Source organism: Mobula hypostoma, chromosome 3, assembly GCF_963921235.1.
Source record: "Mobula hypostoma chromosome 3, sMobHyp1.1, whole genome shotgun sequence".
Taxonomy (NCBI): Eukaryota; Metazoa; Chordata; class Chondrichthyes; order Myliobatiformes; family Myliobatidae; genus Mobula; species Mobula hypostoma.
This window is the reverse complement of record NC_086099.1, coordinates 224,444,509-224,588,687: the sequence shown is the minus strand read 5'-3', so window position 1 is coordinate 224,588,687 and position 144,179 is coordinate 224,444,509. Positions and strand designations below refer to the sequence as shown.

Below are 144,179 nucleotides of genomic sequence, written 5' to 3'. Positions count from 1 at the left end.
AAAATGGGTCTATCTATCAATTGCAAAAAGACAGAATGTATGGTGATATCCAGAAAGAATGAGAATCCTATCTGCAGGCTGAGAATAAACAGTGAAGACGTAAAACAAGTACAGAACTTTTGATACTTAGGAAGCTGGGTGACATCAGGTAGGAGGTGCAATATGGACATCAAAAGAAGAATAGGGATGGCAAGACACCTTTACAAGAATGAAGAGGATACTGACCAATACTAAACTAGGCATGACAACCCGCCTCAGAGTACTGAAATGTTACGTTTATCCAGTTATGTTATATGGCTCAGAATGTTGGACAATATCTAGTAACATGAGGAAATGAATTGAAGCAGCAGAGATGTGGTTTTTGAGGAGGATGCAAAGAATATCATGGACAAAATGAATATCTAACGAGGATGTCATGAACACAGTAAACACAAAAAGAGAAGTAACGTAGGAGATCATGAAAAGGCAATGTAACTTCATTGAACATGTGATTAGGAAAGAGGAGTTAGAATGCACGGTAATTATAGGAAAGATTGAAGGGAAGAAAGCAAGAGGAAGACAAAGACAACTGATGATAGAGACAGCAGCCAGAGAACTGGAAATAAATACCAATGAATGAATCCACTTGACCCAAAACAGGAGTGTGTGGGCCATGGCAATCAAAGCTCAAACTGGGCACGGCACCTGATGGTGATGATGATGATGATGATACAATCCTGAAAGTTATTTTCTTGCAGCCATACTCTGCAAATCCATTAATAGAATAATAACCATAATAGAATCAATGAAAGACCATACCAACTTGGGCATTCAACCAATGTGCAAAAAACAAACTGCACAAATACAAAAATTAAGAAATAATAAGTAAATAAGAAATATATATCGAGATCATGAGATGAAGTGTCTTTGAAAGTGGCTCCACTGATTGTGGGAACATTTCAATGATGGGGCAAGTGAAGTTATCCCCTCTGGTTCAAGAGCCTGATGGTTGAGGGGTAATAACTATTCCTGAACCTGGTGATGTGAGTCCTGTACCTTTTTTCAGTTGACAGAAATAAGAAGAGAGGATGACCTGTGTGGTAGGGTCCCTGAGGATGGATGCTGCTTTCCTGTGACAACGCTACAGATAGATGGGCTCAATGGTGGAGAGGGCTTTACCCATGATGGACTGAGCCGTATTCACTACATTTTGTAGGATTTTCTGTTCAAGGACATTCGTGTTTCTATACTAGGTTGTAATGTAACCAGTCAATATGCTCTCCATTACAAATCTATAGAAGTTTGTCATGCAAATCTTTGCAAACACCTAAAGAAGTAGAGATGCTGCCACGCATTCTTCATAATTGCAGTTACGTACTAGGCCCAGGACTGGTCCTCTGAAATGATAATACTGAGGAATTTAAAGCTGCTAATCCTCTCCACCTCTAACCCACCTAAGAGCACTGTTTCATGGACCTTTAATTTTGTCCTCCTGAAGTAATAATCAGTTCCTTAGTCTTGCCGATATTGAGTGAGAGGTTGTTGTTATGGCATCACTCAGCCAGATTTTCAATCTACCTCTAAATGCTGATTCATTACCACCTTTGATTCAGCCTGTAACAATGGTGTCATCAGTAAACGAATATGGCAAAGGAACTGTGCTTAGCCTCACAATCATAAGGGTAAAGCAAGCAGAGTAAAGGGCTCAGCACAGAGCCTTGTGGTGCTCCTGTGCTGATAGATATTGTGAAGGAGATGTTATTGCCATTCCAAACTGACTGTGGTCTGCAAGTGAGGAAATCGAAGACCCAATTGCACAAGGAGGTATTGAGGCCAACATCTTGAAGCATTGATTAGTTTTGAAGGGATAATGATATTGAATGCCGAGCCGTAGTCGATGAAGAGCATTCTGATGTATGCATCTTTGTTGTCCAGATGTTCCAGGGTTGAGCGAAGAGCCAATGAGATGGCACCTGCTGTGGACCTGTTGCTCCAGTAGACAAAATGGAGTGGATCCAAGTCACTTCTCAGGCTGGAGTTGACATGCTTTATCATCAACCTCTCAAAATGCTTCATCATTGGGAATGTAAGTGCTATTGGACAACAAGCATTGTGGCAGGTTACCATATTCTTCTTAAACACTGGTATATTTGAAGTCTGCAGGTGGGTACCACAGACTGCCAAAGTGAGAGATTAAAGACCTCAGTGAACGCTCCAGCTAGATCAGGGGTCCCCAACCTTTCTGCACCGCGGACTGGTTTAATATTGACAATATTCTTGCAGACTGGCTGATCGGTGTGGGGGGGGGTGTTAATCACGACCAGTACATAGCTGATAAGTCAACTAAGTCACTTTTAAGTGGCTAATACACTCAATTTCGTTTCTAAAAGGGTTTATCTAACAAATTTAATATTAAACACACAGCGCATATTTTCCCCGTATGAACATATAAAATCATTGCAACACACCAATATCGCTGAATCAGTGGGAGCCCTGGCTTGTTTCCCTGCAACAAGACGGTCCCATCAAGGGGTGATGGCAGACAGCGATACTCAAAGGGGGTTCCTTGTGTCCGGTCTACTCCGCAATTTAGTTTTCGTTGCATTCATTGCAGAAAAGCCCGCTTTGCAGAGGTATGATGTTGGAAATGGAAGCAACATTTTCAGTGCTTTCATGGCTATCTCAGGATATTCAGCCTTGACTTTGATCCAGAATGCCGGTAGAGATGTTATGTCAAACATCCTTTTCAGCCCACCGTCATTTGCAAGCTCGAGGAGTTGATCTTCTTCCCGCGCTGACATGGATGTCACGTGGTTAATGACCCCGCGTGTGTTCAAGTTCCAACAGTGGGCATGACAGGGAATGAGGAAAGGTGCAGCTGACTCATATCGCTTCATATCGCCAAATCATATCGTCACCACGCGGCCTGATAGCACATGCTTTGCGGCCCAGTGGTTGGGGACCACTGAGCTAGATGATCAGCGCAGGTACTTTATACTTGGGCAGGTACTCCATCTGGGCCAGATGTTTTTTGTAAATTCAGCCTTCTGATGGCAACCCACATGTCAGCTTCAGAGACTGAAATCACAAGATCATCAGAGGCTGTGAGAGTTCGTGATGGTTCCTCTATGTTTTGACAGTCAAAGCGAGCATAGAAGGCATTCAACTCATCTGGAATGAAGCCTATTGTCGTCTATGCTGCTTGATTTTACTTTATAGAAGGTGATAGCAATCAAGTCTTGCCACAACTGTCAAGCATCCTTCGTTGATTCAAGTATAGTCTAGAAATGCCACTTCACCCCTAGATGGCTTTCCAGAGATCATACCTGGACCTCTTCTATCTTATTCGGTTACCAGACTTAAATACCTCTGATTTGACCTTTAGCAGATTACAGATCTCATGCTTCATCCAGGACTTCTGGCTGGGGAAGACTCCAGATGATTTTATGGGGACACAATCGTCTACAACTTTTTTAATAAAGTTCGTTATAACTATGGTGTATTTATTCAGATCCACAGTTGAGTCCTTGAACACAGCCCAGTCCACCGACTCGAAGCAATCCCATTGCCACAACTCTGCCTCCAGCGATCACCACTTTATCACCTTAGTCTTTGGAGCTTTGCTCCTTAGCCCTCTGCCTGTATGCAGGTAGAAGGACAGCCAAGAGATCAGGTTTGCCGAAATTCAGTCTGGTCATGGAACAGTAGGCATTCCTTATCTTAGTATAACACTTTCAATCTTTTTTATTGATTTAAAAGAATAAGGATAAATACAAACCAGAGGAGCGGTTATCTCAAATACATATTTCAATAATAATACAGAGTATACACTGTCAAAATCATATATAGTATTAAGCTAATATGAAGAGAAAAGAGAACCACTTCTCCTCTTAACAGTTCATGGAAAAAAGATGCAAAATTTTCTATTATTGAGAAAAAAAAACCACTAAGCTAATCTAAAACAAAAAAAAAGGGGGACTGAGCAGTCCACTTTGAGGATACAGTTAAAAAAAAGGGAAAATCCTTCTGATCAAATCTAAAAATTCGCGGGAAAAAAAAGGAATAATTAACTGAAAAAGTAATAAGAATTAGATCATATGAAAATATTGAATAAAAGGTCGCTAAGTTTGCTCAAATTTAAAAGATGTATCAAGATTTGCCAGTCCTACAGGAGGGAGGAGAAGATGGCGGCGCGACGCAGCACATGCGGCCGTTCCAAATTAATATCATATTGTGTAACTAGGGGGGCCGTGCACAATCCGGATTTGATGGAGACAGCCGTGAGAGTACGGAGGAACACCTGGAGTAACTTCTGAAATGCCTGCTTCGCTGCCGCTGCTACTGCGTGATCGAGAATCTCCGGAGATGAAGGCCCAAAATCTTCCGCTTTGCCTACTGCCTGTTGCCGGGGCCGGGGTTGAAGCGCTCGGCAGAGATGGTACTCGGTGTCGAAGAGCTGGTCAGAGGCTCAGAGCTGGACGGACTCAGACTCAGACTGTGGTCGGATGCTTCCAGGATGCTGCATCGGCAAGTTGGTGGCGCTGGAGGTTTACCGTCTGCATGAGATGATGGGACTTTTGAGAGACTTTGAGTCCGTACCGTGACATGGTCTGTTCTTATCAAATTACGGTACTGCTTTGCACTGTTGTAACTATATGTTATAATTACGTGGTTTTTGTTAGTTTTTAAGTCGGTTTGTCATGTGTTTTCGTGATATCATTCTGGAAAAACATTGTTTCATTTCTTAATGCATGCATTACTAAATGACAATAAAAGAGGACTGCGTGTCCTCATAATCCAATCTAATCTAAAAAACGACCAACTTCTTATTTTCTCCAAACTTCAACAAGACATAATGGAGGAGAGCCAAAAAAATACAGTAGGTGGATTAGGATCCTTCCAGTACTATAGAATAGCTCTCCTAGCCAATAAAGTTGAGAAAGCTATCATGCATTGAGCGGAAGCAGGAACATTTCCTGCTTCCATTGGAATGACCTCAAAGATTGCCGTAAGTGAATTAGGTTGTAGGTCCAGACCATGACTTTTGATAACGTTCTAAAAACATCTCTCCAAAAGTTATTTAACTTTATACAGGACCAAAACATACGAGTTAAGGTGGCCACCTCAGTGCTGCATCTATCATAAGTAGGATTTATATTAGAAAAAATATGCGCTAGTTTATCTTTTGACATATGCGCCCTGTGCACTACTTTGAACTGAATCAAGGAGTGGCGAGCACAAATAGCTAAATGACAAATTTTATTCCATTGATTATCTGAAAATGATTCTTGAAGTTCCACTTCCCAAGCACACTTCACCTTATCATTAGACATCATTCGTAAATTCAATTGCCGTTTATATATGATGGCTATCAATCCTTTTTGGAATGGTTTAAGCTGAAAGATAACATCTATCATATTTGGTAAATGAGCAAATGAGTAATTTGGTAACAAATCACGTAGAGAATTCCTAACTTGTAAATATCTAAAAAATTGTGCATTAGGTAAATTATATTTGTCCATTAGCTGAGAAAAAGACATTAAACAATCCTCTAAAAACAAATCTAGAAAAGTTATTATTCCCTTAGTTTTCCATGTTAAAAAGGCCTTGTCTAAAATTGATGGTTTAAAAAAATAATTAAAATGGATATTACTAGAAAGAACAAAGTTATTTAAGTCAAAAGATCTGCGAAACTGAAACCAAATTTTTAATGTATGTCTAACAATGGGACTAAGATCTTGTCTACCAATCTTAGAAAACAAAAAGGGAAGAGGAGCTCCCAGCAAAGAAGCCAAAGAGAACTCCTTTACCGAGTTCTCCTTCAAGTCCAACCATGAATGACAGTCCTGCATATCTATACAGTGAATCCAAAAAGTAATATAACGAATATTAATTGCCCAGTAATAAAGTCTAAAGTTTGGTAAGGCACCACCATCTTTTTTTAATTTTTGCAATGAAGGTTTACTCACTCCAGAGTTTATATTATTCCAGATATATGTTAAGATCATAGAACTTGTTCTACCAAAAAACATTTTTGGGACAAAGGATGGAACAGCTTGAAATGTTTATAAAAATTTCGGTAAAATTGTCATTTTTATAGCATTTAATTCAACCAATTAACGACATCGTCATAGGCGACCATTTGGAAAGTGTTTGTTGTGTATATTCAATTAAAGGAAGAAAATTATATTTATATAAATCTTTAAAATTTTTAGTAATTTTAATACCAAGATAGGTAAAATAATTTTTAGCAATATTAAAAGATCATATTGATCTGAATAGTTATTAATAGGAAATAATTCACTTTTATGTAAATATAACATATCCAGAGAAAGTACTAAATTCAGTAAATATGGATAACATAGAAGGGATAGATTTCCTAGGATCTGAAATGTAAACTAATAAATCATCTGCGTACAACGAAACCTTATGTACTTTATCCCCTCTCTTAATACCCTGAACAGAGTTGGAATCCCTAAGAGCAATAGCATGTGGTTCTAAAGCCAGATTAAATAATAAAGGACTAAGAGGACAACCCTAACGGGTTCCTCTGTATAGTCTAAAATAAGGAGATTTTTGCTTGTTAGTTATAACCGCAGCCATCGGGGCTTGATAGATCAGTTTGATCCAGGAAATAAATCCCGGATCAAAATTAAATCTCTCCAAATCCTGAAATAAATAAGGCCATTCCACCGTATCAAAGGCTTTCTCTGCATCGAGAGAGACAATACATTCAGATTCTTTAACTGAGGGAGAATAAATAATATTTAACAATCTTCAAATATTAAAATCTGAATACCTATTTTTAATAAATCCAGTTTGATCATTTGAAATAACAGTAGGTAAAATATTGTCAAGCCTGTTAGCCAGAATCTTAGGGAGAATTTTAAAGTCCACATTCAATAAGGAAATTGGTCTATAGGAGGCACATTCAGATAGATCTTTTCCTTTTTTAGGGATCAACGAGATTGATGCCTCATAAAAAGTTTTTGGGAGATTCCCAGAGGATATAGAATCAGTGAAAGTTTTACATAGATGTGATGTAAGCATTTCAGTGAAAGTCTTATAAAATTCCACCGTATATCCATCTGGTCCGAAGCTTTCCCTAGTTGCATGGAGGATATAGCCCTAGCTATTTCCTCTTGTTTAATAGGCGCATCTAACATGTTATTATCTTGAATAGAAATTTTAGGTATATTTAATTTTTGCAAAAAATCTATTCATAAAGATAGTATTATCAAAAAATTCAGATTTATAAAGATTAGAATAGAAATCCATAAATAGCTTATTAATTTCATGAGTGTCCAATGTTTCAGTTCTATCTGGCCTACGTATTTCAAAATCTGTCTTCTGACCATATTTGCCTTCAACTGACCAGCCAGCTATTTACCTGATTTATCACCATGTATATAAAAATTGACTTTTGGATTTAAAAAGTTGCTGCTCAATGGGGAAGGTCAAAAGCAGATCATGCTGTGTTTGGAGTTCAACCCTTTCCTTATATAGATCTTCACTAGGTCTTACTGGATACGTTTTGTCTATCTCTTTAATTTTATTAGTAAAAGTTCCACTTTCGTTTTCCTTCTTAAGCCTGCTGAATATGAAATTATCTGTCCCCTAAGAAAGGATTTCATCGTATCCCACATAACCAAATTTGACATACCTTCAGTTGTATTAAGTTCAAAAAATAAAGAAATTTGCTCCTTGATAAAACAAACAAAAGTTGGATCTTGTAACAATATGGGATTCAGTCTCCGCTGTGACATTTTCAAAATATAATCAGAACACCTCTAAGTTAATTTCATAGGTGCGTGATCCAACAACGCAATGACGTACGCACAATCGGCAACGGAATACAACAGTCATGTATCCAGAAAAAAATAATCAATTCTTGAATATTTATTATGTACATGTGAAAAAAAAGAAAACTCTTTTTCATTCGGGTTCTTATATCTCCAAATATCGACCAAGCCATTTTCTAATAGAAAAGAATTAATACAAGTCACCGCTTTATTAGGAAGCAACGGATTGGTTGATGACCTATCAATCAACAGGTTAAGACAATAATTAAAGTGACTGCCCATAATCAACTTACATTCATTTAGATTCAGGAGCGCAAAAAATAGCTTCTTAAAAACTTCAGGACTATCTAAATTAGGTGCATAAACACACACCAAAGCCACCTTTTGACCACATAGCAAACCAGTGATGATTAAATATCTTCCAATCAAATCAGTAACAGTATTAAAATGTACAAAAGAGATTTTAGAGTTAACAAAAATAGATACCCCTCTAGTTTTATTGATTGATAAAGAATGGTATAAAGGTCCCTTCCAAAATTTAAAAAAGCGACTTTCATCCTGTCTCCGTACATGAGTTTCTTGCGTGAAAATAATATCTGCATGAAGTGTTTTTAATTTCTTAAAAATCTGTTTGCGCTTAATAGGATGATTCATGCCATTCAAATTCCAAGAAATATTAATTTTGTTAACATCCATGTTTAAGATTTAATTTAAAATTTTATTTTAAAAAGCTATTGCGCAAGCGCAAACTAGATCCAAAGGGAAAAAACAGCACTGACTTGACAAGAAGTGACGACATGATTGATACAAGATATAACCTCTCAGAACTGCCCAGTCAAAAAAAAACTGCTCTAATAGCCCCACCCCTCTCCCCCAAAGACTGAAAAAAAACTATCCAATAAGGGGATAGCATGCTAACCTGTGACCCCAAACCCAATCTCTCCATTTTGCGGCTATATTAACAAAGTTATATGTTTACTCCACCGATTGTAGACATAATAAAAGAGATGAACAAATTTCAAATATTGTAATGTTATGTCTAACAATAGTTAAAACGTAGTTGGTGACAGCCATCTTAAATTCATCTAAAGTATATTAATCATGTATTCAGAAAAGGATAAATCCAAGCAAATAATATATTACAACTGAAGTTTTAAAAAACTTCCAAATCATAAAAAAAAGTAAATATATATATCAAACCCAGAGCTATATTAATATTAAGGCAAGCAAGAAAAAAATTAAATCAACCAGGTCCTGTGCAGACATCCATAAAATGTGAAAGACTTTCTTCAAAGCAACTATAGATATATACTAACTATTAACAAATAATAAAAAAAATTAAATCAGCCAAGTCCTGTACAGACATCCATAAAACGTAGAACAGACTTTCCTCAAGGCATCTATAAACATCTCCCAGCTCGGGACTGTCTATTTAAGTTGCATTCAACATAGATTTAAACCCCTTGATAAATTCCCAATCTTCATCTGGAGAGTTAATCTTTTGTAGCTGAGAGTCAGGCGGAAAAACTATCAAACGTGCCGGATAACAGAGCGATGGACGACAATTTATTTTATATAATTCAGCCATCCGTTCCCAGTATTTCCTTCTTTCTGCAAAGATCTCCGGGACAAAGTCCTCCACTATATGAATTTCTGTTGAATTGAAGATTAGCTTACCCCTTTTTCTTGCCTCTTGGAGTATAGCTTCTTTGGTTGTAAAATAATGCAAGGATATTACCAGTGGTCGTGGACATAGTTCGGGTGAGGGCTTAGATCGTGGGATTCAATGATCTGCATCGAGTACAAGGTTCACTTCAAGAATCTTGTTAAAAAGTGAATATAACATATCTGAAAAGAACTTTAACAGGTCACTGGTTTCAGTATTTTCAGACAAGCCCAATATACGTAAATTCCTCCTGCGCATTCTGCTATCTAAATCAATCGTTTTTTCTTCGTTCTTCATCATTCCAAAGTAACTTCATTAAGTTTCTTTTCCATAAATGACATCTTCAATTCTTGCTCATTAATAGTTTGCCTGAATGACTCCTGTTCCCTCTCAATTCGATGACTAGACTGTTTAAGCATCTGAAATTGAAAATCCAAATTCTTCAAAGATTCTTGAACAGTAGAGATGGATTTTTCAAGCTTTCCGTTAGCATCCGTCAGTTTATCAATCTTAGTGTTAAACAATCTAAATTCAAGTGTCATATCTTGTATTGAACAGAGTATTCTTTCTAAGGTAGAAAGTTCCTCCGATTTCTTTATTTGTCCTGATTGCTCCATTTCAAAAAGGGTCTTACTGCCTCTCAATTCAACACGGGATCGACTTCCTGCCATCATAGTTAAGTCATAAATCCTTCAACAAAAATAGTGAATCTTCAACTTAAAAAGGATCTGTCAGTGGAACGTAAGATATAAAAAGCAGAGCTGCGGTGGCAAACGCGTCTCACCCCATTCGCTGCAAAATGGAATCTCCAGTATAACAATGATCTAGTGTGTTGGGACCTCTGGTGCTACAGGTTATATGCTAATGGTAATTCCGCAGGGATTTCTTGAAACAAGCCTGATTGAAGTCTCCAATTATGATATGAAATGCTAAAGGATGGACTGTTTCTTCTTTGGTAACTGCATCACGTAGTATCTCAAGCTCTTGATTATAGTCGGCCGCTGGTGGTATGTAAATTGCAGTCAGGATCACAGATGAGAATTCCCTTGGTAAGTGGAATTGACAGCATTTGATCGTTAGGTGATCAAGGCCAGGGGAACTCAAGTTCGACAAAACCACATCCGAGCACCACCAAGTTTATTATGGAACACACACCTCCATCTTTTGCTTTTTCCAAACCACAGTTCGGTCCATCAGTCTTTCTGTGAATCGAAAAGCCTTCAGATCTGATCACCACTTTGTGGAGTTCTGGTCACCACATAAGAAAGATGTGATTGCACTGTAGAAGATACAGAGGAGATTCACCAACATGTTGCCTAGATGGTTAATTTCACATATGAGGAAAGACTGAAGAGACTGGGCTTGTTTTCCTTGGACTGTAGGAGGCTAAGAGAGAACCTAATTAAGGCATACAAAATTATGAGTGGCCTAGTCAGGGTAAATACTAGAAAACCTCTCCCTATTTAACACAGATGTTTAAAAACTAGAGGATATAAGCTTAAGATAAGAGATTTGGGAGAGGGGTTCCAAGGGAACCGTCCTGACAAAAGGTCTCGGCCCAACACATCAACTATACCTCTTCTTATAGATGCTGCCTGGCCTGCTGCGTTCACCAATATTTTTTGTGTATGTTCCAAGGGAAGATTGTTTTCACCCAGAAATTACTTGTAATCAGGAAGCGAGTACTCTCACATTTAAGTATATGAATTAGCCCTTGAAACATTTACTGAGCCATGGTAAATGGGACTAACATAGATACAATAAGTACTTGATGGTTGGCATAGACATAGTGGGCTGAAGGTCTGTTTCTGTGCTATTTGACTGCATGACTTTCATTAATAGCTGATTATTTTATTTTTTCTAGAACTGTCAAAGTCCATCAGGAATTGTGAAGGATTCAATAAGATCTATAGCAAAACCTCATCAGTTTCTGACATCCAATACCTAAAGGATTTGGAATTTCCAGAATACAACAAGACATGTGCTGGAGCTGGAGTGAAGGATTATGCATTTCCAGATAGTCAAGCCCATTACCAAAATGTTATGTGTTACAAGTGCCACAACAGAGAAAATGACTTTCAGGCTAAAAAAGGAAGAATATCTCACAGAGCTGACACGACTATAGAAACTCAGAGATCCATCCCATTCAATAAACCTCAAAGTTATAATCAAGAAAGTAGAAGTAATTCCACTTCAGAATCTTCAGGCCACATTGCTTCAGAATTGTTAACCAAAAGCAAGCATGACCATTTCCAATCCTATGAAAGAGATTACCATGGATTTCCAGCTCAAAACAATGCATCTCACATGAAACCTGATGCTATGAAAACAGGTTCTTTTATTCTGGATAATTTTCAATTGGATTATAACGAAACAGAATCAGTTATCTCAGGCATTGATCGCACCTCCACATTCAGTACCAATGCTGCACAGAAGTTAGATAGGTTCTTACGTAGAAAGCTGGATGCTCAAAACAATTCTCCATATCCTCTAGATTCATGTCATGATGCTTCAAATATTTACCAATATACTGATAATCTGCATGAAGGCATAAATCCAAGGTGCCTGCAAGCAAAAAGACCATATGTTTGTCAATCCAACCAATTGGGCTCCAAGCATGATTCACATCACTTTGTAGCTTCAAGATCACTGGAAAATATTCGGCAAGTCATGGATAGAACTAAGCACATTCAAAACCTGCAGGTTCACTTTGAAAAACAAATCCAGAAAAGTAACAAACACAAAGAAAAGGTGAAACAAAACTCAAGGAGAAAAACGACTGAATTGGCAAAGTGGCAATATAATACCAAAGGTCAAAAAGAAAGGTGTAAAGTTGAGACAAAACAGGACAAAACTCCTCAACAAGATACTTGCAAATGTACAAAATCCTCAAGAACATTTTCAAAGGACCTAGATTGTGATTCAGAGTCCAAAAAATTGAATTCCCCTCACAGTAAAATATACTCTGAACAAAAAGACTTTGTCCCACCTGACAAAATTAAAAAACACAGGTTTAAATATAATGCAGCAGCAGCAGACCAAACCTTTGAAAACTACATATGTCAACACATCAGGCAATGTGAGACTTGCCAAAATATCAATAACTGTTCTGAAGATTCATCTACTGAAACTTTCTTTTGTGAGGATGATCGGAATGGCAAGACCACCTTTAAACAACATTGTCCTTCTTGGGTTAAAAGACCAAATTTGCTAAAAGAATGTCAAGTAGAAAGAAAACAAATGAGTGAAAGCAGTGATGAATGTATTGATATTGGCATGAGAAAGTTCTCAGAAACATTAGTTAAAAATAATAATCCTGGTAAAACGCTGAAAGACCATCCTAGTGGTGATTACAGTCAGCCTTGTGCATGCAACTGCTGCAGGCCGCTTACCAAAAAAAGTGAGAGAGTTCAAAACCTTCCAAGAAAAACTATTCAAAAATGCAAAGACAGTTTGGAATCTGTTGATTCCAATGTCAACTGCAAACCAAGTAAAAGATGGTATGACTCTGCTAAAGATTCAATTAATCAGGTTCGTCTGTTTCTTGAAATATGGTCCGTCTTTTATGAAGCTTGTAGGTTGGTAACCTTTGACAGTGTAATTTAAGTTTACAAACCTATCTGATGAAAATGCTCTTCAAAGATTAGCATCAGCATTGTCATAGTTTACTTTCTAAAACTGGCACAGACTGAGTGAGAACTCCTTGAAAGCAAAAACAACTCAACTGAAATTTAAATTAAATGCTATCCCTATATTATCAAGTAATCTCCATGAACTGGAGACAGGACCCTGGTCAGACCCCACTTGGAGTACTGTGCTCAGTTCTGGTCACCTCACTACAGGAAGGATGTGGAAACCATAGAAAGATTGCAGAGGAGATTTACAAGGATGTTGCCTGGATTGGGGAGCATGCCTTATGAAAGCAGGTTGAGTGAACTCAGCCTTTTCTTCTTGGAGCGGCGGAGGATGAGAGGTGACCTGATAGAGGTGTATAAGATGATGAGAGGCATTGAACATGTGGATAGTCAGAGGCTTTTTCCCAGGGCTGAAATGGCTGCCACAAGAGGGCACAGGTTTAAGACACTGGGAAGTAGGTACAGAGGAGATGTCAAGGGTAAGTTTTGTTTATGCAGAGAGTGGTGAAAGCGTGGAATGGGCTGCCGGCAACGGTGGTGGAGGCGGATACGATAGGGTCTTTTAAGAGACTCCTGGATAGGTACATGGAGCTTAGGAAAATAGAGGGCTATGGGTAACCCTAGTAATTTCTAAGGTAGGGACATGTTCGGCACGACTTGTATTGCCTGTATTGAGCTGTAGGTTTTCTATGTTAACTGTTGGTGTACAATGCTGTCAGTAACCACCATGTTACTTGTTTTTCATTAATCTCTCCTTACTCTCTTATGGCAATGCTGCTTTCACAACAGCACTGTCCTGCAGGTCAACACGACACCTAAGCCCCTCTGTACCCTCCCAAGAGGGTAGATAAGGGCAAGGCAGAAGATATTGTCTAAATACCCTCTGAGAAGGTTATTCATGTTTGTAGGAATATTCATTGAGCCTGGAGGTTAGGTCACAAAAATTTCATCACTATCCAAGGTGACATCATCAGTGCACTACTGAGTATTGTTTCTGCCGAGTGCTCGCATTTACTGTCACACTCACTGCTAGTCTCTGCTGGGACCTGACCAACCAAATAGTTGAGTAACCTCTGCTAGCCGGTATCCCTGGTTATCGATCATTAACACTCACAACGATCGATAACCAAGAATACAGGCCAGCAGAGATCATTCAGCTATCCGGTGAGCCAGGACCCAGTGATGATTAGCAGCCAGTGCAACAGCCAACCAATCCAAATAATGAGTCAGCCCAGTATAAACATGGGCACGTGACAGAAACAACAGTCAACTGCGTAATGATTAGGTCACCGTGACTGGTGATAAACCATTTCCAATCTAACCTCCAGGCTCGGCAAACACCCCTACAAATAAGCAACCAACCCGAGCTACAAATTTCTCTTTCATTTCAAAGGCTCCTCAAGGTAGGTTAGTCTGCAAAGTCAGATCATATGGAATCCAGGGAAAGATAGTGGAATAGATTCAAAATTAGCTTAGCAGTAGAAAGCAGGGGGGTTTGCACAGTTGAGGGCATTGCAAATATAATGTGAGCTAGTTTTAAAGAGCATGGAAGAACTTCTAACAATTTGTATCATAAAGGATAATATTGAAAAAACTAATAGGACTAAAGACAGGAAAATTACAAACAATCTGAATCACTTTATAGCGATGACAAAGATGGTTGTTGAGCAACAATATTCCTATAGCTGTATAACTCATTGGCTTGAGAGGAGCTGTCTAAGAAAGCTTATCAAGTTTTTTGAGTGATTTTTAAAATTCATCTCTCAGAATGTGGGCATTACTGGCAAAGCCAGCATTTATTGATTATCACAGTTTGCCTTGAAATTATGGTGGTGACCACTAAAATGCTGATAAAGGTATTCCATTAATGCTGTTGGATAGGGAATTCGAGAATTTAGACGAACGACGATAAAGGACCAACGATGTATTTCTAAGTCAGGCATACAACCTATTGAACATGCAGGTGACTGGGTTTCAGTGCAAATGCTGTCTTTGCCGTTGGTGATACAGATTACGAATTTAGGAGAAACTTTCAGAGTAGATAAGGCAAGTAACTGCAGGTGGTACTCATTGCGACCACAGTACAGCTGTGGTGGAGGAAATAATTACTTAGGGTGATAGATCAGCTGTCAATCAAGCAGATTATCCTTTACTAATCTTGGTAAAGTTGCACATCCACTCAAATGCAGATTTTTCCATTACATTTATGACATGTGCTATGCAGACAGTGGAAATTCTTTGAGGAGTTAGAATACCATATGCCATTAATTGAAGAATGCTCAGGATCTGGTGCTACAGGTGGAGGGTTATTTCAGAGAGTATTAATCCTACACAATATGCAGAAATTGTGGAATGACAATAAATTCAGATGTTAACCTTTTAAAAACTGGAATTGGATTTTGCCTACTTCTGATGTACTAAACCATTATGTTCAATGTTAACATCAATTCAGGTCCTGTGCAAAATGTAGTGAAATTAGCCAAAGACAGTAAATCCAGAAATTCAATCAAACTGGATCCCACATTACCACAACCACTTAAGTGAGCTTCCAACAAGTTATGGCAATCTGAGTAGGGCATCTTTACTCAAACTTGTGCTGCATTCCTATTGTAAGTACTGTACATTATACCTCAGGGAGGGTCACCAGACCTGTACTTATTAGTCCAGATGGCTCTACCAAAGGGATTGACCTCATGTTTTCCACATTATATTCCTGCTGTTCATGACCTTGCCTATTCATTTAGCCTGACTATACTCTCACAATTGTTTACAATTTTGTGGAGGAAGGAATGAATGTAAGTTTGCAGGAAGGCATGTTAACATAGAATATTACAACACAGTACAGGCCCTTTGGACTATGATGTTGTATCGACCTTTTAACTCATTCTAAGATCAATCTAATTTTTCCCTTCTCTATAGCCCTCCATTTTTTTGTCATCTACGCGCTGAGTTTCTTAAATGCCCTTAATGTATCTCTGTCTACCATCACCTCTGGCAGAGCTTTCCATGCGCTCACCAGTCTCTGTGTAAAAAAAATCCTCCTATACTTTCCTCCAATCACCTTAAAATTATGCTCTGCCTATTAGCCATTTCTATGTTGCAATGAGGATATTAGGACTCTGCAAATGGAAATTTTAGTGAGTGTGCAAAAACTTGGCAAATGGAGTTTGATGGGGGAAGTGTGAAGTTATGCCATTCAGCTAGAGGAAGCAAAAGGTAGACTGATCAAAATGGAGAAGCATTGCAAATGAGTGAATTGCATGCACGTGGATCTTGGTATTCTTGTGCACAAATTGCAAAGAAATTGGCAGGTAGGGCAGCAAAAAGCAAATAGATGCTGCCTGATCTACTGAGCTCCTCCAGAACTTTCTGTGTGCTCCTCTGCACATTGATCAGTATTGCAAAATGATCAGCACTGTTACTGGTGAATCCAAACCTGGTTCCAAGATTAGGATGCAGTTATTTAAAACTAAAGTACATGTGAACTACTTCTTAAAGATGGTAGTAAAAATCTGAAATTCTCTAGCCCAGATATTTGAGGAAGCCAGATAATGGATTTATTTAAAGAGGAAGCAGAGAAAATTTTGTAAGTACAAAGGGCTATGGGAAGCTAGCACAGGGAGATGAAGCCTCCGGCACATCAGCTGTGATCATAGTGAATGGCAGAAAAGGTTTGAGAGGCAGAGGGGCTTTCTCTTACTTTCTTATATTCTCAGTTAAAGCTAGGACCTTAGAGAACTATTGATGAACAGAGGGTATGCATAGATACATGAAAAGTAGCAATACAGGTGAATAAGGTGGTGAAGAAGGCATACAAGATGCTTGCCTTCATCAACTGTGCAACAGAATGCAAGACCTAGGATATTATGTTGCAACATTTTAGAAGTCTGATTAGGCCAAACCTGAAGTAATGTATACAGTTCTAGGAGGAATATGATTATGCTGGAGAGGGCATAGAGGAAAATCATCAGGATGCTGCTTGGATTGGTACCTTTCTGTCTTAAGGAGCGACGGATACACTGGCTTTGTTTTCCGTGGGCTGGAGGAGGCTGAGGGGCAACCTGAAAGAGGTATATAAAATTATGAGATAGGTGAATGGGGTAGAACATAGAATAGTACAGCACAGTACAGGCCCTTCGGCCCACAATGTTGTGCCAACCATCAAACCCTGCGTCCCATATAACCCCCCACCTTAAATTCCTCCATATACCTGTCTAGTAGTCTCTTAAATTTCACTAGTGTATCTGCCTCCACCACTGACCCAGGCAGTGCATTCCACGCACCAACTACTCTCTGAGTAAAAAACCTTCCTCTAGTATTCCCCTTGAACTTCCCAACCCTTACCTTAAAGCCATGTCCTCCTGTATTGAGCAGTGGTGCCCTGGGGAAGAGGCGTTGGCTATCCACTCTATCTATTCCTCTTATTATCTTGTACACCTCTATCATGTCTCCTCTCATCCTCCTTCTCTCCAAAGAGTAAAGCCCTAGCTCCCTTAATCTCTGATCATAATGCATACTCTCTAAACCAGGCAGCATCCTAGGAAATCTCCTCTGTACCCTTTCCAATGCTTCCACATACTTCCTATAGTGAGGCAACCAGAACTGGACACAGTACTTCAAGTGTGGTCTAACCAGAGTTTTATAGAGCTGCATCATTACATCGCGACTCTTAAACTCTATCCCTCGACTTATGAAAGCTAACACCTCATAAGCTTTCTTGACTACCCTGTCCACCTGTGAGGCAACTTTCAGGGATCTGTGGACATGTACCCCAAGATCTCTCTATTCCTCCACACTACCAAGTATCCTGCCATTTACTTTGTACTCTGCCTTGGAGTTTGTCCTTCCAAAGTGTACCACCTCAGATTTCTCCGGGTTGAACTCCATCTGCCACTTCTCAGCCCACTTCTGCATCCTATCAATGTCTCTCTGCAATCTTCAACAATCCTCTACACTATCTACAACACCACCAACCTTTGTGTCGTCTGCAAACTTGCCAACCCACCCTTCTACCCCCACATCCAGGTCATTAATAAAAATCATGAAAAGTAGAGATCCCAGAACAGATCCCTGTGGGACACCACTAGTCACAATCCTCCAATCTGAATGTACTCCCTCCACCACGACCTTCTGCCTTCTGCAGGCAAGCCAATTCCAAATCCACCTGGCCAAACTTCCCTGGATCCCATACCTTCTGACTTTATGAATAAGCCTACCGTGTGGAACCTTGTCAAATGCCTTACTAAAATCCATATAGATCACATCCACTGCACTACCCTCATCTATATGCCTGGTCACCTCCTCAAAGAACTCTATCAGGCTTGATAGACACGATCTGCCCTTCACAAAGCCATGCTGACTGTCCCTGATCAGACCATGATTCTCTAAATGCCCAGAGATCCTATCTCTAAGAATCTTTTCCAACAGCTTTCCCACCATAGACGCAAGGCTCACTGGTCTATAATTACCCGGACTATCCCTACTACCTTTTTTGAACAAGAGGACAACATTCGACTTCTTCCAATCCTCCGGTACCATTCCCGTGGACAACAAGGACATAAAGATCCTAGCCAGAGGCTCAGCAATCTTTTCCCTTGCCTCATGGAGCAGCCTGGGTAGACATTAGAAATATTTTTTCCATTAGTGGGGGTATCTAAGACAAAAGGGCATTGATTCATGATGAGAGGTAAGGGGTTTAAAAGGAAACTGAGAAGTTTTTTCCCCCATGGAGAGGTGGTTGAAGAGTGGAACACTGCCTTTAGAGGTGGTGAAGGCAGATACTCTCACAACATCTGTGAAGCATCTAGGTAAGTGCTTGAATTGCCAAGGCACAGAAGGCTTAGTACGTGTAAGTGGATTAGTGTAGATGGGTACAATAGGCAGCATGGACATAGTGAGCCAAAATGCCTGTTTCAGTGGAGGACAACTCAATGATTCTCCTCTCTATGCTACAGTGAGCAGCAAATTGTAAGACATAGCAGAGACCTGCTGCAGTTCCTTGGAAAGATACTATGACACGAATGATAAAGTTAACTTGACCTGACCTCAATACAGAGCTAGTTGGCCTGGAGCAACAGTATGGTCAAAAGTCTTCCCACGGCACTTCATATATCGTCATGATGTTGAAGTCAAAAGAATATATTATTTGCTCTCATTCCAGTTCTGACAAAGGGTCTTTAAGCTGGAATGTTAACTGCCTGACGTGCTGTTTCCAGAATTTTCTGTTTATTTCAGAAAGCATGCACATTCTTCATCAAAAAGTCCAGCTATCAATTGGATAAGGTTCTTCATTGATGACAAGCCTTTGTCTCTTAGCCTGAGGTCCATCACTGATCTTAAGTTGTCAGTCATAAATATACAACCTTCCAATAATAGTGTTGTCATGAGTTTTACTACTGAACAGTTGGATACTGAGCCAACGTTCTTGTCTATTTAAGTACACAGTAGGTACTGAAGCTGCCCCATCTAGCCTTCCAATGTCCCCTCAAATATAAATAAAATCAAAATTGTATAATGTGCTCAAAAAGCAAACAAAAATATTGCAAATGCTGGAAATACTTAACATGTCAGGCAACACTTGCTGAAAAAGCAGAATTAACATTTATGGTTGATGACCTTCCACAAGAAATATGAAAAGTTGGATATCAAACATGTCTGTGTTATAGGGAGGGCAGAGAGAAAAAGAAAACAAAAGGAATATCAGTGAGAGTAGGGACCATAGGGATGGAATGGCATAAATAGTGTGGCGCAGGCTGCGGGGCAAGGTAAATAGCTGCTTTTGACAATAATCTGTCTGAGAAGATGGAACTACATGGGGATGAATGAAAACAAAGGAAGGAGGAAAAAATGCACTGGAGATAAAAAAAAAACTTTGCAGATCAGAAGTTAAAACAGAAAATGCTGGTAATACTGGCCAGTTAGTATCAGTGAAGGTAAAGGAGAGAAGCAGAGTTAACATTACAGGTGGATGACTAGTGGTTGACTTCAACGTGAAGTCCTGAAGGGTTTGAAGTGTCAAGTTAGAAAATTTAAGTTCTGTTTCTCAAGTTCATCCTGAGCTACATTGGTATAGTGCAAAAGATCAATCTTAAAGTCAGAGCACTTTCTGTTGCCTGTCCCTCAAGTTCGTCATTCCTTTGCTATAACAGTAGCAAATATTGGGAAAGGTTAGAATGATAACTGGATCCTTTATATCAGCAGTCAGTAAGAGCCATCTTCAATTTACTGTTGATTTAAAAAATCTAGGTGGATGGTAAATCTGCTTCCATTGCTCTTTCAAGAGTGCATTCCAGAAATTACTGCTATAAAATGCTTACCATATCCCTAGTGCTCAAAGGAAAAGTGCATAAGTATTCAAAAAAGGTTATTATGAAATGACAGGGCAGTGGAAATGGAAGGTTCTTACAGCCATCATGGACTAAATGAGCCAAATGACGTGTTTCCAACTTGAAACTATTTTCATTCACCTAGTCTTCTGTTCTAATGCCAATAACCCTTAATCTGAGCCTGAGTCACTGCAATTCTTGCAACAGGAAAATGTATTCTTTTTTAACTCCAAAACTTCTATAACTTTGTTGAGTACCTTTACTTTCCACTTGGCTTTCATCATTCTAAAAACTATTTTTTTATACTTAGTTTTTCCATAAGACTATCTAGCTTATAAAACAATGGTTAGGCCACTTGAGTATTGTATGCAGTTCCAAGATCATGTTTCAGTAAGAATGTGGAGGTTCTGGAGAGTTCTGAAGAGGTTCACAAGAATGTTGTCTTGATTAGAGAGTATTAACTGTCAGGAGAAGTTGGACAAACTTGACTTGATTTCTCTATAACATTAAGGTCAAGGAGGAATTTAAGAAAATAGAAATAAATAAAATTATAAGAGGCACAGATAAGAGTAGATAATGATTATTTTTCTCGGTGTGGAAATGTGGAATTTTAAAGTAACAGTGGGAAAGTTTAAAGGAGATTTGCAAGGCGAGTATTTTTATGGGCATGGTAGATGCCTAGAAGGTGCTGAAAGCAAAGCTACACACACAAAATGCGGGAGGAGCTCAGCAAGCCAGGCAGCATGTATGGAAAAGAATAAACAGTCAACGTTTCGGGTTGAGACCTTTCATCAGGATTGGAAAGCAAAGATATTAGAAGACAGAGTAAGAAGATGGGGGGAGGAGAGAATGAAGTACAAGGTAGTGGGTAATAAGTGAAACCAGGAGAGGTGAGGGGTGAAGTAAAGAGCCAGAAAGTTGATTGATGAAAGAGATAAAAGGCTAGAGAAGGGGGAATCTGATAGTAGAGGACAGAAGGCCATGGAAGAAAGGGAAGGGGAGGAGAACCAGAGGAAGGTGACGGGCAGGTAAGGAGATAAGGTGGGAGGGGGAAATGGGAATCCTTCACCATTTCCCATTTCCCTCTCTCCTCCCTTTCTTCCATGACCTTCTGTCCTCTCTTATCCTCTCCTGCCCCCACCTTCTTCTTCTGACTTCTAATCTCTATTTTGGGGTACTGATTTGACACAGGGGACACTTCACGCAGCATCCACCCAAATGGGAGTTCTAAAGTTTGGCCAGGCAGGGGGGTTACCACCCCCGAGATCATGCCACTAGGCAAAGCGAGTGTTACAATGTGGGGGCTCGTCCAGGATTTGATTCTGTGGGATGCTGTGTGATCGCCCTGTTTAAATCAGTGCTGGTGTGCCTCTGTGAGATTGCAGTTGGTAATGTGTGCCTCTGTGGGATGGCGGTTAGTAACGGGTTGATTGGGGTAGATAGTCGTACCCCGGATGGATTGTTAATTCGATTTTTGAGTATGGTCAAAGCTGTTGGCAAAGTTGAAATTATAGCGCAAAAGTTTGACAAAATGGCCGGTTCAGACCTCGCTTTAGCACAGACTAGCGCTGACATCACGGAGGTGGGATTGCCAGTGTCTACTGGTGCCCCAAGTGAGGCAGGGCCATGGACTGTCCATACTGCCAGGAGTGAGGGGAAAGAGTGGTTGGATTTGGTATGTCTAATTAGTCCTCGTCCCCCAGTGAAGAGTGAGAATTCTGAGGTAATGTCCGTTTTTGTTTCTTTGGTGAATAAATGTTCCAGCTATGGCAGGCTGTGCCTGGTTTGTGGAATAATGCCCACCCCTAAAGGTGCTGAGGCGTATGAGATGTGGGCGGAACGGACCTCTCAGTATCAGATGAGGGGCAGTGCTTGGATGATGAAAAGCGACAGTGATTGGTTGAAAGTTTGTATTGGCGGGCTGCTGATGTTGTTAGAACCGGCAGGTTCCATTACCCCGTAGTGACAGCTGCCAGTTACCTGTAAGCACGGTACAAGGCGTTTGGTTCGACTGGGAGCAAAATGCACCTCAGGATGGGGTTTCAAAACATGAGTCCGGAGAATGGGGAAAAGCTTTCAGCGTATCTTTTACAGCTCGAGAGACAGCTAAGTTGGTTGCGGCAGCGGAGTGTTAGTCAGGCGGCTGAGGTGGATAAGTTAGGGATTTGTTCAGCTGATCAGAGGGGCATCGGGAAACTTAGAGGAGACCGAGTGGGGAAACGACCTGGTGTCTCTGGGGGAACACGTTCCCAGCAATGCACCAAGGAACTCCCGAAAGAAAAGGACCCTATTCATGAAGGCTTTTCTCTACCGTGCATTTTACAACTGGTATCCGAAGCACTTACCCTTGACACCATTCAGGGCACTGGAGTTTTGGGGTATCAGTGCTGGTGATTATCCATACGACGGTTATTGGTCAATAAAACTGGAGTTCTCGTAGATTGATGTGTGGGTGTCTGAGATTCGAGAATCGTTAGCGCTGATGAGAACACTCATTGACATAGGACACTGTTGAGAAGGGCAGCGTTTCGATTCTGGAGGGGACCAACACCCCGCTTGTGAGAAGGCTCATGGGGGCCTGTAAGAAGAAGGCAGGTGAGAGTTGTTTGGGGACATTGCCTATGCACCCAGTGTTTCGAACTGCTTTTGAGGACATGTGTGGCAGCAGCGGGCTGGGTACCAAATTTAAATGAGGGACTATGTGGTTCACCCAGTCAAAGTCAATGGTGCTGCGGCCTGGGAAAGTAGCAAGAGTGATGGGGATGCTAAAATTTCCTGGAGCATCTGAAAAAGAAGCCCTCATAGTGAGCATTCCGGCACACCATGAGGAAGGAGAGTTGACTGCTGAGGACACCCCGTTTGGGGGAGAGGTCGTGGCGACTGGCCCCTGCAGATGTGGAGGCTGCACGGCAGCATTTGTGTGAGTTGAAGGAAACGGGGATCATCGCTGGGTTTTTAAGCCTCTACGCATCCCCACTAGTAAGGGCCAAGAAGAAGAAAGAGGAGGTACGCATGTATCTGGACTATACTGTAGGACTCTGAACAGGCGCATCGTCCCTGGCCAGAACGTGATCCCGAGAGTCGAAGACGCACTGGTCTGTCTGAGTGGTGCGAAGTGGTTTAATGTACTGGATCTGAGGAATGGATGTTACCAGATCCCGATGAGTGAGGCCGACAGAGAAGATGGCAGTTATATGTCCCCTGGGATTCTTCCAGTCTGAAAAGATGCCCCAGGCATATCCGGAGTCCCTGCAACCTTCCAGCGGGGCATAACGAAGACAGGGAGGGGGGAAAAAGGACCAGAGGGTGAAGAGTATTTAAACCCGTCGGAGCTTTTTGGACAGAAGTGGGATGTAAAATGTGAATAATACACATAAAAGTTGCCGGTGAACGCAGCAGGCCAGGCAGCATCTCTAGGAAGAGGTACAGTCAACGTTTCCGGCCGAGACCCTTCGTCAGGACATGTGAGGAAGTTTTTCAGTCGCTAAAGGAGTTGCTACTCCAGGCGCTGGTTTCTGCGGACAGCCAAGACAGTTTAGTGGGCGTCCCGTATCAGGATCAAGGCACCGGATTGAGACCTGTGGAGTTTGTCAGCCAGAGTTTGTCGCCCTCCGAGAGAAATTACCCAACACACAAGTTGAACTTCCTGGCATTGGAACGGGCGGTAGTGGATGAGCTGAGTGACTCTTTCTATGGGGCCAAGTTTGAGGTGCAGACAGCCAGCAATCCCCTAACTCATATCATGACCTCATTGAAACTGGATGCCATGGGCCATCCGAAATTGGCAGCATTGTCCACCTATGATTTCAGCCTGAAGTACCGGCCAGGGAGCTATAACATTGATGTGGATGTTCGTTACGACAGGTACCTGAGGGCTGGACATGGACGAGGAGCAGGAGAGTCGGGCTGACACTAAGCAGCGTTGCACGCAGCAGCTGAAGGTGAACCTGGAGCTGGAAACCCAGGTCGCCGATCTGAATGAGTAACTGCTAAGGGAGGAGATTTGCACCACTGAACTGAACGCTCAGAAATGCAGACTGGAGACTGAGTGCCACAATCTTGGGACAAACACTGAATAATTGGAGTCCACACTCATCAAAGTGGGGACGGAGAAACAGAATTCGAAGCAGAAACTGCGGTCACTTACTGATCAACTAAACCAGAGAGATGAGACAATAACCAACCTTCGAAAGGATAAGCAGAAACTAGAGAAATTGATCCAGAACAGATTGGAAGACTTGCAAGCTGGGGAACACAAAGAAAGCTGTCTGACTAAGGACAACAGAAAACTCAGAACACAAAGAGGGGAATCTGAATACAATTCAGAGGAGCTGAAGCAATTGCGGACAGATCTCGGAAGAGGGAAGCGGAAGCTTGAAGGAGACCTGAAGATGACTATTGACAGCCTAAATGAAATGGAAAAACTGAAAGTTGACCTGGAAGAGGTCATTAAGAAGAAAAAGCTGGACATAAGTTCAGTGAACACTAAACTGGAGGATGAACAATCTTTAACTGCTGCTCTTCAGAGGAAGATTAAGGAATATCAGGCCCAGGTTGAGGAACTGGAGGAGGCTGAAAAGGCTGCAGGAGCAGCCCAGGCCAAGTGCTCCAGCTTGGAGAAAACCAAACAGCAGCTACAAACGAGGAAAAGGAGAATACGAATTCGAAGGATGATGAGATGGAGGTGTGGTACATGCTGCGTTTCGCTAACTTCCCCTTGTTTGAGGAAGAGACTCCTGGCCCTTCTCCCACTCAGTCAGGTGAGATGGGCAGGGGGCTAGCTGTGGGCAGCCTGGATTACTGCAGGATCCTGAAGGAGAGACAGCAGGGCCTGAACATGAGACAGGGAGGTCCGAGTTGCAGGGGGACATGAGTGATAGATTGAGAGAGGATTTGGCAAGCAGACCCGAAGTACCCCAGTAGTGTCCGAGCCTGAAGGGTTAAGTGAGGGGGTACAGAGGTCTCAGAGGATTAGGAAACTCCCAGATAGGTTGGCCTATGTAGTGCTTGGGGAACAGGGCATGAAGTCTATTGTTTGGGGAGCTATGTCACTGTTGGTACTTGGATTGGGTTTTTGTGTTTGCAGGAAGGGTTGGTGAATTATCTCGACGTCATGAGGACATGACTAAATTTGGTGGGGGGGAGAGTGTAAGGGTTTCTCTTTTATGTTAACTGCTGAGGCTAATAAAATGGCTTCTCTGTAGTGTTATAATAAAATGGCTTCTCTGTAATGTTAACTGCTCAGGTAATGGGTTCTCTGTAGCAGCATATTTGGGTTATAGGTAGAGATAACGGGATCTTGGAATTCAGTTGCCAACCAATGGGCGAGATGTTATTCTTTCTTGTTTGTGTGAAATCTGTTGGTTTTCGTGGACTTTGGGGAGAAGGTGCGAGGAGAATGAAGAGAGGAGACGCGACTTGAGGAGTCAGTGGGCTGCCCGACCCTCCAGGCTCCAGCAGGAGCCGAGGGTCGACAACGATCGAAGGAGGAATCAGCGAAGGAAAACCGTGAGCTCCAACAATTGTGCACAAACTGATTAAATAAATTCTTGGCACCTTTTATTTTATATCTTGTTCTCTACTAGTCTCATAGTCCAAGTAAGAGTTATAAAATCTTACTTGTTTAACTGCATATTGTGTACTGTTTGTTATTTCGGGGTACTGATTTGACACAGGGGACACTTCACGCAGCATCCACCCAAATGGGAGTTCTAAAGTTTGGCCGGGCAGAGGGGTTACCAGCCCCAAGATCATGCCACTAAGCAAAGCGAGTGTTACAGTAAGAAGATGGGGGGGTGGGAAGGAGGAGAAAAAGTAGTACAAGCTAGTAGGTAATAAGTGAAACCAGGAGAGGTGGAGGAGTGAAGTGAAGAGCTGGAAAGTTAATTGATGAAAGAGGTAAAAGGCTAGAGAAGGGGGAATCTGATAGTAGAGGACAGAAGGCCATGGAAGAAAGGGATGGGGAGGAGAACCAGAGGGGGGTGACGAGCAGGTAAGGAGATAAGGTGGGAGGAGGAAATGGGAATCCTTCACCATTTCCCTCTCTCCTCCCTCTTCCCTTTCTTCCATGACCTTCTGTCCTCTCTTATCCTCTCCCCTCACTTTCTTCTTCTGACTTCTAATCTCTTTTCTCCACTCCTGATGAGGGGTCTCAACCCAAAACATCAACTGTTTATTCATTTCCATTGATGCTGCCTAACCTGTTGAGTTCCTCCAGCATTTTGTGTGTATGGCTCTGAAAAAAAACACCCTGGTTAGACCACACTTGGAATATTGGGTTTTTTTCTGGGTACCTCATTACAAGAAGGATGTGTAAGCAGGTGCAGAGGAGATTTACCAGGATGCCCTCTAGATTGGAGAGCATCACAAGGATAGGTTGAGCATAGAAAAAAAACATAGAAAATCTAGGACTTTTTTCTCTAGAGAAAAGGATGAGAGGTGACCTGATAAAGGTTTACAAAATGATAAGCAGCAAAGATCTGTGGACAGCCAGAGATATTTGCCCAGGACGGAAATAGCTAATACGAGGAGGCATCATTTTAAGATGATTGGAGGAAAGTATAGAGGGGGATGTCAGAGGTAGGTATTTTAACAGCAGGCCTTCAACAGGACTCAGACCAAAATGTCGACAGTACTCTTTTCTATAGATGTTGCCTGGCCTGCGGAATTCCTCCAGCATTTTGTGTGTATTACTTTAATTTCCAGCATCTGTAGATTTTCTCTTGTTTGTGATTCGACAGTAGTAAATCTTACAGGCATTTAAACGGGCGTCATGCTCAGAACAAACATCATGGGCTGAAGAGCTATATTTTTCTACAATGTAGTTTCCAGTTAGCGAAAAGTCCTAACATATCAATAAAGTTTAGCATGATTTCCTTGGCTATTGCTCAAGTTCCTTGATAGTTTGTAACAGACTTATTAATTGATTTACCATCATAACACTTGTGTACATGAATCCCTGGATTGGTATGTTCTCGTATCTTTTACAGCAATTTAGATATCTAAAAATAGTAAGAAACATTTAAGTGTTTATATTTAATCTTCAATAATGTTCCATATGAACAAAATTCCTCATTAAGACTAAGCAAATAAAAGATTACTTTTCTCCACAGCCTATAGCACAAATTTCTGATTTTAATGATACTGATGCATTCTAGATTCTTTTTCAGTATCCCTGCAGGTTTTGTGAAAAATGCCAAAGCCATCATACCCCAAAACATGTAGGCCAAGAGATGAAACACAAACAAAGCAGAAACAACTCAAAGCAGAGACGATCCAGGTTGGAGCCCACACCTTCACTAGAAAAGCTAGCACCTCGAATGAGAAGGAAGGACAGAGTGAAATTAATTGCTGAAGCATTTGACAGGAGAGACAGGAAAGATATTGAACGTGTTGAAAAGGAAAAGGCCGAAAGACAATTACAAGAAGAAGAATGGGAAAAGAAGAAACTAGCTTTCAAACAATCTCAAAACAAGCATAGGAAGAAAGGAAGAGAATCATCACCAAATGGAGCTTCTGAATACAGAACAAGCAAATGTAATCCAAGGCAAAACTGCCAAAATAACTGGCAGCATGATAAAAGAACAGAGAAAGTGAAAAGCACAAGCCATTGTCCTTCAAAAGCATATGCAAATAAATGTGCTACACAAAGCAGACACAGACATCATAGGCACAGTTAATCAATTTTCAATTCTTAAATTATAAATAATAGTATACAATCATTCGTTCAGGTGAAGGCTTATGTTGGAGCAGTTAAGGATACAGTTACTAAATCAAAGGTTACAGTAATAATTTAAAATCACAAGGTACCAAATTGTTTTGCCATCACATCAGCCTTACACCTATTCCACTATGCGCCCAGGATGTGCCCAATACAGCTCAAATAGCTTGCTTCCTGATCATTTAAGAAAATTTCTGTATTTATTTCATGCTAAGTCAACTGAAAATTGGAAATTTTCCTCATGGAAGTATTCTGGGTTAAACTCAGAAGCAAAGTGCATTGGTATAGCAAAATATTACTCTGCCAGAACAGGATAAACAGGCGCACTAAGTGCTGCTGCTTAGTGTTAAAGATACTGAAGCATAACAAATGAAACATTTATATTCCACCGCTAAAATATTTTTATTCATTGTTTCAACATATCAAGCTAACATTTTGTTTCTATGTTAAATCTCAAAAAAGTTGATCAGTTCCAATAAAAAATTACCTTATAAAATAACAGGTTCTTGATTATGTCATCAAGAATTTTCAGCTTTCCTAATTCATCTCCCCATCTGATAGCATGACTCTGTCCTGTTAAACATCCGTATGCTCACATGGGGTTTCACTTCCTTGAAATTTAACAAATAAATATGGTGCATTTTATGTAGCAGATTAGTGGTGTACAAACATTATTCCATTCAGCTTTATGTTTTAATTTGTTTTACTGTTTAAAATTAATATTAAACAAAATACTTAGTTTTATAATTATGGTCTTAGAGCAACGGATTTAAATGAAAAGAAAATTAGATTGATAAACATATAGCCCATGAGTAACTAAAACTTTAAAATGGTTGGATACCTCAGCAATCATGCTGAAATATGTATCCATACTTAATCTGCTGTATACAATTAAATGCCATGGAAACTATCAGCAGTATTTACAAAATATGTGCAATACCTTATTTGCAATTTATATACTTTACATATCATCTCTGAATGTGTATAGTGTTTAGAATATTCTTGACATTTAGGTATGAATTTATGTTACTTCTCAGAAACTGCAGTGCAAAATTTACTTATAAACTTCAACAAAAGTAATTTGAACAATTCACTTACACTGAATAATCAGAACTACAAAACAATTTCAAGGAAGCAACAGAAAGCCTAGAATATTTCTGAACACACTTAACTTACAAAATTGTCTTTAAGAGATTACTTATAGTTGATTAAAATATCCGATAATTCATTTTATTGTATATTCAAATAAACTATATTGTTTTAAACAAATAAGATCCATTTCTTATCAACTTGACTACAACGACAAAATTAAATACAGTAACTCCTTTCCCTACAGAGCTAGCTAACTGGATTCCTAATTGGCTCAATGGTGGGAAGCACAGTGCGATGGTGGAAGCCGTTTCTCAAACTGGCTTGACTAGTGGTGTGCTGCAATGAATATTGCTGGCACATTCGTTCATCATTTATATAAATGATTTAGATGAAAAAGTAAAATAACATGATCAGTAAATCTGTGTATGATACTAAATGGTAAATTAGTATACTGGACCATTATTGCCACCTGTACTGGGGTAATATAACTTCCATACCGATCAATTCATGACAACATTAAGGTAGTACAAGATAAAGTAACAGAATGCAGTGTAATGCCTTGGTTAGGATTTCTACTGCTATGCTGTAGGTATTTCATTTTTGCAGTTTTCTGCAAAACCTAGGAATGTTGTGTCAGCCAGTCAGGATGGTGGGATCGGGAGAAGATTCTAGAGAAAGCAGGGTGGAAAGAGATTTGTGATGGACAGTAGTCTGGTATGGGGTCTTTTGGTGGGAGCTGCAGAGCGGGACAAAAGGGAAAATGATGCAGAATGCTGTTGGAAGGAGAGTCCCTGTTGAAAGAAGTACTTTGTGCAGATGAATGACTCCAAGAGGGAAGGCCAATACTCCTGAAAGAGCCAGTTTGTTCGAGATGGACTTCAAGGGAAGTTTGACTGTGCAGGTGCTTTCACACAGACCATGGGTTCAGTGCTGTGAGTAACGGTTAAACCCAGGTTTTGGAAAAGATGAGCTCCAATAGTCATTTGCACATTTAGTCTGGTTTAACTCTAATGGGCCCTTTTATTTTTTGCTTCTTTCTATTTATTTTAATAACTGCTTGATAAAGCTGAAATTGATAAAAATGTTTTCTTTTATAATTTTATGCAGTATACAGTTTGTTATTTCTTACCAACCGATAATTGTGCGTGAACAATATTTACACAGCATTTGCTCAAATCGAGGTTTCTCAAATTCTAATCTCACGACGTTCCTGTTTGGTTGAACCTCAAATCATCCCAATCCTAGAGGTATATTGTCTATGAAAGGTGCCCATCTTACCACTGAGTCATGTGACTGTTAGCAAGGTTAGCTAACGAGGCCAGTTTGAATATGAACCCGGTGAGAGGGTTACAGCAGAACAGTTAAGAGAAAGTGTAATGCAAGAAGTGCGAAGTCATAATGAGACAGACTGTAAGATGGAGTGCATCTTATTGCAATAGGGGATCATTCAATAGCCTGTTAACAGCAGAATAGAATCTGTCCTTGTATGTACTTCCAGGTTTTTGTATCTCCACTCTGACGGAAGGAGAAGAGATAATATATGAGATTGGTAGGGTCTTTGATTATGTTTGCTGCTTTACTGAGGCAGCAAGAAATGTAAACAGAGTCACATGGAGGAGACGCTGGCTTCCATGAGCTATCCACAACTCTCTGCAGTTTCTTGCAATCATGTGCAGTGCAGTTACCATACCTAGCTACAATGAAAATTGGTGAAAGTCCAAGGAGCAGCTAAATTTCTTTAGCCTTTGGAGGAAGTAGAGCTGGTGAGCTTCCTTGGCTATGAAGTCCACATGGTTGGACTAGGACCGGTTATTGGTCATGTTTACTCCTAGGAACACGAAACTCTCAACCCTCTCAGTGTCAGCACCATTGATGTAAACAGGAGCGTGTGCACCAGCCCATCGCCTTGAAGTCAATGATCATTCACTTTCTTCCTGATGAAGGGTCTCGGCCCGAAATGTCAACTGCAATTCTTCCTATAGATGCTGCCTGGCCTGCTGCATTCCACCAGCATTTTGTGTGTGTTGCTTGAATTTCCAGCATCTGCAGATTTCCTCGTGTTTGGATCATTCACTTTTGCTTTTTTGACATTGAAAGAAAGATTGTTGTCATGACAGTGTGCTCATCTCTTTCCTGTACTCCAATTCAGTCATTTGAGTTTAGATTAGATTCAACTTTACTGTCATTGTGCCGAGTACTGATACAAAGCCAATGAAATGCAGTTAGTATCTGACCAGAAATGCAAAGAATAGTGTTATTTACAAAATAACTGTGAATAAAAAGTAAGTGCTACAGCACACAAATATAAAAGTACTGAGACAGTACAATATGGGTGCAATACTGCTTATCGCTGTGATGTGAGGTTCAGCAGGGTCACAGCCTCAGGGAAGAAGCTCTTCCTGAGCCTGCTGGTGCAGGAGCGGAGGCTCCTGTAGCGCCTACCGGATGGGAGGAGAGTAAAAAGTCCATGGTTAGGGTGAGATGCATCCTTGATAATGCTTTTCACCCTGCCCAGGCAGCGTTTATGGTAGATGTTCTCAATAGTGGGCAAGTGGGTGCTGATAATCCGCTGGGCAGTTTTCACCACACGCTGGAGTGCTTTGCAGACCGATACGGGACAATTGCCATACCACACTGAGATGCAGTTGGTGAGTGTACACTCAATAGTACAGCGGTAAAAGTCCATCAGTATCTCGGGACAGAGGTGAGCTTTCTTGATGCTCCACAGGAAATAAAGGCGCTGTTGCACCTTTTTGATCAGGATGGAGGGGTTCAGGGACCAGGTGAGATCCTCGGAAATGTGGACACCAAGGAATTTGAAGCTTGATACACGCTCCACTACAGCTCCATTGATGTAGATGGGGACGTGAGTGTGGCTCCTAGCCTGCCTGAAGTCCACAATGATCTCCTTAGTCTTTTCGGTGTTAAGGGCCAGGTTGTTGTCAGCACACCACGCAGCCAGGTGCTGGACCTCGTCCCTGTAGGCCGTCTCATCATCCACCCAATCAGGCCAACCACCGTGATGTCATCTGCAAACTTGATTATGGAGTTAGAACCATGTACAGGAACGCAGTCATAGGTGAAAAGGGAGTACAGAAGAGGGCTCAGCACACAGCCTTGCGGCACGCCAGTGTTCAGGGTGAGAGTGGAGGAGGAGAGGTTGTCTAACTTAACTGATTGGGGTCTGTTAGTCAGGAAGTCCAAGGTCCAATTGCAGAGGGATGCAGAGCTCACTATGGTGCCATCATCCGTTAATTTGTAGATGAAGTTAGAGCAGAATCTGGCCACAGAGTTGCCAGAAGGTATTATAAACAGTGAAGAAAGTTATCAAAATTTAAAGGAGCATCTCGATCAACTAGGCAAGTAGGCAAATGGCATTCAATCTGGTTAAGTGCAAAGTGGTGTATTTTAAAAACTCAAACCAGGGCAGAATTTACAAAATGAAAATCAGGCTCTGGGAACAGTGGAACCTACAGTTCACTGAAAATGGAGTCACAGATCGTCAGGTTGGTAAAGAAGGCATCTGACATGTATAAGAGAAAATTTGCAGATGCTGGAAATCCAAGTGACACACACAAAATGCTGGAGGAACGCAAAAGGCCAAGCAGCATCTATGGAAAAAAGTAAAGTCAACATTTCAGGCCAAAACCGTTTGGCAACACTGGAGAAAAAGAAGCTGAGCAGTAGTTTTAAAAGGTGGAGGGAGGGGAGAGAGAAGCAGCAGGTGATAGGTGAAACCTGGTGGGGGATGGATGAAGTAAAGAGCTGGGAAGTTGATTGGTGAAAGAGGCAGAAGGCCGTGGAAGAAAGAAAACAGGAGAAGGAGCACTAGAGGGAGGAGATGGGTGGACAAGGAGATGAAGTGAGAGAGGGAAAAGGGGATAGGAAATGGAGAAGGGGGAAGAATTGGGGAGCATTACGGGAAGTTTGAGAATCAATGTTCATGCCATCAGGTTGGAGGCTACCCAAATGGAATATAAGGTGTTGTTCCTCCAACCTATGTGTGGCCTCGTCACAACAGTGAAGGAGGTCCTGGACGGACATACCGGAATGGGGATGGGAAGTGGAATTAAAATGGGTGGCCACTAGGAGATCCTGCTTGTTCTGGTGGATGGAGCATAGATACTTGGCGAAGCGATCTCCCAATCTATGTTGGGTCTCCCCGATGTACAGGAGGCCACACCAGGAGCACCGAACACAGTAAATGACCCCAACAGACTCACAGGTGAAGGACTGTTTGGGGTCCTGGATGGTCGTGAGGGAGGTGGTGTATGGGCAGGTGTAGCACATGTTCCACTTGCAAGGATAAGAGCCAGGAGGGAGATCAGTGGGGTGGGACAAATGGAAAAGGGAGTCGCATAGGAGCGATCCCTGTGGAAAGCAGAAAGTTGGGGGGGGTGGGAAAGATGTGCTTGGTGGTGGGATCCCGTTGGAGGTGGTAGATGTTTCGGAGAATTATGTGCTGAACGCAGAGGCTGATGGGGTGGTAGGTGGGGACGAGGAACCCTATCCCGGGTAGGGTGGCAGGAGGTTGGGGTAAGAGCAGACGCGCGAGAAATGGAAGAGATACAGTTGAGCGAAGCATTGATGGTAGAGGAAGGAAAGCCCCTTTCTTTGAAAAAGGAAGACATTTCCTTCATTCTAGAATCACAAGCCTCATTGTGAAAGCAGATGTGGTGCAGACAGAGGAATTGAGAAAAGGAGATGGTATTTTTACAAGTAGTAGGGTGGGACAAAGTGTAGTCTAGGTAGCTGTGAGAGTCTGTGGGTTTGAAATAGACATTGGTGGACAAGCTGTCTCCAGAGATAGAAACAGTGAGATTAGGAAAGGGGAGGTGTCAGAAATGAATCAGGTAAATTTAAGGAAAGGGTGGAAATTGGAGGCAAAGTGGATGAGAGCAGATGCGGGTGTAGGAAGTAGCACCAATGCAATTGTCCATGTAGCATAGGAAAAGTGTGGGACAATCACTAATGTAGGCTTGGAACACAGACTGTTCCATGTAGCCGACAAACAGGCAGACATAGCTGCGACCCATGCAAGTGCCCATGGCTACTGCTTTTGTTTGAAGGAAGTGGGAGGAGCCAAAGGAGAAAGTATTGAGAGTGAGGACAAGTTCTGCTAGGCGGAGGAGAGTGGTGGTGGAGGGGTACTTGTTAGGTCTGGTATCCAGAAAAAAACGGAGAGCTTTGAGGCTTTCCTGGTGGGGGAATGGAAGTGTATAGGAACTGGACATCCATAGTAAAAATAAGATGATGGGGACCAGCGAACTTGAAATCCTCGAAAAGATCAAGAGTGTGTGCAGTGTCACGGACATAGGTAGGAAGGGACTGAACTAGAGGGGATAAAACAGAATCATGGTATGCCAATATGATTTCGGTGGGGCAGGAACAAGCTGAAACAATGGGTCTACCTGGACAAGCAGGTTTGTGGATCTTAGGCAGGAGGTAGAAACGGGAAGTGTGGTGTGCAGGAACTATGAGATTGGTGGCAGTGGATGGGAGATCCCCAGAGTAAATAAGGCTGGTGACGGTGTGGGAGACAATGGCCTGGTGTTCCTTAGTGGAATCCTGTTTGAAGGGTAAGTAAGAGGAGATGTCCGAGAGTTGGCGCTGGGCCTTGGCAAGGTAGAGGTCAGTACGCCAGACTACTACAGCACCTCTCTTGTCTGCGGGTTTGATGATGAGGTTAGGATTAGTGCAGAGGGAGCGGAGAGCCAAGCGTTCGGAAGGAGGGAAGTTGGAATAGGAAAGAGGAGTGTTAAAGTCTAGGCAGTTACATCTGACAAGTAGGCCTCATCAGTCAGAGCACTGAGTATAAGAGTTGGGATGTTACATTGAAGTTGTACAGGACATTTGGGAGTATTGAATATAGTTCTGGCAGAAACATCATGAGGCTGGAAAGAGTACAAAGACTGACAAGAATACTGCCCGGATTCAAAGGGATAGATTATAGGGCAGGCTAGGACTTTACCCCTTGGAAAGCAGGAGACTGAGAAGTGACCTAGAGATTTATAAAATCACAGATAGAGTGGATGTACACATTCATTCCTCACCTATTAATGCATAGTATAGAGAGAGTGGTTTCAGGGCCAGTATTTGGTACTGCATATGGGATGTAGGAAGTCTGAAAGACCTCCAGTCTCACAGATAAACACATCTGCACCAGGTGTACCAAGCTACAGGTCCTGAGAGAACATATTAAGGAACTGGAGCTGCAGCTCAATTACCTTTGACTTATACAGAAGAATGAGGAGGTGATAGACAGGGGCTACAGGAAGGTAGTCACCCCTAGATTGCAAGAGACAGGAAACTGGGTGACCGAGAGGAGAAGTAGGGGAAAAGCAGAACCAATGCAGAGTACACCTGCAGCCATTCCTCTCAATAATAAATATATAACTTTAGATACTATTGAGGGGAAACAACCTACCCAGGGAGAGCCACAGTGACTGGGTCTCTGTCACTGAGTTTGGTGCTGTGGCTCAGAAGATTAGAGAGGTAAAGAGGACTGCACCATTGTTAGGAGATTCTTTAGTCAGAGGAACAGAGACGAGGTTCTGTGGGCACAATAGAGAGACCCAGATGGTATGTTGCCTCCCTGGTGCCAGGATCAGGGATTACAGTGGTATGAGAGAGGAGTTGGCCAAAGTAAATTGGAAGAAGCTGCTGGCAAAGATGTCAGCAGAGCAGCAATGGCGTGTGTTTCTGGGAAAAATGAGGGAGGTGCAGGACATGTGTATTCCAAAAAGAAGAAATACTCAAATGTAATAGTACAACCGTGGCTGACAAGGGAAGTCAAAGCTATTGAAAAAGCAAAAGAAAGGGCATACAACAAAGCAAAAATTAGTGGGAAGATAAAGGATAGGGAAGTTTTTAAAAACATACAAAGAGCAACTAAAAAAAAGCATTTGAAAGGAAAAGAGAAAATATGAAAGCAAGCTAGCAAATAATATCGAAGTGGATAGTGAAAGCTTTTTCAAGTATGTTAAAAATAAAAGAGAAATCAGAGTGGATATAGGACCGCTAGAAAATGAGGCAGGAGAAATAATACTGGGGGACAAGAAGATGGCTGATGAACTAAATGAGTATTTTGCATCAGTCTTCACCATGGAAGACACCAGCAGTATGCCTGATGTTCAAGAAGATGGCTGATGAACTAAATGAGTATTTTGCATCAGTCTTCACCATGGAAGACACCAGCAGTATGCCTGATGTTGCAGCATGTGAAGGAAGAGAAGTGGATGCAGTTACTGTTACAACAGCAAAGCTGAAAGACCTAAAGGTACATAAGTCACCCAGACCAGAGGAACTGCACCCTAGGGTTCTGAAAGAGGTAGCGTTAGAGATTGTGGCAGCATTAGAAATGATCTTTTAAAAAAAAATTCATTGGACTCTGGCATGGTGTCAGAGGACTGGAAAATTGCAAATATTACTCCACTCTCTAAGAAAGGAGGAAGGTCAGCAGAAAGGAAATTATAGACCAGTTAGCCTGACCTCAGTGGTTGGGTAGATGTTGGAGTCAATTGTTAAGGATGAGGTGATGGAGTACTTGGTGACACAGGACAAGATAGTACAAAGTCAGCATGGTTTCCTTCAGGGAAAATGCTGCCTGATGAACCTATTGTAATTCTTTGAGGAGAAAACAAGTCAGATAGATGCAGTGGATGTTATATATTTGGACTTTCAGAAGGCCTTTGACAAAGTGCCACACATGAGGCTGCTTACCAAGTGCAAGACCCATTGCATTACAGGAAGGTTACTAACATGGTTAGAGCATTAGCTGATTGGTAGGAGGCAGCAAGTGGGAATAAAAGGATCGCTTTTCTGGTTGGCTGCCAGTGACTAGTAGTGTTCTGCAGGGGTCGGTGTTGGGACCATTTCTTTTTATGCTGTATAGAAATAATTTAGATGATGGAATAGATGGCTTTGTTGCAAAGTTTACAGATGATACAAAGATTGATGGAAGGGCAGGTAGTGTTGAGGAAACAGGTAGGATGCAGAAGGAATTAGACAGATTAGGAGAATGGGCAAGAAAGTGGCAAATGAAATACAATGTTGGAAAATTATGGTCGTGCACTTTGGTAGTAGAAATAAATGTGCGGACTATTTTCTAAACGGGGAGAAAATCCGTGAATCTGAGATGCAGAGGGAGTTGGGAATCCTTGTGCAGAGCATCCTGGAGGTTAACTTGCAGGTTGAGTCGGTGGTGAGGAAGGCAAATGCCACGTTAGCATTCATTTCAGGAGGTCTAGAATACAAGAGTAAGGATGTGATGCTGAGGCTTAATAAGGCACTGGTGAGGCCTCACCTTGAGTATTGTGAACAGTTTTGGGCCCCTCATCTTAGAAGAGATGTGCTGGCATTGGAAAAGGTCCAGAGGAGGTTCACAAGGATGATTCTAGGAATGATCATACGAGGAACGTTTGAGGGCACTGGGTCTGTACTCGCTGGAATTCAGAAGGATGAGGTGTGATCTCATTGAAACCTTTCGAATGTTGAAAGATCCAGGCAGAGTAGATGTGGAAATGTTTCCCGTGGTGGGAGAGTCTAGCTCAAGAGGGCACAGCCTCAGGATAGAGGGGCGCCCTTTCAAAGCAAAGATATGGAGTAATTTCTTAAGCCAAAGGGTGGTGAATTTGTTGCCACATGCAGCTGTGGAGGCCAGGTTGTTGGGTATATTTAAGGCAGAGATTGATAGGTTCTTGATTGGATATGACATCAAAGGTTACAGGGAGAAGCCTGGGTACTGGGATTGAGGAGGAGATAGAAAAAAAAGGATCAGCCTTGATTGAATGGCAGAGCAGACTCGATGGGCCAGATGGCCTAATTCTGCTCCTATGTCTAATAGGTCTTATGGTCTCAGATCACGTTCATCGCACTCTCAAGGACGAGGGTAAGCAGCCAGAAGTCTTGATACAGATTGGCACCTAAGCGTAGGTAGACAAGGTGAGGAGGTCCAGAAGAGAGATTTTAGGGAGCTAGGTAGAAAGCTGAGAAACAGTATCTCCAAGGTAGTAATCTCTGAACTGCTTCCTGTGCCACTTGTCAGTGAGGGTAAGAATAGGATGATGTGTCAGGTGAATGTGTGGCTGAGGAACTGGTGCAGGGGGCAGGGGTTTAGACTTACAGATCATTGGGATCTCTTCTGGGGAAGGTATGACCTAAACAAAAGGAACATGTTACACCTGAACCAACTTGGAGTACTAATATCCTTGCAGGCAGGTCAGGTAGAGTTGTTCGGGTGGGTTTAAACTAATTTGGCAGGGGGATAGGAACTGGAGTGGTAGTGCTGAAGATGAGGAAGCTGGGTTACAAATGGAAGGAATGTTTAGTGAGACTCCTAGCAAAGACAGGCTGCAAAAGACAGGGCAAAATTGCAGTCAACAGTATGAGTTGCAATATAGAACATAGAACAGTACAACACAGTACAGGCCCTTCAGCCCACAATGTTGTGCCGACCCTCAAACCCTGCCTCCCATGTAACCCCCCACCTTAAATTCCTCCATATGCCTGTCTAGTAGTCTCTTAAATTTCACTAGTGTATCTGCCTCCACCACTGACTCAGGCAGTGCACTGCACGCACCAACCACTCTCTGAGTAAAAAACCTTCCTCTAATATCCCCCTTGAACTTCCCACCCCTTACCTTAAAGCCATGTTCTCTTGTATTGAGCAGTGGTGCCCTGGGGAAGAGGCGCTGGCTATCCACTCTATCTATTCCTCTTATTATCTTGTACACCTCTATCATGTCTCCTCTCATCCTCCTTCTCTCCAAAGAGTAAAGCCCTAGCTCCCTTAATCTCTGATCATAATGCATACTCTCTAAACCAGGCAGCATCCTGGGAAATCTCCCCTGTACCCTTTCCAATGCTTCCATGTCCTTCCTATAGTGAGGCGACCAGAACTGGACACAGTACTCCAAGTGTGGCCTAACCAGAGTTTTATAGAGCTGCATCATTACATCGCAATTCTTAAACTCTATCCCTCAACTTATGAAAGCTAACAACCCATAAGCTTTCTTAACTACCCTATCCACCTGTGAGGCAACTTTCAGGGATCTGTGGACATGTACCCCAAGATCTCTCTATTCCTCCACACTCCCAAGTATCCTGCCATTTACTTTGTACTCTGCCTTGGAGTTTGTCCTTCCAAAGTGTACCACCTCACACTTCTCCGGGTTGAACTCCATCTGCCACTTCTCAGCCCACTTCTGCATCCTATCAATGTCTCTCTGCAATCTTTGACAATCCTCTACACTATCTACAACACCACCAACCTTTGTGTCGTCTGCAAACTTGCCAACCCACCCTTCCACCCCCACATCCAGGTTGTTAATAAAAATCACGAAAAGTAGAGGTCCCAGAACAGATCCTTGTGGGACACCAGTAGTCACAACCCTCCAATCCGAATGTACTCCCTCCACCACCACCCTCTGCCTTCTGCAGGCAAGCCAATTCTGAATCCACCTGGCCAAACTTCCCTGGATCCCGTACCTCAAGAAGATGATATCAAGAAAGTGAAAGCTAACACCCCATAAACTTTCTTAACTACCCTATCCACCTGTGAGGCAACTTTCAGGGATCTGTGGACATGTACCCCGAGATCCCTCTGCTCTTCCACACTACCAAGTATCCTGCCATTTACTTTGTACTCTGCCTTGGAGTTTGTCCTTCCAAAGTGTACCACCTCACACTTCATTAAAGACGCCCAACACCCAGGACATGGCCTCTCCTCATTGCTACCATCAGGGAGGAGGTACAGAAGCCTGAAGATGCATTCTCAATATTTTAGGAACAGTTTCTTCCCCTCCACCCTCAGTTTTCCGAATGGTCCATTAACATTGACATGCTTTTGTTCTATTATTTATTCTGTAATTTATGTTTCTGTACTACACTATTGCCATGACGTACGTCAGTGAAAATAAACTTTACACTGATTCAGAACTGAAAGGTTCATGATTTCTCTCTCATCAGGTAATGCTGAGTGTCTTCGCTGACTTTATTTCATATTTCCAATATCTGAAGTTTTTTCCTGTCTTCCCATGAGTACTACAGGGCACACCTGGGGCGCAAGCAAGCCCAGCGGAACTCTAATCCTTACCTGGCCAAGGGTGGCGGTTTCCGAAGGCTCATTCGACTTCTTTTTCCACAGCGGTTGCCCGATATACCAGGCGCTACTAGCACTCTCTGGTTTCTAGCACCTGCAGAGATTTTGCCTTGCGCGAGTGTGCATGTGTGTGTGAGGGGGAAGGAAGAGAGACACCGGGTTTATTCGAGGCACCAGGCCGCCCCGGTGCTCGACCTGCCTCCCCGCTGGGAGCGCGACGCCCCCACTTCGGTCCCCTTCTTCCGACATCCACACTTCACCGCCCCCATTGAGGCCGCTCGGTTTGTTTTATTTATCCTCTTCAAAGCCCTTCCTCCGACTCATTCTGTGTATCTGACTCCCCCCACCCGTCCTTCCCGCCAAAGCTTCGCCGTCGCACGCTCTTCCCGCCCTCGCTTCAAGTTCAACGGTCCCCGGGCTCGCGCATCCGCACGTGCGCCTGAGCAACAGTTCGTCCTCTTGCCCCGACCCTGCAGACCTCCAGGTCCTCCCGCCCCGAAGCTGCAGTCCACCACAATGACCACACCCCCCCCCAACAAGTCCTCCAGCACCGACCCTGCAGATCATCATCTGCTCCTCCCGCCCCCATCCTGCAGACCCAACCAAATGCCAACTGGAGGAGAGACTGTGCTTGATTCAGTTTTGGGAAATTAACCGTGTCAGGTGTCATATTTCTCAGGTGGAGAGCATTTTGGAGGTAGTGATCCTGGTCTTAAGAACTAGGAACAGAATTAGGCTATTCAGCTCATCCAGTCTGCTCTGCCATTCCATCATGGCTGAATCCAGATACCACTGAACTCTATACACCTGCCTTTTAATCATATCCTTTGACGATCAGGAAACAATCAACTTCCACCTTCAATTTACGCATGGACTTACCCTCCACTGCCGTCTGTGGCAGAGCATTCCACAGATTTACTACTCTTTGGCTAAAAAAAAAATCCTCCTTACCTCTGTTCTAAAGGGTACTCCCTCAGTTTTGTGGCTGTGCCCTCTAATTCTGGATATCTCCACCATAGGAAACATCCTCTCCACATCCACCCCATCTAGACCTTTCAGTATTCGATAGGTTTCAATGAGATCCCCACAAATTCTTCGAAGTTCCAGTGAGTACAGGCCCAAAGTTGCCAATTGCTCCAATGTTAACCCCTTCATTCCTGGAATCATCCTCATGAACCTCTTCTGGACTCTCTCCACTGACATAGAAACATAGAAAAACCGACAGCACAATACAGGCCCTTCAGCCCACAAAGCTGTGCTGAACATGTCCCTACCTTAGAACCACCTAGGCTTTATCCATAGCCTTCTATTTTTCTGAGCTCCATGTAGCCATCCAGGAATCTCTTAAAAGACCCTATCGTTTCCGCCTCCACCACTGGCACCAGCAGCCCATTCCACAAACTCACCACTCTCTGCGTAAAAAACTTACCCCTGACATCTCCTCTGTACCTCCTTCCAAGCACCTTAAAACTATGTCCTCTCATGCTATCTCCATGCTTTTTCCCCATTCTTGCCCCCCTTATCAATTCAGATATTCTCAAAAGGTCTTCTATTTTATGGATTAACGGGGCAAAACATGCGTTTTTCCGGAGGAGCTGTTAATCTAAGCTGCCATTCTGGACAATGACATCACCGGAACCCCTCTGCACCCTTTCTCTCCACATCCTTCCTATAGTGAGGTGACCAGAACTGAGCACAGTACTCCAAGTGGGGTCTGACCAGCATCCTACATAGCTGCAACATTACCTGTCAGCTCTTAAACTCAATCACACGATTGATGAAGGCCAACACACCATATGCCTTTTTAACCACAGAGTCAACCTGCATAGCTGCTTTGAGCGTCCTATGGACTCGGACCCCAAGATCCCTCTGATCTTCCACACTGCCAAAAGTCTTACCATTAATACTATATTCTGCCATCATATACATTATATCTGAGATATGGGACCTAAAACAGTTGACAACATTCCAAGTGCGGCCTGACTAGTGTCTTATATTCCATTCCCCTTGAAATAAATAACATTGCATTTGCCTTTTTTACCACAGCCTCAACCTGTAAATTAACCTTCTGGGAGTTTTGCATGAGGATTCCTAAGTCCCTTTGCACCTCTGATATTTGAACCTTCTCCCCACTTAGATAATATTCCACATTATTGTTCCTTCTACCAAAATGCATCATACATTTCCCAACATTTTGCAACACTATTCCATCTGCCAGTTTTTGCCCATTCTTCCAATTTGTCTAAGTCCTGCTGCAATCGCATTGCTTCCTCAGAACTCCCTACCCCTCCACCTATTTTCATATCATCTGCAAACTTTGCCACAAAACCATCAATTCCATTATCTAAATCACTGACAGACAATGTGAAAAGTAGCTGTCCCGATACTGACCCCTGAGGAACACGAGTCACCAGCAACCAACCAAAAAAGCCCCTTTTATTCGCATTCACTGCCTCCTGCCTGTCTGCCATTCCTCTATACTCTTTCCTGTAACATCATAGGATTTTAAGCAGCTTCATATGTGGCACCTTATCAGACACCTGAAAATCCAAGTAAATGAAATCCACTTCCTCTCTTTTGTCCACCCTGCTTGTTACTTCCTCGAAAAACTCTCAGATTTGTCAGGCAAGATTTCCCTTGAAAGAAAACAAGCTGACTTTGATTTATTTTCTCATTAGTCTCCAAGTACCTTTGAACCTCATCCTTAATAATAGACTCCAACACTTTCCCAACCACTGAGGTTCGGCTAATTGGCCTACGATTTCCTCTTTTGTCTTTTTCCCTTCTTAGAGTGGAGTGACCTTTTAATCTTCCAGTCCTCTAAGACCATCTGGAATCAAGTGATTCTTGAAAGATCATGACCAATACATCCATTATCTCTTCAGCAGTCTCTCGGGACTCTGGGATGACATCTGGCCCACCTTAAGACTTTTGAGTTTCCCTAGCACTTTTTCCTTTGTAACAGCAATGGCACTCACTCCTGCTCCCTGACACTCACAGACCTCAGACACATTGCTAGTGACCTCCACAGTGAAGACTGATTCAAAGTACCCATTAAGTTCATCTGCCATTATTTGTCCCCCATTACTCCCTCACCAGCATCATTTTCCAGGGGTCCAGTATCAATTCTCACCTCCCTTTTACCCTTGATATAACCGGAAAATAATTTTGGTATCCTGCTTTATATTATTGGCTAGTCTGCCCTCATATTTCATGTTTTCTCTTCTTATAGCTTTTTTTAGTTGCCTTTTGTTGGATCTTAAAAGCTTCTCAATCATCCAACTTCCCATCACTTTTGCTACCTTCTGTGTCCTTTCCTTGGCTTTTATGCAGTCTTTAACCTCCCTTGTTAGCCACAGTTACCTATCCCTGCCATTTGAAAATTCTTCCTCCATGGGGCATATCTGTTCTGCACCTTGTGAACTATTCCCAGAAACTTCATCCATCTCTACTCTGCTGTCATCCCTGCCACTAACCCCCTCCAATCCGCCTGGGAAAGGTCCTCTCTCATGCCTCTGTAATTCCCTTTATTCCATCGCCTCCGTTTCCTTGACATCCAACTCTCCCCATCTTGCACCTACCTTTAAGTGATAGAATTGCACGATGTCCGCCATCTCCAAAGGGATCCTACCAGCAAAAATATCTTCCCTCTCTGCAGGGATTACACCCTCTGTGATTCCCTTTTTCTTTCGTCCCTCCCCACAATAGCTCTCCTGGCACATATCCCTGCAAATGACAGAAATGCTATACCTGCCCATCCACCTCCTCCCCTTTCAGCTGTTCAGGGCCCCAAACAGTCATTCCACATAAGGTAACACTCACTTGGTAATTGGTGGGGTCGTCTATTGAATCCTGTGTTCCCGATGCAGCCTCCACTACTTGGGTGAGACCCTATGTAAATTGGGGGTCTACCTTGACCAGTACCTCTGCTCCATCTGCAAAATGTGGAATTTCCCAGTGGACGTACATTTTAACGACTATCCCCATCTTCGTTCTGGACATGTCACCCATGGCCTCTTTTGCCATGATGGACACTCTCAGGGTGGAGGAGCAACCTCTCATATTCCGTCTGGCTAGCCTCAAACTTGTTAGCATGAACATCGATTTCTCCTTCAGGTAATTCTTTTCTCTATTCCCCATTCTGACCTCTTGCTACTTTTCCTCACCTGCCTATCAGCTCCTCCTGGTGCCCATCCTCCTTACCTTTCTCCCGTGGTCTACTCTTCTCTCCTTCTTCTCCAGCCCTTTACCTCTTACACCTATCACCTTCTAGCTAGTTCTCCTTCTCCTCCCCCTGCTATTTTTCATTCTGGCATCCCCCCTCCCCTTCCTTTCCAGTCCTGATGAAGGGTCTCAGCCTGAAACATCAACTGTTTATTCATTTCCATAGATGCTGCCTGACCTGTTGAGTTCCTCCAGCATTTTGTGTGTGTAGTTCTGAAAAACACACCCTGGTTAGACCACATTTGGGATATTCGATTTATTTCTGGTCACCTCATTACAAGGATGAAGCTTTATAGCAGGTGCAGAGATCTACCAGGATGTCCTCTAGATTTGAGAGCATCACAAGGATAAGTTGAGCAATCCAGGACTTTTTCCTCTAGACAGGATGAGAGGTGACTTGATAAAGGTTTACAAAATAATTTCCCCAGGGTGGAAGTAGCTAATATAAGGGGACATCATTTTAAGATGATTGGGGGAAAGTATAGAGAGGGATGTCAGAGGTAGGTATTTTAACACAGAGTGGTGGGTGTGTGGAATGTGCTGTAACTGTGCTATAGTATTCTATGTTCTTTTGAAAGGGTGCAGAGATTTAACAAAATGCTGTCTGAATTAGAAAGCGTGTTTTCTGAAGAAAAGTTGAGCGAGATAGGGCTTTTCTCTTTGGAGCGAAAGTGGATGAGAGCTGACTTGATGGAGGTGTATAACATTTTAAGAGGCATAAAGTTGACAACTTGCACCTTTTACCCAGGGCAGCAATAGCCTATATCAGAGGTCACATTTTTAGGGTGAGTGAAGGAAATTTTGGGGAAGATGTCAGATGTATTTTTTTTAACGCAGTGGTAAGTACCTGGAATGCATTGTTGGGGTTGGTGGTAGAGGCTGATACGTTCAACAGATCCTAGATAGGAATATAGATGAAAGAAAAATTGAGAATTATAGACTATGTAGGGGAGATGGGTTGAATTAATCATGGGGTAGATTCAAAGGTCAACACAACAGTATGGGTGAGGGGCCTGTATTGTGTGCTATATGGTTCTGTGTTGTTTGCTATTAATTATATACAAAATTAAGAACCAGAAATCAGGTATGGAATTTACCTTATTTAAAACTACTCTAACCATCATCTTTTGTCCAGTTAATAGGTGGCAAAGTGGAATGCATGGAAAATTCCAAGTATATTTTTCATTATCATTAGCTCCTGTTTTTCTTTTGCCTCTCCATGAGATGTGGAGAGCGAAAGACAAAATGTTTGTTCATAATGCCCCACTATCACTGTGAAGGATCATGAAACCAACTAGTCCAATTTCTTGTTGTCTCTATAAAGAGAGCCATAGAATGCTACAGCAGAGAAACAGGCCGCTCAGCCCATTTTGTATGTGCTGAACTATTAATTTGACTGGTCACATCGACCTGCAACCAGATCGTAGCCTTCCATACCCCTCCCAGCCATTTACCTAACCAAATTTCTCTTAAATGTTGAAATTGAACCAAAAATCTACCTCTTCTGCTGGCAGCTTGTTCCACCCTCTGAGTGAAGAAGTTTCCCCTCAAACTCCACTTAAATATTTTACCTTTCATCCTTATCCCATGACCTCTAGTTCTAGTCTCACCCAGTGTCAGTGGAAAAACCTGCTTGCATTTACCCCTATCCATACCCTTTATAATTTTGTATACCTCCATCTAATCTCCACTCATTCCCCTAAACTCCAGGGAATAAAATCCTAACCAAGTCAACAATTTCCTCTAACTTAGGTCCTCAAGTCCCAGCAATGTCCTTGTAAATTTTCTTTGCAATCTTTCAATCTTACTGATATCTTTCATATTTTACATATTTCTTTTCTCTCATTCCTTTTGAAAGAGAACCGGTAAGTACCAGTAAGCACGTGATAAGCCTACTGCCAAGTAAGTTACTTACCTTCGGAATAGTTGTTCACTGAAGTAAGAAAGTTGGATAATGATTTAGATTGAAATTTTAATCTTGAGTTAGCACGATAACGGTATTAATACAATTGCCACCTTCTCCAAGATAATTTTAAATACAGAAAATGATAAATAAGATTGGGGGAAAATTAATAACTTTAGTAATCAAAAGATCTGTATTTTCTTTGTTCAAAGCTAAATTCAACACAAAAATGCTGAATTAACAGCTGGTTCAAGAACTTATTTAAACTGTTTAGTGCATGAAAAGTTTATTCAGGTAATCACTGCAATGAAGCACAAGTTAATAGAGTAATACAGTAGTCTCTGAAGTGTATTTACCTCTGCATTTACAGACCTCTGACCGTAGTGTCAGTTGGGCACATAACCAGTAACAGTAAACACTAAGGTGCTGAGAAAACTGAACAGTTAAGAGTGGCTTTGCTCAAAATTTCAGCAAGCTCAAAACATGAATAACACAGTAAACTTTTCATAAGGTGCATAGCTTACATCAAACAGTGAAAACATCCAGAGCCCACTCTCCTACCCAATAACCCAGAAGGAAAAGAGATTGTAGAAAACATGGGTGCTGCAACTTCAGAATAATCCAGGGTTTAGAAAAAAAAGCATTCAGCAGTCTCAAATGCATTCCAGAAATAAAGCTAAATCTTAAGTCTATTTTAAAAAATTATTTTGAAATAAATTTCAAATGCTGCACCAAACAGGTTTGAACCATGCATAAAAGATAGGTAATAAATACTCTCAAATCTTATAAATACAATACATCCAGGGCCAGTTTTAGTTGAAAGCTGCATAACTGAAGTGAGGAATTATAAACAAACTCGGACATTTTTAAGTTGTATCAGAGGTGATGTACCTTCAAAAACAAGACACAGAAATCCTGTCAACATTATCATAGAGAAATTAATTCTATAAATAATTGCTTGTGGCAAAGACACAGCAAGATAAAATTTTCAAATTAGTAGGTATAATCTGGATTAAGCGACCAAAAACAAAACCTGATCAACTAGGAGGCAGATAAAACAGTTATGGTTGAAAATTGCTAAAATGCATCTGGTATATGCTTGTTCACTTTGGAAAGACACTCTGAAATTAGACAAATGAAATAAATAGGAATTATTTTCATATAAATTTTAGGATGACCTCAATTTCTGGATTGCAAATTCATATTTTTGAAAAGCTTTTTTGCATAAACAATTTCGAAGTTTTATTGCATGACAACTTCAAAGATCACACACACACATTTCCCCATCCAGGTGGCAAAACTCAGCATTATAATATAAACTGTCTGCAGTGTACAAATCATCTACACTACTTTCATCTACTTTCTCCCAATCATTTTTAAGGGCAACCTTTGCAATACCAGTCTCATTATCTAGAATCACAATGCCTACTTGTTGCCAAGAACACTACTTTCACAATTACATTAGAAGCCAAGCATTTCAACAGAGATTCTTAGTTAGAAAACATGAGGCACCTATTTCACGTTTCCAGTCGTATAGGACCCAAGGAGCTAGAAGTGAAGGGGAAACGTATTAACTCGCTATACCCAAAAAGTTACATCATCAGTAGAATTCGACCACAAAAGAAATGGTTGTAATCCACAATATTCCAAACTACAGTTCTCCCCTGGTATTCATGTCTTCAATGAATGGAAGAAAGGCACAACTTCACTGGCAAAGGAAAAGGACCTATAATTGTATCTTCCCAAAGGCAAGAATCACAGAGGTTGGAAATTTGAAATAAACAAAAATGCTGCAAATTCTTAGCAAGTCGGACGGCATCTGCAGAAAAAGAAAAACAAGGCTAATTTTTCAGGTCAAGTGCTCAGAACCAGACCATGTTTCCATAGTAGCTTATGCTGAAGATCATGTTGAGTGGATCGTCTCTTCTGGTTAGAGTCATAGAGAAGTACTGCACAGAAATAGACCATTCAGCCCATCTAGTCCATGCCGAACACTGGGACCATAGCCCTCCATACCCCCGCTATCCATATCCATGACTCCCCTACTATTGGGAACATCCTCTTCACATCCACTCACTATAGACCTTTCAATATTCCATTGATTTCAATGATATTCCCAACCCCCACCCCTGCTAATTCTTCTAAACTCTAGAGGCCATTAGATGCTCCTCATATGCTCCTCACTGAATTTGCTCTTCATTTAGAAAACAGTCTGTGTCTTTATTCCTTCAACCAAAGTTCATGACCATACATTTCCCCACATGGTATTTCTCTGCCACTTCTTTACCCATTCTCCCAATCTGTCTAAATCCATCAACAGACTCCCTGCTTCCTCAACCCTACCTGTTCCTTTACCTATATTTGTAAAATATTGAGTGAAATGTTTGCAGAATTTCAATCTAGTTGGTTAAAACCATTTCCAAACTTTTCTCTTATGTGAAAAAAATTTATTTTTCATCTTACCCTTGCACAGTGATTATAGGTAAGAAAATTTATTCAATTGAGATTAAATTGCCAAGTATTCCAGCTAACTACTATTAGCATACAGTGATACCATGGAACTAATCGCAAGTATTAAACACAAAGTCCAAATTCAAACTACAGTCCCCATTTTCCCATCCCCCCCAAAAAAAACCTTTAGGTTTTCTCTAACACAATTTGATCTGTATTGATGACATTTCCACAAATGTAAAATGTTTGGACATGTAATTATAATCCTGAAATAAAGAAACCATGCTGGAAATACTGTAGGGGTGAGACATGATCTTTCTAAAAATGAGTGACTGATTATCCTAACCCTTAGCTAATATAGAGGAAATCAGAAACAAGAATGAAATCATTGGAATGCTTTGCAGGCATGTTAATAATTCAAGTCAGCACAAAGTTTTCGTAAAGTAATAGAGCAATACAACACAGAAATAGGCCCTACGGCCTATCCAGTCCATGCCAAACATACACAAAATGCTGGAGGAACTCAGCAAGCCAGGCAGCACATATGGAAAAGCGTACAGCTGACATTTTGGGCCAATCTCTTCAGCAGGACTCTGCCTGAAACATCAACTGTACTCTTTTCCATAGATGCTGCCTGGCCTGCTGGGATCCTCCAGCATTTTGTGTGTGTTGCTTGGATTGCCAGCATCAGCAGATTTTCTCTCGTTTATTATTCTGCCTAGTCCTGGTAGTAGAACAATTCAGGCTTCAATATACTAGACTAGTACATTGAAGCCTGGACTGGTAACCTGAGGCATTCTCATGCTGTTAATTGGCAAGTTAAACTTATTTAATTGAATAAATCTGGAATTTAAGAGATAGTATCAGTAATGGTAGCTATGAAACTTCCAAGCAGGCATAATAAGCTACCTCGTTGATGAAAACCCTTCAGCTAATGAAGCCTGCCGATTCTACTGGTCTGCTGAGACTTCAAGCCAAACAGTAATTGGCTTAGCAAGTGACTCAGTTTAAAGATCAACTATGAATAGACCATTAATGTCAGCTTTATCAGTGATGTCCATATCCTATGATCAAATGAAGGGCCAGAGACATATTTATCTCCACAGATGCTGCCTGTCCAGCTGAGTACTTCCCAGAATCTTCTTTTTTTTTAAACAGTAGTTTTTCTTTTAAAAACATTGACTACAATTTTAAACTCACAACTGAAAACAAAGTTGAGATTGTGGAACAACCAAATTCCAAAAATAAAATCCTAATATATTAGTGGGCCTGTAGTTCAGCAGTACAAATTCATACTAGCCCAAAACCATAAGTGAGCCACGTCAGCAGGATTATGTTACAAAATAAAGACAATTTTAAAACCTTACTATTGCTTTTTCATGTCCCATAGCCACCTATGAAAAGATGTTCAAGCATTTTCTTGTAAACTAACGCATTTTTTTTAAAGTCAAACTTGCATGGAATCCAGACAGTTTTTCAATGTATCAAGGATGTAAAAGGGTCACACTGTGCAATAGAAAAATACATAGTATGTTCAGGAGAAAGAAATATCTAAACTTCTGCTTGTCCAATTACTACAGCACACTTGACCAAACACCATTATTTAAAACTAGTTTTACTCATGCATTTTCAACAGCTGTACAAGCTCTGGGTTCACAGTAAAAAAAAACACTTTTTTAGAAATTTAAGCACAATACATTCTTCTCACTTTCATTTAACAGTTATAAATTAAACTATTTTCTTAAACTGTAAATTTATTTGCACCAGCTTCCTTCATTATCCTTCATTACCTCATGCTTTCTCGTTGTGAAGACTTGAGCATCGAAGTGCATGTAACTCTGATTTGTTCAATTATGTCATATCTGATACATGGTCCCATGAAATGTTCATATCAAATCAGTCACAACAAAAAACAAAAAATAAGTACACTAAATGATTATTTTAATTGCAAGAGTTAGGTGCATCATAGAACATTAAAAGCTGTTGTCCTTTGCAGGTTCCTCTTCTTCATCAACCTGTGCTAATCCCAACAGTTGAAGAAACTGGGATTAAAAAAACCCAATTTCTTCAGCTGAACACACTGATAAATGGGACAATGACTTAAACTGAGATCATTACAGCTTGATTAATGAAAGTATAACAAAATCATTTTCAGTTATCTGTTAACAATTCAAGAGAACCCAACATTTAAATCTATTGAGCTATTTTCACACGGACTCAAAACCTACTCCCTAGCGGTGGGAGATGGGGAAGTATGGCATCACTGACAGCAATCTATGAATCTGAGAATTAAATTATGAGTATGCAGTTAAGTCCATTGTAATGATGCACAGCAATAATACTTGGAAACTATGATTACTTAGCCCCAAAATACAGTTTGCACTCCAAGAACACATCTCTAATTCAACTAGCTAAAGAGCATATTGGATGTATGCTAATTGATATCTTCTTAGCAAGGTCCAAAGCTCTCCCCATTAGTAAAGGTAAGCTTCTTTCAAATGAAGAAAAATCGCTTCAGTCTATAAGCTCCAACTTCTTTCAAGGGCCAGAGGTGGCTAATTGTGGCTTTATTAAATTTTCTGAACTGCCACTACAACAGCACGATTCTTTTACAAATTTTGTTCTTTGCCTTTCTACTCATTCACATCCACTGCTCAACCTCCCGTCTAGCCTGCAAAGTAAAACTCCTTCAATTCTTCACACAGTGTTGGCCTGCATAAGTCAACAAGATTAATATATTAAAGATATTGATACTAAATTAAAGTGTCAGAATTCACAATTTTACAGGATTCACATTTAGTAAGTTAATTTTAATATTGCCAACTTAGAAATTCTAAACGTGCAGGTTGAGGTTGGGATTGTACAGACCCTGAACTAGAATTCAGCATGTTTACAGGCATAGGATTTTTGTTCTCAAGTTGCCTTAAATTCAGAATACTTCAATTTGTTACCATAATAAAAGTATTTTGCAATATAGTTTCAATCTCCCAGAAAAAAAATCTTCAGTTTTAAGAGGACTATTTGCAATCTTCAAATCTCTGGACTGGACCAAGGGATCCTTAAACTCACAGGACTATATGGTGAAGGGGGATTAACCTGATTCCCCAAGCAACTGAGATTGAAAGCCCTGGTATCCACAGTGAGGCTGTACATTCACAGCTGCCCATCCATGCAAACATGCTTATTCACAGGGGAGGCAATTGGACTGTTCAAAAGGAAGATTCATTAATCTAGACAATACAAGGAAAGATGGCTTTAGGATAATTTTTCGCCAGGGACATGTTCTTCCTTGTCCATCAAGATCTCACTCTCTGCTGTGCCCGATGATCGTCATGATGAACAAAAAGATATTGATGATGTCGGTATAGAGGTTGAGCGCTGCAAAAACATATTCCTCTGGACTGATAACCAGCTTTTTATTCCCCAAGATCATCTGTGTGTCAATGGCCAAAAACTGTAAAAGAATAGTAAAAGAGTTAGACTGGACAGTTAGCATAGACAAGTTCTTCATAGAATCCATGCCAAATGTGATGGCTATCTACACTAATCCCACTTGCCTGCATGAGGTCATGTTTCCTACCAAAGCACCTGGCCAAACACCCTTTTAACATTGTATCTGCCTCTACCTTGTCCTCTGTAAAGTTATTCCAGATAGTCACCATAGAAACTACCACTCGGTAAAAAACTTATCCCTTAAATCCCCCTGGAATTTCTCCATATGAGAAGCATGTGATGGCTGGAGTTTAGGAGAAAGAGGGGGAAATCTCATTAAAACTTGCTGAATAATTAAAGCCCTAGATACGGTGGATGTTGAGAGAATGTTTCCAATAGGAGAGTCAAGGACCTGAGGGCACAGCCACAGAATAGAAGGACATCCCTTTAGAATAGAGATGAGGAGGGATTTCTTCAGTCAGGGGTTGGTAAATCTGTGAAATTCATTGCCACAAATGGCTGTGGAGGCCAGATCAATGGGTATATTTAAAGTGGAGATTGACAGTTCTTGATTAGTAACAGTGTCAAAGGTTACAGGGAGAAGGCAGGAGAATGGGGTAGAGATGGATAATAAATTAGCCACGATGGAATAGCTGAGCAGAGTACGTGAGCTAAATAGCCTAATTCTGCTATGTCTTTATGGTCTATGCAAAAAATGTTTTGTATCATTTTATATAACACCGTGACTCTCACGTCTAATTAAACATCAGACAGCCTATACTTAAAGCCTTAAGCAGAGATGAAGTTGGTAACTTAGGCAAATGTGCACCTGGCTTGGGAAAAATGATAGCTTAGGCTGGGAGGAATCCGTTCCAGTGCCCCCCGCCCCACCCAGAATTTGTTGCCACGGATCCATTCCATGGGCAGTCACAGCTTGTTATAAAAAGAGTATTAGCGTCATCTTATAATTTGAATTTGAGGGAAACGAGACAGGAAAGATGAGCCTTTTCCTTTCGTGAAGCATTTATACTTACCACTGTAAAGATCAGTGCACCAACAGATGCATACACGATCTGGAGAATCCGGTTTTGCATAAAAATGCAAAGGATTCCAAAGAAAAAGAGCACGACAGCGGACACCAGCATCACACCCATACAGGAAGTAAAGTCATATTTCGTCTGTGAAGTAGGAAACAACCCCATTAGCAAGCCAACGGTCCAAGTTCCAAAGATACCAACACTATCCTTAGTACATGGGAACATACAGCGAAACGCATCATTTGCGTTAACAACCAACACAGCCTAAGGATGTGCTGGGGTCAGTGCTCAAGTGGCGCCACCATAGCATGTCCACCAGAACACAATAAGCAACAAAGCAACTGCAAAACAAACCCCGTTCCACCCGCCCATCCACAAACATATGGGAAGACATAAAACAAGTACAGAACTTTTGATACTTAGGAAGCTGGGTGACATCAGGTAGGAGGTGCGACTTGGACATCAAAAGAAGAATAGGGATGGCAAGACACCTTTATGAGAATGAAGAGTATACTGACCTATACTGACCTTAAGCTAGGCATGACTCAGAGTACTGAAATGTTACGTTTATCCTGTTATGTTATATGGCTCAGAATGTTGGACAATATCTAGTAACATGAGGAAACGAATTGTAGCAGCAGAGATGTGGTTTTTGAGGAGGATGCAAAGCATATCATGGACAAAACGAATATCTAACGAGGATGTCATGAACAGAGCAAACACAAAAAGAGAAATAATGTATGGGATCATGAAAAGGCAACATAACTTCATTGGACATGTGATTAGGAAAGAGGAGTTAGAATGCACTGTAGTTATGGGAAAGATTGAAGGGAAGAAAGCAAGAGGAAGACAAAGACAAATGATGATGAAGACAGCAGCCAGAGAATTGGAAATGAATACCAATGAATTGATCCATTTGACCCGAAACAGGAGTATGTGGGCCATGGCAGTCAAAGCTCAAACTGGGCATGGCACCTGATGATGGTGATGATTTTAACCACAACTCAGGCCTGCAGACACTGTGCTTTGACCTCCCAGGTAACAATCATGTCCCAGTTTGACCACAAGAGTGAGAGTGACAGACTTACAAAACTAAAAGTCAAATTAAAGATAATTCAACCTGCTAATGGTTACACATTGGCTATTCAGTTACACATCATGTTTTGGAATCCAGGTATTCCTTAAATCATTAATTGCCACATTGGGGCCAGGCATATGTATGTAACAAGTCTGCAAAGCTTACCTGCATGGAGAAGATCACAACGGTAAAGCAAACAGCTGCAGTGATCCCGACGGCCATCACGACAGATTCCGTATTGTAGAAACTGGCAATCATTCCAACCATGTACGACATACTCAGAGTCAGGATGGACTGCAGACAGAAGAGCCACCGTGAATAGGCTGCAAAGACAATGTTTACACCGCTATGGATCAGCGGTGTTCAACGGTGCACGTTTCTCTATGCTGGGGCAAGGGAGGCAACACTGAGCGATTGGCTGAATAAACTGTTTTTGTGCTGCACAACAGCACCTCTTACTTACTTAGAAGTTTACACAGATTCGACATGTCACCTAAAACTTTGACATACTTCTATAGGTGCACATTAGAGAGTATCCTAACTAGTTGCATCGCAGCCTGGTATGGAAACACCAGTGCCCAAGAACAGAAAAGGCATTCCACAGCTCCCAAATTAGTTTCTTTTAGAAAGAGATGGATGCAGCCCAGTCCATCACAGGTAAAGCCCTTTCCACCATTGAGCACATTGACAAGGAGCTAGGCCTCAAGAAAGCAACATCTATCATCGAGAACTCCCACCATCCAAGCAATGCTCTCTTCTCACTGCTAACATTGGGCGGGAATTACAGGAGCCTTATATCCTACATCACCAAGTTCAGTAACAATTATTACCCTTCAACCGACAGGCTACTGAATCAGTATGGATAACTTCACTCACCTCAACACCAAACTGATTCCACAACCAACAGATTCACTTTCAAGGGCTCTACAACTCATGTTCTCAGTATTATTTTATATCATTTGCACAATTTGTCTTCCTTTGCTACTGTTTGGAGTGAAAACTTTCACTAAAAAAAATTGAGTCAGAAACCTGAAGAATGTTTCCAAGATTTTGTGTTTAAAAAGCAGCTAATGTGGGAGATGTGGAATGCTTTTTTGCTCTGTATCTCAGCTAATAGTTGTGATTAAATTAAATGCAGCTGATCATAGCCTTTGCTTTAGGTTACAATGGAAGAAGCAACCTCAGCTCAATGATTCAGCAACTAGTTCAACTAGTACAGCAAACTAGTTCAAAATCATAAAGCAGTTTCCAGTTATATCTTCATATAAGGAGTCTGAAGGGAATCAAATCAACAAAATTAAGGCCATCAGACCAGTTACCATTACTATTTAATTTAGACCACTGTAAGACATAGGAGCAGAATTAAGCTATTTGGCCCATCAAGTCTGCTCCGCTATGCCACCATGGGTGATCCACTTCCCTCTCAACCCCATTCTCCTGCCTCCTCCCCGTAACCTTTGATGCCCTATCAATCTCTGCTTTAAATATACTCAATAACTTGACCTCCATAGCTGCCTGTGGCAATGAATTCCACATATTCGCAACCCTCTGGCTAAAGAAATCCCTCCACATTTCTATTCTAAAGGGATATCCCTTTATTCTAAGGTTATGCCCTCTAGTCCTAGACTCCCCTACTATAGGGAACATCCTTTTCACATCCACTCTATCTACATCTTTCAGTATTTGATAGATTTCAATGAGATCACCCCGATTCTTCTAAACTCCAGCAAGAGAAGACCCAGAGCCTTCACACCCGCCTCATGTTAACCCTTTCATTTCCGGAATAATTCTCAAAGTAAATTTATAATCAAGTTCATACATATTACCACATACAACCCTGAGATTATTTTTCTGTGGGCACACACAGCAAATTTACAGAACAGAATTCTAGTGACAAACAAGTGAAGATCTGCAGATGCTGGAAATCCAATTGTTGGTTGAAGAGGTGAAGGGCTGGAGAAGAGGGAATCTGATAGGCGAGGCCAGAAGACCATGGAAGAAAGGGAAGAGGAGGAACACCAGTGGGACGCGCTGGACATGTAAGGACATGAGGTGAGAGAGGGAATGGGAATGGTGGGCGGGGAGGGGTGGCTAACCAGATGGAATACAAGGTGTTGTTCCTCCAACCTGAGTGGGGCCTCATCACGGCAGTAAAACAGTAGAGCAGGCCATAGACTAACATGTTGGAATGGGAATGGGAAGTGGAATTAAAATGGGTGGCCACTGGGAGATCCTGCCTTCCTGGTGGATGGAGCGTAGATGCTCGGGGAAGCGGTCTCCCAATCCACGCCGGGTATCACTGATATACAGGAGGCCACACCAGGAACACTGGATACAGTAGTTGACCCCAAAAGACTCACAGGTGAAGTCGCCTCACATGGAAGGACTGTTAGGGGCGCTGACTGATAGTGGGGGAGGTGGTGTAAGGGCAGGTCTAGCACTTGTTCTGCCTGCAAGGATAAGTGCCAGGAAGGAGATCAGTGAGGAGCGATCCCTGCGGAAAGCAGAAAGTGGGGGTGGAGGGAAAGATGTGATTGGTGGGGGGATCCCATTGGAGATAGCAGAAGTTACAGAGAATTTTGAGCTGGACATGGAGTCTGTTGGGGTAATATGTATGGGCAAAAGGAATCCCATCCCTGGTGGAGTGGCACGAGGACAGGGTGAGGGCAGACGTGCACAAAATGTAAAAGATGCAGGTGAGGGGAGTGTTGATGGAGGAGGAAAAGAAGTTCCTTTCTTTGAAAGAGGATATCCCCTTAGTTCTGAAAAATTCTAGTGAACCTCCTCTGGACCCTCTCAAATGCCAACATGCCTTTTCTTAGATAAGAGGCCCAAAACTGCTTATAATACTCCAAGTGAGGTTTGACCAATGCCTAGTAAAGCATTACATCCTGCTTTTATAATCTAATCCTCTCAAAATGAATGCTAATGTTGTATTTGCCTTCCTTACCACTGACTCAACCTGTAAGCAGTAAATTTACTGCTAGTAATTTACATCTACACAGACCACATGCAAATATTAACGATGCTATTTGATTTACCAGAAAGTACATGCACTATTGTTAAATATATGGATAGAGACCCATATTGTTTCAACAAACTTCAGAATGAATCAGAAAACAAACAGAAGTTAGCTGATAATATTAATAACTTTATTTGTAGAGCACTTTTCATATAGGTGATGTAGTTTAAAGTGCTTTACAATAGGATGAAGTGCAAACATGAAAATAAAAGACAAAAAGATGTTAGTTTAAAGCAAGGTTAAATAAATAGGTTTTGAGTTGGTGTTTAAAAATGCCAACTGAGTCTGCATCCCTTATAGTTTTAGGGTTTGAATTCCACAGTTTAGAAACAAGTTCAAAAAAGCTGACCTGCCAATTATCTTTTGAGGGAGATTGTCTAAAGTTAAGAGACCAACAGAAGATGACCCAAGAGTTCAAGCAATATTATAAAACAAAAATGATTCTGTGATGTACTCCAGTCCCAGTGCATTAAGTGCTAGTTAAACAGGAGTTAATTATGTAGTGAGGAAAAAATCTTTAATCAAGGGATAACCTTTTTGTACCCTCTCAAGCTAGTTACCAGCAGAAAACCTTTCCAAAATGTCAAGTGCCCTCATTGGTCAAAGGGCAAATCACATCTTAATTCAATTCCGAATTTATCTTCCCCACTCCCAATCTCCTGTTCCCCTATTGAGCTCCTATACTTTGGAGTAAACTCTGGCAAGGCAAACTGCCATTAATGTTATAGTTACCTACCAATGCAACAAGATTCCAGGGGTGTTTCCTTCTGAACTCTCCACAACAACTGAGAGCAATAAGTGAGACGAAGAATACTCCATACGACACATAGTAAAGCCAAGGGGTGCGCCTCACAAATTCCTTTGCTTCAGTCACGAATGTACAGATGCACACAAAGGCAAACGTCACCAACAGCTGTACAGTCAATACCAAGTAGACCTGAAAGGAAGGACAATTATCATTCTTGTGAATATCAAGAGTTATAAAATCCAGTACTTCCAATAGATAATTATTAGGCTTGTGCATCCCCCAGCTCACTGTTGCTTCCATGTTCTTGTCAAACTACAGTGGGGATATGGTAACAACTGAGAAAGCACAGGAAAGATTGACCAGGATGGTGCTTGGAAAGAAAGGCTTTACTTGGGAGATTGGACAGGCTACATATATTCACACTGGACTGCAGGAGGCTGAGGTGTGACCTTGTAAAGGCTCACAATATTATGAGGGGAATGGATATGATAGATGATCAGAATGCTTTTTCGATGAGCAGGGGACAATTATGAGATGGCACAGGTTTAAGATGGGAGGGGAGAGATTTAAAAGAGATCTGAGCAAGGGTTTTTGTCCCAAAAACAGAAAGTGGACAGGTCCGTAGATTTTTAAAAAATTAGAAGGAAAATGGCCAAACTCAGGCAAAAGGGACTAACTCACTGAGACACTCTGGTTGTTTTAGATGAATTGTACAAAGAGCCTGCTTCCATGCCTATATGATTCTCTGACTGTCAACAGATACAGATTCCTTAAGGATGCCATAGCAAGGGGTGATGGGGCTGTAGTGGAGATAAGCTCCCACTACCTATTAAATGCTCCCAATGGTGTTCATCTCAAATAGACTGTGACAACCAAGAGCCTTTACCTGTGGCTTAGATACGAAGCTCACTGCAACCATTTTCACTGACAGGATAAGGGCAAAGGTGGGTTACTGGCACCTTAAAATCAGTCACTTCAGACAGATGAGGCTTATCAGCCATGGTTGGCAGCTCATCTAGGAGAACGAAAACTCTGATCTCAGCCTCCACTGTCTTACAGCTGTATCCACTTGTGGGGAAAGGCTTTGAGAGTAAACCCTGAGGATAAATCCAGAGCTGGAATCCCTAGGCAGTCCTATGTTGAGTTATATACTGACTGGCAACTCCTGCGACGCTGATGGTGCTAAAATGTATCGTTCTCTCTAGTTTCTTTGGATTCATCAGCTGCATGGAGAGAGGGAAGCCTGTTACATGGGCAACAGTTTGCTTTCCTTATCGTACTGCCCCAGCTTGCAAGTTAACTTGTATCGACAGCTAGGATGCAACAACCATGGTCAATCCCAATGAATGAAGGGCCTACCCACTATCCGATACCACTGTCCATTGACAACTTCCATTATTTTTCTGATGACAAAGAGTGATCAAGCAGAGCTGACTGGAGTGACAGGATGGAACTGGTTAATTTTCCCACACGGCCTGGTAGTTAACAGTGTAGATAATGGTACTGGAACCACTGGCTCTATGTTGCGGTCAGCTCTGAAGGCAGTCCTTTAGTAATACATCACGTAGATAGTGTAGAAAATTGTCATAAGTTACAACAGGATATTTTAAAGAATGCAGAGCTGGGGTGAGAATTGGAAGATCTGAAGAAGTGTGAGGTGATTTACATTGGAAAGTCGAATTTGAAGAGTTAATGGTAGGATTCTTCGCAGCTTGGAGTAGCAGATGGATTCTGGGGTCCACGTCCATAGATCCCTCAAGGTTGTCACGCAAATTGATAGGCTGATTAAGAAGGCAGACTGTGTGCTGGCCTTCATTAGTTCGGGGATTGGGTTCAAGACCAGTGAAGTTGCAGCTACACTACTGCGCCACCCTTTACCAAAGATTGGACCTAGATTTAGTATTTCTGAAAGATGGGCAAGAAGGGAAAGTGTTGTAGCATCACGAGCTAGAAAGATTAATAAAACAGCACCGAAGGATACCAGCTCGGATGACAGGAAATTTGTATGAATGGAGCTAAAAAAAATAGTCTGAAAACACTAACAAGAATGAAAACTGAATCACAAACAGCACTGGTACTGCCAAGAAGACCTTTCAACAGAAATTAGAAGCACTGCTTTAAGGGTTCAATGAGCGACATGGTGGCACTGTGGTTAGTACAACAGCTTTACAGTGGCAACTGTAAGATCATGGTTCGATTCCCGCACTGTCTATGAGGAGTTTGTACATTCCCCCGTGACCCCTGTGGGTCTGCTCCAGGAGCTCCAGCTTCCTCCTACATTCCAATGACATACAGGTTAGGGTCAGTGAGTTGCGAACACTGTCCCCTCTAAGCTCCATGGATGCACAAATGCACAGTAACTGAAATGCTCCCAAACACATAGCCCTTGTTGCCACACAGCTGGAATAAAGACAGATGAGCAAAAGTTTAAAAACTGTGAAAGATTTTCTTTGTTCTACTGTATTTCATTATACCATTCAAGCAATACATCAAAAATGTGATTTTTCAATTTCCATTCTAAATGTTCATAGTATACATGTTGCACAAAAAAAACATTTAAAGTGCCATACAGTTTCCAGGCCTTGTAAACATTTCCTGCTCAGTTGGTCTGTGCAGCTGTAAAAAAAAATTAGAGGCATCGTTGGTTGTGGGTATGCTATGTTGGCGCCAGAAACATGGTGACAGCTCAAGGCTGCTCAGCACAACCTTCACTGATTTGATTTGATGAAAAACGATGCATTTCACTGCAGGATTTAACGTACAAGTGACAAATAAAGCTAATCTTTATCGTCATGGGTGACTTTAATCTGCATTCAGGCTGAGCTTACCACATTCGGAGCAATAGTGCGTCTGCAGCAGAAATTCCTGGAGAATCTGTGCGAAGGATTTTTGGATAATACGTCAATTACCTAACTAAAAGCAAACCAACTAAACAGGGTATTGTATGATGAGAAGGGATTAATTAGCAATCTGATTGCGCAAGTCCCCTTGGGGAGGAGTGGCCATAATAAGACACAGTTCTTAATTAAGATGGAGAATACCCTGGTTGGTTCTGAGAGACAAATCTGATTTCAATGAAGTCTCAGAGCAGCTGCAGAGCCAGCTGTCACAGTATGAGGTGAACAGATTGGAAAATCTTACTCCGAGTGTGACAGTGAATGGCAAACATTTAACGAATCATGGATAAATTATAATTACTTGCTCCTGTCAGATAAAAACAATGTGATTCAACCATGACAAAAAGAAAATTAAGGGAGTCAAATTCAAAGTAAAATTTATTACTAAAGAACCTATACGTTACCATACATTACACTGAGATTCAATTTCTTGCATGCATTTGCAGGAAAATAAAGAAATACAATAGGTTTTACGAAAAAAAACACTATACATAGAAAGACAGAAAACCTACAGCATGATACAGGCCCTTCGGCCCACAAAGTTGTGCCAAACATGTCCCTACCTTAGAAATTCCTAGGCTTAACCATAGCCCTCTATTTTTCTAAGCTCCATGTACCTATCCAAAAGTCTCTTAAAAGACCCTATCGTATCTGCCTCCACCACCGTTGCCAGCAGCCCATTCCACGCACTCACCACTCTCTGCGTAAAAAACTTACCCCTGACATCTCCTCTGTACCTTCTTCCCAGCAGCTTAAACCTGTGCCCTCTTGTGGCAACCATTTCAGCCCTGGGGAAAAAACCTCTGACTATCCACACGATCAATGCCTCTCATCATCTTATACACCTCTATCAAGTCACCTCACATCTTCCGTCGCTCCAAGGAGAAAAGGCTGAGTTCACTCAACCTATTCTCATAAGGCATGCTCCCCAATCCAGGCAACATCCTTCTAAATCCCCTCTGCACCCTTTCTATGGCTTCCACATCCTTCCTGTAGTGAGGCGACCAGAACTGAGCACAGTACTCCAAGTGGGGTCGGACCAGGGTCCTATATAGCTGCAACATTACCTCTCGGCTCCTAAATTCAATTCCACGATTGATGAAGGCCAATACACCATATGCCTTCTTAACCACAAAGTCAACCTGTGCAGCAGCTTTGAGTGTCCTATGAACTCGGACCCCAAGATCCCTCTGATCCTCCACACTGCTAAGAGTCTTACCATTAATACTATATTCTGCCATCGTATTTGACCTACCAAAACGAACCACTTCACATTTATCTGGGTTGAACTCCATTTGCCACTTCTCAGCCCAGTTTTGCATCCTATCAATGTCCCACTGTAACCTCTGACAGCCTTCCACACTATCCACAACACCTCCAACCTTTGAGTCATCAGCAAACTTATGAACCCATCCCTCCACTTCCACATCCAGGTCATTTTCTAAAAATCACGAAGATTAAGGGTCCCAGAACAGATCCCTGAGGCACACCACTGGTCACTGACCTCTTTGCAAAAAACGACCCATCTACAACCACCCTTTGTCTTCTGTGGGCAACCCAGTTCTGGATTCACAAAGCAATGTCTGGATCCCATGCCTTGCTGAAATCCATATACACTACATCTACTGCTCTTCCTTCATCAATGTGTTTAGTCACATCCTCAAAAATTTGAATCAGGCTCATAAGGCATGACCTGCTCTTGACAAAGCTATGCTGACTATTCCTAATCATATTATGCCTCTCCAAATGTTCATAAATCCTGCCTCTCAGGATCTTCTCCATCAACTTAAGAACCACTGAAGTAAGACTCACTGGTCCATAATTTCCTGGGCTATCTCTACTCCCTTTCTTGAATAAGGGAACAACATCCGCAACACCTCCAATCCTCCGGAACCTCTCCCACCCCCACTGATGATGCAAAGATCATCGCCCTTGCCTTCCACAGTAGCCTGGGGTATATCTCATCTGGTCCCGGCGATTTATCCAACTCGAAGCTTTCCAAAAGCTCCAGCACATCCTCTTTCTTAATATCTATATGCTCAAGCTTTTCAGTCTGCTGAAAGTCATCACTACAATCTCCAAGATCCTTTTCCATAGTGAATACTGAAGTAAAGTATTCATTAAGTATCTCTGCTATTTCGTCCGGTTCCATACGCACTTTCCCACTGTCACACTTGATAGGTCCTATACTTTCACGTCTTATCCTCTTGCTCTCCACATACAGCCTCTCCTCTTGTTGGCTTATCTACATATTGTGTCAAGAAACCTTCCTGAACACACTTAACAAACTCCACCCCATCTAAACCCCTTGCTCTAGGGAGATGCCAATCGATATTTGGGAAATTAAAATCACCCATCACAACAACTCTGTTATTACTACACCTTTCCAGGATCTGTTTCCCTATCTGCTCCTCGATATCCCTGTTACTATTGGGCGGCCTATTAAAAAACCTAAACAAGGCTGTCAAACAACCAATATGCAAAAGTCAAAAAATAACACAAATAAAAATAAAATAATAATGAGAACACGAGTTTTAAAGAGTCTTTCAAAGTGAGTCTGTAGTATATGGAATCAGTTCAGTGTTGAGGCAAGTGAAGTTATCCAGACCAGTTCAGGAGCCTGATAGTTGTGACGAGACCTGATGATGTGGGACCCAAGGCTCCTGTACTTCCTGCCTAATGATAGTAGCGAGAAGGGACCATGTACTGGATGGTAGAAGCCCTGATGATGGATGCTGATTTCTTGTGACAGCACGCCTTGTGAATGTGGTCAATGGTGGGGATGGCTTTGCCTGTGATGGACTAATACTAAATCCAAGGAGGAGACACATAAATTAGTTTGAGAAAGCAGCAAACTCAAAGAAAGGAAGCAGTTTGGAGCTCAGCAAAGGAAGACCAGGGTAGGGGTAGAGGAAAATAGCATAAGGTTGCAGGGACTGTAAAAGTTTCTACCGACCCCATGCCATTGGGATGGCACGGTAGCATAGTGGTTAGTGTATTGCAATTATAGCACCAGTGATCAGGGTTCAATTCTGCTGCTACTTCTAAGAAGTGTATATGTTCTCCCTGTGACTACATGGGTTTCCTCTGGGTGCTCTGGTTTCCTTCCGCATTCCACGCACGTACAAGTTAGAAGGTTAATTAGTCACACGAGTGTAACTGGGCAGTACAGGCTCATTGGGCCCGAAGTGGCTGTTACAGTGCTGTATCTTTAAATTTTAAAAAGTGAGAAATTAAAGATTAGTTAAGACTATTGAAAGCCCCAAATAAAGTGGAATTTATAGATGTCAGCAAAGAAATGGAAGGCAAATTGAGCAAATTCAATTTTGTCTAGATCTGGTGAGAGGGAGGAATCAGAAAAAAGGCGAGAAATGGAGGGATTGAAAGCCAATAAATCCTCAGGGTACACTGTTTGCAACTCAAAGTGGTCTAAGAAATACTTGACACATTGGTGACCATTTTCCAACATTCTTTGGACCCCATGGATTGGGAGTTTCGAATGCAACACCCATACTTAAAACAAAGAAGCGAGAGAAAGAAAACATTTATATACTGGTTGGCCTGACAAAGATAGTGGGGGAGATGCTAGAATCTATTATTAAAAATGCATTAGCACAGCTTTTGGAAAACAATCACAGCTCAAGGTCAGTATGTTGAGTCTCACGTCTGTGGTAGAAAAGTTACAGGAGAGGATTGTGGGATAGGATATATAAGCAATTGGAAACCACGGCCTAATTACGGAGAGCCAGCATGGCCTTGTGCACAACAAATTGAGTCTTACTAACTTGACTGAATTTTGAAAAGATCATGAAGGCAGAGTTGTGGATGTTGCTCACATGGATTTTAGTAAGGCATTTGACAGTCCCTCATGGGAAGCTCACACAGAAGATTAAGATGCATGGGATCCATGGTAAATTGGCAGTTTCACTCAGAATTGCCTTACCCATAGAGAATGGGGGATAGTGATCAACGGGACTTATTCAGCTGAAAATATGTGTCTCATGACGTTCCACAGATATCTGTACTGGGATCTTTGTGATATTGCACAAACAACATCATTAATTACCTGGATGAAAATATAGCTGGGTGGGTTAGTAGGTCTGCAGACAATACAAAGAGTGGTGGTGTCATGGATAGAGTCCAAGACTGGCAAAGGATATAGCAGCATATAGGTCAGTTGCAGATATGGGCACAGCTTAACCCGGCCAAATATGAAACGTTGCACTTTGGAAAATCAATAGTACACTACTGATGACAAGACCCTAAACCTGGATCCAGGATCTAAACGTGATGGATCCAGAAGTCCAAGTCCACAGCATGTCTTTCGAGGATAGGTTGAGTGAGCTGGGGCATTTTTCTTTGGAGCAAAGGAGGATGAGAGGTGATCTGATAGAGGTGTATAAAATAATAAGAAACAAAGACTGAGTGGACAATCAGAGGATTTTTCTGGGACAGAAATAGCGAAGGGAGGATGAGGCAATCAAAGGGAAGTGAAGCCAGCATAAAAGGAAAAGAGGGTTTACAATAGAGTAAAAATTAAAGGGAAATCAGAGGATTTGGAAGATTTAAAAAGCCATAGAAAGCAACTAAAAAAGCCACAAGGAGAGAAAAGATGAAATATGAAGGTAAGCTAGCCGATAATACAACACCAAACTTTTTTCCCGATATGTAGAGTATTAGATAGGAGAAAGTGGGTATTGGACCACTGGAACATGACACTGGAGAGCAATGTTCCCTCAAAGGTGTGTGCACACATACATATCTTTTGCTGTTAGCGCACAAAGGAATTTAAATTGCACACAAAAGGTTGTCACCCTCTGTCTCGTTGGCATGTTAAGTACATTTCGCAATCGTACACAATCACATTTCCTTTTCCGGTTTCTGACGCGGACAGTGGAGTTTGTGATGATTTCTCTGCAAATTTTAGAATTAGCTTATTTATACTGTTTTTATTGAAGAAATTATTCAGTGCGCACTTTGTTTTGAAACTGGAGGGGAAAAACTGCACAGCCCAAGATTTTTGTGCACACTGGTCCTTACAAATTAGAGGCAACATTGCTGGAGATGTAGCAATAGGGGAAAAAGAAACGGCGAACCTAGTAAGTATTTTGCATCAGTCCTGGCAGCAGAAGACACTAGCAGTATGCCAGAAATGTTGTATATGGTGCAAATACAGTGGCATGCAAAAGTTTGGGTACCTCTGGTCAAAATTTCTGTTACTGTGAATAGCTAAGTCAGTAAAAGATGAACTGATTTCCAAAAGGTATAAAGTTAAAGATGACACATTTCTTTAATATTTTAAGCAAGAAAACTTTTTTATTCCCATCTTTTAGTTTCAAAATAACAAAACAAGGAAAAGGCCCGAAGCAAAAGTTTGGGCACCCTGCATGGCAGGACTTAGCAATAACCCCTTTGGAAAGTATCACAGCTTATAAATGTTTTTTGTAGCCAGCTAAGAGTCTTTCAATTCTTGTTTGAGAGATTTTTGCCCATTCTTCCTTGCAAAAGGCTTCTAGTTCTGTGAGATTCTTGGGCCGTCTTGCATGCACTGCTCTTTTGAGGTCTATCCACAGATTCTCGATGATATTTAGGTCAGGGGACTGTGAGGACCATGGCAAAACCTTCAGCTTGCACCGCTTGAGGTAGTCCATTGTGGACCTTGAGGTGTGTTTAGGATCATTATCCTGTTGTAGAAGCCGTCCTCTTTTCATCTTCAGCTTTTTTTTACAGACGGTGTGATGTTTGCTTCCAGAATTTGTTGGTATTTAATTGAATTCATTCTTCCCTCTACCAGTAAGTGTTCCCTGTGCCACTGGCTGCAACACGAGCCCAAAGCACGATCGATCCACCCCCGTGCTTAACAGTTGGAGAGGTGTTCTTTTCATGAAATTCTGCACCCTCTTTTCTCCAAACATACCTTTACTCATTGCGGCCAAAATGTTCTATTTTAACTTCATCAGTCCACAGGACTTGTTTCCAAAATGCATCAGGCTTGTTTAGATGTTCCTTTGAACCTTTTGAATAGAATATCCTTTCTAAAATAACTTCCTTCCTCTTCCATTCCCCACTCTGGCTCCCCTCTTCTCTTCTCCTCACCTGCCTATCTCCTTAACAGGTACCTCTCCTCTTTCCCTTTCTCCCATGGTCTACTCTACTCTCCTATCAAATTTCTTCTTCTTCCACCCTTTAACTTTTAAACCAATCACCCCCCTACTTCTTACTTCATGCCCCCTCCCTTGGTGGTTTCTGCAGGGCTTCAGGTCTCTTAGTCTCACCTATCATCTGCCAGCTTGTACTGCTTCTCACCCCCAATTTCGTATTCTTGACTTCTTCCCCCTTCCTGTTCAGTCCCAATAAAGGGTTTTGGCCAAAGCATCAACTGTTCATTCCCCTCCAAGGATGAAGAGTTCCTCTAGCATTTAGTGTGGGTTAGTCAATTTTAGCTCTGCCTGGTGCTGCCTGACATGCCCTTCTGCTCTCATTGAAGCAGGGTTGATCACCTGTATGGATAATGTCAAGGATTGTGGTGGTGAATGTTTGTGCTGTTCAGAATTGCTGCCTATGAAAAATCACTTCAGTGTTAAATAACATGCATTCAAGAAAATGAAAAGTAGTGGCTGTGATGGCCTTTGGGTTGCCGTGAATTTATGAACAGTATTAAACAGAGGCAAACAATCTGTTAAACATAGAACATAGAATAGTACAGCACAGTACAGGCCCTTCGGCCCACAATGTTGTGCCAACCCTCAAACCATGCCTCCCATATAACCCCCCACCTTAAATTCTTTCATATACCTGTCAAGTAGTCTTCTAAACTTCACTAGTGTACCTGCCTCCACCACTGACTCAGGCAGTGCACTGCACGCACCAACCACTCTCTGAGTAAAAAACCTTCCTCTAATATCCCCCTTGAACTTCCCACCCCTTACCTTAAAGCCATGTTCTCTTGTATTGAGCAGTGGTGCCCTGGGGAAGAGGCGCTGGCTATCCACTCTATCTATTCCTCTTATTATCTTGTACACCTCTATCATGTCTCCTCTCATCCTCCTTCTCTCCAAAGAGTAAAGCCCTAGCTCCCTTAATCTCTGATCATAATGCATACTCTCTAAACCAGGCAGCATCCTGGTAAATCTCCCCTGTACCCTTTCCAATGCTTCCACATCCTTCCTATAGTGAGGTGACCAGAACTGGACACAGTACTCCAAGTGTGGCCTAACCAGAGTTTTATAGAGCTGCATCATTACCTCGCGACTCTTAAACTCTATCCCTCAACTTATGAAAGCTAACACCCCATAAGCTTTCTTAACTACCCTATCTACCTGTGAGGCAACTTTCAGGGATCTGTGGACATGTACCCCCAGATCCCTCTGCTCCTCCACACTACCAAGTATCCTGCCACTTACTTTGTACTCTGCCTTGGAGTTTGTCCTTCCAAAGTGTATCACCTCACACTTCTCCGGGTTGAACTCCATCTGCTACTTCTCAGCCCACTTCTGCATCCTATCAATATCTCTCTGCAATTTTTGACAATCCTCTACACTAACTACAACACCATCAACCTTTGTGTCGTCTGCAAACTTGCCAACCCACCCTTCTACTCCCACATCCAGGTCGTTAATAAAAAATCATGAAAAGTAGAGGTCCCAGAACCGATCCTTGTGGGACACCACTAGTCACAACCCTCCAATCTGAATGTACTCCCTCCACCACCACCCTCTGCCTTCTGCAGGCAAGCCAATTCCGAATCCACCTGGCCAAACTTCCCTGGATCCCATGCCTTCTGACTTTCTGAATAAGCCTACCATGTGGAACCTTGTCAAATGCCTTACTAAAATCACATCCACTGCACTACCCTCACATATATGCCTGGTCACCTCCTCAAAGAACTCTATCAGACTTGTTAGACACGATCTGTCCTTCACAAAGCCATGCTGACTGTCCCTGATCAGACCATGATTCTCTAAATGCCGAAAGATCCTATCTCTAAGAATCTTTTCCAACAGTTTTCCCACCACAGACGTAAGGCTCACTGGTCTATAATTACCCAGACTATCCCTACTACCTTTTTTGAACAAGGGGACAACAGTTGCCTCCCTCCAATCCTCTGGTACCATTCCCGTGGTCAACGAGGACATAAAGATCCTAGCCAGAAGCTCAACAATCTCTTCTCTTGCCTCGTGGAGCAGCCTGGGGAATATTCCGTCAGGCCCTGGGGACTTAACCATCCTAATGTATTTTAATAACTCCAACACCTCCTCTCCCTTAATATCAACATGCTCCAGAACATCAACCTCACTCATATTGTCCTCACCATCATCAAGTTCCCTCTCATTGGTGAATACCGAAGAGAAGTATTCATTGAGGACCTCGCTCATTTCCACAGCCTCCAGGCACATCTTCCCACCTTTATCTCTAATCGGTCCTACCTTCACTCCTGTCATCCTTTCGTTCTTCACATTATTGAAGAATGCCTTGTTAAATGCAACAAAAAGAAGCTCGGCACAGACTAAATGAGCTGAAGGGCCTGTTTCTGTGCTGTAGTGCTCCATTACAGTTCAGGGCATAAGAGTTCAATTCTGGGATCCTTTGCAAGGAGCTGGTGCATTCTCTCCATAAACACAAACGACAGGAATTCTGCAGGTGCTGGAAATTCAAGCAACACACATAAAAGTTGCTGGTGAACGCAGCAGGCCAGGCAGCATCTCTAGGAAGAGGTGCAGTCGACGTTTCAGGCCGAGACCCTTCATCAGGACTAACTGAAAGAAGAGCTAATAAGAGATTTGAAAGAGGGAGGGGAAGGGGAGATCCAAAATGATAGGAGAAGACAGGAGGGGGAGGGATGGAGCCAAGAGCTGGACAGGTGATAGGCAAAAGGGATACAAGATGATCATGGGACAGGAGGTCCGGGAAGAAAGACGAGGAGGCGGGGGGGGGGGACCCAGAGGATGGGCAAGGGGTATGTACAGAGGGACAGAGGGAGAAAAAGGAGAGTGAGAGAAAGAATGTGTGTATAAAAATAAGTAACAGATGGGGTACAAGGGGGAGGTGGGGCCTTAGCGGAAGTTAGAGAAGTCGATGTTCATGCCATCAGGTTGGAGGCTACCCAGACGGAATATAAGGTGTTGTTCCTCCAACCTGAGTGTGGCTTCATCTTTACAGTAGAGGAGGCCGTGGATAGACATGTCAGAATGGGAATGAGATGTGGAATTAAAATGTGTGGCCACTGGGAGATCCTGCTTTCTCTGGCAGACAGAGCGTAGGTGTTCAGCAAAGCGGTCTCCCAGTCTGCGTCGGGTCTCACCAATATATAAAAGGCCACATCGGGAGCACCGAACGCAGTATATCACCCCAGCCGACTCACAGGTGAAGTGTTGCCTCACCTGGAAGGACTGTTTGGGGCCCTGAACAGTGGTAAGGGAGGAAGTGTAAGGGCATGTGTAGCACTTGTTCTGCTTACACGGATAAGTGCCAGGAGGGAGATCAGTGGGGAGGGATGGGGGGGGACGACTGGACAAGGGAGTTGCGTAGGGAGCGATCCCTGCGGAATGCAGAGAGAGGGGGGGAGGGAAAGATGTGCTTAGTGGTGGGATCCCGTTGGAGGTGGCGGAAGTTACGGAGAATAATATGTTGGACCCGGAGGCTGGTGGAGTGGTAGGTGAGGACCAGGGGAACCCTATTCCTAGTGGGGTGGCGGGAGGATGGAGTGAGAGCAGATGTACGTGAAATGGGGAAGATGCGTTTAAGAGCGGAGTTGATAGTGGAGGAAGGGAAGCCCCTTTCTTTAAAAAATGAAGACATCTCCCTCGTCCTAGAATGAAAAGCCTCATCCTGAGAGCAGATGCGGCCGAGACAGAGGAATTGCGAGAAGGGGATGGCGTTTTTGCAAGAGACAGGGTGAGAAGAGGAATAGTCCAGATAGCTGTGAGAGTCAGTAGCTTATAATAGACATCAGTGGATAAGTTGTCTCCAGAGACAGAGACAGAAAGATCTAGAAAGGGGACGGAGGTGTCGGAAATGGACCAGGTAAACTTGAGGGCAGGGTGAAAGTTGGAGGCAAGGTTAATAAAGTCAATGAGCTCTGCATGCGTGCAGGAAGCAGCGCCAACATATTATTCTCCGTAACTTCCGCCACCTCCAACGGGATCCCACCACTAAGCACATCTTTCCCTCCCCCCCTCTCTCTGCATTCCGCAGGGATCGCTCCCTACGCAACTCCCTTGTCCATTCGTCCCCCCCATCCCTCCCCACTGATCTCCCTCCTGGCACTTATCCGTGTAAGCGGAACAAGTGCTACACATGCCCTTACACTTCCTCCCTTACCACCATTCAGGGCTCCAAACAGTCCTTCCAGGTGAGGCAACACTTCACCTGTGAGTCGGCTGGGGTGATATACTGCATCCGGTGCTCCCGATGTGGCCTTTTATATATTGGCGAGACCCGATGCAGACTGGGAGACCGCTTTGCTGAGCACCTACGCTCTGTCCGCCAGAGAAAGCAGGATCTCCCAGTGGCCACACATTTTAATTCCACATCCCATTCCCATTCTGACATGTCTATCCACGGCCTCCTCTACTGTAAAGATGAAGCCACACTCAGGTTGGAGGAACAACACCTTATATTCTGTCTGGGTAGCCTCCAACCTGATGGCATGAACATTGACTTTGATAACTTCCGCTAATGCCCCACCTCCCCCTCGTACCCCATCTGTTACTTATTTTTATACACACATTCTTTCTCTCACTCTCCTTTTTCTCCCTCTGTATATACCCCTTGCCCATCCTCTGGGTCCCCCCCCCGCCTCCTCGTCTTTCTTCCCGGACCTCCTGTCCCATGATCATCTTGTATCCCTTTTGCCTATCACCTGTCCAGCTCTTGGCTCCATCCCTCCCCCTCCTGTCTTCTCCTATCATTTTGGATCTCCCCCTCCCCCTCCAACTTTCAAATCCCTTACTCACTCTTCCTTCAGTTAGTCCTGACGAAGGGTCTCGGCCTGAAACGTCGACTGCACCTCTTCCTAGAGATGCTGCTTGGCCTGCTGCGTTCACCAGCAACTTTGATGTGTGTTGCTCTCCATAAACAGCTGTTTCTCCTGATTCCCCTGTTTCCTCCAAAAGCCCGAAGATACACCGGTTAGTAGGTTAATTTGTCATTGTCAATTGTCTTGTGACTGGGCTATGGTTAAATTGGGGGTCGCTGGATGGTGCAGGTCACAGTAGGAAGGGCCTGTTCCGTGCTGTATCGCTAAGTTTTTAAAAATGTTAAAATTATTAATTGGCTGGAAGAAAGTAGTTCAAGCAGCATCTGTGGAAGGAAAAAACTGTTGATGTTTCAGCTCAAAATTCTTGCATCAAAGGTTTTGACCCAAAATTCCTTTCCTCCCACAGATGCTGCTCGACCCACTGAGTTTCTTCCTGCAGATTGTGTGTTTCTCCAGATTTCAGCAAATGCAGTCTCTTACGTCTCCATTAAACAGATGCACAGTGTCTTTATGAGAACAGAACAGTTGAAAAATGAGCGAACTAATATATCAACAGGGAGTGGAAAATAAACATTTTCTGGAAGTGAAGGTTATTACCATGTCTTTAAAAAGCCAGTGATGAAGAAATCAGGACAGGCGGGCAGGAAACAAAATCTGTATTTTTAAATAAAGAATCCAACCTGTACAGGATACCTGCAGCCCTGCAGAAACAAGCTAATCCATCCCCATCCATCATGCATCCTCCCCAAATAATTACACAGTGTTCCCATAAGTCAGGTTTCACAAACCACAGAAAACTAGAATTAGTTTGATTTCAGCTTTCACTCTCTCTGTGACCCCCTTGTCCCTCCCCAGTGATCTCCTTCCTGGCACTGCCCCCTTCCTATCTAGTCCCACTGGAGGGTCTCAACTGGAAACAGCCAATTGTTTATTCCCCTCCATGGATACTACCCGAGATGCTCCACAGAAAATGCCTGAGTTCCTCCATAGTTTGTGTGTTGCTTTATTTTGTTTGTAAAGTTTTCAGGCTCCGTGTGAGAGACACTCACCTTTCTAATAAATGCTCGACGGATGTTTTTATCTTCGAAGTTTGCTGCACTGAATTCCCCATTGTCATAATAAGATGGAGGGACATCATCATGGTAGCCAGGACTTCCCAAGCCAACTGCAAGGAAAGAAATAAACTCCTTACCACTAGAGGGCACAATACTGTGTATACATAGACTCAATGACATTGCAAATGTGAAACAGAGCTTTTAGATTTGTATTTTTTTTAAACAAAATGTTTAATCTTGAAATTAAAAAAAAATTCCAAAAGCATTATTTTCTGGATCAATGTATCTGGAACATACATCCAGAACACTGGACAACAAATATTTTCGGAAATGCTGTTTCCTCAGAATTTTTTTCTTTGCTATAGACCACCTGAAGCTGAACACAAATATAATTTCAGACTACGTGTATCAGATAGGAATTTGGAGAAACAAGAAATTAACTTTCATTGAATATAATGTGTTTAATTGCATAATGGTCCGATGTTAAACTAAAAATGTTTGTTGATTACTTTTAATTGTATTCAGTGTCTGAGGCTTCTCGCTTAAGTGTGCAGCAATAATCAGCCAGCATTGATGGATTCCAGTTGCCCTGATACTGTTTCTCCATGACTGCTAAGTCCTGGTGAAACCTTTCACCATGCTTGTCACTGACAATGTCAAGATTTGCAGGGAAGTCGTCCAAATAGGAATACAGGAAAATTAAATTTTTAATGACATCTTGCACTTCATGGTTTTGTATGCTTGAAACATGTTGTCAACCAGTTGGATGTAGTTTGGTGCCCTGTAGTTGCCAAGGAAAATTTCAACCACATCCTTGAATGCCTTCCATGCTGCTTTCACCAGTCCCACTAAAAGTTGTTTGAATCACTTGTCATTGTTGACCCGTTTGATTTGTGGACCACCAAAAATGCATTCCTTAATCTTTTGGGAAACAAATGTCTTGAATGTTAAAATCCTTCAGGGAAATTTTTGTGCCTGGTCCATCCTTGCAGTCTTGAAGCAAGTAATTCTGCTTTTGCCTTTGACAAACCAAGTCTCTGACCAGATCTTTTAACCCAGACTGAGTTATCAAATGAGGCTCACTCAACATAAAGGGTCAAAATCTGTGTTAGTGTCATTTTCCATTCCTGACTCGTGATAATGGCATCTTTGTCTCCCTCCTCTAGACTCCATGTCTCATTTTTTTCTAAAACTGGTCCTGCCATGCAGCATCCGCCCTGCCCAAGCATGCCCAGCCAATCTGGGGCAAGATAGAAAACTTTTCAGCTTACATTTTAATTTTTGACTTGAATTTTGAATTGAAATATAGGCAAGTTCAAAACAAGGTGCACGATAGGAAATTCAATAGTGATTTTCATGATCAGCAGCCCAAAATCCATAAGATACACCCAAAAGTATTTCAGGAAGCAAAATCTTTGTTATCCAATGTAATCATCGCAAGTAGAACTAGGAACAAAAGATTAACCTGCCTCTTTTTAACAGGTGTAGCCCCTATTTCCCCCTCTTTCTATTCTTTCTCTTCAGACATGTACCTCGTCTTTCAAATCTAATTAACTCAGGTAAACAGTTTTGTAAATATCCAATAAGGAACAAGGCAGCATTTGGTGAAACGTCTGGAGATGGATCTTTCCTAGAGAACAGACTCATGAGACCAACAGTGAATTCTAATGTACCTTCAATTTTTATTCAAACATCACATTGGGTGAATCCTTACAATTTGCTTAAAACACAAAGTTCATAGTTACACAACATGGAAACAGTCCCTTTGGCCCAAATGGCTCATGCCAACCAAGATGTTCCATCCAAGCTAGTCACATTTGTCAGCATTTCACCCATAACCTTCCAGGGAGGCACAGTACTGAAGTTAACATAGTGCTACCCAGCAACCCAGACTCAATTCCACCACTGTCTATAAGGAGTTTGTATGTTCTCCCCAGCACTGTGTGGGTCTCCTCTTGATTCCTCCCACATTCCACAGACATACTAGTAGCGCTTGATTATTCACACGGCATGAGACATAGGAGCAGAATTAGGCCATTAGGCTCATCAGCTCTGACCATCATTCCATCATGGCTGATTTATCATCCCTCTCAACCCCATTGTTCTGCCTCCTCCCACTAACCTTTGACTCCCTAAGTAATCAAGTACCTATCAACCTCCGGTTTAAATACAGAGGTCCTTTAATGTTTCCCTATTTTCCTGTACTTCCTTATACTTCTTCCACATAATCATACGACTCTTAACAACTTTTTGTGAAGATAAATTCCTATCATTTCACTTCTGATTCTATTGAATTTTCTGTTCTATTCCACTTTAAATATACACAATGGCTTGACCTCCACAGCCATCCATGGTAATGAATTCCACAGATACACCACACTCCGACTAAAGAAATTTCTCCTCACCTCAGTTCTATAACTAGACCTCAGCATGGGCCAGAAGAGACTGCTACCATGCAATATCGTTAAATAAATAAATAAACAAACCTTTCCAATGCATGTACCTGTCTAACTATCTTTTAGAAGTTGTTGATGTACTTGACTTAAACCATTTCCTCTGGCAGCTCATTCCACTTACATATCACCTTTCTGAAACCCCCAAATTCCCTCTAGAGGTACAGGAATAGTCTTGAAATCTGACTGGTGATACCTGTGAAGCCAACAACCAACATTACAATATTCCCCTCTCACCTCAAACCTATGCCCTCTAAATCCATTCTCTCCATTCAACAGCAATCTTAAACAGTGCAAACTCTATCCACTCCACCCTCTCAATGGCACATTACAACTTCCACTTAAAAAGCACTTCAACAACTACTGAGAGGGGGAAAAAAAGTTTCTCTCTATAATCTTTGAAGTCATGTGATTAGAATCAATAGTTCAGGAATTGAGTCATAGGTGTGTCTACTGATATAGCTCACTTATCTGAAATATCTCTACTGCCAAGTGCTATTTAAAGAGAATGCAGAAAATCTAGAAGATTCTACCCATAACAACTGACATGGCTTTAGAAATCGTGGACGCATTGGTAATCATTTTCCAGTGTTCTATAGATTCAGGATCAGTTCCTGTGGATTGGAGGGTGGCTAATGTTGTCCCTCTCTTCAAGAAGGGAGGAAGAGAGAAAACAGGGAATTATAGACCGGTTAGCCTGACGTCGGTGGTGGGAAAGATGCTGGAGTCAATTATAAAAGATGAAATTATGACACATCTGGATAGCAGTAACAGGATCGGTCCGAGTCAGCATGGATTTACGAAGGGGAAATCATGCTTGACTAAACTTCTGGAATTTTTTGAGGATTTAACTCTGAAAATGGACAAGGGAGAGCCAGTGGATGTAGTGTACCTGGACTTTCAGAAAGCCTTTGATAAAGTCCCACATAGGAGATTAGTGGGCAAAATTAGGGCACATGGTATTGGGGGCAGAGTACTGACATGGATTGAAAATTGGCTGGCTCACAGAAAACAAAGAGTAGCGATTAACAGGTCCCTTTCGGAATGGCAGGCGGTGACCAGTGGGGTACCGCAGGGTTCAGTGCTGGGGCTGCAGCTGTTTACAATATATATTAATGATTTAGATGAGGGAATTAAAAGTAACATCAGCAAATTTGCAGATGACACAAAGCTGGGTGGCAGTGTGAAATGTGAGGAGGATGTTATGAGAATGCAGGGTGACTTGGACAGGCTGGGTGAGTGGGCAGATGCAGTTTACTGTGGATAAATGTGAGGTTATCCACTTTGGTGGTAAGAACGGGAAGGCAGATTATTATCTAAATGGAGTCAAGTTAGGAAAAGGGGAAGTACAACGTGATCTAGGTGTTCTTGCACATCAGTCACTGAAAGCAAGCATGCAAGTACAGCAGGCAGTGAAGAAAGCTAATGGCATGCTGGCCTTCATAACAAGGGGAATTGAGTATAAGAGCAAAGAGGTCCTTCTGCAGCTGTACAGGGCCCTGGTGAGACCACACTTGGAGTACTGTGTGCGTTTTGGTCTCCAAATTTGAGGAAGGACATTCTTGCTATTGAGGGAGTGCAGTGTAGGTTCACAAGGTTAATTCCCGGGATGGCAGGACTGTCATATGTTGAAAGATTGGAGTGACTGGGCTTGTATACTCTGAAATTTAGAAGGCTGAGAGGGGATCTTATTAAAACATATAAGATTATAAAGGGATTGGACACGCTGGAGGCAGGAAGCATGTTCCCGCTGATGGGTGAGTCCAGAACCAGAGGCCACAGTTTAAGAATAAGGGGTAGGCCATTTAGAACAGAGTTGAGGAAAAACTTTTTCACCCAGAGAGTGGTGGATATATGGAATGCTCTGCCCCAGAAGGCTGTGGGGCCAAGTCTCTGGATGCTTTCAAGAAAAAGATGGATAGAGCTCTTAAAGATAGCGGAATCAAAGGTTATGGGGATAAGGCAGGAGCTGGATACTGATTGTGGATGATCAGCCACGATCACAGTGAATGGCGGTGCTGGCTCGAAGGGCCAAATGGCCTACTCCTGCACCTATTGTCTATACGTAGAAGGTTAAGGGAGGAAAGTTCAGGGGAGACATTAGGGGTAAGTTTTTTTTTACAGAGGGTTGTGGGTGCCTGGAATGACTTGCCACGGATGATGGTGGAGGCCAACACATTAGGGGTATTTAAGAGCCTCTTGAACAGGAACATGGATGAAATAAAAATAGAGGGCTATCTGGTAGTGTGAGTTTAGTACGTTTTTTTTAAGGCATATATGGGTCAGCACAACATCGAGGGCTGAAGGGCCTGTACTGTGCTGTAGTATTCTAGTGTCTAGAATATCATAACATAGGAAATAAGATCATAAGACTTAGAAGCAGAATTGGGCCATTTGGCCCATCAAGTCTGCTCCACCATTTATTACTCCTCTCAATTCCATAATACTTGACACCCCTTCTAATCAAGAACCTATCAACCTTCCCTTAAAGTATAGAGGCTCTTTAATGTTTCCCTATCTTCTTGTGTAAATTCTCAATTCCTGAAGCACTCCCTAATATTTCTTCCACAAGGTCACACAACTCTTTGTGAAAATAAATTCCCATCATTTCACCTCTGGTTCTATTGAGAGTTACATCAAACCCCAAAGAACTCCAGGTTCCATCTCTGAAACCTTCCACTTTACCAAAATGCGATATAATTCCATACTATTCTTTAATGGTTCCCCTTAACCTGAGGATTTGAGGACCTGAGTAATAAGGAAAGGTTGAATAGGTTAGGATTTTATTCCTGGAGTACAGGAGAATGAGTGGAGATTTGATCGAGGTATACAAAATTATGAGGGATATAGATAGGGTAAATGCAAGCAGGCTTTTTCCACTGAGGTTGGGTGAGGTTAGAACTGAAAGTCATAGAGTAAAGGTGAAAGGTGAAATATTTAAGGGGAATTCAGAGGGTGGTGAGAGTGTGGAACATGCTGCTGAGGGAAGTAATGGTTGTGGGTTCAACTGTAACATTTAAGAGAAGTTTCAATGGGAGGGGTATGGTCCAGGTGCAGGCCAATGGGACTAGGCAGAATAACAGTTTGGCATGGACTAGATGGGCTCCAGTGCTCTTAAGACTATAATTCCCCAGTCCCTGGAATTCCCTATCATTCTAGAAATTTCTGCTCAACTCTGAGGTTTTGACATCCTTCAAAATGCAAACTGACCTAAACTGAAAACAATACATTTCTCCAGTGACCTTTAGAAGTTTTGCATAGCTGCCATGCTTTTACACTTCACGCCTTTGTTTACAAGCCAAGAATTTCACATGCTCTGTAACAGCTTTCTCCACCCTCCCCAACAGCTTCCACTTTGTACACCACAGACACCACTTACTTCCCTTTAGGAAACCCCTACAACTTACCATTCTGCCTCAAAACACCTCTAACACTAATGTTTATGTCTAGTTGTTTGTAAATTCTGTAATTGCCTGCAAGAAAATGAAACTCAAGGTGGTATATAAAACATGTACTTTGTTAATAAATTTTACTTTTGACTTTGACTGCATGTAGCTACCAGATATATCACTGCCCAAATTTAAACAGGAGTACAATCCTCCAACCCTTCCATAACTGAAAGACTAAATCCAAAATTTCCACATTTCTCTTTGTACTTCACTCACCAACATGGAAAGCATTCTATCCAAAGTAGGTGATTTTTGCACTAACATTTTTTAGTGCCTTCATTTCAATTTTTTTGTCCGTTCCTCCTCCATTCTCACATTAATAGAAGATGCTGTAGTAAACCATACTCTGTGTCCCAAAATCTTCCCTCCTCCCTGTCCTTTGCCATGTAAACATTTAACATTTCTTTAACAAAAAGACAGCAACCCTCTAGAACAAGCCATCGTGAGTTCACAGTGTGATCACAAGTCGAGGACGATGTTCTCTTCAGGGATTGTCTGTTGGTGTGTCCTCAGGTGGCTACCAAGGCTGATCCAGGATCCACATATTCTGGTGCAGTGTGGACCCGAGGAAGTGGTAGCTGTGATTAGTGGTTGGGTCTTTTGGTTGTTCATTCTCTCCTTTCACAGCTACTGCTTGGTCTCTGTGGCACAGCATGCAGTACAGCTCCCCCTTGAACACATTTCCTCCAGATATGTCTATTGAGTGCAATGTCTTCCCAGTTTTTAGATGTTATACTGAATTTCTTCAGGCTGATTTTGGTGTTAACTTTGAAGCGTTTCCCTTGCACAGCAGGGCTCGCTAAGCTTCCTTCAAGGATCTGATGGGAAAGTGGGATTTTAGCATCTGAATGACATAACCTATCCATTCATCCACCTACTTTTTTTATTCTGGTGTCTTTTCCCTTCCTTTCTAATCCTTATAAAGAGCCTCAGTCCAAAGTGTCCACTGTTTATTCATTTCCATAAATGCTGCCTGACCTGCTGAGTTCCTCCAGCAATTAGTATGGCTTGCTCTGTATTTGAGCAACACACACAAAATTCTGAAGGAACTCAGCAGGCCAGGCAGCTCCTACGGAAAAAAGTACAGTCGACGTTTCGGGCATTATTTCAACCCGAAACGTTAACTGTACTTCTTTCCATAAATGCTGCCTGGCCTGCTGAATTCCTCCAGCATTTTGTGTGTATTGCTCAGATTTCCAGCATCCGCAGAATCTCTTGTGTTTATATTGGAGTTGGTATTGTTTTATTGCGATGGAGTTGCTGTTCAAATTGGCTTCCTCCAGTAAGCTGGTGTTAACGCACCTGTTCTTTCAGCTAATCCTCAGTCTTTCATAAGGATCTTTAATAGTACCATTCCAGGGTTTTCAGGTGTCAATATCTTAAGATCTAATGATCTACTGTAAGTGGTCCATGATTCAGCTGCTAAAAACTAGACACTGCACAACTGCATTCCACAAGAATACAAACACCAGGGTCCCAAGGAAGAGGAAAGAAGGGATAAAATGAATGAAACATTTAAATTCCTCATACCGTTTGGATGCATCATTGGAGGTGGAGGCATGGGCGGCTGCTGGAATGGACCCTGCGGATACACTGGCTGCGGTGACTCTCCAAACGATCCTTGAGGTAAGCCGTGCTGCCCGTAGGCAGATGGTGGAAAAGGTGGCTGCCCATAACCTGCTATTGGAAACGGAGGCTGCCCGTAGTTAGCCTGAGGAAATGCAGGCTGTCCATATGGTGGGGGCTGTTGTGGATAATGTTCATTTCCATACGACATCTCATTACGCGGATACGGAGGCTGCTGTGGATCTCCTGCAACGAGGTACGCCTTCTCCTGAGACATTATCAGCAAAGTCAATCGTTATCCTTCACCTATAAAGTGAGAAGAAGATCTAATTACTTCATCAATGTAGACACTAAAATAGATGATGGTAAATTCTGTTACACTTAACTTGGGACAATCATTGGAAAAAGTAGATCTCAAATAACAAGTTTTGGTTAAGTCTACCAACTGCAGTTTATCTAACTGGTTATAGGACTTGTGCATTCATTATGTGCTGTGTTGTATGATGTGGGCGATTATGGTGTTTTCATAACCATGACTGTTCTTGAGAAGTAGTTTGCCATTGTGACCTACTGGGCAGTACCTATACAAGATGAGTCTCCAGCCATTATCAATGCTCTTCAGAGATTGTCTGCCTGGTATCAATGGTCGCATAATGGCTGCTCACATGACACAAGGACTTCAGTTTTGAGCACAAATCATTGTTGAAAGTCATACCCTATAAATATACACATCCAGGGTTAGAAATACTGATAGCCTCCTAGCTTCGTAAAGCCTCATAGACTTATACAGAGCAGAAGCTGGTCCTTTGGCCCAACTCAGCCACACTGACCAAGTTCCCCATGTTAATTCATTCCAAATGTCTGTGCTTGGCCCATATCCTATCCCTCTAAACCTTTACCAACCACGTCTGCCCAAATGATATTTCTTAACAGCTGCTTCTACTGAAGATAAAGATTGTATTTGCCACATATACATTGCAACATACAGTAACATGCGTGGTTTGTGTCACATCAAATCAGTGAGGATTGCAGCAGTCCGCAAGAGTCGTCATGCTTCTGGTGTCAACATAGCGTGGCCACAACATACTAACCCTAATCCATACATTCTTTCTTTTTTCTTAATGTGGTAGGAAAACCCAGAGAAAACCCACTCAGTCACAGGGAGAACATACAAAGTCATTAGGACAGCAGTGGGAATTGAACCCTGGTTGGTGACACAGGTATTGTAAAAAGGTGTACTAGGTGCTACACTGCTGTGGCATCCCCTTCTACCTCCACTGGCAGCTTCTTCTATATACCTGTAACCCTCTCACAAATTGATATCATCAGCTATCTCTGACTACCAGCCGCTTGACCCAGCATTGCATGGGTAATAGTGAAACAGCCAATTCCAATAAGCAGCACACATCCAGGATCAGTATGATTCAAGTTCAACGTAAACAGGGAAGTTGCAATGTTCTGCTAAGGGAACGAATATTATGTTAGGGAACTGAAGTTGCAGCTCGATGACTTTTGACTTGTTTGGGAAAGTGAAGCAGTGATAGGAGCTACAGGGAGCTGGTCACTCCAAGGCTACAGGAGACTGATAAATGGATGACTGTCAGGAGAGGGAAGGGAGAATGTCAGATAGTGGAGAACACCCTCGTGGCCATCCCCCTTCAGGTTTACAAGTAGATTATGGATGGAACATGAATGTAAGAAAGGACAAGCCAACGACTGGGTACAAATGCAGGCAAAGCCGAGAATTACATTGTACCACAGAGGCAAAATTCAAAAGGGCGAAGAATGTAGGACTTAAGTGCTGTATTTAAATGCACATAGCATTCGGAATAAGGTGGACGAACTCATGGCGCAATTAGAGATTGGTCGGTACGTGGCTGAAAGAAGGCCATAGTTGGGAGTTTAACATCAAAGGATATACTTTGTATCGAAAGGACAGGCAGGAAGGCATAGGCCTTCAGTGTGTGGCTCTGTCGGTAAGAGATGGAATTACATCTTTAGAAAGAGGTGACATAGGTCAGAGAATGTTGAATCTTTGAGGGTGGACAAACTGCAAGGGGAGAAAAACCATTACAGGAGTCATATATAGGCATCAAAATAGTAGCCAAGATGTGAGGTTGAGATTGCAAAGGGAGCTGGGAAAGGCATGTAACAAAGGTAATGACACAATTGTAATGAGGGACCTCAATATGCAAGGGGATTGGGAAAATCAGGTTGGTGTCGGATTGCAAGAGAGGGAATTTGTTGAATGCCTACGAGATGGATTTTTAGAGCAGATTGTGCTTGAGCCTACTTGGGGAAAGACTATCTTAGATTGGCTATTGTGTAATAACCCAGATCTTACTAGGGAGCTTAAGGAACCTTTTGGAGACAGTGATCATAATATGATTGAATTCACAATGCAATTTGAGAGCGAGAAGCACAAGTCACATGTATCACTACTACATTGCAATAAAGGGAAGTACAGAAGCATGAGAGAGGAGTTTGCCCTGGTGGATTGGTGGAAGTTACTGGCGGAGATGACGGCAGAGCAGAGGTGGCTGAAGTTTCTGGGAATAGTTCACAGGACACAGGATAGATACGTCCCACAGAGGAAGAAGTTCTCAAACGGCAGGGGTAGGCAACCATGGCTGACAAAAGAAGTTAAGAACAGCATAAAAGCCAAGGGAAGGGCATATAAGGTAGCAAAAGTGAGTGGGAAGTTGAATGATTGGGAAGCTTTTAAAATCCAACAAAAGACCACTAAAAAAGCTACAAGAATGGAAAAGATAAAATATGAACACAAACTAGCCAATAATATAAAGCAGAATACTACAAGTTCTTTTCAGTTATATGAAGAATAAAAGGAAGGTGAGAGTTGATACTGGACCACTGGAAAACAATGCTGATGAGGTTGTTATGGGGGACAAAGAAATGGCAGATGAACTTAATGGGTACTTTGCACCTGTCTTCACTGTGGAAGACACCAGCAGTGTGCCAGAGGTCCGTAAGTGTCAGGAAGCAGGAGTGAGCGCCTTGACTATTACAAAGGAAATAGTGCTAGGCAAAACTCAAAGGTCTTCAGGTGGATAAGTCACCTGGACCAGATGGACTACATCCCAGAGTCCTGAGAGAGGTTGCTGAAGAGATAGCAGATGCAGTGGTTATGATCTTTCAAGAATCACTTGATTCTGGCATGGTCCCAGAGGACTGGAAGATTGCAAATGTCACTCTACTCCTTAAGAAGAGAAGAAGGCAAAAGAAAGGAAATTATAGCCACTTAGCTGAACGTCAGTGTTTGGGAAAGTGTTGGAGTCTATTATTAAGAATGAGTTTTCAAGGTACTTGGAGACTAATAACAAAATAAGTCAAAGTCAGCATGGTTTCTGTAAAGGGAAATCTTGCCTGACAAATCTGTTAAGAGTTCTTTGAGGAAGTGGATAAAGGAGAGGCAGTGGATGTTATTTACTTGGATTTTCAGAAGGCGTTTGATAAGGTCCCACACATGAGGCTGCTTAACAAGATAAAACCTTATGGTGTTACAGGAAAGATACTGGTATAACGCGCTGTAAGGATTCACTGCTAATGTAATGGCTTCTCTGTAATGTTCACTGCTGAGGTAACAGTTCCTCTGTAGCAGCAATGTTTGGGTTATGACTGGAGATAACAGGACTATCGTTATGCATGTTAGCCAATCAGGATTTTGTTGCTCTGTCTTGTGAATGTGGAAGGAGATTTTTCATGGGCTTTTGCCAGGGAGAGATGAGGAGAGAAGATGTGAATGGAGAGATCTGGTAGACCACTGGATAGGGTGGACTTGGAGCAAGGGTCCAAAGGGCGGTGACGATCAGAAGTCAATGGTGGACAATTGACTTATCAGTGAGCTCCAACTTTGTACACAGAGTGTTTAATAAGATTGGGCCCTTTTTTTCCCTCTTTTTTCCATTCTTTACTAACCATATAGTCAAAGTAAGAATTATAAAGCTTAATCGTTTAATCACATATTGTGTACTGTTTGTTATTTTGGGGTACTGATTTGTAACAGGGGACACATCGCGCAGTATCCACCCAAACGAAATCTCTTAAGTTTGGCCAGGTTGGGGGTTATCACCCCCTATATTAAGCCACTAGCCGAAGCAAGAGTTACACTGACATGGATAGAGGAATGGCTGACAGGCAGGAGGCAGTGAGTGGGAAAAAAAGGGATCTTTTCTGGTTGGTTGCCGGTTACTAGTCGTGTTTCTCAGGGAAACCGCTGCTTTTCACATTGTTTGTCAATGATTTGGATCATGGAATTGATGGCTTTGTGGCAAAGTTTGCGGATGATACGAAGATAGGTGGAGGGGTAGATAGTGCTTAGGAAGCAATCCGATTGAAGAAGGACTTAGACAAATTCATAGAATGGGCAAAAAAATGGCAAATAGAATACAGTGTTGGGAAATGTACGATAATCCGTTTTGGTAAAAGGAACAATAGTGGGGATAATTATCTAAATGGGAAGAAAATCCAAACATCAGAGATGCAGAGGGTCTTAGGAGTCCTCATGTAAGACTTTCAGAAAGTGAATTTACAGGTTGAGTCTGTGGTAAAGAATGCAAATGCAATGTTGGCATTTAGTTCAAGGGGAATATAATATAAAAACCAGGAGATAATGCTGAGCCTCTATAAGACACTAGTCAGAACACACTTTGGAATATTGTCAACAGTTTGGGTCTCATATCTCAGAAAGGATATGTTGTCATTGGAGAGAGTCCAGAAGAGGATCACGGGGATGATTCCGGTAAAGAAGGGGTTAACATGAGGAGTGTTTGGGAGCTTTGGGCCTGTACTCACTGGAATTTAGAAGAATGTGGGGGAGAGGGGATCTCATTGAAACCTACTGAATGTTGAAAGGACTAGATTGGGTGGATGTTGAGAGGATGTTTCCTATGGTGGGGGTATCCAGAACTAGAGGGCACCACCTCAAAATTGAGGGGTGACCGTTTAGAACAGAGGTAAGGAGTTATATTTTTAGTCATAGAATAGTGAATCTATGGAATGCTCTGCCACAGACTGCATGTCCCTGGGTATAGGGTATGGCAAAAAGGCGGGTGTATGGAGTTGAGTGGGATATGGGATCAGCCGTGATGGAATGGTGGAGCAGACTCAATAGGCTGAATGGTATAATTCTGCTCCTATGTCTTATGGTCTCAGGATCTACAGAAAATAAAATACTCAAGAGCATAACTGCAGTTACATAATTAAACATGTTCTTAGCCAGTATATATTCTTTCCCCCCACCAAAAATAGTCATGTCCTCATGACTTTATAAGCCTTTGTAACATTATCAATTACTTATACTCACTAGCACTGGCATTTCTGTTCCCACCCACGTTCTGACAGTATTCAGGGTGGGACTACAGCATTCAAATGAATTACACAGGACCTCCAATCCATTTGTAAACAGAAGTAACATATGTCACCATTGGGACTGACATGTCTGTTTCCCAGATACAGCACGTCAGCCTACCTGGAGGTTTCCTGACTCCCTAAGACCTTCTTATATCAGTTTCAGTTTCTTCAGTCTCAGTCTCTCCTTGTGGCTGTTCCTGTTTACTTGGGGATGCCTCACCCTGCCTATCACTCGTACCTTCCAGTAACTCAGTTCCTTCTACCCCCTGACTGAACTCAGCTTCATCTCCAATTATATTTGTGTCCAGTTCCCCTTCATTGTCTAATATCATGTCTGGCTGTCCAACGGTTGTGCTCCCTACTATATCCAGGTCTGGAATGGCAGATTCAGACATCTCTTCATCGACCCTTGGGAAGTTAGCACAAGACAAGCTACATTCCAGTTTCTTCATCCTCTGGGTCAGGGGGTTCATCTGGTTTCCCTTCAGGTCTTTCCACTGAAATTACACCTATCCTCAGCTTGTTGCCTTCCTTTTCTCATTCCCCTTTGCACAGTTATTTTACTAGATGCAGGTTCCATGTCAGATTCTGGATCAACATGCACTCTGCACCCCAGAAGTAAAAGATGACTTCAATGGAGAATTTTGACAGGACCATTCTTATCTTCATGCTTCAGCCAGAAAATTCAGCAAATTTGGCACCTGGCTCTCCACTACATAAGGCGTAGAAACCCAGTGGTCAGCCAATTTATGCTTCCCAAATTTCTTAATAGAACTCTATCCAGGCATCAGTTGCGAGAACGATACTTTGATCATATCTCTTCCCGTTTCCTTGGTTTTATTTGTTAGCTGAAACTGCAGCTAGTTCTTAAGCTTTTTGCAGTTCTTTCTTCATATCAGAAACATATTGAGATACGTCTTCTGCAGCAAGTCCTCACTGGCAGTTCCAAAGCAAAGATCCAAAGAAACACACGCAAAATGATGGAGGAACTCAGCAGGCCAGGCAGCATCTATGGAAAAGTGTACTGTTGATGTTTCGGGCCGAAACCTTTTCGAAGTTCATTGATAATGACCTTGATGTCAACTTCCCCCAAACAAGACACGATTATCAGAAGAAAAGGATGTGCAATCAACATGTTGCATCTGAGGGTAACATCTCTTCCTGAGGTGTTCCTGACAGTCACTGTCACCTTATTTGCATGGAAAGCCAAAGATTACTGCAGTTCAGATCTCACCAGCACTCCTGCAGGTAAGTGTGACTCTTCTTCCTGATCATCAGGAGCATCCACCAGGATAATTTAGGAGTTCTTGTCACTCCAGCTACTCCTCCAGGATGTAACATGACAGGTTTAGACCAGGTGTACCACACAGTTCCTCATTTATGCTCATCATCCTGATTAGGAGGAACTTGTACCTTCTCAAAAGCAGCTTGAAACACAGAGTAAATCGACAAGGTCTTCAAAAAGTACTCTCCATTTCTCTCCTTACATGCTCCCACAAGCCTCCTCGCAATGGAAGTATTTGCTCCCGACAAGACTGGAAGCTTCTAACTCCTCAAACCATGCCTACTTTGTGTGCAATTGGCTAGCTCACCCTAGATCACGTTTTAACCTTCTAGACCAGCCAATCATGCAGGACCTTGTCAAAAGCTTTGCTGACAATGTCTATTACCCTGCTGAAAATATTCTTGGTAACCTCTTCAACAAAAAGAAAATCAAATTTTTGAGATACTGTACAATTTCCTATTTTGACTCTCTACAATCAGTCCCAATCTTTCCAAATGCAAATGAATCTCTCATATTAAGTATGAGAGTCCTTTGATCTTTAGACTATTTGCCAAATTTTCACCTGAAGTCCTCCCAAATGTTTCCGGAAAAAATATTTGTTACTCAAAGCACCTTGTAAAGCAAAACTCATGCTCTAACAGGATAATTAAGGAACATACAGGAGAGATTATAGAATCTAGAATCTGGAGCAATGGACAAAACTGTGAAGGAACTCAGGCAGCATCTATGGAAGGAAATGGGCCATCACATTTCGCCTCAGGTCTGGAATGAAAGAGGAGATTGCCAGTATAAAGAGGTGGAAGTAAGGCAGGGCAAGAAGTGATGGGTGACAGGCAGACCCAGGTGAGGTGAGGACAGGAGAGAGTAGAAAATGATGCAAGAAGCTGGGAGGTGACGGGGGAAGTGACAAAGGGCTGAAGATGAAATCTGACAGGAGAGGACAGTGGACCATGGAAGAAAAGGAAGGAGGTGAGGAGGGAAACTGGAGGGAGGAATTTGTGGGTGACGGGCAGGTCAAGAGGGCAGGTAGAGGAAAGAGGAGGGGTGATGGGCTGGTGGGATAAGGCAAAACAAGACAGGGGGGAACAGGTAACAGAAGTTACAGCAATTGATGTTCAGGTAATTTGAAGCCTACCAAGGTGAAATAGAAGGAGCTGTTCCTCTAATCTGCATCTAGTCTCAATTTGGCAGTAAAGGAGGCTGTGGATAGACATATCAGTGTGAGAATAGGAAGTGGAATTAAAATAGCTAGCCAGCAGGAGACCTTGCCTGGTGCGACAGACAGAGCGAAGATGCTCAAAGAAGTGATATTCCAATCTGCCTCAGGTCTCACTGACAGAGGTGGCTGCACCAGGAACACTAAATGCAACACCCAGGTAAGTGCTTTAGTAAACATTAATGGAAAGTCAAGGCAGATAAACATTGTATCAAGTAAAAAAAGTAATGACCTACTTGAAATGTACCTCCTCTCTCAGAGTATATGGAAACCAAGTGAAGTAGAATCCAAATATGCCAAACTGCAGTCTATTATTTCAATGAGTCACGTGAATGGATTAAACCAATGGAATAACAGGTCATGTGTAAACAATACAGATCCCTGCTGCAATACAAACATGCTTTATGGTGCATTAGATAAAATTCACTGACTAACACAATGCATCTCACATACATCAAATCTGCAATGGCCAAGAAAGATCACTAACATCTCTACTTCCTCAAGAGGCAAAAGTCCCATCAACCGTCACCAATTTTTAATCAAACCTCCTTCCTGGATGCATCACGGCTAGATATGGCAACCAGTCAGCATGTGACACATGTGACAACAAGAAACTGCAGAGAGTTGTGGACACAGCTCAGCACATCATGGAAATGAGACTCCCCTCCGTGGGACTCGCCTTTCTTCTTGTCGCCTTACTATAAAGCAGCCTACATAAGCAAAGTCCCCACCCACCTGGACAGTCTCTCTTCTCCTCTCCCCCACTGGGCAGAAGTTCCAAAAGCTTGAAAGCATGTATCACCAGGCTCAAGGACAGCTTCTATGCCACCATAAAAAGACTATTAAATGGCGCATCCTGGATTAACGGATGGAGTTTCAACCTCACAATATGCCTGATTATGATCTTGTACTTTATTGGTTTACCTACATTGCACTTTCTCTGTAGCTGTTAAACTTTACTCTGCATTCTGTTATTGTTTTACCTTGTTCTACCTCAATGCACTGTGTAATGATCTGATCTGATGAACAGTATGCAGGACTGTACCTTGCTATTTGTGACAGTAATAAACCAATTCCAAAAAAAATCACTGAATAGTTTCAAAGTCCAACCACTCCCTAACAGAAGCCTTAAGGGAGGGAGGGTAATACCATGTTAAATACCTGCTGATTTGGCAACTTAAAAAGCAGCGCCTAGTTTAAATACAAATAGGATCAGCACAAAAACAAGCCATAATACCATGACTTCCAGTTTGAACTTCAGAAACTTTCAGCCAAAAACTGAGCTGAAAGGGGGAAATATTTAGAAAAATTAACATGCTAAAGATTCCCACGCCCACAAATTCTAACTGTATCCTTGTCACCTACATTATTATTCACCAGTAGCATCATCCCCACATTCTCCAGAAACATTTTGGCTCCTGGCTGGTCTTACCTGATGGCAGGACTGATTCTGCCCATCCAGAACCTTCTGCCCTACCCTAACTTTCAGCATTGAAGGCTCCCTTCCAATTGCTGTCCAAATGAGTTAAGCCATTAGCAAGTATCCTCTTCAAACACAAGCTGAGTCCTTCATCATAAAAGTTCCCACCCCTACCTCTATGACATCACCCAATTCAGTCCATGTGCTGCTGAAAGATACATTATGTCTTTGCCAGTAATTGCTCATTCTAGAGATTTACGAGTCAAGATTGTATAATGTCATTTGCTGTACATAAGCATAATGGAGAACAAAATAATTGTTACTCCAGATCTGATGCAGCACAAAACAAAAACACAAAAGATAAAGAACGCAGTAGTAGTAGTAATAATACTAACAATAAATGCACAAGACAGCTTATAAAGAAACGCTAGGCACAGGAGTGCCTGTACACAAGGTGATTCTGACAGGAAATGATAAAGCAGTGGTGGTTGGGGTGTGGAGGAGTGGGTTAGTGGTGGAGGTGTTGACCAGCCTTACTGCTTGGGGACAGTAACCATTTTTGAGTCTGGTGGTTCCTGGCCTGCATACTATGCAGCTTTCTCCCTAATGGGAATGGGTCAAACATCCATGAGAAGGATGGGTAGGATCCTTCGTGATGTTACTAGCTCTTTTCCAGCACCTTTCTGTATACATCTACATCCTATTGGTGGGCATCATCTCATATTAGTCCCATCTTGGCTCAGAGTCCTCAAAACCTAGGCGATTCAAATGCTCATACACTCAAAGCCTGTCAGCAACTGTGCATCCATCACTTCTTCCAGCAGTACGTTCTAGGTACTCATCATTCCCTGGGTGAAGAAAAGGCATAGAGAGAATTGTGTGAGACCAGAACTAGAGCTGCTGGGTTAAGGGTGAAAGGTGCAATGTTTAAGTGGAACATGATGTGGAATGCGCTGCCAGCAGAAGTGGTGGATGCGGGTTCAGTTGTAGCATTTAACTTTGGATAAGTACGTGGATGGAAGGAAATGGAGGGCTATGGGACTAGGCAGAGAAACAGTTCAGCACAGACTAGATGGGCCTAAGGGTCTGTTTCTGTGCTGTACTGTTCTATTACTCTATGATTCATGTTCTTTTTTAATCTTTTGCCTCACATTAAATCTGTGTTCTCTAATTTTATGTACCTCTGATACGGGGGGGGGGGGGGGAGGTTTCCTTCTGTCTCCATATCTGTATGGCTCATAATTTTATATACCTTAATTATGTCCCCACTTAACCACCTCCACTTCAGGGAGAGCAATCCTAGCTTCCCCAGTCAGAAACATTCTATCCCAGGATGTGTGCTGTAGAGAATAAGAGACTGTAATAAGATGCAGGAGAAAACTCAACAGGTCAGGAAACGAACAGTCAACGTTTCCAATCGAGGTCTCTCAGTTCTTCACTCAGAGGGTGAAGCGAGTGTGGAATGAGCTGCCAGTGGAAGTGGTGGATGCGGGGTCGATTGCAATATTTAAGAAAATTACATGGATGGTCCCAGTGCAGGTAATGGGACTAGACAAAACAAGATTTTGGCATGGATTAGATGGACTGAAGGGCCTATTTCTGTGCTGTAGTGCTCTCTCACTCTAAATTCCTACTCAATCTTGCCTATCTAAACTTAAAGCTATGCTGTCTGATTCTCAATTCCCCAATCCTGGGAAAACAGACTGTGCCCATTCACCCTGTTATTCATACGCTTCATTTTAAGATCTTGTAATATTCCGCTATATTCCCCCACTCACTGAAATTCAGAGAATTAACTGAAATTAAGATCCATGGAAATGAAACCAAAATTACTGTGGTTCAGAAGTCAGCTGAGCTGTGCAAGTTGGATGTTGATAAGACACGTGTCAAACTGGCAAAATGTGATTAGAGGCATCCCAAAAAGATCTGTAATCGCTGGAGCTGTAAATATGTTCATTAACCAACTGGTGAGTGGATAAATAGCCAGATATCTAAGCCATTCACCCATCGAGTCTGCTCCACCATGGATCATGGATGATTTATAATCCCTCTCATCCCAATTCTCCAGCCTTCTCTCTGTAACCTTTGACTAATCAAGAGCTTATCAACCTCCACTTTTAAAATAACCAATGACTTGGCCTCCACAGCTGACAGTGGCAAGGAATTCAACAGATTCACCACAGGTTCGGCTATACAGTACTCGGATTAAATGTTCTATGTTGGTTACTGCACTCTCAGAAGGATATGGTTCCACCAGTGAGTGCAGAGGAGACTCATTGGGATGTTGCCTTCAGTCTGAGGAAAGACTGGATTGGCAGGGCTTGGTTTTTCCCCCCCTTAACTGAAGTGAAGGAGGCTGAGGAATAACGCAAAATAAAGAGGGCACAGATTTAAGGTAAAAGGCAATTTGAGAAAGTCGCAGAATATTAATAGGTCAAATGGCAAACTAAATTTCAACATAAGACAATAAGATATAGGAGCAGAATTAGGCCATCCAATGGCTGATCCATTTTCCCTTTCAAAGCCAATCTGCTTTATGGATCGTCCACATTGACCCAAAGGAATAGAACAAATATTTTTAAATAGTGAAAAAGCTACAGTGACTACCCACAGAGACTTTGTGCCCAATTAAGGATCATGGAAAGGTTGAGTGAGCTAGAGTTTTTCTCTTTTAAGGAAAATAAGAGGTGACTTGAGAGTGGCAATAAGGGTCTGAAGCTAGCCCCTCCCCTGCCTCTGGCCCAGGCAGCCTAATCTTTGCAATCTGGCCAGGCGATTAAATTGGCCAAACCTCAGGTCGATCCTTGCTCTTGGACCTGGGTCCTGCTGGCTATCAAACTGGAAGAGCCCAGGACCAGAGGTGAGGGAAGGGCCAGCTTCAGCTCACTATTCCGTGAGGTTTATTCGTTTCTGGCCTGAAGTGAGGCTGTCACCTGCAACTAACAGGCTCCTAGATCAGCTGTAGCCATGACTGGTTTTGTGGCTGTGGACTCACTTTTGTGAACTTCAATTGTGAATGTAACTTTCTTACTTTTACTGTTTGCACGATTTGTTTTTTTCTGCACATGAGCGTTTGATAGTTTTCTTTTAAGTGGGTTGTATCAGGTTTCTTTGCTTTGTGACTGCTTGAAGGAGACGAATCTCAAGGTTATACATAATACACATACTTTGAAAATAAATATACTTGGAATTTTGAGGAGATATTGATAAGAGGGCAGCCAGCACCCTTTTCCCAGGGCAAAAATATTTAAGGTGATTGGAGGAAAGTACAGAGGGTATGTCAGAGATAGTTTTTTTTAAAAACACAGATAGTGATGTGCATGGAACACACTGCCATGGTGGTGGTAGAGGCAGATACGTTGAGAATATTTAAGAGACTTGTACATAGGTATGGTGCAGTGGACACTGAGGGGGCACCAAATAGAGATCTAAGATTATTGGCTCATGATGAAAGAAAAATGGAGAGCAATGTGGGAGGGAAGACTGATCTCGGAGTAGGTTAAATGGTCGTCACAACATGATGGGCCAAAGGGCCTGTGCTATGCTGTTCTGTTCTACTTGTTCCTACAAATGGCTGCACCAGTTCTATGTCTAAAAATTACGCAAGATGTTAAAATGGAATGTCACGTACAGCACAAAGCACACAAGATAGCAAGCATAAATCTGAATCAGAATCATGTTTAATATCACCTGCATATGTCATGAAATTTGTTAAATTTGCAGCAGTAGTACAATGCAACACCTGATAAATATAGGGAAAAAACTGAATTACAGCGAGTACATACCTGTACATTAAGTAATTAAATTAAGTAGTGCAAAAACTGGTATCACAACCACACAATAAAACAGTCTAACAATTGCCTGAAGTTTAAAAATAATGGAATATTTCTGGGTGTGGTTGAGAGACTCACTAAATGATATTGTTACAAATCATGTTCCTCATAAATTTATTGAGGGCCATATGTGTTCTCCTTGGTTTTCAGTGAAATTAAAACATCTCTGTAGAAAGAGAAATTTTACATCCGTGCCAAAAAAAGTGGTACAAGACTGGATTGGGACAAATTGACCAGAGTGCAAAAGCAAGTCGACCGTACCATTAGGAATGCTTATAAACCACGTGTTTCTTCAATTCTTCGGCGGGGGGTGGGGAGGAACATGCTAAGGATTTTTGGAGATATGTGAAATCCAGACGGACAGACAACACTGGTGTCCAGATGCTAAAGGTGAACAACTGTCTGATCACTGAGGACCAGGAGAAAGCAGAAGCTCTTGCAAACCAATTGCAGAATGTTTTTACCCGGGAAGATACGGAACCTTCATCTTTTCCTGATCTACTGCCCAGCCCGTATACTGATATGCCTCCTACCGAAATTGAGATTGGGGGTGTCAAAAAGTTACTGCTCAACATCAATACGACAAAAGCTATTGGGCCAGACCAGATTCAGAATCAAGCCCTTAAGATCGCAGCTGAAGAACTAGCTCCTGTTCTGCATTTTATCTTCCAGCAGTCACTCGGCTCAGGTGATCTTCCCCTGGACTGGAGAAAGACAAACATCACTCCTCTCTTTAAGAAGGGTTCAACCACCAACCCAGCAAATCATCATCCTATTTCTTTAACAAGCACCTGCTGTAAACTCTTCGAGCATATAACTGACAGCAATCTGATGAGGTACCTTAGCAGACACAATATTCTTGCTGACAACCAGCATGCTTTTAGGAAGCATAGATCATGCGAGTCTCAGCTTAGCCTGACAATAAATGACTGGCTAAGAATTTTGATAACAATGTCATCAATGGTTTAGGAGTGCTCGACTTCTCCAAAACATTTGATGTTATTCTCCACCAAAGATTACTTAGGAAACTCAACTTCTACGGTGTTCACTTCAATACTAAAAGGTGGATTTCCAGTTTCTTGACAAAATGTCTTCAAAGTGTGTTCGTGAATGGAAAAAGTTCTAAATGGCATCCAGTGTTAAGTGGTACACCCCAGGGCACAGTGCTGGGCCCACATTTGTTTTTGCTTTACATTAATGACATCCACGAAAAAGTCACAAGCACAACCAGACTTTTTGCTGATGGTTGTTTGATATATCGGCCAATTAAGTCAGCTGATGATGAAGGTGCTCTCCCAAAAGATTTGATAATATGGTCAAGTGGTCACAACAATGGAGCATGCAGTTCAATCCTTCCAAATGTGAAACCATGTAAAACATCATATAAAATCCTGAGTGTCACCCTTGAAGAAACCAAACCGATCAAGTACCTTGGTATTAAAATCCAGAATGATCTATGCTGGAATAGTCAGGCGCATCATGCAACAGTGAATGCTTGTCCCAGGTATGTCATCCCGCCCAACAGCATCCAAATCGGTATACTTGTTGTTGAGGGGAATGGCCACAGGGGAACCCTGCCCGTCCTTTCCCCTTCCCTCACCTGACGGTAACCCAATTACCTGTGCGCTGCTCCTTTAGTATAACTACCTCCCTAAAGCTACTATCTATAAACACCTCATCCTCCTGAATGATCCGGAGGTCATCCAGTTCCTGCTCCAGTTCCCTAACGCGGTTTGTTAGGAGCTGCAGCTGGATGCACTTCTTGCAGGTGTTGTTGTCAGGAACACCGGAGGTCTCCCTGACTTCCCACATCCTGCGACAGGAGCATTCCAACATCCTGCCTGAAATTCCCTCTGCTCTAAACAAACAAAACAAAACTTACCGGAACCTGTCCTCACCTCTGCCTGTTCACGTCCAAGCCTGTTGAGCCAAAGCCGTCCCACTCTGCTCCCTCTCACTCCGCTGGCCGCTCTATATGGTCGTCTTTTTTTTAAACCTTTGGCACTCTTACGTCACGCGCCAGCTCAGTCTAGCTTCTTTTCCCCAAGCAGGGTTTAAAAAAGACTTCTCTTCGAGATTCCTTTACTCCTTCACTCTCAGCCTCTTGCTCCAATTTAAAAAACACCGCTGAAAATTCCACTCCTTTTTAAACCTTTGGCGCTCTGCGTCACACTCCTGCACGGTCTAACTTCTTTTCCCCGAGCAGTGTTAAAAAAAAATGACTTCTCTCCGAGATTGCTTTACTCCTTCACTCTTAGCCTCTTGCTCCAATTTAAAAATAACCTGGTTCTGGTGACGTCATCACTCAGAATGGCAACTTAAGTCAATGGCTCCTCTGGGAAAATGCATATTTTGCCTCGTTAATCCATCAAATACAAGATCCTTTGAAAATATCTGAATTGATAAGGGGGGCAAGAATGGAGATAAAAAACAGCATCAATGCGGAGCCTATGGAAGAGAGAGGTACAACGAGCAGCTCTCCTACACATGCGCGAGGTCTGACGCTGGGCCTCATTCAGGCAAAGCGGCAAATATGATAAAGATTCTGGAAGGGATAAGGGAAGTCCAAAAAGATATAAAACAGCAACTCAATGATATAAAGTCAGAGCTTGCCAACGTCAATCAGAAAATAGCGTTGGCAGAGACTTGAATTAAGAAGGTGGAAGATTGCGTGCAAAAAGTGGAACAGATACTAAGTAAGACGATAAAAATATTAAATCAACAGGAAAGTAAATTGCTTGACCAGAAGGGAAGATCGCGACGGAAAAATATCAGGATTTATAATGTTCCCGAAGGAGCGGAGGGATTGTCGATGATGGAGTTTGTAGAAAAGCTGCTGCGGGAAGTGCTGGAGATTCCCCCGACCATGGAGATTTAAATTGAGAGGGTGCATCGTTCGCTCGTTCCAAGGCCTCCCGGAGACAGAAAAAGTAAGCCATGTTCAATAATACTAAGATTCCTTCGATTCAAGAGCAAGGCAGAGATTCTACAGAGGACCTGGAATAAGAAGAGGGTGTTATGGAATGGGAAGTTAATGTACTTCGATCAAGATTACCCTCCGGCAATCCTACAGAAACGGAAGGAATATTTCGAAGCGAAACGATTATTAAAGCAAGAAAACATTAAATTCCAAACCTCGTACCCTGCTAAACTGAGGGTATTTTACGAAGAAGGGATACAACTATATCAGACGGTGGAAGAGGCGACTATAGACATGAAGAACAGAGGGTTGCCCATTAGCGTGGTCAAACCAAGGGAAAGTCTGGCTGAGCAGTTATCCTGATCTACTTGGGAAATGGTAAGAGAACCAAGAAAGCAGGGGACGGGAGGAGGACAAGAGAAGAATATTAGGGAGAGCCTGTGAGTTCTCCGAGGACAGCCCTCACCTCCTCCAGAAGAGCCATAAGGTTTGGCTAACTTTAAAAGTGTTGATAAATTAAACGGAGGCAAAAAATAGACAGTGATATACCTATCTCAAGAAATACGTATTATAATGTGGATTTTATATTACTCAATTTTTTTTTAATCCATTCATTCACTCCTTTTTCCCCACCTAAATGAGAATATATACATGGGAGGAATACCCAGGAAAATCATTTCAGCGTAATGGACATAGATTTTTTGTTTTACTTACTTTTACAGGTACTGCAGCAGGGGCCTTCAGCTCACAAGTAGGAGGGGCTATCCCCCACGGCTAGACGTTTCTTCTAGCTCAACCCAGGGTCATCTAGAGACCCCAGCCTTGGAATTACACCTTCATTACCTTTTTTTTAATTATTCGAGTTTCTTGGCTCTTATTTCTTCAGGGAGTAGATTGATTAAGTTATATTCTGCAAATTTCAATGATATACTAACAGATAAATACACGTGGCAAAGGACAAAGTAAAATTCATTTCTTTTAATCTCAATGGGCTGTTGAATCCAGTCAAGCTCAGTAAAATTCTACCAAAAATGAAAAAAGAACAAACCCATGTAGTGTATTTACAGGAAACTCACTTAAGTGATAATGAGCACGGAAAATTAAAGAGAATGCTTTTCACTAATTTGTTTTTCTCCTCATATAAATCAGGACAGAGAAGAGGAGTTGCTATTCTCATCTCAAGCAAGCTAAATTTTGAAAAAGTATTCGAAATGGGAGATAAGGAGGGTAGATATATTCTGGTAAGGGGGAATATAGACGGAAATCCAGTTACTTTATTGAATATATACGCACCCCAAGGAAGTGATATTAGTTTCTTCCAGAAAATTACTAATTTTATGGTAATAGAAACAGAAGGTCACTTGATATGTGGGGGAGACTTAAATTTACAATTACAACCAAAGTTCGACTCTTCCAATAGAAAAACTTATGAAACAAAGTCCTTACCTAAGAAAGTTAACACTCTTTTTGAGGATATTGGTCTGATTGATATATGGAGGGACCTTTTCCCTGACAGAAGGGATTACACTGATTATTCTGCCCCTCATTCCATATTATATAACCATATAACAATTACAGCACAGAAACAGGCCATCTCAGCCCTTCTAGTCCATGCCGAACTCCTATTCTCACCTAGTCCCACCGACCTACACTCGGTCCATAACCTCCATTCCCTTCCTGTCCATACATTTATCCAATTTAACTTTAAACGACAACATCGAATATACAAGAATAGACTATTTCATAACATTTGGAAAAGATAAAGACAAAATAATCACCTGTGGAATTGGGACAATAGATGTAAGTGACCATGCACCTATATATTTATCTGTTGATTTTGACCTACAACCAAAAAATACTATTTGGAAACTAAATTCAAGTCTACTCAATGATCCCTATTTTAAGGAACAAATTAAAAAAAGAAATTGCTGTTTACTTAGAATTCAATGATAATGGAGAGGTTTCACCTCCCATTCTTGGGATACTCTGGAGGCTGTCTTACGAGGGAAAATTATAGCAATATCTTCATATAAGAAAAAAAAAGGAATAGAACATTAGAGGAATTACAAAATAAGCTGAAGGAACTCGAAAAAAATCACAAATTGAGTTTGGCACAGGATACACTCAAGGAAATTTTAAAAATTAGGAATGAAATTAATAGTTTAACTACACAAGAAATTCAAAAAAATTTAATGTTTCTGAAACAGAGACACTATGAAAGTGGATCTAAATCTATGAAAATACTGGCGTGGAAACTGAAAACAAAAGGTAGCAGAAAATACAATTCATAGGATTAGGGATCCAAGAACAAAAGTAATAAAAAATAAGCTAAGTGAAATTCAAGAAGCTTTTGAAATGTTTTACTAAATTCTATATTCCAAAGTTCCAGGGGGAAGCATAACCCGGACTGACACCTTCCTGAATTCTCTAGAGTTACCCACTTTAAGCAAAGAACAAAATAGAACGATGACTGCTGACATAACTGAAGCGGAATTAAAAACTACCATCAGTAGGCTTAAATTAAGCAAGTCACTAGGATCAGATGGATATATGGCAGAGTGGTACAAGGAGTTTAGAAATGAGTTAATCCCTGTTTTACTCCCCACACTGAACTGGGCTCTAAGAAAGGCACAAATGCCACCCAGCTGGAAGGAGACGATAATCTCAGCTATACCGAAAGAAGGCAAGGATAAAATGGAATGTGGGTCATTTAGACCAATATCTGTTCTTAATGTGGATTATAGAATATTTACCTCCATCATGGCCAAACGATTAGAAGAGTTTCTACCCACACTGATACATAATGCTCAGACAGCTTTTATACAACAACGCCAAACACAAGACAATATACGAAGGACACTTCACATTATGGATCATATACAAAAAAAATAAAATTGAAGCAATAGTGATAAGTGTGGATGCTGAAAAGGCATTTGATTTGGTTAATTGGAATTTTCTTTACAGAGTTTTACATAGATTAGGTCTACATGACACAATTATTAAAACTATACAGGCACTATATGACAACCCTACTGCCAGGATTAAAATCAATGGATATTTATCTAATAGTTTTACCCTAGAAAGGGGCACGAGACAAGGTTGTGCATGGTCACTGCTACTCTTCGCATTATATCTGGAACCATCCGCTCAATACATCAGACAAAATGAAGATATCAGGGGAATTACTACTAAAGGGACAGAGCATAAATTGGCCTATTACACTTTTGACATTTTGATCAATCTAGGGCAATCAACATACTCTTCACCTAAATTGATGCACTCCTTTGAACAATATAGCCAATTATCAGGATTCAAGATCAACATCGATAAAACCCAACTACTTTCATATAACTATAGCCCACCAAGAGAAATTGAAAGTAGATATCCTTGGGCATGGCAAACAGAGTCCGTCAAATATTTGGGCATCATTATGCCAAAAGATTTGGCAAAATTATCAGAATGCAATTATCAGCCTATATATAAAAAAAATTAAGGAAGATATAACAAGATGGAACCCAATTCCTTTTCTTGGTCTCAGTTCAAGGATTGAATCTATTAAAATGAATATACTGCCCAGACTACTGTATCTCATTCAGATCCTACCAACAGAGATTAACCAAAATCAATTCAATGAATAGAACAAGATGCTATCAATTTATATATGGCAAGGTAAAAGGCCTAGGGTTCGTCTCAAAACTTTGCAATTAGCCAAGGAAAAGGGGGGATGGGGCCTACCCTATCTTAGAGATTATTATTTTGCAGCACAGTTGAGAGCTGTGATATGCTGGTGCAACCCACCATATGGCGCTCAATGGAAAAACATTGAGGAGAGGATACTTTCCATCCCCATACAGGCAATTTTGGCCAATAACAACCGACAAAGTTACATAAATACTATTGATAACCCGTGGGTGAAATGGACTCTTAAAATATGGAAAACCATTATAAAAGAATATAAACTAGAGAGAGACATTGCAATTCTTAAATGGTGTGCACATGACTGGGATTTTACACCAGATAAACTGGATGCTAGATTTAAGGACTGGACAGCTAAAGGAACAACACTGTTCAGTTTTGAAATGCTTGAAGAGAAACACTTATTAGAAAAACAAGACTTTTACCGGTATTTACAGATGCGACAGTATGTTAATAGAACGGTTAAAAGTGTAACCAAGGCAAGTACATGTCTGATAGAGCTATTTAGAAAAGCATATAATTCAGACAACAGTAGTAGAATCATTTCAAGCGTGTGTAAGGGTTTGTCAAATCTTAAAACACATTCGACTTCATACATTAAAACAAAATGGGAGAAGGAAGGTGGAATAATAATATCTGAGGAAGACTGGACAATAATATGGAGGTATCAATGGATGTGTACCAGTTCACAAAAATGGAATGAGTTTGGGTGGAAAAACCTGATAAGATATTTTATTACACCCTCTCAGAAATCCCATTATGATAGTAACCTCCCTGTTTGCTGGAGAAATTGTGGAAATCAAAATGCAAACCATTATCATATTTTCTGTGAATACCCCGTAATCAAAGACTACTGATACATAATGCCCTACAAGACATCTTTAAATGTGAAATACCCTTAGAGAGTAAGACCATATATTTTGGGTATATACCTCAAGAATGGTTGAAAAGAGATAAATATTTAATGAAAGTACTGCTGGTGGCTGGTAAAAAGACCCTTACCAGGAAATGGTTATCACAGGAGAGCCCAATTTTAAACGCATGGATGGAAATTACAATGGACATTTACAAAATGGAGAAGATAACAGCATCTGTTAATCATAAATTGGAACAATTTTATTTATACTGGGAAAAGTGGTTTCACTACATAACACCTCATAGGCCTGATTTTATTCTCACAAGACAATGAGTATGTCGTAAAAAAAATCACTCCCTACTCTGTACATAGTTTTCTTCTTTTGATTGTTCTTTCTTTCCTCACCTTTCTATAAGTGTATACCTCGGATTAGATTAGATTATTAGATTATGAGGACACGCAGTCCTCTTTTATTGCCATTTACTAATGCATGCATTAAGAAACAATACAATATTTCTCCGGTGTGATATCACAGAAACACAGGACAGACCAAGACTGAAAAACTAACAAAAACCACATAATTATAACATATAGTTACAACAGTGCAACAATACCATAACTTGATGAAGAACAGGCCATGATCACAGTAAAAAAGTTCAAAGTCTCTCGAAAGTCCCACATCTCATGCAGACGGGAGAAGGAAGAAAACTTTTCCTTCTCCCGTCTGCGTGAGATAAATATTATGCACAGATCTTCGACAAATATTATATGATATATATGTACAGTATCTGAAATACATCTTATAGAAATGTTTGTTTGATGATGAAATTCAATTAAAAAATTAATTACAAAAAACAATTTTTTAAAAACCTATGAAGAGAGACTGAGTCGCCTGGGACTATGCTCTCTGGAATTCAGAATGAGAAGGGATCTTATACAAAATTTTGAAAGGGATAGACAAGATAGAAGTAGGAAAGTTGTTTCCATTGGTAGGTGAGACTAGAACTAGGGGACATTGCCTCAAGATTCAGGGGAGATGATTTAGGACGGAGATGATGAGAAACTTTTTCCCAGAGAGTAGTGAATCTGTGGAATTCTCTGCCCAGGGAAGCAGTTGAGGCTTCTTCACTAAATATTTAAGATACAGTTAGATAGATTTTTACATAGTAGGGGAATTAAGGGTTATGGGGAAAAGGCAGGTAGATGGAGCTGAGTTTACAGACAGACCAGCCATGATCTTATTGAATGGCGGGGCAGGCTTGACGGGCCGGATGGCCTACTCCTGCTCCTATTTCTTTTACTCTTAACCAAATTTTCGGTAATTCTCATGGCTCATGGGGAGGGGAGGGAGGAAGGGAGGAAGGGAGGAAGGGAGGAAGGGAGGAAGGGAGGAAGGGAGGAAGGGAGGAAGGGAGGAAGGGAGGAAGGGAGGAAGGGAGGAAGGGAGGAAGGACTTTATTAATCCCAAGGGAAATTGGGTTTCGTTACAGCCGCACCAACCAAGAATAGAGCGTAAATATAGCAATACAAAAACCACAAACAATCAAACAACAAATGCAAACTATGCCAGATGGAAAATAAGTCCAGGACCAGTCTATTGGCTCAGGGTGTCTGAACCTCCAAGGGAGGAGCTGCACGTTCGATGGCCACAGGCAGGAATGACCTCCCGCGCCGCCCAGTGTTGTATCTCAGTGGAATGTGGCCGAAGTCCAACAGTAAAAAGTTCAATATCCGGTCTACAAACACGTCCCTCGATCGTAATATGACCCGGATTGCACCATCTGTTGTTAACCAGAACAGTAAGCACCCAACTCCTTTACGCTTACCGCTCTCAGTGCACTTCCAGTCAGCCCGAACGGTCTGGAAGCCATCCATGGAGAAGTTTTGATCGGGAATGTCCTCGTGCAGCCCCGTTCCAGTGAAGCACATAACACTGAACTCCCGAAATGTTCTCTGACGCCTGGCTAGCACTGTGAACTCATCCATTTTATTACCCACCGAACTCCTCTTCTCCATAAGTCTCTTGTTGTCTCGACCCGGTCCTCTCTCCTCGACTTTGTGATTCCCCTCTGCATCCTCTGTGTGTTTCCCTCCGGATTTCAGCAGGGGTGTCCGCCGCTCTGCTCGCTAAATCGGCCGGCATTAGCACAAAAAGTTGGTCCCTGGAATACACAAAGCGACCTTGCTTCTATCCCGCATGTCTGGATGTAACTATTTCCAGCGCTAAAAACCCAAATAAAACTCTCTCTACCAGCATGTTAGACAGGGTGCAGCTTCGACGTATTACCGTGAGAAAAAAATACAAAAAAATAACGTAAATTAAAAAGTAAGAAGAAAGTAAGAATAGATCAGAACGGCTGTTCCAGGCTGCATGCGCGACCGGCGCATACGCAACTTATTCCTGCAATATCTTTAAATTTTCAGAATTCACTGGTAAAACTTAAGTATGTTAAATATTAATAAGCATAATATTCAACAGTGCAGAACATCAGCTAGACTGGTACCAAAGTCCGATGAGTGACAGATTACTCTTTTATTCTGATGGTTATTTAGTGGAGAAATAAAATTATCCACTTTGGTACGAAGAATGAGACTGAACAATGACCAAGCACGTAACACTGGTGTAACACCGCTCCAGTAACCCAGGTTTAAACCTCAGGAGCTGGCCCAATGAAATTTCCTGCACAGCTGGTCTTTCTTCATACGCTCCCATTTCCTCCTACATTCCAAAGATGTGCTGGCCATTATAAATTACTCCTGTGTGGCTGGGGTCGACCATGGATGTTGCATCTTAGCTGTCTACGTATACACAAGCCAGGGCAGTACAATATGAAAAGCGAGCTGTTTTCCCATGTAGCAGGCTCCCCCTCTCCATGCAGCTGATGAATCCAAAGAAACAGCAGAGACTGATACAGGTTGGCACCAGTGGCATCGCAGGAATTGCCAGTACGTACTGCATTGTACACAACATAGGACTGCCATAGGGACTCCAGGTCCGAATTTTTCCTCAGGATTTATTCCCAAAACTTTCCCCATGAGTGGGTATAGCCACAAGACAGCAGAGGTTCGAAATCAGTTCTTCTGCTGGATGAGCTACCAAGCACGGCTGACGAGCCCCATCTGCCAGAGTAACTGACTTGAAGGCACCAGTAGTAACCTGCCTTTGCCCCTTCTCCTGTCAGTAGAAACAGTTCCGCCAGGCTTAGTAGCTAAGCTGCACGTGATGGCCAAGAGCTGGACTTGCTCGTCAGAGGTTATTTTGAGACACATGACGTTGGGATATTTAATAGGTTGTGGGAGCTTATCAACACTATGCCCCACCCCCACCGACTTTGACAACCTTAAAGAACCCCCAGGGTAGGTTGGTTTTAGCAGAACTAGGAGGAAGTTAACATAAGAACAGGTTAATGGAAAGGAGAGGGCAGGGGCAAAATGAAACTAATGCAGAAACTCCAAGAATCAGTTTCAACTCGATAAAATGAATGGCCTCCCCTCTCACAGAAAACTTGACAATAGGGATATAGAAACATAGAAAAACTACAGCACAATTACAGGCCCTTCAGCCCAAAACCTGTGCAAACATGTCCTTACCTTAGAAATTACCAAGGGTTACCCATAGCCCTCTATTTTTCATAGTCATAGCCATACTTTATTGATCCCAAGGAAAACTGGGTTTCATTACAGTTGCATCAACCAAGAATAAAGTATAAATATAGCAATATAAAACCATAAATAATTAAATAATAATATGTTAATTATGCCAGGAAATAAGTCCAGGATCAGCCTATTGGCTCAGGGTGTCTGACCCTCCAAGCGAGGAGTTGTAAAGTTTGATGGCCACAGGCAGGAATGACTTCCTATGACACTCAGTGTTGCATCTTGGTGGAATGAGTCTCTGGCTGAATGCACTCCTGTGCCCACCCAGTACATTATGTAGTGGATGGGAGACCTTGTCCAAGATGGCATGCAACTTAGCATCCTCTTTTCAGACACCACCGTCAGAGAGTCCAGTTCCATCCCCACAACATCACTGGCCTTTCTGAGCTCCATGTACCTGTCCAGAAGTCTCTTAAAAGACCCTATCAAATTCACCTCCACCACCATTGCTGGCAGCCCATTCCACACACTCATCACTCTCTGCATAAAAAACTTACCACTGACATCTCCTCTGTACCTACTTCCAAGCACCTTAAAAACTGTGTCCTCTCGCGCAAGCCATTTCAGCCCTGGGAAAAAGCCTCTGACTATCCACACAATCAATGCCTCTCATCATCTTATACAACTCTATCAGGTCACCTCTCATCCTCCGTCGCTCCAAGAAGGCCGAGATCACTCAACCTATCCTCATCAGACACGCTCCCCAATCCAGGCAACATCCTTGTAAATCTCCTCTGCACCCTTTCTATGGTTTCCACATCCTTTCTACAGTGAGATGAACAGAACTGAGCACAGTACTCCAAGTGGGGTCTGACCAGGATCCTATATAGCTGCAACATTACCTCTCGGCTCTTAAACTCAATCCCACCATTGATGAAGGCCAATGCACAGTATGCTTTCTTAACCACAGAGTCAACCTGTGCAGCAGCTCTGAGTGTCCTATGGACGCGGACCCCAAGATCTCTCTGATCCTCCACACTGTCAAGAGTTTTACCATTAATACTATATTCTGCCATCATATTTGACCTACCAAGATGAACTACTTCACGCTTATCTGGGTTGAACTCCATCTGCCACTTCTCAGCCCAGTTTTGCATCCTATCAATGTCCTGCTGTAATCTCTGACAGCTCTCCTCACTATCCACAACACCCTCAACCTTTGTGTCATCCCATCCCTCTGTAAACTTAACTTTGCTGGATCAAATAGCGACAGCACAAAAAGATCGTTACTTATCTTTTCATCCGTTTATTTCTTCGAGCTCAGCTGGCAAATGAACTTGGACCCAACATCAGGGAGAGAATCTTTCTCATCTTCCCGGCGGTTCTACAAGTTCACTGCCTGATGTCAGAATTGTCGGAAGTTATAAGGCCACCGATACAAAAGAACAATCAGTTTGATAACCATTCCGGCCAAGTCAATGGACTATTGATACAAAAGTACAATCAATTTGTTCGACACTCCAGCCACTTTGATTAAAAAAAGGAATGTCCTACCTCGTTTGCTGGAGCCACAACTTAATTACAAAGATAAGAACATCGTCAAATTTATGCTTTAAATAAAAAGGAACGTTCTGTCTAATTTCCATCAGGTACTGCTTTTTGTCAAAATCAAAAGGTGTGAAAAGCCCAGAGACATCTTATGTGGATCTGGACGAACTTTAACCCTTATCTTGCTCCAAAGAAGGCAGCTGTGAAACATTATTCAAACACACTGCAGTCACAGACAAAGTCACTACTTAATCCATTGTTCACAGGAATCTGAGAGTCCCCCATTCCCTTAAACTTTATCACCCCCACTTCTTCAGGTCATTTGTAAAAATCATGAAGAGCAGGGGTCCCAGAACAGATCTCTGAGGCACATCACTGGTAACCGAGCTCTATGCAGAATATGACCCATCTACAACCACTCTGTGCCTTCTGTGGGCAAGCCAGTTCTGGATTTACAGAGCAATGTCCCCTTGGATCCCAAGCCTCCTTACTTTCTCAATAAGCCCTGCATGGGGTACCTTGTAAAATGCCTTGCTGAAATCCATATACACTACATCTATGGCTCTACCCTTATCAATGTGTTTAGTCACATCCTCAAAAAATTCATCAGGCTCGTAAGGCATGACCAGCCTTTCAAAAAGCCATGCTGACTATTCCTAATCATATTATGCCTCTCCAAATGTTCATAAATCCTGCCTCTCAGGATCTTCTCCATCAACTTACCAACCACTGAAGTAAGACTCACTGGTCTATAATTTCCTGGGCTATCTCTACTCCCTTTCTTGAATAATGGAACAACATCTGCAACCCTTGTGACGAGAATACACATAAAATTAAGATGTTCGCTGGCCTGGGTTAGCATCAGTGACATCAGCAAGTGGTCTGCCACCTGCCCTCAGGGGAAGGAGAGATAAGGAACAATGGAGCAGCGTCTGGAGATGTGTAATGAAGGGACGTGGGAGAGAGAGCTGTCTGGAACGGCTCCCCCTTTGAACCCTGAACTGTTTGAAGTGGTGGACAGGCGATGCCCCAGCAGGGGGATAAAAAGGGACAGGTTCGCTAAGGAACACACACGCCACCCGAGGTAACGAGACCCTGGAAGCGGTGCGCCTCTCACGAGTGGGTGAGAAGTACCAGACAACGACCAGGGTGGTAAGGTACAATCAGCGGGAACCCGGTGTGTGTCCGCCCTTTGCCTGGGTGCCGGGTTCACTGCAGAGGATCGACTGCATCTGGAGGAGGGGTCACAGTCGGTGACCTCAGCTGACATCACCAAGGACCCGCCCAAAAGCTGCTTGTGAGCCATCTCGCCGGTCTGTGAGTGAAGCCGTTCTGAATGATCAGTTGTTCCTGTTCTATCTCTCTCTTCCCCCCACGTTGTCCATCGCCAGGGCAACGATTACTGCGAACTGAACTACTAAACTGGACTGAACTTTGAGTCACTTTTAAATTTGGTCATTTACCCCTAGACAACGATAGAGCTTGATTGATGCCGTTATCTTAATTCTGTGCACATGTGTGTTTATCATCGTTGAACTGTTGCATTTATTATCCTTTCGATTGCTGTGTTGCTTATTTCTTTAATAAAACTTTCTTAGTTCTAGTGCTCCAGACTCCAACTGAGTGATCCATTTCTGCTGGTTTGGCAACCCAGTTACGGGGTACATAACACCAACCACTGAAGTAAGACTCACTGGTCTATAATTTCCTGGGCTATCTCTACTCCCTTTCTTGAATAATGGAACAACATCTGCAACCCTCCAATCCTCCGGAACCTCTCCCATCCCCATTGATGATGCAAAGATCATTGCCAGAGGCTCAGCAATCTCCTCCCTCACCTCCCACAGTAGCCTGGGGTACATCCCATCCGGTCCCGGTGACTAATCCAACTTGATGCATTCCAAAAGCTCCTGCACATCCTCTTAATACCTACATGCTCAACATTTTCAGTCCGCTGTAAGTCATCCCTACGATCGCCAAGATCCTCTTCCATAGTGAATACTGAAGCAAAGTACTCATTAAGTACCTCTGCTATCTCCTCCGGTTCTGCACAGTCTTTTCCATTGTCACACTTGATTGGGCCTGTTCTCTCACGTCTTATCCGCTTGCTCTTCACATACTTGTAGAATGCCTTGGGGTTTTCCTTAATCCTGTCTGCCAAGGTCTTCTCATGGCTCCTTCTGGCTCTCCTAATTTTTCTTAAGCTCCTTCCTGCTAGCCTGATAATGTTCTAGATCGCTATCATTACCTAGCTTTTTGAACCTTTCGTAAGCTCTTCTTTTCTTCTTGACTAGATTTACAACAGCCTTTGTACACCACAGTTCCTGTACCCTACCATCCTTTCCCTGTCTCATTGGAACGTCCCTATGCAGAGCTCCATGAAAATATCCCCTCAACATTTGCCACATTTCTTTCGTACATTTCCCTGAGAACACCTGTTCCCAATTTATGCTTCCAAGTTCCTGCCTGATAGCTTCATATTTCCCCTTACTCCAATTAAACTCTATCCTAACATGTCTATTCCTATCCCTCTCCAATGTTGTGGTAAAGGAAATAGAATTGTGATCACTATCTCCAAAATGCTCTCCCACTGAGCAATCTGACACTTGACTGGGTTCATTTCCCAATACCAGATCAAGTACAGCCTCCCCTCTTGTAGACTTATCTACATATTGTGTCAAGAAACTTTCTTGAACACACCCAACAAACTCCACCCCATCTAAACCCCTCATTCTAGGGACATGCTAATCATTATTTGGGAAATTAAAATCTCCAGGACAACCCTGTTATTATTACACCTTTCCAGAATCTGTCTTTGTATCTGCTCCTCGATGTTCCTGTTACTATTGGGTGGTCTATAAAAAACACCCAGTAGTGTTATTGACCCTTCCTGTTCCTAACTTCCACCCACAGAGACTCCGTAGACAATCCCTCCATGTCTTCCTCCTTTTCTGCGGCTGTGACACTATCCCTGATCAACAGTGCCACGCCCACACCTGTTTTGCCTCCCCCCTTGTCCTTTTTGAAGCATCTGAAGTCTGGCACTCAAAGTAACTATTCCTGCCTGAGCCATCCAAGTCTCTGTAATGGCCACAACATCAAAGATCCAAGTACTGATCCACGCCCTAAGCTTTGTTCATAATACTCCTTGCATTAAAATAGACACAGCTCAAACAATCAGTCTGAGCGTGTCCCTTCTCTATCACTTGCCTATCCTCTCTTTCGCACTGTCTCCTAGCTTTCTCTATTTGTGAGCCAACCACCTCTTCCTCCGTCTCTTCAGTTTGGTTCCCATCCTCCTGAAATCCTAGTTTAAACTCTTCCCAATAGCCTTAACAAACTTTCCTGCCAGGATATTGGTCCCCCTGGGATTCACGTACAACCCGTCCTTTTTGTACAGGTCACTCCTGCCCCAAAAGAGGTCCCAATGATCCAGAAATCTGAATCACTGCCCCTGCTCCAATCCCTCAGTCACGCATTTATCCTCCACCTCACTCTATTCCTATGCTCACTGTCATGTGCCACAGGCAGTAATCCTGAGATGACTACCTTTGAGGTCCTACTTCTCAACTTCCTTCCTAACTCCCTGTAGTCTGCTTTCGGAACATCCTCCCTTTTCCTGCCTATGTCGTTGGTACCAATATGTACCACGACATCTGGTTGTTCTCTTCCTACTTCAGGATATCGTGGACACGATCAGAAACATCCCAGAGCCTGGCACCTGGGAGGCAAACTACCATCCATGCTTCTTTCCTGCATCCACAGATTCACCTATCTGATCCCCTAACTACAGTTACTGTATCACTGCTGCCATCCCCTTCCTTTCACTACCCTTCTGAGCCACAGGGCCAGACTCTGTGCCAGAGACATGGCCACTGTTGCTTCCCCCAGATAGGCCGTTCTGCCAAGAGTACTCAAGCAGGAGTACTTATTGTCAAAGGGTACAGCCACAGGGTGCTCTCTGGCCTCTGACTCCTGCCCTTCCCTCTCCTGTCCCCACTATCTGTCTCCCCAGGCCCCGGTGTGACTACCTCCCTATAGCTTCTCTCTATCACCTCCTCACTCTCCCTGACCAGACGAAGGTCACCGAGCTGCATCTCCAGTTCCCTGACGCGGTCCCTAAGGAGCTGCAGCGTGTATAATATAGCATGTCATTAAATGGACCTTGAATGCTGCTGTACCAGAGGAAATGGGTGTTTTCACACAGGAAATATATAAAAAGCATCCTATTCAGATACATTGTGGCTAGGTATGGTAACTGCTCTGTATGTGACCGCAGGAAACCGCAGAGTTGTGACACAGCTCGTACGTCATGGAAACTAGCCTCCCCTCCATGGAAACAACAAACAACACCCCTCCATGGAGGACATTCTCTCTTCCCCACTCCCTCAATCGGGTACAAAAGCCTAAAAGCAAACACCACCACACTCAAAGACAGCTTCTATTCATCTGATAAAAGACAACTGAATGGTCTGCTTGTACAATAAGATAGACTCATGACCTCACAGTCTAATTTCACTCACCCCCACTCTGAACTGACTCCAGAACCTATGGATCTGGGGTCTACAATTTCAAGAATTTGACAACTCATGTTCTCAGTAGTATTTATTTATTTATTATTTCTTTGTATTTGCACAGATTGTCTTCTTTTGCACATTGGCTCTTTATGTGTAGTTTTTCATTACCTCTATTGTATTTCTTTGTTCTACTGTGAATGCCTGCAACAAAATGAATCTTGGGATAGTACATGGTGACATATACATACTTTGATAATAAATTTACTCTGAACATTGAACCTTCTTGTCTGCCTGTACCCTGTTGCGGTAACATAGTATTTCACATTCCATTGTTTTATCTTGCACTAACTCAATATGGTGTTGTAATGAATTGAAATTCAACATTACATCTAAAAACTGGGAAGACATTGCAGACGCACCTGGAGGAATTCTCATCGAGAGGGAACTGTGCTACATGAGAGCGACCTCACTGTGCTGCAGAGAATAAGTGGCAGCAGTGAAAGGAAAGAATAAGCATCCAAAAAACCCAGCCAATAACCAGAGTCCATAAGACACAGGAGCAGAATTAGGCCATTCAGCCTATTGAGACTGTTCCTCCCTTCCATCATGGCTGATCCCGGATCCCATTCAACCCCATACACCTGCCTTCTTGCCATATCCTTCAATGCTCTGACAAATCAGCAAACTATCAACTTCAACTTTAAATATACCCACAGACTTGGCCTCCACGAGAGTCTGTGGCAGAGCATTCCACAGATTCACTACTCTCTGTCAAAAAAAATCCTCACCTTTATCCTGAAAGGTTGCCCCTCAATTTTGAGGCTGTGCCCTCTAGTTCTGGATACCCCCACCAGAGAAAATATTCTCTCCACATCTATCCTATCTCGTCCTTTCAACATTCGGTATGTTTCAATGAGAACCGCGCCCCCCCACCCCCGGCATTTTCTAAATTCCAGTAAGTACGGGCCCAAAGCTGCCAAATGCTCTTCATATGTTAACCCCTTCATTCCTGGAATCACCATCGTGAACCTCCTTTGGACGTTCTCCAACGACAACATATCCTTTCTGACATATAGGACCCAAATCTGTTGACAATACTCCAAGGGCAGCCTGACTAGTGTTTTATAATGGCTCAGCATTATCTCCTATAAAAGCCAACACTGCATTTACCATCTTTACCACAGACTCAACCTGTAAATTAACCTTCTCGGAATCTTGCAGAGGACTCCTAAGTCCCTTTGCACCTCTAATGCTTGAATTTTCTCCCCATTTAGATAATAGTCTGCACTAGTGTTCCTTCTAACAAAATGCATTATCATACATTTCCTAACACTGCATTCCATCTGCCACTTGTTTGCCCATTCTTCCAATTTGTGTAAGTCTTCTACAATCACATTGCTTCCTCAGCACTACCTACCCCCCATCTATCTTTGTATCATCCGCAAACTGCCACAAAACCATCAGGCAACACACATCAAAGTTGCTGGTGAATGCAGCAGGCCAGGCAGCATCTCTAGGAAGAGGTACAGTCGACGTTTCAGGCCAAGATCTTTCATCACGACTGATGAGGGGTCTTGGCCTGAAACGTCACCTGTACCTCTTCCTGGAGATGCTGCCTGGCCTGCTGCGTTCACCAGCAACTTTGATGTGTGTCGCCTGAATTTCCAGCATCTGCAGAATTCCTCGTGTTTGCATTTTTAAAAACAAAACCATCAATTCCATTATCTACATCATTGACAAACAATGTGAAAAGTAGCAGCCCCAATACTGAACCCTGAGAAACACTACTAGTCATTGGCAGCTAACCAGAAAAGGCCCCTTTTATCCCCACTCACTGCCTCCTGCCTGTCAGCCATTCCGCTATCCATGCCAATATCTTTACTGTCACACCATAGGACTTTATCTTGTTAAGCAGCCTCATGTATGGCACCTTATCAAATGCCTTCTAAAAATTCAAGGAAATGATGTCCACTGCCTCTCCATTGTCCACCCTGTTTGTTACTTCCTCGAAGAACTCTCAACAGATTTGCCAGGCAGGATTTCCCTTGACAGAAACCATGCTGACTTTGACTTATTTTATCATTAGTCCCCAAGTACCCCAGAACCTCGTCCTTAATCAAGTTCACAGACAACACCACGGTGGTTGGCCTGATTAGAGGGGATGACAAGACGGCCCACAGGAACAAGGTCCAGCACCTGGCCGTGTGATGTGCCGACAACAACCTGACCCTTAACACCCAGAAGACCAAGGAGTTCATTGTGGACTTCAGGCATGCTAGGAGACATTCTCAAGTCCCCATCTACATCAACGGAGCTGTAGTGGAGCTTGTATCAAGCTTCAAATTCCTTGGTGTCCATATTTCCGAGGATCTCACCTGGTCCCTGAACTCCTCCATCCTGATCAAAAAGGTGCAATCCTACGGAGCATCAAGAAAGCTCACCTCTGTCCCAGGATACTGATGGACTTTTACCACAGTACCATTGAGAGCATACTCACCAACTGCATCTCGGTGTGGTATGGCAATTGTCCCGTATCGGACCGCAAAGTGCTCCAGCGTGTGGTGAAAACTGCCCAGCAGATTATCAGCACCCAATTGCCCACCATTGAGAACATCTAACATAAACGCTGCCTGGGCAGGGCGAAAAGCATTATCAAGGATGCATCTCACCCTAACCATGGACTTTTTACTCTCCTCCCATCCGGTAGGCGCTACAGGAGCCTCCGCTCCTGCACCAGCAGGCACAGGAAGTTTCTTCCCTGAGGCTGTGACCCTGCTGAACCTCACATCACAGCGCTAAGCAAAGTATTGCACCCATATTGTACTGTCTCAGTACTTCTTTATTTGTGTGCTGTAGCACTTACTTTTTATTCGCAGTTATTTTGTAAATAACACTATTCTCTGCATTTCTGGTTAGATGCTAACTGCATTTCATTGGCTTTGTATCTGTACTCGGCACAAGGACAATAAAGTTGAATCTAATCTAATCTAATAATGGACTCCAACACTTTTCCCAACCACTGTCGTTAGGCTAATTGGCCTATAATTTCCTTTCTTTTGCCTTCCTCCCTCCTTAAAAAGTGAAGTGACATTTGCAATCTTCCAGTCCTCCAGGACCATGCCAAAATCAAGTGATTCTTGAAAGATGATGAACAATGCACCCATTCCCTCTTCAGCAACCACTCTCAGGATTCTAGGATGTAATCCATCTGGTCCAGGTGACCTTCACACCAAGTTTGCCTAGCACTTTTTCCTTTTGTATTAGCAACGGCACCCACTCCTGCTCCCTGACACTCACAGACTGCTAGTGTCTTCCACAGTGAAGACAGATGCAAAGTATTCATTAAGTTCACCTGCCATTTCTTTGTCCCCCATTACTACCTCAACAGCATCAGTTTCCAGCTATCCAATATCAACTCTCATCTCTCTTTTATTCTTGATATAACTGAAAAAAACTTTTGGTATCCTGCTTCACGTTTGCCCTCATATTTCATTTCTGCCCTTCTTATAGCTTTTCTAGTTGCCTTTTGTTGGATTTTAAAAGTTGCCTCATCATCCAACTTCCCACTTACTTTTGTTACCTTATATGCCCTTCCTTGGCTTTTATGCAGTCCTTAACTTCCTTTGTCAGCCACGGTTACCTACCCCTGCTATTTGAGAACTTCTTCCTCTGTGGGACATATCAATCCTGTGTCTTGTGAACTATTCCCAGAAACTTCAGCCATCTCTGCTCTGCCATCATCCCCGCCAGTATTCTCCCCCAATCCACCTGGGCAAGCTTCTCTCTCATGGCTCTGTAATTCCCTTTATTCCACTACGATACAGATATATGTGAGTTAGGCTTCTCCCTCTAAAATTGCAGTATGAATTCAATCATATTATGATCACTGCCTCCTCAGGGTTCCTTTACCTTCAGCACCCTAATAAGATCTGGGTTATTACACAACACACAATCTAAGATAGCCTTTCCCTAGTAGGCTAAAGCACAAGCTGCTCAAAAACGCCATCTCATAGGCCTTCAACAAATTCCCTCTCTTGCGATCCGTCATCACTTACTCGTGTCCACAATGCACCAAAATATGTGGGTTCCCAGATTGGCCTCTACAGCCACCTGAGGACCCATCAATAGACTAATATTGCTTAGGAGAACATTTTACTCAACTTGAGAGATCACACCACAACTAATGACTTACTCTGTATAGAAGCCAAGTACAGCTAACTTGGAAGGCAAAAAGAAAGTTGTCTTTTATTACAGGACTACTTGAGTACCACAGCAGGTAAGCCTTCCAGAAACTGGAATACTGAGTATAACGTCGGTATCCCTGTTCAAGGGATAGACTCTCTTTGGGGACTGATTTCACTTGGTTGATTTCTGGGAAGAGATTGTCTAATGAAAAACGATAAGAGTATGTTAGGTCAATAATACCCCAAGTTAGAACAGTAAAATAGAAAAATTCTGAAGGAACTTTTCCTTACCATTCATTTTTCAGTATGTAGATGTTGCTAACAAAGTCAGCAAGCTTTTATTGCCCAACCTTAGCTGCTCTTGAGAAAGGAGGAAGCAAATTTCTAAAGCTTGCACTGAACAAGTGAATGATTTAAGTTAGAAATTTGTGAAACATTTTTTTCCTAGAAAGGAAGCAGAAGGTACTTTCAAAGCAACTGCAGTTCATCTGCAGCCACAAAGATCATCTTTATTTGTCATAGGTACATCAAAATATACAGTAAAATGTGCCACTTGTGTCAACAACCAACTAAGTCCAAGAATTATGCTAGGGTCAGCCCACAAGTGTCGCCACATTTCCAGCACCAACACAGCATGCCGACAACTTAGTAATCCAAACCCATACATCTTTGGAATGTAGGAGAAAACTAGAGCACCCAGCAGAAAGTCATGTAGTCATGAGGAGAACATACTTGCTCCTTACAGACAGTGGTGAGAATTGAACCCACAACACTAGAGCTAATCATTATACTACCATGCTGCTCTCACAATGCAGTGGTAAAGGGCATGAATAGTTAAGATTAAGACTAATAGCCAATTCAGTGGGCCTTTTGGTCCTGTATTGTGTTGAACTTCTTGCATTGTTGGAACTCAAAGGTGGAAAGGTCAAGAGATGTGATGGTAAATGTCAAAGGTTGGTGGTTAAACTCTCTTTTGTTGGAAGTGGTCATTGTCCGACATGTTTGTGAAACAAGCATGACTTGTTACTTAACAGTCCATTTTTGAATATTATCTCGTCATCTGATTGGTTAACAGAGATGTTAACCATGGTTCTCTCTCCACAGATGCTGCCTGACCCATTGAATAATTCCAAAATTGGCTACTTCAGCCATCTCTACATTTTGCCTCTCTACTTAAATCAGAAAAAAAACTCACAGTAGTAAACACGCATCGAAGTTGCTGATGAACGCAGCAGGCCAGGCAGCATCTCTAGGAAAAGGTACAGTCAACGTTTCAGGCTGAGACCCTTCATCAGGACTAACTGAAAGAAGAGCTAGTAAGAGATTTGAAAGTGGGAGGGGGAGGGGGAGATCCAAAATGATGGGTGAAGACAGGAGGTGGAGGGATGGAGATGATTGTGGACTTCAGGAAGGGTGAGACGAAGGAACACACACCAATCCTCATCGAGGGATCAGAAGTGGAGAGAGTGAGCAGTTTCAAGTTCCTGAGTGTCAAGATCTCTGAGGACTTAACCTGGTCCAAAAATATCTACATAGTTATAAAGAAGGCAAGACACCAGCTATACTTCATTAGGAGTTTGAAGAGATTTGGCATGTCAACAAATACACTCAAAAACTTCTATAGTTGTACCATGGAGAGCATTCTTTCAAGCTGCATCACTGTCTGGTATGGAGGGACTACTGCACAGTACCGAAAGAAGCTGCAGAGGTTTGTAAATCTAGTCAGTTCCATCTTGGGTACAAGCCTGCAAAGTACCCAGTACATCTTCAAGGAGCAGTGTCTCAGAAAGGCAGTGTTCATTATTAAGGACCTCCAGCACCCAGGGCATGCCCTTTTCTCACTGTTACCATCAGGTAGTAGGTACAGAAGCCTGAAGGCACACACTCAGCAATTCAGGAACAGCTTCTTCCCCTCTGCCATCTGATTCCTAAAAGGACATTGAATCTGTGGATACTACCTCACTTTTTTAAAATATACAGTATTTGTTTTTTGCACTTTTTTTAATCTATTCAATATACGTATACTGTAATTGATTTACTTGTTTTTTTTTCTCTTCTGGATTACGTATTGCATGGAACTGCTGTTGCCAAGTTAACAAATTTCATGTCACATGTCAGTGATAATAAACCTGATTCTAATTCTGTAGGTTACCTCATTATTATTTGAGATTTGGGCCCCTCATCTTGAAAAAGTTGTGCTGGCATTGGAGAGGGTCCAGCAGAGGTTCACAAGGATAATTCCAGGACTGAAAGGGTTATCATATGAGGAACGTTTGATGGCTCTGGGTCTTTACTAGCTGGAATTCAGAAGGATGAGGGGGGATCTCATTAAAACCTTTCTAATGTTGAAAGGCCTAGACAGAGTAGATGTGGTAAGGATGTTTCCCATGGTGGGGGAGTCTAGGACAAGAGGGCACAGCGTCAGGATAGAGGGACACCCTTTCAAAACAGAGATGCGGAGAAATTTCTTGGGCCAAAGGGTGGTGAGTTTGTGGAATTTGTTGCCACAAGCAGCTGTGGAGGCCAGGTCGTTGGGTGTATTTAAGGTAGAGATTGATAGGTTATTGATTAGACATGGTGTTAAAGGTTATGGGGAGAAGACCAGGAACTGGGGTTGAGAAGGAGAAAAAAAAAAGGATCAGCCTTGATTGAATGGCGGAGCAGACTCCATGAGCCAAATGACTTAATTTTGCTCCTATGCTTTATGGTCTAACCAATGTAGTATATTTAATGAGCAGATTGGAGCTGTGGGTGGCGAGACAGTCATGGGTATACTGAGAGGAAAGGAGGGTAATCAAGCTTTGTCAAACTTCAACTTACATTTAAGCTCCTTTCCCTGTCCCACCTCCCATCAGTAGTCTAAAAGCATGTACTGCCAAGCTCAAGGACAGCTTCCGTTCCAATGTTAGAAGACTATTGAACAATCCCCTAGTGCGATAAGATGGAGCTGTGCTCAGAATCTACCTCATTATGGTATTATCTGCCTACACTGCACTCTCTCTGTAACTATAATACTTCATTCTGCATTCTATTAGTGTTTTCCTATAGACAGCACTACCTCAATGCTATGCTGTAATAAAATCTATAGAGATGACATCCAAAACAAGGTCTTCACTGCCTCAACACATCAGAATCAGGTTTATTGTCACTGACATCATTCATGAAATTTGTTGTTTTGTGGCAGCAGTACAGTGCATAAACCTTCACTGTCTATATTTAGAGTCGAGTCATACCAAAGGTTTTACTGGAGTGAGAGGATCAGAGGCAATGGAAAAATAGCTTCTATTAGCTTGTTTTGCACTATCTAATGAAGTCACACAAAGAAAAGCTTTTTTTTCCAAAAATGTCACTCATTTCATCAAACCTGGATTCTGAGTTTAACTTCAAAGATGTACCAGAAGGTGCAACTACTTGCTAGCACTCCAGTCAGTGAAAGTGTTGGGAAACGAGGTGGGTAGCGGTAGAAAACTGGTGAGGGGGAAGACTTTAAAAAGTCTCCTTACATCAAATGAGATACATGATCATAGGTTGAATAGATTGCAAAGATAAAGATAAGCTTTATTTGTCACTTGTACATCGAAACATATAGCGAAATTGATTGTTTGCATCAAATAAGTAAGGATAGTGCTCTGTTACCATGCCGCAGAAGCCAACATAACAGTCCCACAAATCACTAGCCCTAACTCACACCTCTTTGGAAACTGGAGCATATCCATGTGGTCATTGCATATATCACAACCTGACAACAGTAGAACAAACTTGCCCTTAGCTCAGACCAGCAAAATTTGAAAAACAGCTGCCAGATTAGAAATGTCAGAAATCCTACAGTCTTCCCCCAGCTAAAGTGTTTCTGACAATGAACTGATCACATGAGGTTAGATCAGCATGCGAGTGCTTCAGAAACGAGGCATAACTAAAACCAATGAGAAAGGTTTGCACACTATTCAGCATTTAAACGGCTCCATTTTACCAGCAGTTCATTAACCAGAAATGTAAGGGTTAATGTATGAGGAGCATTTGATTCACTGTCCACCATAATGTAGCAGTTAGCACAACACTATTACAGTTTGGGGTATTGGAGTTCAGAGTTCAATTCTGGTGTCCTTTGCAAGCAGTTTATATGCTCTTCCCGTGAGCTCCAGTTTTGTCCCACAGTCCAAAGACTTACCAGTTAGTAGGTGACTGGTCATTGTAAATTGTCCTTTGATAAAGCCAAGGTGAAATAGGTAGGTCACTGGGGGGTGCGGCTCGTGGCCTGTTCTGCACTATATCTCTCTAAATAAATTTCATTGAATACTGAATAGAGTGAATGCGGAGAGCATGTTTCTTAAAGTAGGGTGTCCAGGACCAGAGGGCACAGCCTCAGAACAGAGGGATGTCCATTTAGAACAGAGATGAGTAGAAATTTCTTTAGCCAGAGGGTGGTCAATCTGTGGAATTCATTGCCACAAACAGCTGTGGAGGCTAAGTCATTGGATATATTCACAGCGAAGGTTGATAGGTTCTTGAATTGCAAGGGTGTCAAAGTTTATGGAGAGAAGGCAGGAGAATGGGGACGAGAGGGATCAGCCATGATGGAATGGCAAACAGAAACAAGTCGTTGGGCAAATTCTACTTATGGTCTTAAACAAAATCTAATAATTTGAAAATTCCATTTGGGTTGGTAGTGAAGGAATTTATTTTCAACTGAATTATCATGCTGCTAATGTACAAACACTGGTGTTGCTAGGTAATTCATGAGAAGATAAGACACAGAAGCAGAATTAGGCCATTTGACCCAATGAGTCTGTTCTACCGCTCCATCATTCCTCTCAACCTCCATTCACCTACCTTCACCCCACAGCCTTTGACTCCCTGACTAATCAAGAACCTATCAACCCCCACCTTAAATATGTGGCCTGCACAGCCATTTGTGGCACTGAATTCCACAAATTCATCACCGTCTGGTTAAAGAAATTTTCCCTCATCTCTGCTGTAAATGGACATCCCTCTAGTCTGAGGCTATGCCTTCTGGTCCAAGACTCCACTATAGGAAACATCCTCTCCACATCCACTCCATCCAGAACTTCATGTATTGGATAAGTTTCAATGAGATTCCCCCCTCCACTCCCACCACCAATTCTTCTAAACTACAGCGATTACAGGCCCAGAGTCATCAAACACACCTCATGTTTACTTATTGCACAACATGAATAAAATCAAATGCATTTGCAAAGTTAACACATTGTATCATCTGATAGAGAAAAATCATGAGTTTTCCCATTCAAACAGGAAGAATCGCCAGTGATTTCATTTACATACTAAAAACAACCAATTAGCACTTAAGATTTCACAGCCAGCAGCGATAAAGCAGCTTAAATGAGAAATCTCAATGTGTTGGGCACAGTGTTGACAAGATGAAGCACACTTTTATTTAAAATCTTTTATGCTACACCCTTCCAAAGCTCAGAACTTGCATGGGTAAGGTCTTAAACAACATAAAGGCACTGAAGGAACTCTGCAGGTCAGTCAGCATTTACGAGGAAATGAATAGTCCACATTCAGGCTGAAGACCCTTCATCAAGGCTCCTAGTCTGAAATGGAAAGATCAGCTGTTCATTTTGTTTTACTCCAGATTTCCAGCATTTGGTGTCCCGTATCTTTAAGGTTTAATGGCACTTTTCAAGTAAGATTAGCTTTGTCACATGTTCAAAGTAAATGTATGATCAAACTACATATACGTCACCATGTACAACTCTGAGATTCATTTTCCTGTGGGCATACTCAGCAAATCTATAGAATAGAAACTTTTGAGAGGGAAAAGCACAAGTCACATATATCTGTATTGCAATGGAATGAAGGGAATTACAGAGGCATGACAGAGGAGTTTGCCCAGGTGAATTGGAGGAGGATACTGTACTAGCGAGCACGATGGCAGAGCAGAGATGGCTGAAGTTCCTGGGAATAGTTCACAAGGTGCAGGATACGTCCCACAGAGGAAGAAGTTCTCAAATGGCAGGGGTAGGCAACTGTGGTTGACAAAGGAAGTTAAGGACCACAAAAAAACCCAAGGAAAGGGCATATAAGGTAGCAAAAGTGAGTGGGAAATTGAATGATTGGGAAGCTTTTAAAATCCAACAAAAGACAACTAAAAAAAGCTATTAGGGAAAAATTAAATACAAGGGAAAACCAGCCAATAATATAAAGTAGGATACCAGAAGTTTTTTCTGTTATATAAAGAGTAAAAGGGAGGTGACAGTCGATATTGAACCACTGGAACATGATGCTGGTGAGGTAGTAATGGAGGACAAAAAAAAAATGGCAGATGAACTTAAAGAATACTTTGCATCAGTCTTCACCTTGGAACACACTAGCAGTGTGTCAGAGGTCCAAGAGTGTCGGAGCAGGAATGAGTGCTCTTGCTATTACAAAGGAAAAAGTGCTAGGCAAACTCAAAGGTCTTAAGGTGGATAAGTCACCTGGGCCAGACAGACGACATCACAGAGTTCTTAGAGAAGTTGCTAAAGAGATAATGGATGCAATGGTCATGATCTTTCAATAATCACTTGATTCTGCAATGGTCCTGGAGGACTGGAGGATTGCAGATGTCACTCCACTCTTGCAGAATGGAGGAAGGCAAAAGGAAGAAAACCATAGGCCAGTTAGCCTAACCTCAGTGGTTGGGAAAGTGTTGGAGTCCATTATTAAAGACGAGGTTTTGGGGTACTTGGAGACTAATCATAAAATAAGTCAAAGTCAGCATGGTTTCTGTAAAGGGAAATCTTGCCTGACAAATCTGTTAAGAGTTCTTCAAGGAAGTAACAAGCAGGGTGGACAAAATAGAGGCAGTGGATGTCATTTACTTGGACTTTCCGAAGGTATCTGATAAGGTGCCCCATATGAAGCTGCTTAACAAGATAAAACCCGACGGTGTTACAGGAAAGATTCTGGCATGGATAAGGAATGTCTGACAGGCAGGAGGCAGTGAGTGAGAATAAAGGGGGCCTTTTCTGGTTGGCTGCCAGTGACTAGTGGTGTTCCTCAGGGTTCAGTATTGGGACCGCTGCTTTTCACATTGTATGTCAATAACTTAGATAATAGAATTGATGGTTTTCTGGCAAAGTCTATGGATGATATGAAAATAGGTAGAGGGGTAGGTAGTTCTGAGGAAGCAATGCGATTGTAGCTAGACTTACACAAATTGGAAGAGTGGGCAAAAAGATGGTAGATGGCATACAGGATGGTAGATGGTGAGGATGATTCCGGGAATGAAAGAGTTAACATACGAGAAGCACTTGGCAGCTTTGGGCCTGTACTCACTGAAATTTAGAAGAATGCAGAGGGATCTCATTGAAACCTACTGAAAGGACGAGATAGGGAGGATATGGAGAGTATGTTTCCTATGGCGGGAGTATCCAGAACTAAAGGACACAGCCTCAAAACTGAGGGACGACCCTTTGGAACAAAGGAGGAATCTTTTTCGTCAGGGAGTAGTAAATCTGTGGAACACTCTAACACAGGCTGTGGTGGAGGACAAGTCTGAGCACATACGTAAGGACGAAGTTGATCAGTTCCTGGTTAGGGCATCAAAGGATATGGCAAGAAGGCAGGTGTGTGGGATTGAGTGGGATCTGGGATCAGCCATGATTAGAGATTGTGAAAAGTTTTGGGCCCCTCATCTTAGAAAAGATGTGCCTGCATTGGAGAGGGTTCAGAGGAGGTTCACATGGATGATTCCAGGAATGAAAGGGTTATCATACGAGGAACGTTTGATGGCTCCGGGTCTGTACTCGCCGGAATTCAGAAAGATGGGGGGGGGGGGGAATCTAGTTGATACCTTTCTAATGTTGAAAGGCCTAGACAGAGTAGATGTTGAAAGGATATTGCCCATGGTGGGAGAGTCTAGGACAAGAGGGCACAGCCTCAGGATAGGAAATGCGAAGAAATTTCTTGAGCCAAAGATGGTGAACTTGTTGCCACAGGTAGCTGTGGAGGTCAGGTTGTTGGGTGTATTTAAGGCAGAGATTGTTAGGATCTTGACTGGACATGGCATCAAAGATTACAGGGTGAAGGCCGGGAACTGGGGTTGAGGAAGAGATTTTTAAAAAAGGCTCAGCTAGGATTGAATGGCGGAGCAGACTTGATGGGCCAGATGGCCTAATTCTGCTCCTATGTCTTATGATTAGAATGGCAAAGCAGATTCAATGGGCTGAATGGACTAATTGTGCTCCTGTCTTGTGATCTTACAAACAGGATCATTGAAGGATCAACTAGAGTGCATAAGACAACAAACTGCGTAGATGCAAACATAAATAAATAGCAATAAATAACGAGAATGAGATAATGAGATAAAAAATCCTTAAAATGAGATCATTGGTTGTGGGAACATTTCAATGATGGGTCAAGTGAGTATAGTTATCCCCTTTTATTGAAGAGCCAGATGGCTGAGGGGTAGAAACTGTTCTTGAAACTGGTGATGTGAGTCCTAAGGCTCCTGTACATTCTTCCTGATGGCAGCAGGGAGAAGAAAGCATGACCTGGGTGGTAGGTATCTCTGATGATGGATACCGCATTTTTATGACAGTGTTTCATGTAGATGTGCTCAATGGCTGGGAGGGCTTTACTCAAGATGTACTGGGCCTTTTGTAGGATCTTCTGTTCAAAGGCATTGGTGTTCCCATACCAGGCTGTAATGCAGCCAGTCAATACACTCTCCACTACACATCCATAGAAGTTTGTCAGTTTTAGATGTCATGCCGAATCTCTGCAGACTCTTGAGGAAGTAGAGGCACTGCATGCAATCTTTGCAACTGCACTTACATGTACATTGAAACAAACAGTGAAATGCATCATTCTGCCTCATCAACCAACAAAGTGTGAAGATTATGCTGGGGACAACCCACAAGTGTCACCATGTTTCAAATACCAACATAGCATGCCCGCAACTCACTAACCCTAACCTGTAAACCTGTCTTTGGAATGTGGGCGGAACTGGAGCACCCAGAAGAAACACACACTGTCATGGAGAAAATCTGCTTATGATTGCAAGCAGACCAATAGTTGTCAAGGTAACAATTGCTTGAAAGAGATAATGAATTTGTGTGCTCTTGCTTTGTTGAACAAACCAAGTTACTGCAGACCAAATCTGCACTGCTCCCTGTTAATATTGATTGTCAGGAATTGGATGTGGTAAGGACCTACAAGTACCTGGGGGTGCACCTGGATGACAGACTTGAGTGGAGCACCAACACGGAGGCTGTGTACAAGAAGGGCCATAGTTGCCTCTACTTCCTGTGGAGACTGAGGTCTTTTGAAGTATGCAGGCCTCTCCTTCACATGTTCTACCAGTCTGTCGTCACCAGTACAATCTTGGTGGTGTGCTGGGGCAATGTCATCAACATGGGTGATGCCAACAGGCTTAATAAACTGGATGGCTCTATTATAGGAGTCAAACTGGAGGCTATGGTAGAACAAAAGATCCTGTGGAAAATCCTGGCAATTCTGGACAACGTTTCTCAGCCTCTGCAGGCCACCTTGGCTGAACAGAGGAGCACTTTTAGTAACAACTAAGGCAACTGTGCAGCTCCAAAGATCGCTATAGGTCTTCTTGACCTCGGCCATTTGGCTCTAAAATGAATCAACCTTTAGCCAGGGAACTGATGAACCCCTCCTGTTAGACTGTTTTAGGCAACTTATCTTTTATTCTTCCTTCAGTTAGTCCTGATGAAGGGTCTCGGCCTGAAACGTCGACTGCGCCTCTTCCTATAGATGCTGCTTGGCCTGCTGCGTTCACCAGCAACTTTGATGTATGTTGCTTGAATTTCCAGCATCTGCAGAATTCCTGTTGTTTATCTTTTATTCTTTCTTACTTCTAATATTTGTATAGCTGTGCACTTGCAATGTTAGTTACTGTGACACTGTAATTTCCTTTGGTATCAATGAAGTATCTATCTATTAGAAAAACCTATTTAAGCACTGAAAAGGAGCACCTGCATAGCACCTTTCACATCCCTTTCAGAATATTTAAAGAAGCACTTACACTGCCAATGAAACACTTCCCAAGTGCAGTCACTAGCCGCTCTGTTTCCTCAATAAAGGAATTTGTGTACAGCAAGGTCCCTCAAAGAGCAAAATGACTGCGTAATTTGCTTTGACCATAGTTGTACCATGGAGAGCATTCTGACAGGCTGCATCACTGTCTGGTATGGAGGGGATACTGCACAGGACTGAAAGAAGCTGCAGAAGGTTGTAAATCAAGTCAGCTCCATCTTGGGTACTAGTCTACAAAGTAGCCAGGAGATCTTTAGGGAGCAGTGTCTCAGAAAGGCAGCGTCCATTATTAAGGACCTCCAGCACCCAGAGCATGCCCTTTTCTCACTGTTACCATCAGGTAGGAGGTACAGAAGCCTGAAGGCACACACTCAGTGATTCAGGAACAGTTTCTTCCCCTCTGCCATCCAATTCCTAAATGGCCATTGAACCCTTGGACACTTACTTCACTCTTTTTTAAAAAATATACAGTATTTCTGTTCCTGCATTTTTTAAATCTACTCAATATATGTAATTGATTTATTTATTATCATTGTTTTTATTTTATTCATTTTTTTTCTCTGCTAGATTAAGTACTGCGTTGAATAACAAGTTTCACATCACAAATTAGGTGATAACAAACCTGATTCTGAAAAAGATGCAGCCCAGAACTTACCTGCTCTTCTTTAAGCAAGCTAAACAGAATGTTTCATATCCACTGGCCACACAGACAGGAACTCGTCAGTTTAACATCTGAAAGACACGCTCTCCACCTACTCACAAATCTGACTCAGATGCCACACTGCTACCCACTAAATCATATTCAACATGAGTTATAGGATAAAACTGAATAGGTTCAGACTTTATTCCCTGGAGCACTGGAGAATGATGGGAGATTTGATACAGGCATACAAAATTATGAAGGTAAATGCAAACAGACTTCTGCCACTGAGGGTTAGTAAGACTGGAGCTAAAGGTCATAGGTTAAGGGTAAAAAGTAAAATGTTTAAGGAGAACCTGGGGGGAACTTCTTCAGACTGTGAAACGAGCTGTTAGCAGAAGTGGTGGATCCAGGTTCGACTGTAACATTTAAGAGAGATCTGGATAGGTACATGGAAGGGAGGGGAATAGAGGACTATAGTCCAAATGTAGGTAAATAGGACCAGACAGAATACCAGCTCTGCATGGACTAGATGGGCCAAACAGCATGTTTCTGTGCTGTGTGCTCTATAACGCTTTGACAGGGTTGACCTTAATCAATGTGAACAAAAAGAAATTATTTCACAGATACTTCATACTGCAAGCTCATCCTATCTGGGTTAGCTGACTATATTAGCACTGGAAAATTAGGAATAATTTATAATGACCTCAGGGCATCACAATATCCCATGTCATGGAAGTAGCAAGCATTGCTCCTCCTGCTTGATACCTACTCCAATCTCTCATGGCAAGCACCAGGCTCTTTCTGTTTCCTTCAATGCACAATCCCAAATCAATAGTGACAGCAAATTATTCAAATCAATACCCAAATCAGAAGTTTGAAGAAAATGGGGGGGGGGGGGGGAACAAAGCAGAAAAGTAAACTAAAGCACAGAGGGGGACCATAGAGCCAAATTAGGAGAAATCCATTAGACCAGCGGTCTCCAACCACCAGGCCGCGGACCGGTACCGGGCCACGAGGAAATGATATGATTTGGCGATATGAGTCAGCTGCACCTTTCCTCATTCCCTGTCACGCCCACTGTCGAACTTGAACGCACGCGTCATCCATGTCAGCACGGAAAGAAGATCAACTCCTCGAGCTTGCAAATGATGACGGGATGAAAAGTATGTTTGACATTAACATCTCTGCTGGCATTCTTAATCAAGGTCAAGGCTAAATATCCTGAGATAGCCACAAGAGCATTGAAAACGTTGCTTCCATTTCCAACATATCTCTGCAATGAATGCAACGAAAACTAAATTGCTGAATAGACTGGACATAAGGAACCCCCTTCGAGTATCGCTGTCTCCCATCACCCCTCCATGGGACCGTCTTGTTGCAGGGAAACAAGCCCAGGGCTCCCACTGATTCAGCGATATTGGTGTGTTGCAATAATTTTATATGTTCATACGGGGAAAATATGTGCTGTGTGTTTAATATCCAAAAGTTACTTAAAAGGTTATGATGCTATTGACTTATAAGTGACTTATACGGTAACTAACTTATCACTATTTTAATGCTAGGAAAATATGCGCTGTGTGATTAATATTAAATTTGTTAGCTAAACCCTTTTAGAAACGAAATTGAGTGTATTAGCCATTAAAAAGTGACTTACAGTTGACTGATCTTCTATATTCCAGTCATGATTAACATCCGCCCCCAAACAGAATCACCAAAAATGATTTGTAGGAAAAAAAAATCGGCACATACACACATGTGCACACAGGTACCCGCGCAAGGCTTCATGGTAATTGTAGTCTTCTCGGGGTAAACACAACGTATTTTGATGGTTACTCTTGTCCGTTGGCAACCCTAACCGCCCCCCCAGCCCCGTCGGCCGGTCCGCAAGAATATTGTCAATAATAGATGAAGGAGGGAGGAGAAGATGGCGGAGCGACACAGCGTGGGCAGCCATTCCGAATGATATCGTATCTGTGAAGAAGGATGCCGTGCACAATCCTGATTTGATAGAGACAGATGTGAAGAAGCAAGAAGGAAAATCTGGAGAAACTTCTGAAATGCCTGCTTCGCTGCCGCTACTACTGTGTGATCGAGAATCTCAGGAGGGGAAGGCCCCAAATCCTCAGCTTTGCCAACTGCCTGTTGCCGGGGCCGGGGTCTAAGCGCTCAGCAGAGATGGTGCTCAGTGCTGGAGAGCTGGTCGGAGGCTCGGAGTTTTCGGACAGACTCGGAGTTGGACTGTGGTCGGATGCTTCCGGAATGCTGCATCAGCAAGTTTGCGGCGCTGCGTGAGATGATGGGACTTTCGAGAGACTTTGAGACTTTTACCATGCCCATGGTCTGTTCTTATCAAATTATGTTATTGCTTTGCATTGTTGTAACTATATGTTATAATTATGTGGTTTTTGTCAGTTTTTCAGTCTTGGTTTGTCATGTGTTCCTGTGATATCATTCTGGAAAAACATATCATTTCTTAATGCATGCATTACTAAATGACAATAAAAGAGGACTGTGTATCCTCATAATCTAAAAAAAAATCTAATAAACCGGTCCGCGGTGCAAAAAAGGTTGGGGACCCCTGCATTAGACCAGAGACACAATAGCAGATTTACACCTTTCAGCCCATCAAGTCTGCTCTGCCATTCCATCATGGCTGATTTATTATCCCCCTCAAATCCATTCTCTTGCCTTCTCTCTGTAACCTATGACGTCCTTACCAATCAAGAATCAATCAACTTCTGCTCTAAATATACCCAAAAACTTGGGTCTCCATAACTGTCTGTGGCAATGAATTCCAAAGAGTCACCACCCTCTGGCTAAAGGAATTCCTCATCTCTGTCCTAAAGGGGTATCCTTCCATCTTGATTCTATCCTCGCTGGTCCTAAACTCTCGCACGATATAATCCATATATAATCTCAAGGCTGTCGTGTCTTTTTCCTCCTTTAAATGAGATTATTTACAACAAGGCAGAGCTTAATGCCCCATCACATTCGATAACACTGTCAGTCAACCAACAACTAAATCAGGTCCCTTAATGAATATTCAAGTACATATTCCAGATTTGTGCTGCAGAAGTGTAGAAAATGCTGTAAGAATCTGAGTTTCCATTTTCCTGATGAGCCATTATACCAAAATCCTTTTTGCTGATTCAAAAGAAGTGACGATTTCAGTATTTAAAGTACAGAATTTTGTAAAAGAACTCTAACCCTGATGAAGATTCTTGACCCAAAACATCAACTGTTTATTCCTGTCCATAGATGTTGCCTGACCTGCTGAGTTCCTCCAGCATTATGGGTGTGTTACTCTGGATTTCCAACATCTGCAGATCTGTTTAAAAGATCCCCGGTCATTTTGGCTACACAGACAGAACTAATAGATCTGGTAGCAACTTGATGACATGTATGCTAATTAAATGCCTGGCAACAGGAACATATTTTTTTCTCTTACCCAACATTCAAGCTGGTCAGCAAAAGAAATCAGCATTGATCCATCCAAGATATATTAATTAAATCCACGAATTGAATAATAAATTCAGTTAGAAAAGGTGTCTACTTAACAGAAGGAGATTAAAATGATGAACAGGGCATTAAAAACTTGCACGCCATCCAAGGACAATCTCTGCATTCTGGTGCATTACATCACTTGTCTGTTCTGGCCTGCAGTTTCACACCAAATATAATGGGTTTTTCACAAGTCAGACATACTACAGATTCTTCCAGATTATCAATGGACAACATTTGTTACAAGAGCTTGGGGGGGGGGGGGCATTTTTCATCTTTAGGAACTTTTGAGTTGTCCATTAAAGAGGCTTTAAACTCACTCTATTCAAGCATATGCAGAATTCCTCGTGATCACTCTATTCAATACAGGGACTAAAGGATGATTCATAAAACTGATAAACAGACATAACCAAGAGGAATTCTGCAGATGCTGGAAATTCAAGCAACACACATCAAAGTTGCTGGTGAACACAGCAGGCCAGGCAGCATCTATAGGAAGAGGTACAGTTGACATTTCGGGCCGAGACCCTTCGTCAGGACTAACTGAAAGAAGAGCTAGTAAGAGATTTGAAAGTGGGAGGGGGAGGGGGAGATCCAAAACGATAGGAGAAGACAGGAGGGGAAGGGATGGAGCCAAGAGCTGGACAGGTGATTGCCAAAGGGGATATGAGAGGATCATGGGACAGGAGGTCCCGGGAGAAAGACGGCGGGGGGGGGGAGGAGCCCAGAGGATGGACAAGGGGTATAATGAGAGGGACAGAGGGAGAAAAAGGAGAGAGAGAAAAAGAAAGTGTGTATATAAATAAATAACGGATGGGGTGCGAGGGGGAGGTGGGGCATGAGCGGAAGTTTGAGAAGTCAATGTTCATGCCATCAGGTCGGAGGCTACCCAGACGGAATATAAGGTGTTGTTCCTCCAATCTGAGTGTGGCTTCATCTTCACAGTAGAGGAGGTCGTAGATAGACATACCAGAATGGGAATGGGATGTAGAATTAAACTGTGTGGTCACTGGGAGATCCTGCTTTCTCTGGCCAGCAGAGCGTAGGTGTTCAGCAAAACGGTCTCCCAGTCTGTGTCGGATCTCACCAATATATAGAAGGCCAAATCGGGAGCACCAGACGCAGTATATCACCCCAGCCGACTCACAGATGAAGTCTCAGAGGTGGTAAGGGAGGAAGTGTAAGGGCACGTGTAGCACTTGTTTCGCTTACAAGGATAAGTGCCAGGAGGGAGATCGGTGGGGAGGGATGGGGGGGGATGAATGGACAAGGGAGTTGCGGAAAGCAAGCGGGGGGGGGGAGGAAAAGATGTGCTTAGTGATGGGATCCTATTGGAGGTGGCGGAAGTTACGGAGAATAATATGTTGGACCCAGAGGCTGGTGGGGTGGTAGGTGAGGACAAGGGGAACCCTATTCCTAGTGGGGTGGCGGGAGGATGGAGTGAGAGCAGATGTGTGTGAAATGTGGGAGATGCAATTGAGAGCAGAGTTGATGGTGGCGGAAGGGAAGCCCCTTTCTTTAAAAAAGGAGGACATCTCCCTCGTCCTGGAATGAAAAGCCTCATCCTGAGAGCAGATGCGGTGGAGACGGAGGAATTGCGAGAAGGGGATGGCATTTTTGCAAGAGACAGGGTGAGAAGAGGAATAGTCCAGATAGCTGTGAGAGTCAGTAGACAACAGACGTAACCTTTTTTTTTTAAAATGAAGAGTTCTGAAGGAGCAACTGGAGAGTTGATTTTAAAAAGTCCAAGTCACTGAGGGGGACTAAGCTCCTTAATTGAAGAACTACAGTGTTTAGAATAGTTTACTGCCACAATAATATTTATACAAATGGTAAAATCCTTAAAGTTTAGAACATGGAACAATATAAGTACAGTCCCTTTGGCCCATGATGTTATGCCATCCTACTCCAAGATCAACATAACCCTTTGCTCACTCATCTATCATCCATGTGCCTACCTAAAAGTCTCTTCAGGGCTTCTAATACACCATCCCTGGCAGGGCATTCCACTCTCTGGATAAAAAAAAACTTACTTCTGACCCCCATACATTCCTCCTATCACCTTAAAGTTACGCAACCTTTAACAAGAAACTCTACATAATCAAAAGAGAAGTGGAGAGTAATGTGGAGAAAATCTATTATGAAAGACAGTTAAAGCAGATCAACAATATGGAGATGTACATCTGGAAAAGAAGCTGCAAAAGACAAACTGTTAAACAAGAACAAAATTTTAACATGAATATTTCGAACCTAAAACTCAGTATCATCAGCAAAAAATTGTGATAGATAAACTGGAGTCACAGAGCACTACAGCACAGAAACAGGTCCTTTGGCCCATCTAGTCCCATCACCCTCTGTAGCGCTCCTGTCCATGAACTTACCCAAACTCCTCTTAAATGTTGCGATCAAACCCACATCCACCACTTCTGCTGGCAGCTCGTTCAACACTCTCACTAACCTGCGTGAAGTTGTTCCACTTAAATACCTCACCTTTCACCCTGACCCTACTGTACGACTCACCTTTCACCCTGACCCTACTGTATGACTCACCTTTCACCCTGACCCTACTGTATGACTCACCTTTCACCCTGACCCTACTGTATGATTTCTAGTTCTAGTCTTATCCAACCTCAATGGAAAAGCCAGCTTGCATATGCCCTAACTAGACCCCTCATAATTTTGTATACATCTATCAAATCTCCCTTAATTCTCCTACGTTTCAGGGAATAAAGTCTGAACCTACTCAACCTTTCCTCACAACTCAGGTCCTCCTTGGCAAACTCGTTATAAATTCTCTTGATACTCTTTTCAAACTTTCCTTTTGGTAGGTGACCAGAACTTCACACAATACTTCAAACTTGGACTCAGTACAGATTGAAGAGTTTAGAACAGATAAGAGAAGGAATTTTGCTTAGAGGGTAGTTGATTTGTAGAATTCATTATCACGGACAGCTGTGGAGGCCAAATTATTGGGTATATTTAAAACGGAGGTTGATAGCTTTTTGACCAGTAAGTGTGTCAAAGGATTTGGGGAGAAGGCAGGAGAATGTAGTTGAGAGGGATAATAAATTAGCAGATTCAATGGGCAAAATGGCCTAATTCTGCTCCTATGCCTTATGGTATTATTGGAGCTTCAGATTAATTCTTAAAAGAGTCAATGACGACAATAGTGACATCCAGAACAAATAAAATCTCAGCAAACGAGAAGCTCACAACACTGACAATGTGAACAACACACACAAAATGCTGGAGGAATCAGCAGGCCAGGCAGCATCTATGGAAAAAAATACAGTCCATGTTTCGGGTGGGACCCTTCATTGGGAATGGCGGAAAATGACACATCACTACGGCACTGAAGACCGAGAAAGGCTGCATTAGTGTAGGGTCTCCAGTCATCCCGCATGCCATGCCACAGGACCCTGATCCCGATCTATCAAGGACTGTGTCGTGGCTGTCCGTGCATCAGACTCCTCCTGTCAAACAAAGTCACACAGGTGTTCTCCATTAATGGAATAACCCCTCAGGAGAATGTTACACTCGACTACCACACTTCTTTAAAATCACCTCTCATCCTCCTCTCTAAAGAGAAACCCCCTCTTGCACAGCCTATCATCCTGGTAAATCTCCTCTGTATCCTCTCTAAAGCTTCTACATCCTTCCCATAATGAGGCAACCAGAAATGAACACAATACTTCAAGTGTGGTCTCACCAGTTTTATAGAGCTGCAACCCAATCCCCCACTGGACACCATACAACTTCTTAAACACCCTATCAATTTATGGTACAAATTTGAGGGCTCTATGGGCATGAACCCCAAGATCCTTCTGTTCTCCACACTGTTAAGAATCCTCCAATTAACCCTGTATTCTATCAAGTTCGACCTTCCAAAGTGAATCAATTTACACCTATTCAAGCCTTCATTAACATTATGTGTCATGTCACGGTCTTTGACCATGATTGTTCTTGGCAAATTTTTCTACATAAGTGGTTGGCCATTGCCTTCTTCATTAGAATTTTAACAATGTCAAATTCACTCATCCACTGCAAATCATCTTATTAAAACAAGGTCCCAAACTGGTGGCCAACATGAACCAGACATCCATACACAGATGATTATGAATACTGGCTTATTTAAGAAATGTGACACACCAGTTCAATAAAAAAATTACTATGCTGGGCAATTAACGTCACCTCCCACACAGGACCAGTTAAAATATCAATATCCTCTTTCAACACAACTGCAGACGGTTAAGATTAGAAAACAATCTGATCTCAGCCTTCCACTGTTATTGTTCCAATGTACTCAAAGAATGTACACACTGCCGAATGGCTTAACCCAAGAAACATCTGGTCTTTGATCACAATTATATCACTTCCAAACAGTTCAGGATTGGATAGTACCTACCAGCGTATTAAAAAATACACATAGCAAGTGTAAACAGTGCTCTGAATATCAAACTAGTCTTGAGTTAAGTATTTCCAAATACTGAATGCATGATAGCATAACAATTAATGCATTACTTTAAGATCTGGGATTGATTCCCACCCCTGTCTGTAAGGAGCTAGTATGTTTTCCTCGTGAATGTGTGGGTTTCCTCTCGGTGTTCCACATTCCAAAGACATGCATATTAATGATTTGGATGATGGAATTAGACAATAGACAATAGGTGCAGGAGTAGGCCATTCAGCCCTTCGAGCCAGCACCGCCATTCACTGTGATCATGGCTGATCATCCACAATCAGTATCCAGTTCCTGCCTTATCCCCATAACCTTTGATACCGCTATCTTTAAGAGCACTATCCATCTCTTTCTTGAAAGCATCAAGAGACTTGGCCTCCACAGCCTCCTGGGCAGAGCATTCCATATATCCACCACTCTCTGGGTGAAAAAAATTTTTCCTCAACTCCGTTCTAAATGGCCTACCCCTAATTCTTAAACTGTGGCCTCTGGTTCTGGACTCACCCATCAGCGGGAACATGCTTCCTGCCTCCAGCATGTCCAATCCCTTAATAATCTTATATGTTTCAATGAGATCCCCTCTCAGCCTTCTAAATTCCAGAGTATACAAGCCCAGTCGCTCCAATCTTTCAACATATGACAGTCCCGCTATCCCGGCAATTAACCTTGTGAACCTACGCCGCACTCCCTCAATAGCAAGCGTGTTCTTCCTCAAATGAGGAGACCAAAACTGCACACAATACTCCAGGTGTGGTCTTACCAGGGCCCTGTACAGCTGCAGAAGGACCTCTTTTCTCTTATACTCAATTCCCCTTGTTATGAAGGCCAGCATGCCATTAGCTTTCTTCACTGCCTGCTGTGCTTGCATGCTTGCTTTCAGTGACTGATGTACAAGAACACCTAGATTACGTTGCACTTCCCCTTTTCCTAACTTGACTCTATTTAGATAATAATGCCTTCCTGTTCTTACCACCAAAGTGGATAACCTCATATTTATCCACATTAAACTGCATCTGCCATGCATCTGCCCACTCACCCAGCCTGTCCAAGTCACCCTGCATTCTCATAACATCCTCCTCACATTTCACACTGCCACCCAGCTTTGTGTCATCAGCAAATTTGCTAATGTTACTTTTAATTTCCTCATCTAAATCATTAATATATATTGTAAACAGCTGCAGTCCCAGCACTGAACCCTGCAGTACCCCACTGGTCACCGCCTGCCATTCCGAAAGGGACCTGTAAATCGCTACTCTTTGTTTTCTATCAGCCAGCCAATTTTCAATCCATGTCAGTGTTCTGCCCCCAATACCATGTGCCCTAATTTTGCCCACTAATCTCCTATGTGGGACTTTATCAAAGGCTTTCTGAAAGTCCAGGTACACCACATCCACTGGCTCTCCCTTGTCCATTTTCATAGTTACATCCTCAAAAAATTCCAGAAGATTAGTCAAGCACGATTTCCCCTTCGTAAATCCATGCTGACTCAGACCGATCCTGTTACTGCTATCCAGATGTCGTAATTTCATCTTCTATAATTGACTCCAGCATCTTTCCCACCACCGACGTCAGGCTAACCGGTCTATAATTCCCTGTATTAGCCACCCTCCAATCCACAGGAACTGATCCTGAATCTATAGAACATTGGAAAATGATTACCAATGCGTCCACGATTTCTAAAGCCACCTCCTTAAGTACCCTGGAATGCAGACCATCAGGTCCCGGGGACTTATCAGCCTTCAGACCCAACAGTCTACCCAACACCATTTCCTGCATAATATAAATTTCCTTCAGTTCATCCATTACCCTAGGTCCTTTGGCCACTATTATATCTGGGAGATTGTTTGTGTCTTCCTTAGTGAAGACAAATCCAAAGTACCTGTTCAACTCGTCTGCCATTTCCTTGTTCCCCATAATAAATTCACCCGTTTCTGTCTTCAAGTGCCCAATTTTGGTCCTAACTATTTTTTACCTTTTCACATACCTAGAGAAGGTTTTACTATCCTCCTTTATATTCTTGGCTAGTTTACCTTCGTACCTCATTTTTTCTCCGCGTATTGCCTTTTTAGTTACCTTCTGTTGCTCTTTAAAAGTTTCCCAATCCTCCGGCTTCCCACTCGTCTTTGCTATGTTATACTTCTCTTTTATTTTTATACTGTCCATTACTTCCCTTGTCAGCCACGGCCTCCCCTTACGATCTTTCTTCCTCTTTGGAATGAACTGATCCTGCACCTTCCACATTATTCCCAGAAACACTTGCCATTGCTGTTCCACTGTCATCCCTGCTATTGTTCCATTGAATTTTGGCCAGCTCCTCCCTCATAGCACCATAGCTCCCTTTGTTCAACTGTAATACTGACACTTCCGAGTTTCCCTTCTCCCTCTCAAATTGTAGATTAAAACTTATCATATTATGGTCACTACCTCTTAATGGCTCTTTTACCTCGAAGTCCCTGATCAAATCCAGTTCATTGCACAACACTAAATCTAGAATTGCGTTCTCTCTGGTAGGCTCCAGTACAAGCTGTTCTAAGAATCCATCTCGGAGGGACTCCACAAACTCCTTTTCTTGGGGTCCAGTACCAACCTGATTCCTCCAGTCTACCTGCATGTTGAAATCCCCCATTAACAACTGTAGCATTACCTTTGCAACATGCCAATTTTAACTCCTGATTCAACTTACACCCTACATCCAGACTACTGTTTGGGGGCCTGTAGATAACTCCCATTAGGGTCTTTCTACCCTTAGAATTTCTCAGTTCTATCCATACCGACTCTACGTCTCCTGATTCTATGTCCCCCCTCGCAAGGGACTGAATATCATTCCTCACCAACAGAGCCACCCCACCCCCTCTGCCCATCAGTCTGTCCTTTTGATAGGACGTATATCCTTGAGTATTCATTTCCCAGGCCCTGTCCACTTGAAGCCATGTCTCTGTTATTCCCACAACATCGTACTTACCAATTTCCAACTGTGCCTCAAGCTCATCCACTTTATTTCTTATACTCCGTGCATTCATATATAATACTTTTAATTCATCTCCCATATCAATTCCTATTTCACTTGGTCATACTGTACGATCCCTTCTTGAGCTTTCTGCTCTGTTGATTCTGCTGTCTTTCTTAACTTTTCTTATTCTCACTTTCCCTTTATCTCCGTCCTTATATTTCCGTTTTTATATTTCCAGTTCGTCCCCACCCCCCCACACACTACTTAGTTTAAACACACCCATGTTGCAGAGGCAAAATTGTTGGCTTTATTGCAAAGTTTGCAGACAATATGAAGGTAGGTGGAGGGACAGGTAGCTTTGAGGAAATAGAAAGGCTAAAGAAGGACTAAGATTAGGAGAATGGGCAAAGAGATGGCTGATGGAATGCATTGTCGGGAAGTACATGGTCATGCACTTTGGTAGAAGAAATGAAAGGGTTGACTATTTTCTAAATAGAGAGAAAATACAAAAAACTGAGGTGCAAAGGGATTTGGGGGTCCTTGTGCAGGATTCCCTAAAGGTTAATTTGCAGGTTGAGTCTGTGGTGAGGAAGGCAAATGTGATGTTTGCATTCATTTCAAGAGGACTAGAACATAAAAGCAAGGATATATATAATTTCATAAGCACTGGTGAGGCCCCACTTGGAGTATTGAGAGCAGTTTTGGGCCCCTTATTTTAGAAGGAATGTGCTGAAACTGGGAAGGGTTCAAAGGAGGTTCACGTAAATGATTCCAGGTTTTAACGGCTTGTCACATGAAGAGTGCTTGATGGCTCTGAGCAGGTATTTACTGGAATTCAGAAGAATGAGGAGTGACCTCATTGAAACCTATCGAATGGTGAAGGGCCTTGACAAAGTGAATGTGGAGAGGATGTTTCCTATGGTGGGAGAGTACCAGAAGACAGCCTCAGAATAAAGGGGCGTCCTTTTAGAATGGAGAAATTTCTTTAGCCAGAGAGAGGTGGATCTGTGAATTTGTAGCCACAGGCAGCTGTGGAGACCAAGTCTATATGTACATTTAAGGCAGAGGTGGTTAGATTCTTGATTGGTCAGGGCACAAAGGGATACAGGGAGAAGGAAGGGGGTTGGGGCTGAGAGGAAAACTGGGTCAGCCATGATGAAATAGCAGAGCAGACTTGACGGGCCAAATGGCCTCATTCTGCTATGTCTTCTGGTCAGGGCTAGTGAGTTGTGGACATGCTATGATGGCGCCAGAAGCATGTCGACAGGCTGCCCAGCACAATCTTTGCTGATTTGACTCGACGCAAACGATACATTTCACTCATTTCCATATACACAAGACAAACAAAGCTAATCTTTAAATTTCAGCTAGACCACATCACTCTCTATACCAGGGGTTCCCAACCTGGGGTCCAAAGACCCCTTGCTTAATGGTATTGGTCCATGCAATAAAAAAGGCTGGGAACCCCTGCTCTACACATTCAAAGGCACAATGTTAACATTCTATACAGTCACACTGCAGTTACAGATCCTCTTTCCTGCCACCTTTATGTCAACCATCCAATACTCATTTTAACTAATCCCATTTTCCATCCCTTCGCAAATCCAAAGCTCATCTACATTAAGGGCACCAATTAAATGGCAACTGCTGTGAACAGAGCTGGATCAACAATAGTCTAGTTAGACAAGTTATTTTAAATGCTCAAGTGTTTCCTAGAAACCATACACAGGAGCACAAGCCCTGACAACCACTCCATGGAGGGTTGTGCTTCTTGTCAGTGAATCTAATCGCCTGTCCTGTCAATCCCAAAGGCTGCCCTGGGTTAGAGAAACACAAGCCTCCATACCAACACATCCACTTCCTCACTGGTGACCAGTTCCCCCTGAGATCGTTCCTCCTCTGACATCCTCTCCTCAACAACATCCCTACCCCACAGAGATATCTCCATATCCCTGCCTATCTGTTCCTCCAGCCCCACCTCACAATACCACAGCCTCCACAACTCCCTCTGATGCCCCTACCACACAGATATCTCCATGTTCCCTTCTAACCCCTAACCCTCAATCCCCTTCCTCTCCCTTCATATCCCACCTTCTCACTCTCCATACCCGTTCTCCTCCCCCTCATACCCCTCCTCCTCCGTCAAAGCCCCACATCTCCTACTTCAATACCCCTAATCCTCCTCCTCTCCCCTCCAATCCCACTCATCTTCCCCTTCCCTCAATCCCCTCCCAATCCCTCAATCCCCCTCCTTCTCCTACCCTGCCCTCTCCGTTTCCTCCCTCTCCCTCAATCCCCTCCACCTCCCCTCCCCCAATCCTCTCTTCCTTCAATCCTCCTCCTCCTCTCTCTCCCCCACCCCCCGGCAAACCCCCATCTCTCCCTCCACCTCCCTGTAGTTTACGGTAGCGCCTCCTAATCCTCTCTGACGCATCAAGAAAAAGAAGTTTACACGACAGAAGGCGACAGCCACTAAATTAGCCGCGCGCTGAATTTTATCAGAAATAAACACGAATCATTCGGCTGCATAACGGATTATTTACCACGATGGCCCATCCCTCCGACTCTCCAACCCCGACCAGGATGTTTTCCCAGCTTTCCCCTCCTCCCCCCTTGCCCCATGGACACTGAATCGAGAGGACGAAGCCCTGCCCAGGCCTACCTGCGGCGACCCGACTCCCGCAACGCCAAAGTCGGAACGCACCTCGATCTCTTCCTCCACCGCCCGATCGCCCGGAATCGGATGCGCGCTCCCGCTCGACGGTGGCGCGCAGCGAGGATCGGCGGCGGGCTGTGTTAGGGGGCGCGTTTGGCGGAGTAAGGCAAGGATGGCGGGAGAGTACGCGAGAGGGAGTGAGGTAGGGATGGAGGGAGAATACGGGAGAAGGAGTGGGGTGGGGATGGAGGGAATAAGGGAGGGGGAGTCAGGTAAGGATGGAGAGAGAATATGGGAGAGGGAATGAGTTGGGGATGGATGGAATAGGGGAGGGGGAGTTAGGTAAGGATGGAGGAGAGGGGGAGTCAGGTAAGGATGGAGAAAGAATATGGGAGAGGGAGAGTCCGGTAAGGATGGAGGAGAGGGGGAGTCAGGTAAGAATGGAAGGAGAATATGGGAGAGGGAGTGAGTTGGGGATGGAGGGAATAGGGGAGGGGGAGTTAGGTAAAAATGGAGGGAGAATACGGGGGAGGGAGAGTCAGATAAGGATGGAGGGGAGAGAGAGTCAGGTAAGAATGGAAGGAGAATATGGGAGAGAGAGTGAGGTAGGGATGGAGGGAATAGGGGAGGGAGAGTCAGGTAAGGATGGAGGGGAGAGAGAGTCAGGTAAGAATGGAAGAATATGGGGGAGAGAGTGAGGTAGGGATGGAGGGAATAGGGGAGGGAGAGTCAGGTAAGGATGGAGGGGAGAGAGAGTCAGGTAAGAATGGAAGAATATGGGGGAGAGAGTGAGGTAGGGATGGAGGGAATAGGGGAGGGAGAGTCAGGTAAGGATGGAGGGGATAGGGGAGGATGCATGAGGTTTTGGTGGAGGGAGAATGGAGAGGAGTGAGTGAGATAAACATTGAAGGCTTATAGAGGTAGGGGATAGGGAATAAGGATAGAGGGTGAAGTGGAGGGCTGAGTCAAGGTAGGAAAGGAGGGGAACAGGAAGGGTGAATGAGGTAGAGGGGAAATGAGGGATGGGGAAGTTGAAGAAACAGGTGGAGGGGGAGTTATTTATTTAGAGAGACAGTGCAGAACAGGCCCTTCTGACCTACTAAGCTGCACCACCACCGATTTAACCCTAGCCTAATCACAGGACAATTTAAAATGACCAATTAAACTATTAACCAGTACGTCTTTGGACTGTGAAAGGAAACTGGAGCTCCCGGAGGAAACTGCGTGCTTCGATTTTCTTCCAGAGCACGCTGGAATTGAACTCTGAACTCTGTTACCCTGAGTATGAGATGTGGAGTGACAATAGGGAAGGGATGTGGGGTAGAACGTGGGACAGAAGGATGAAAAGTAACTGGCAAAAGAGCTTTGGGGAGGGCATTCGGGTGCCAAGGTGAAAGGCGTCAGAATATGGATAGGATGAGGGAGACAGAAGAATGGAAACAAGGAAAAAGCCGGAGGTGAAAGGAATAAATGCAAGGTATTCTGCAGATTCTGGAAATCCAGAGCAACACATAAAAAATACTGGAGAAACTCAGCAGTTCTGCAGCATTTATGGAAATGAGTAGATAGTTGATGTTTCCGACCAAGGCCATTTATCAGGTGAACATAAGAAATAGGAGCAGGAGTAGACCATCTGGTCCGTCGAGCCTGCCCCACCATTCAATAAGAATGATCTGGCCATGGACTCATCTCCACCCACCTTCCTTTTCCCCATAACCCTTAATTCCCCTGCTGTACAAAAATCTATCCAACCTTGCCTTAAGTTTATTACTGAGACAGCCTCCACTGCTTCATTGGGCAGAGAATTCCCAATGAAGATTCATCACACTCTGGGAAAAGCAGGTCCTCCTCAGCTCCATCCTAGATCTACTCTCCCGTATCTGGAGGCTAGTTCTACCAGTGGAAATAACTTTCCTGCCTTTATCTTATCTATCCCTTTCATAATTTTATATGTTTCTATAAGATCTCCTCTCATTCTTCTGAATTCCAGCGAGGACAGTCCCAGGCGACTCAATCTCCCCTCATAGTCTAGGTGAGAGGAAGAAGGGATGGGGAAGATGAGAGGAAGCTTTGAAATGAGATGGTAGGATAAGGTGATGTGAAGAATATGGGGAAAGGAGCAGAAAAATAAATGGGGTGATGTATGGAGGGAGGACATAGCGGGGAGGGGAGGGGGTATTGGTGGCAAGGAGGTGTCCTGTCTGATTGCATTGTGTGGTACGAAACTGCAAGGCATTGAACCACAACATCCTACAGAGGTAAGCCACTGAGAATATCACTGGGGTCTGTCTCCCTCTTTATTTGTGACATTTTCTGGGATCGTTGTACACGAAGGGCCCCAAGCATTGTTGACGATCCCTACCACCCATCCCACAATCTCTCTGACCCACTTCCATCGTGAAGGAGGTACAGGAGCATCAGGACTAGGACTGCCAGACTGGATAACAGCTTCTTCCCTCAGGCTAGGAGACTAATGAGTCCCCTGTCACCATTGAGGTCTCGTCACTGGGACAGCGAGCTGTTTACTGTTTACCTGCATTTCGAATTATATTTTATTCACTTATTTCTAGTAATATTTTGTTTGATGTGCTGTGTGAGATGTATGTTTTGTGGTGTACTGAGGTCTGGAGGAACGTTGTTTCATTTGGTTATATATATATATATATATATATATATATATACGTACAGTCAGATGGTAATAAACATGAAGATGATGGGGAAAAGGGTAGGGGAAGAAAAGAAGGTAGAAGGAGATGGAAGGAAGAGTGTATTGAATCTAAAAGCCAGGAAGACATGTTGTGAACATAGAAGAATTGTAGTTTGGCCATATTTGGAGTGTAGTGTTCACTTGGTGTAGTCACACTATAGCAAGAATGTGGAGAGTTCGGAGAGAGTGTTCACCATGATGTTGACTGGACTAGAGTATTTAGCTATAAGCAGAGTTTGCATATATTAGATTTTATTTCTGAAGCATTGGAGACTGAGGTGTGGCCCGATAGAATTATATAAAATTATATAAAACACAAGCAACTGCAGATGATAAAATCTGGTGTTAGGGGTAGGGTACTGACATTTATAGAGAGTTGGTTGGCAGACAGGAAACAAAGAGTAGGGATTAATGGGTCCTTTTCAGAATGGCAGGCAGTGACTAGTGGGGTACTGCAAGGCTTGGTGCTGGGACTGCAGCTATTTACGATATCCATTAATGATTTAGATGAAGGGATTAAAAGTAACATTAGCAAATTTGCAGATGTGTGCAGATTGTGAAATGTGAGGAGGATGTTATGAGAATGCAGGGTGACTTGGATAGGTTGGATGAGTGGGCAGATGGTTGGCAGATGCAGTTTAATGTGGATAAATGTGAGGTTATCCACATTGGTGGCAAGAACAGGAAGGCAGATTATTATCTAAATGGAGTCAAGTTAGGAAAAGGGGAAGCACAACGAGATCTAGGTGTTCTTGTACATCAGTCACTGAAAGCAAGCATGCAGGTACAGCAGGCAGTGAAGAAAGTTACTGGCATGCTGGCCTTCATAACAAGGGGAATTGAGTATAGGAGCAAAGAGGTTCTCCTGCTGTACAGGGCCCTGGTGAGACCACACCTGGAATATTGTGTATAGTTTTGGTCTCCAAATTTGAGGAAGGACATTCTAGCTATTGAGGGAGTGCGGCGTAGGTTCACGAGGTTAATTCCCGTGATGGAGGGACTGTCATATCTTGAAAGATTGGAGCGACTGGGGTTGTATACACTGGAATTTAGAAGGATGAGAGGGGATCTGATTGAAACATAAGATTATTAAGGGATTGGACACGCTAGAGGGAGGAAACATGTTCCCAGTGTTGGGGGAGCCCAGAACCAGAGGCCACAGTTTAAGAATAAGGGGTAGACAATTTAGAACGGAGTTGGGGAAAAACTTTTTCACACAGAGGGTTGTGGTTCTGTGAAATGCTCTGCCTCAGAAGGCAGTGGAGGCCAATTCTCTGGATTCTTTCAAAAAAGAGTTAAATAGAGCTCTTAAAGATAGCGGAGTGAAGGGATATGGGGAGAAGGCAGGAAAAGGGTACTGTTTGTGGATGATCAGCCATGATCACAGTGAATGGTGGTGCTGGCTCAAAGGGCTGAATGGCCTACTCCTGCACCTATGTCTATTGTCTGGTGCAAAAAATTAAATGGCTGTAAGAACTCAACAGATCAGACATCATTTGTGAAGACAACGCAACAGATGACAATTGGTAGTGGTCTATCATAGTCAAATGTACTGAGATGCAGTAAAAACCTTGCATTGTATACTGTTCAGAAAGATCGGATCATTACACACTGCTTTGAGGGAGAACAAGGTAAAACAATAACAATGCAGAATAAAGTGTAAAAACTAATGATAAAGTGAAAAATCATAAAGAGGTAGATTGTAAGGTCAGGAGTCCAGTTTATCATTCTTGGGATCCATTCAATAGTCTAATAACAGTGGGCTAGAAGCTGCTGTTGAGCCTGGTGATACATGCTTTCAGGCTTTTGTATCTTCTGCCCAATAGAAGAGGGGAGAAGAGAGAATGCTGCTTTATTGATGCAGTGAGAAGTGTAGACAGTATCATTTATTTATGATTTAATTATGAAAATACACTTAGGTGTATTTTTCGATAAAACTTCCGATAAAACAAAGAGTGAGTGGGAAAGAGAACTTCAGATACCTTTACCTACAGAGAAATGGGAGAAAATTCTTCAACTAGTTAATACTACTTCAATGTGTGCCAGACATTTAAGGTATTTAAGATGGTTCACAGAGCTCATATGTCCAAGGATAAGTTAGCTCATTTTTACTGCCAGATAAATCCTGTTTGTGATAGATGTAATTCCGAGGTAGCTTCCTAGACACATATGTTCTAGT

At 42.5% G+C, this 144,179-nt stretch overlaps 1 protein-coding gene across 3 annotated transcripts; it reads right to left on the bottom strand.

Moving 5' to 3' along the window:
• Nucleotides 1–50,952: 50,952 nt before the first annotated feature.
• grinaa (glutamate receptor, ionotropic, N-methyl D-aspartate-associated protein 1a (glutamate binding)) lies at nucleotides 50,953–139,431 on the bottom strand. Of its 3 annotated transcripts, none has more exons than XM_063044637.1 (7): nucleotides 139,300–139,431; nucleotides 80,578–80,919; nucleotides 73,140–73,255; nucleotides 58,204–58,404; nucleotides 54,611–54,739; nucleotides 53,365–53,508; nucleotides 50,953–52,352 (listed from the first exon to the last, which is right to left on the bottom strand). In XM_063044637.1, the coding sequence occupies exons 2-7, from the start codon at nucleotides 80,888–80,890 to the stop codon at nucleotides 52,203–52,205; spliced, it is 1,053 nt and encodes a 350-aa protein (XP_062900707.1). In that variant the 5' UTR covers nucleotides 80,891–80,919; nucleotides 139,300–139,431; the 3' UTR covers nucleotides 50,953–52,202. The 3 variants fall into 3 exon arrangements, with proteins under 3 accessions (XP_062900707.1, XP_062900706.1, XP_062900708.1); XM_063044636.1 differs by lacking the exon at nucleotides 139,300–139,431 and adding an exon at nucleotides 89,220–89,365; XM_063044638.1 differs by lacking the exon at nucleotides 139,300–139,431 and adding an exon at nucleotides 88,721–88,805.
• Between the last annotated feature and the right edge of the window lie 4,748 nt (nucleotides 139,432–144,179).

Coding starts and splice junctions, on each gene's coding strand:
- grinaa (XM_063044637.1), bottom strand. CDS start 80,890: ATGTCTCAGGAGAAGGCGTACCTCGTTGCAGGAGATCCACAGCAGCCT. Junction 58,405..73,139: donor GTCGAGCATTTATTAGAAAG/GTGAGTGTCTCT, acceptor CCTTCCTTTCAG/GTCTACTTGGTATTGACTGT. Junction 54,740..58,203: donor CCTGGAATCTTGTTGCATTG/GTAGGTAACTAT, acceptor TTCTGTCTGCAG/TCCATCCTGACTCTGAGTAT.